Raw genomic sequence first — 144,179 nt, 5'->3', positions numbered from 1 at the left:
CTGGATCGGATATCGGAGAGAAATAAAAAATGTAATCTGATCCATGAAATATCACAAAAGCACCTCAGAAAATCGCGACATGGCGTAACTCAGCTCATAACCTTAGCACAGGGGTCCCCAATCCCCGTCCATGAGAGCTGGTGTCCCTGCAGGTTTTAGATCTCACCCTGGGTCAACACACCTGGATCACATGATTAGCTCATTACCAGCCTCTGGAGAACTACAAGACATGTTGAGGGGGTCATTTAGCCATTAAATCAGCTGTGATGGATCAAGGACACATCTGAAACCTGCAGTATATTTATTGGATGGTAAATGGACTGGTTCTTATATAGCGCTTTTCTACTCTTCTGAGCACTCAAAGCGCTGTACACAACTTGTGAATTCACCCATTCACACAAGCACATTTTTCTAGGTGCTTTCTAAGTAACATTCACACACACACTCATACTCCGATGGAAGCCAGGAATCGCACCACCAACCTTCAGATCAGTAGATGACCTGCTCTACCACCTGAGCTACAGCCACCCCAATTGAATACAGGTGTAGCAGAATAACTTTAGTGTTATGTTTTTTTTTTTTTAAATTTGACTATGAACTTCTACAAATTGCAGCAAGATATTTAAAAAACAGTTTTATTGATTAAAAATTACACTATATCGGATTCATATCGGTATCGGCAGATATCCAAATGTATGATATCGTTCCGAACATAAAGTGGTATCGTGCCATCTCTAGTATGTTCTCTCTGTGGGTTCTCCAGTTTCCTCCCACAGTCCGAAGACGTGACCACAGGTTGGTTGATTTTAAATTAGCTGTGGGTGTGAAGCAGATATGAGTGGGACCTGTAGTCCAAACACTTTGAGTGGTCAGTAAGACTAGAAAATCTCTGTGGGAATATTACACTGCGTGTACTCAAACAGGCTTTAAGACACTAACAGGTGGACTGTGCTCTGGGTCCAGACTCAGAGGCTGTCCCACACAGGCTTGGACCTGCAACCAAAACACATTCAAAACCTGAGAGGACACTTCTGTTTTAACTGCTACAGCCTTTCTGGTCTTTACAGTAGTGGTTCAGCATCACACGGGATACTACTCGGCCAATCAGCTCTGTGCATTCCAGGTGGTAAACACTGTGCTGTGCTGACAGCTGACAAGAAAGAAAAAGAAAGCGACACATGTAGAATAAAGACAGGGAGATACAGGTAATTGTGCTGGAGAAATTTGAGAAAAAGAGAAAATGGCAAAACAGGGACAGAGAGAGAAAAAGGAGCAAAAAAGAAAAGTGGACACTGAAAATAAAGCATTTAATGGGTAAATGCTGGACTTCTGAGAGAGACACAGACTTGACAAGACACAGAGGAGGCAGGATAACCTACAATGAATTAAATATGAACTATAAACAAGAACCTGAATAATTGAAAAAGCCTGAGGGTGAAACACACTAAACAAGCAGCGAAACAAACAGGATGTCAGGAACAAAGGAATAAACACTGATGAGAAATCAGAAAACTAAAGACTAATAAAAACTACTTCTACTAATAATAATAATAACCAAAAACTGATACAAATAGGTAAGAACAGCATTACATTCAGAACAAAGCACTGGGCCAAAACCCAGGATCATGACACCGAGTTCCTTTAAACCAGTGATTCCCAAAGTGTGGGGCCCGCCCCCTAAGGGGGCCCAGAGGTATTGCAGGGGGGGCGCGGCATGAAAAGGGGGGGGAAAAAACCAACGCTTGGACACTGCTTGCACGGGGCGCCCACACAAACGCAAAGCAGGAGATGAAGCATCGCTGAATACAAGGGCGTAGATTTGGTTTTGGCATTGGTGGGGACGGGTGTTTCAACCACCGAACCCCACCCTGTTTCTTTTTTTTCCTTTTTGTCTTTGCTTCTTGATAAAAAAAAGGAGAAATATACTTGCCTGCATATGCTATTCTACATGCTATTAAACCATTTAAAATTACAATTCATAGTGAATTATATGATGTTAAATTACTATTAAACAAATGACTAAGTATTTTAGACTTTAGTTTACTTCAGCCATATTCCACATAAATCAGGTATCATACAAAAATAAAAATAGCTCCAAATACAGTCACGAGAATAAAAGAATATGACTTTAAGGACTTAAATGTGGGATGGAGCGATTTCGCAGGTCTTTCCTCCCCACTGCTGTCAGACTCCACAACAAAGACTTTTGCAGCTGCTCAAACAGACACATGTGCAATAAGACGTTGAAAGTTGTATTTTTACTTAGTTGTATATAACATTTGTATTCTATTTTTATCCTAATGTATATTTTATTCTACTATTTTATTCTATTCGGTACAGTTGTGTACAGTATATTATTCTTATTGTATTCTAATTTTTGCTATATAACTTTGCACTGTCCACTTTCTGCTGTGACAAAACGAAAGGTAATCTTATCTTAACACGATTACTTCAGTTATAGTACACCAACTTCTCTTATACATTAGCACTAAGGGAACACTTAATGAACTGGTGGTTTTTGTCCATAAAACTCATCTAAGATGACCACAAAATTATTATTCTGTGCTTGATGTACCTCACCTTTGGCCCTGGCTCCTCCCCTCTGACTGCACTAGGACATATTGATAAAATAACACATTGATTCGTGTCATATAAAAAGTGAGACAATTCAGATTCTTTGTCAAATCTAAACTAATCAATCAATTTACATCAGCAGCCAAACAATTGTAGTGCAAACTGCACTACAAGGTGAAATATTTGCAAAATCATGACTACCTCATGATATTTTGTCTCAGAAATTAACCCTATGAATATGTCAGTGCCACTAGGATGAAATTATTGTGTCACCAACATTTTAACGTTAGACGAAATTTTAACAGCCTATGTAAAATAATATCCTGGCTTGCTCGAGGCTGCCGTTTTCTCTGACAGTTTCAATCAAAATTAAAAATGTTTCTCTGAGACTGAGAGAACTAATAGTGCTGCCTGTTGTGCAGTTAGTGTCCAAAACACATCATTCATGGTTACACACAATTTTAGACTGATGTGGGCAAAAGCCTAGCATAGCCTGTAACGTTATTATGACGGACACATTTTATAAGAGAGCTTGGCTTTAAGTGACTTACAGGTTTCTTTGAAAAATACTTTCTTATATGCACGTTCTTCCTCTTTGCTACCGTCCTCCTCGCAGCGCAGGTTTGCCGCTGCTGAAACTAAACAGAGCTCCCTGAAAGGCTCAGCCAATCACATTGGCCATATTTGTCACATGAGGTCGGACTCCAGTAGAGAACGTAATTTAACTCTTTCTGCACCGCTGGGTGACTGAGACGCTGACAGATCTTTTTTTTCTTTCTAACGGGTTTGGGTTATTTTTACAAGAAGCGATCAAATTATTGGTGGGGACAATTCAATAATTACTGGATATTGGTGGGGACATGTCCCCTCCGTCCATGCCAAATCGACGCCCTTGGCTGAATATGTTTCCAAACCAACTTCATTCTAAGCCAAAGACTAAAAAATATGGTGAAGCATATCTTCCTTTTGGTTTCACCTGCACAGGTGCTGAGGTAGGTCTCCCTGCATAATTAGTTGTCCCTGCGTCGGGAGCAGCGCTGGGCTGTTCAAATCACGGAGAAACAGTATCCTACAGTTGTTTATGTTTTTTAACCCATTTTGCAGAGGGATTTTTTGAAAAATGTATTTATAGCAATGTTGAACATTATTACACAGGAAAAAAAACAACTACATGTAAAAAATTACACCATGATGCCTCTGCCTTTCTAAATGCAGGACAGTAACTGCCTGTATATATAAGCGTGTAAAACCTGCAGAGTCAGATTAACAGTATTTTGTCTCTATCTGCCATTCTGCAATTTATCCCATGTAAACAATAACGTGGCGCACAGCGTGACATGAAAAAAGGCACATACCTTTGGCATTGCCTGGCAAACTGTATTCCTTGCAAACGCAAAAAAAGGAGTTTTAAAAAATCTCAGTTCTCGTTGATTCGATACGCCGTTTACATGTGGCCGAAACAGCTGCGCGTTCAAAAATACCCGTTTAGGTGCGGACGGAGCGTAAAAGAGTTAGTAGTTTATTTTCTTACTACCTGTAATTTATTGCAGATTATTTGTATTTGCTTAATTGTTTAATAAATGTTTGAGGTGTTAAATAAACCGCAATGGAGCAAAATATGGGTGTGTGTGTGTGTGGTTTTTTCCTATAGTTTTTAACATGCCAATCTGCTTTGTTGTGATTTATTATTAATCAGACCCAAATCTGTCTTAAATGACAAATTTATTTAAGGCGGAGTGATTTATGTTAGTCTGATAGTATGTGTTAACATCTGCTCATAGATCCTACCTGCCGGATCTTCTTTTCATTGATGTTGTTGTTATGACTGGTGAAGCCGAGCTGGTGAGTTTCTGTGTTAACTAAATGACATGTTAAAGCTATGAATATGACTGTTACCAAATTGTACTGTCATTAATAAGGTTGTTGTGTTAATGTTGTATGGTTGTTTATTTTGTGTCTTTCAGTTGATTACCTGGCTTCTGTAAAGGCACAGTTACTGTACTGTTGTGAGCTTATGCTTGTAGAATAAAGCTTATAAAAGGCAGCAATCAGATGTCAGAGCCTGAGTACGACACAGTTTCATCAGTCAAAACACACCCTTACGGTGGGAGTTTGCTAAATTAAAGGTAGTTAGCTTAGTAAAAAACCGTACAGTGTGGTTGGAGGATGTGTTTGTGCGTGTGCGCGCGCGCGCGTGCACGCGCGGGGGTGGGGGGGCGCGAACATTTTTCTTGTTAAACAAGGGGGGCCCAGCAAAAAAAGTTTGGGAACCACTGCTTTAAACGGTGTTGAGACTCCTGATTAAGGAGCAGAGTGTGGTAACAATATTTTTAAGTGCAGCAGTAATGAAGGAGGACTCTGTCTGTGGCTCTTCCTCCAGAGGACTTTTCTCCCTCCTCCTTCATTTATTAGTGTTTGTTCTTCATCCTCTACTCACCTGCAGGAACAGCCAGAGCAGACAGCAGCAGCACACACACACCTGCAACAGGACAGAGGTCACTAAAGGTCACCAAAGATCAGAGGTCATGGTGAGGACAGACAGGTGTAGGAGCATCAGCTCACCTGCAGCAGTCAGCAGAAACAGGCCTGAAACTGAAGAACACACTGATCAGAGATCAAATGGTCACATGACCAAAGAGAAGCATTCAGACTGCAGTGATTGGTTACTGTTCCCACACATCAATAACCCACAGCGCCCTCCAGTGGTGGAAACACAGATAATACATGAAACATGAAGGAGACTCACAGCAGAGGCAGACGCTCCGTCTCAGACAGCCGTCACCTCCACAGCTCCACAGGTCTGCTCCCCGACCTCCTACATCACACAGAGAAACATCAGCACAGGAGGAGTAATGGTGCACATCAAACTCATGTGATGGTTCGTGCTGACAGCGTGATGGTGTTTGTCAGACAGTAGGAAGTGCTGTGAACTTGTTCCTGCAGACACATGAGTGGAAGGAAACCTGGGACCAGCTGAATGTGTGATGTGTAAACACCAAGGGCGTAGATTTGGTTTTGGCATTGGTGGGGACGGGTGTTTCAACCACCGAACCCCGCCCTGTTTCTTTTTTTTTCCTTTTCTTTGCTTCTTGATAAAAAAAAGGAGAAATATACTTGCCTGCATATGCTATTCTACATGCTATTAAACCATTTAAAATTACAATTCATAGTTTTATATGTGAATTATATAATGTTAAATTACTATTAAACAAATGACTGACTAAGTATTTTAGACTTTAGTTTACTTCAGCCATATTCCACATAAATCAGGTATCATACAAAAATAAAACTAGCTTCAAATACAGTCAAGACAATAAAAGAATATAACTTTAAGGACTTAAATGTGGGATGGAGAGATTTCGCAGGTCTTTCCTCCCCACTGCTGTCAGACTCCAACAAAGACTTTTGCAGCTGCTCAAACACACACATGTGCAATAAGACGTTGTAAGTTGTATTTTTACTCAGTTGTATATAACATTTGTATTCTATTTTTTATTCTAATGTATATTTTATTCTATTCTGTACAGTTGTGTACAGTATATTATTCTTATTGTATTCTAATTTTCGCTATATAACTTTGCACTGTCCACTTTCTGCTGTGACAAAACGAAAGGTAATCTTATCTTATCTTAACACGATTACTTCAGTTATAGTACACCAACTTCTCTTATACATTAGCACTAAGGGAACATTTAATGAACTGGTGGTTTTTGAACTGTTAAGAGATTTTATTAATACTATCATGACACATATATACATATATATCTTTGCTTGCGTGTTTGAATGTGTTTATCCATTTTAACCTTATCTGAACAGTGCGTACCTGAGAGCAGTGTGTCATGCACCCATCTTTCCCAGCTGTCAGCAATAGATTACACACACACTCACTCAGTTCTGTCTTATAATCATTGTACTTCTGCTTTATCCTCGCCCAACTGAAACCAGTATAAACTGATTTTACAGAAACCAAGATCAGCACACGCTCAGCATTTCTTGAGGGCTATCTATATTCTGAAAACAGGCGGAGACTGCCTCCGTCTGCTGTGTAACCTACATGCCTATATAACCTGCAATAAAGAAGAGTACTGTGTGACTCTCTCGAGAGTTCACCCATGTACATATGATTGTTTATATTGTCTCACTGTGTCTCTGTTTTACTTTGGCAGCCTTCTATTTGGGAAATTTCCCCCTGACATTTCTTGGTCCTTCGAAGCCGGATGAGACAGCCTATTTAAAGCAGCTCTCACAGAAAGCACCTCACCAGGTCCCGTCGGTGCGAGAAGCCCACGTTGAAGTCTGCCGGCAGCTCGCGCACTGGGTGTGTGATAAAACCCAAGAGCGTGAATTCAGGTCTTGGTCAACGTTTTACAAGCGGTCCGCACCGTCGGGGGCTGATCAGGTGCATCTGAAGAAACCAGCGCCAAGGTAGGACAGACTACTTTGAGATAATAAAGGTTTGCGCAAAAAAAAAAAAAAAAAAAACGAAAACGAAACTTAAGACTCGTCCAAGACAGACTGGAAGCATTAAGCTCGTCCTGAGGACTGGTAGTCAGCTCGCCCGCAGAGGGTTGGAAGCAGTAAAATAAATATTGAGCTCGTCTAAGAATGATTGGTAGCTCCCCGAAAGGGTAAAAATAAGCCTATAAGCTCGCCTAAGAAAGGCTGGAAGCACTACGCTCGCTTTAAAAGAAGCTGGTAGCGTGAACGCGCGTTAAAACTGTCTGTCTTTTATTGCTTTTTTGGTGGAATAAGTTGATTTCTACAGCACAATAAGGAGGCTGAACTATTCCACTGATTTGTTTACTGTCGGTTGCTGAAGTACTGGTGAATCGAGAGGAAGGTCGTGTTTTATCACGTAAAGTTGACATCGCTTTTGAGAATAGCTCAAAAGTAGAAGGGCGTGTCAGCCACCTCTCTCTGTTCTCGTGCCAGCGAAAGCGCCGCAGGTGTGTGTGTGTATTACTAAGCGCTAAATACACAAAGAACTATCAAATAAAATAAATCAAAATTAAATATGGGAAATAAATCTACAAAACCCGAATTGACTGCAGATGAATAATGGTTAGAGAAAAAATGCCCTGGTGCAGGACAGATAAGCGCAAATAGGTGGAGAAATCCCAAAAAAACAAACTGCACCGGCTGGGAGGGGAACTGTAGCCCTGGCCAAATACAGCAATTAAGTAAATGCCTACACGCAGAGATAGAAAAGACTAGTGGTAAAAAGAAGGTCCTGCGCATGTACGAATACGTAAGTTTCTTTGTACCATGGCAGGAGGAAAGTAAGAAGCGTGAAAAGAAAAGAAACAAAAAGCAAAATAAACAAAGCGAAAAGCCACCTACCGAAACCACCAATCCTCCTCCTTGTCAACCACCTCCCTCAGCCCCAAGTCCCCCTGATACTGAGCAACCATATCCCCCAAATCCTTATCCCCCTGTTTCAAAAAATCCCTTTGTAAAACCACAAGACCCTTATGTCTCAGCGAGACAACAACTGAACCTAATGACCCGCGAAGACCCACCGCCATGGCCTCCAGGCCCGTTAGGGCAATTTCCGTTAATTCAGGCGCCAAACCCAAATTTCGGGCGAATAACCGGAGAACCCCCACAAGCGCCAGGTGGGGCACTCCCCAGGGATAGACATCCCTTCACATACACGTTTCTACCGTGGTCGGCCGAAGACAGAAAAAACGTATTAAAAGACGTGCCCCCTTTAAATGAAGGACACCAACAGTGGAGAGATGCAGTAGAATTAATCCGCTCCAGTTGGATGCTAAATGGCCAAGAAATGCTACAGGTCCTACAGGACCTATTAGGCCTCAAATTGGCCCGAGTCCTCGGAAATTACACAGGCCTAAGACAAGACGGCACCATGTTCCCAGCAGGGGACCCAGACCTAGCTACAGCTCTAAATGAGGTATATGAGAGAATTAGAACAACATTAGCACCTAGGCCAGATTACGGAAAAATAGGAAAAACAAAGCAAAAAGAAAACGAGTCTGCCTCTGACTTCCTAGACAGACTACGACCAGTATTCAGACAAAACTCAGGGTTAGATTACGAGGAAGGCCCAGAGAGACCTTATCAACAGCAGTTAAAAAACGCATTCCTAAATGGCCTTCTTCCCTCAATCAGAGCTCATGTAGAAAAACACTGGGTAACAATGAACACGGGCAACCTCGCGGATGCCCTGCAATATGCAGAACACGCCACTCGAGTCTTAAAGAAAAAGGAGAAGGGAGGGGTGTTTACTGTAGACCCAGAAACAGGGTTCATAGCCTTTGCAGGTGGATATCGGGGACCCAGGCGTGGACAGGGGCAGAAGAACAACAGAGGAAGGAAGAGAAATGAAGGCTACAAAGGAGATAGGAGAGATAGAGAGGACAGAGATAATCGTTGCTATAACTGTGGGAAAGAAGGGCACTTTGCCAGAGATTGCAGCCTGATTCACAACAATGACAGTGTTCATTTGGCCATGCAAGGTCACAAAGTTTCACGACACAAACTGCAACTGTGGAGCCCTAAAGTCACGTATCTTGGGCACGCACTTTCAGGAGAAGGGAAAACATTATTAGATAGTAGAAAGCTGGCAGTACAAAACGCCCCAAAACCACTCACAAAACAACAAATGATGAGTTTCTTGGGTCTCTCTAATTTTTGTAGAAGTTGGATCCCCGAGTACGCTTGCCTTACACAACCACTACAAAATCTGATCTATGGTAAAAATCTCGCGTTGAAAGAACAAATAGAGTGGACTGCAGAAGCAGAAACAGCTTTCACTAACTTAAAGTTCGCATTACAAACTAACACGGTTCTAGCATTGCCAGATTATGACAAACCTTTCTACCTGTATGTAGACGGAGGAGCAGGTTACATGAAAGCAGTTCTGACCCAATCCTTCGGAGAAAAACAACGCCCACTCGCATTTTATTCATGCAAACTAGATTCAGTAGTGAATCTTCATCTTCAGTAGTATACTGAAACCAGTATAAACTGATTTTACAGAAACCAAGATCAGCACACGCTCAGCATTTCTTGAGAGCTATCTATATTCTGAAAACAGGCGGAGACTGCCTCCGTCTGCTGTGTAACCTACATGCCTATATAACCTGCAATAAAGAAGAGTACTGTGTGACTCTCTCGAGAGTTCACCCATGTACATATGATTGTTTATATTGTCTCACTGTGTCTCTGTTTTACTTTGGCAGCCTTCTATTTGGGAAATTTTCCCCTGACATGAACTAATAGAGCTGCTTGTTGTGCAGTTAGTTTCCAAAACACGCCATTCATGGTTGCATACAATTTTAGATTGATGTGGGCCAAAGCCTAGCATAGCCTGTAATGTTATTATGATGGACACATTTCATGAGTGAACTTGGCTTTAAGTGACTTACAGGTTTCTTTGAAAAATACTTTCTTATATGCACGTTCTTCCTCTTTGCTACCGTCCTCCTCGCAGCGCAGGTTTGCCGCTGCTGAAACTAAACAGAGCTCCCTGAAAGGCTCAGCCAATCACATTGGCCATATTTGTCACATGAGGTAGGACTCCAGTAGAGAACGTAATTTAACTCTTTCTGCACCGCTGGGTGACTGAGACGCTGACAGATCTTTTTGTTTCTTTCTATCGGTTTTGGGTTTTTTTACAAGAAGCGATCAAATTATTTGTGGGGACAATTCAATAATCGCTGGATATTGGTGGGGACGTGTCCCCTCCGTCTATGCCAAATCGACGCCCTTGGTAAACACAACTCCTCTGTTTTCAAACGCACAAACATTATTGTTCCAACTCATCCTGCAGCAGGTTTTAAAAGAGTTGATGGGAGCGCTGGGCTGCTCTCGTCAGCTTTAAGCGATAAAGGAACAAGACTTTTACTTCTGTGCAGGTTTATCACCTTTGAGTTTACTGCAGAGGAACCGAACTCCACCCAGAACCAGAACCAGGAGAACCCCAGAGACCAGACCTGCTACAACTGGGACCAGGAGAGAGGGAGGAGGAGGAAGAGTAGGAGAAGTACAGGGAGGACACGTAAGAGCAGTTTTTAAGGGAGGAGCAAAGTTTGTGGAGGTGGTCGGAGGAGGACAGTGAGGAGGAGGATGGATGATTGTAGGAGGATCTGGAGGAGAGATGATGAAGTTGGTTCAGTCAGTTTATTATCAGGTCACAATCTTGCATCATTTTTTTAAACAGGAAGTGATGTCAGTGTTCTGACCTCTGACCCTCAGAGAGCTCTGAGGAGACTTTCCACCCTCATCAGTAGAACATGAGTAGAGACCTTCATCAGCCTGCGTGATGTTAGTGATGATGTGCTCTGGTTCAAGACCATGACGACTTCCTTTGATGAAGAAATAAGCTGCGACTGTGGCACCATTCCTCTGTCTGCAGCGCAGAATGACATCACTTCCTGTCCTCACAGGAAGTGCAGGGATCTCCAGGATGACACCTTCATCAGACCATCAGAGACAAACAGAGTTAATGAGAGCAGAGTCTCACAGAGAAAGAGACACAGCTGGAACATCTCACCTTTAGTCTCTGATTGGACACTGAAGGAGACTCTGTCACTCTGCTGTCCAGAGGAGTCCTCACACCAGAAGGTTTCACTGGGAGCAGAAAGATCCACAACACAGTAGGAACCAAAATTCATCCAGAATCCTGAACCAGCTGCTCCACAGTCCTCAGTGAGTCCTCCTCTGGTCCTCTTCACTGTCCATCCATCAGCTGTCTGTCCATCATCAACACAACTCAGATACACTGAAGAAGATCCACTGAAGACCTGCTGAAGGTTTGGACCGACAGACAGAGACACTGGAGGACACACACACACACACACACACACAGAGTAAGTGTATTTGTGTTCTTGTTGGAGTCTCACTGATTGTTTTCACTTCATCAACTCACCTGCAGAAACAGTCGGTGCAGACAGCAGCAGCACACACACACCTACAACAGGAGGACAGATGTCACTAAAGGTCAGAGGTCACAAACAGGCAGACCACAGTCTGGACCCAGACCCTGTCAGATCCAAACCAACAACCAAATCAGATTTTCCAGCCTGCAGTCAGCTGATGTGACTAACGTGGACCTGAAGCTTGTAAGAGGTGACCTTCCACCACTGAGACGAGTTTCTCAGCTTTGACTCTGAGCATCGTCACCATGTTTGGCTCCACACACTAAAGCAGTTTCTCCACAGTCAACATAATCACAGCTAAATATGGTTCCCAGCTCATCAGTGAGCTCCTCCACATGTGTGTGAGGCTCTGAGTCAGCCAGGGTTAAAGTCCTGGCAGCACAAGCTGGAGCTCAGTTTACTCACAGAGCAGAAACGTGCAAAAGCACAGGAGAGTGGAAACTGTGGTTGAGATGTGTTACCAGTATAACTGAGACACAGTCAGTGTGTGAAACAGAAAAGAGGAAATTCAAGTTCTTTCTCTTTTTCTTTATCTCCCTTTGAACATGCATCACATTGTATTATGTTAAAATGGAGCATTATGCACATGAACAGTCTTACATATGTGTTTACTTCTATGTTACATCTGCATATCTGTATCTGTGTGTTTATGTTTGATCCTCTGGACTTTATCTTCAAGACATTTTCTCTGACATGACCTCTTTAAACTTTAAACTGCACCACAGCAGGAGAGATCAGTGAGATGCTACAAGCAGCAGTGGTCTCCATGGAGAAGGAGACTAGAGGCCAAGGTCAAAGTATCATGGAGGGAGGTTGAAGTGGTCTTGAGCAGCAGTTCTCCAGAGTTTATGATCAGCATTCAAGTTTTTTCTTTGGACATATTTGGTTGTTTTCTCACTGGTTTCCAGTCGAGTGGAAGTCAGCAGGAAGTCACATGTAGTTACTAGTTAGTTATTAGACCTGAGATGTGACTGCTCTGTGCTGTTGCTGATGACTCCAGTTAATCCTACAAGACATGCTGTGTAAGTAAATACAATCAACAACAGTTTGGTCTGCATTTATTCAAAGACCATATCCGACAGACTTCGTTTAGGGTCCACACTGTCTGCACTGTATATAGTGAAGTCTGCAAGTTTTTGAACAATGAAATTTGTTTTGTGGCCAAATTATTCTAATTTTAAAAATATGCTTTCATGACATTATCGTGTGTCGGGTGGTGATCAGAGCTATCAGTGAACGTCACCTCTCTGGTAGGGGTGGAGCCTGAGATTGTCTATATTGGGGTCTGTTCAAGAGCAAATAAAAAGTTTTTAAAAAAACAAATAAGTTTTTGTTCCAAAACATGATTGTTTGCTTGCAGGACACCAGCAGAGATGAGTCCTCCATCACAGATGGTTGGTCAGTGACCTGCAGGTCGAAGGTCATTGCATCTCCAGCCCACATCCACTGCCACTGTACTGAAGGGAAGTTAAAGACTTTCTGCTGCACTTACATTTGGATCAGCTCGATCCATGACAGTCATTCAGGCAGTGATGCCTGGAATTGAAACAAGCATCCTTAAAATATTACAACACACCAGCTCCTGTGTTTGAATGTAAAACAAATGTGTTGTTTGATCTGGAGACTGAACAATAAATACATTTTATTTTGATTATAGAAGTAATGTAACTACAAACAAACTTAATAAACTAATAATAATAAACTAATAAGAAGAATAATTAAATCTGAGACGTTGTTTCATTGTAAGATTATAAGAATGATGACAGTATAACTGTTGTTGTTCAGCAGAACAGTGTCCAGGATGTTGGCTGTTGTTTTACATTTCAAAATAAAAGCTGGGCTGATTTAAACACCATTACAAGAAGTGTTGTTAATTATTCTCTTTGAATCACATTTGCATACAGTGTTATATTAATATAAGTTACTACAAGTTGTTTTTAATGTAGCAGAACTTGACATGTTTGTCAGTGGGTGAACAATCAGTGTTACACAATCATCAAGTTATTCTTAGAACTGTACACTTAATGAATAAGTTGTCCTAATATAGTCATCTTAAGCTTTACTCTGTTTTTTTGAGGCAACAAGTTTATTAGTTTTTTAGTTCTGGGAGCTAATTAGATTTCACAGTGTGGATTTAGTGTCTGTGTCTGTCCTGCATCACATTTCCCACATTCCCGGCTGTGTGTAGCAGAGGATCCATTCAGTTTAATGCTGATGAATAAATGAGCAGCAGCTCTGAGTTTGACTCACCGAGGAGCAGAGAGACACACGGAGTCTTCATCGTGTCTGGATGACGACTGAACATCAGTCTGAGCAGCAGCGAGACGCCTTCAGCTTCATCACTTCCCCTTTAACAAATTTAACACATGAAGTGTTTCACTGGCTGAACTCCGCCACACTGTGTGGTTGGTGAGGGCGGGGCTTACTTTACTGCGCCGCAGCCTGTAGTTATCATGTACCAAGCTAAAGTTCATCATTGTCCCAGCATACACACACTCAGGAAAAGGACAAAGCCCACCATCAGAACCATTAACACCTTTTCTGAGGAAGCTCTGGCTCAGCTGCAGGACTGTTTTGCTCACAGAGTGTCTCTGAACAGGATGACCTAGAGACTCACACAACTGCAGTGCTGGGTTACATCAAACACTGCATGGACGCTGTCACCACAGAAAAGTGCAACAAACCGTAAACCCTGGATGACAAGTCAGGTTCAGGCATGTTAAAGGCAACTCTACATACAAATCTGGGGACCAGGACATGTAGAGCAGAGCAAGAGCAGACCTTAAAAAAGGCATCAGAGCAGCAAAACTGGACATTTCAAACAAGTTATCAGATCTCCTCTCTGATAACGACTCCAGGGAGGTATGGGAGGGCCTGAAACACATCACCAACTACAAAGGCAACGGGACAAATACAGATAACATGGACATCTCATTAGCAGAGGAACTTCCACTTCGAGAGAACTGCAGACACCCCCACCACCAGCTGGCACAAACTTGTCACTTATAATTAATTTAAAAAATGCAAAATAAATAAATGATTAAATCAATATGTGAGGAGTCTAATAAGTCACCCTGATCTGTGACTGAAATTGCTGATTTACCCGAGTGACTCTGAACTAAGCAGGAGGCTCAGTTATGATGTCACATGAAAAAATGATTTGCAGTGGTAAGAAGATGAAAACAGGAACAAAAGAGAAAAGGAGGACGTGCCACAACAAAAATAGATGATTACTGAGGAAGGAAACAGCACAGAGCTGAGTGACAGTGCTACTTAGATGTTCTTTTAGATTATTGTAGGGTCGGCTTTAACTGTTGTTGTTTTGCTGCTGTATAAATTGAATTAAATTGAATCGTTGCCTCTAAACCCAGACAGTCTGCTGGAGCAGACATTGTCCTCATGTTAGGGTACCTGGGTCGTTGACCCAGTGGTTTCAGTTTTGTACCTTTTTATTGGTGTTCTTATCTTAGTTTGTTTTTGTGAAGGTTTTGGTTTCTGTTTTGCATTTCTAATTTTCCCCCAGTTCTTCTTGATGTTTGATTATGTAGTTCTCAGGTTTGGGTTTCTCTATTCTGTGTCCAGTCAGTGTATGTCTGCCCTGTTCCCACGTCTCTGTTACAGTGCCTGCTTGTGAGTCTGTGTCTATAAGTTCAGTCTGTTTCCTGTTTTATGTTGAAGGTCCATGTCTTATGTTAATGTATCTGGTTTTGCTTCCTCTGTTTCGTTAGGGCTGATTTGCCCCAGCTGTGTTTCCCTCCTGTTACTCGTTCCCTGATTGCTCCTCTGTGTATTTAAGCCCTGTGTTTCTCTGTGTCCGTGTCGCCATCTGCCCTCATCTTGCTGTGTGTTCTGTCTGCGTGAGCTTATTTTGGAGTCCTAGTTTTGTTACCCTTTTGAGTTCAGCATTAAAGCTGTTTTGAGTTCATGTTTCGTTTCCCTGAGTCTGCATTTGGGTCCACCATTCCTGCCTGCACACAGCCCTCACATGATAGGCTGAGAATATATAATTTGTAGTTGTTGTGGAAAATCTTGACCCAGAACAGCATTTATTAAACACAAAATAAACCTTTATGTAACCGAGGACAAGGTAGGAGTGAACGGGACAAAGAAATAAATTGATCATTTATTTATTACATTAATTAAACATACAAATGCCCCATTATTTCCAGACAGGACTTACAACACATCCTGCTGATATCCCAGCTGCACATGAGACTTACCACACTAACTGTGCGAATATAATTACACTGCAACCTGTCACACCCCGCTTAGCGACACTGCAATCGTGAAACGCACTGCAAACAATTCAGGTCTCAGCCCAGCTGGGAATCAGCGCTATGTATGGCCTGCAATCTGGGAGACAAAGGGAAGTGGCACAAACAATTAAACAAAAAAACAAAGAAAGGAGGTTAGGAGGTAACTCGCTCTCAATCAATAACCGCCTTTACGGCTGGACGGACTAACCAAAAGAAAATTACAAATCAATCAAAAGAACAAAAAAAGGACAGCAGAGACAGCACAGCTGAAAAACAAACAACATTATCAATTAAAATATTACCCAATAAAATACCAATTTTATGAAACCATTTAAAATCATGAAGCTAAAAACAAACACTCAATATACCTACAATATTGATCAGTTTCCCTGCGCGTAGTCGATCTAGGGCTTGATCAATTATTCTATTAAAATTGGTGGTCACACTAAAAAAGTCCAACGACACATTAAAAATAGGCACACACAACCAGCAAATGATCCAAACAAAACGGCAAAAGTCTCTTACCGACAGTATACCCACTCGCACCCGAGTGAATTAATTGCCTCTGGTTTCTTCCACAGAAGAGCGCTGACTTCACCCCACACACCCACTACCTTTTCACAGCTCTTTTAGCCAATCACCTGGCAGAGAGCAACAAACTGCCAGGTGACACTTGTTACAACCCTCCCCTTCAAAGGGCATCGGCGACCCGACGATGAGCTGAAAAGAGAGCACACTTAAAATTTGGCTCATTTTATAGTGGATTGTGGCAATTTAAATGGGTTTGAGTGCTGTCCAGCAGTCTTCCTCATTGACCTTGCGCCAAGCTGGCAACATCTTCCTCCCCAGGTTCTAGGTCTCCAGAACAGTCCAAATGGGGCACCCCCACATGTGTGGGACTCAACGTCCCTTCCTTCAACACTGCAGAATCGCTTCCATCTCCCTGTTCTGTAAACATCTGTTCCACTTCATCAACCATACTGTTATTTGTGGCCAACATTCCAGTTAGATCATCCTGTTTTGAGATTTGTAGACCACTATCTTGATCTCCATCTAATTCCCTAATTGGAATGTTTCTCAACTCAGTTCGATGTACTTGTCGAAGTGGACCAGTGTGTCCAGCAGGAGCGACTGAATATACTACGCCATGACCAGGAGGAGGTCGCACTACTTGAAAAGGTGTGGTGTCCCAAAAATCTTGAATCTTATTGCGACCTCTTACAGAGTGGTTTCTCATATAAACCAAATCGCCCTGCTCCAAATCAGGGCTAGCGCATTTAGAGGAGCTCAAATCTCTCTGAACCCTTCTCTTTTCTAACCGTTGCTGCACAACATCATATGCAGCAGCCAGGGACTTTTGGTGTTCCTGTACCGACTCTTCAAGAGTGACGTCCTCATCAATTTCACTGCCAGCACCCAACCAAAAATCCACTGGCAAACGTGGCTCTCGCCCGAACATCAAATAATATGGAGTCATACCAGTCGACTGATGTACTGTGGTGTTATACGCATATGTGACTTGGGAGAGATGCCGGGGCCACGGGCGCTTTTGTTCAGGAGGCAGGGCACGCAGCAAGTCATGAAGTGTACGATTAAATCGTTCACATTGACCATTACCTTGCGGATGATAGGGGGTCGTCCGACTCTTCTCTATCTTATAAATCTTACACAGCTGTTGCACCAAAGCACTTTCAAAATTTCGCCCCTGATCAGAATGTATGCGACTTGGAGGCCCAAATAAATGAAACCAATGCTTCACTAAAGCTTCTGCCACTGTGCTGGCTCGCTGATCTTTCGTAGGGACAGTCTGAGTATATTTAGAAAATATGTCAGTCATTACCAAAATATTCTCTTTACCATCGGTTGAGGGTTCAAGTACTGTAAAATCAATTGCCAAAATTTCATGAGGCCAAGATGCAGAAATACTGCCCATAAAGGTTTTAATCTTTGGCACAACAGCTTTAGAAAGAACACACCTTTCACAATCTCTGCACCATCTCTCAATATCTACATACATATGTGGCCAATAATATCGTGAGCGCACCAACTGCAGTGTACGCTCAACCCCTTGATGGCCATGCTCATCGTGGAGTAAACGAAGGACGCGGCTCTGTAAACACTGCGGCAACACAAGCTGGTCAACCTCCCTCCCTCCATCAGGAGTATGAGTGCAGCGATATAACACAGACTCCCTTTGTTTCATCCGCCCCCATTGACGGACCAATTCCCTCGAACCCTTACCAAGACCATCTCTTTCCTTTGAATCGGGCAACCTGGCCACCTCCCAATACTTTAAGAAAGGGCCAATCACAGGGTCTTGTTTCTGTAACCTACAGAGATCAGAGAAAGAACAACCAGGTAACACACTTCTCTCTGCCTGAACACTAGGAATCATCTCACACTGCACTCCAATATCATTAGATAACGGACCATCCGATTCCATTACAGTTCCATGTAGGCGGGACAATGCATCTGCATTAGCATTCTGAGCCCCAGGCCGGTATTTTATGGTCAAATCAAAAGCGGCCAGCTCTGATGCCCACCTCTGTTCTGTGGCACCTAGCTTTGCCGTGGACAAATGACTTAGAGGGTTATTGTCTGTAAATACAGTGCAACGATGACCCAAAAGATACTCCCTAAACTTTTCAGTGACTGCCCACTTAAGAGCTACAAGCTCAAGCTTCATGGAACTATAATTTTTCATATTCCGCTCTGTAGGCTTTAAGCTCCGACTAGCAAAAGCTATTGGCCGCAACTTACCCTCATACTCCTGGGAGAGCACTGCCCCTAGACCGCCATAACTTGCATCTACTTCCAACGTAAATGGCTTCTGAAAATCAGCAAAAGCAAGCACTGGTGCAGAAACTAGGGCAGTCTTGAGCTGATGAAAACTTCGTTCACACTCTAAATCCCAGGAATCCAATAATGGTTTTGGGGGGGTCCTACCTTTTCTACCTGGAGGGAGGAGTGTCGAGACCAGTCTATGCAAGGGAGCAGCCATGCGTGAAAACCCAGCTATGAATCTCCTATAATAACTAGCAAATCCTAAAAAGGAACGCAGTTCTGCTAGATTGCTGGGCGTTTTCCAATCCCGCACCGCAGCTATTTTATCTGGATCAGTAGAAACTCCTTCGGCAGACACCACATGCCCCAAATACTTCACTTGCCTCTGGAAAAACTGGCACTTTGAGAGTTTCACTTTAAGCCCCTCTTTATCCAGACGAGAGAATATTTCTTCCAACCGCTCCAAATGCTGTTGCACAGAGGATGAAAAAAACAATCACATCATCCAAATACAAAAGCACCGACTGATGTCTGCAATCTCCAAACAAACGCTCCATCAGGCGCTGAAATGTACTGGGTGCATTACACAAACCAAAAGGCATGCGGTTGAACTCAAACCAAATGGGGTACAAAATGCAGTTTTAATCTTATCCTTCTCAGCCATTTCCACCTGATTATAACCACTAGCCAGGTCCAAAGTGGAAAACCACTGAGCACCCGTCAAAGCATCCAAGGATTCTTCAATCCTTGGCAGAGGAAATGCATCCTTTCTGGTCTTGGCGTTTAACTGTCTATAATCGACACACATGCGTAAACTTCCATCCTTCTTTTGAACAAGAACTATTGGGGATGAATACGGACTACTACTTTCTCTGATGATGCGAGCTTGCAGCAGCTGTTTGATATGATCCCTTGCCAGTTCATACTGAGACGGAGGGATTCGCCTGTAAGGTTGTCGCACTGGTGTTTCATCTATCAAAGGAATTTGATGAGTGATCAATTTACTACAACCAACATCCAACTCATTCTTGGCAAACATGCCGCTATACTTCTGCAATAGAACTTTTGCTTGCCGTTTCTCGCTCTCCTCAAGATTTTCAAATTCAGGCAGATCCAATTCCCCTGAATTGTCTGCCATTGTATGACTGGAAATATAAGCTGTACAACACTGTGAATTTACAGAGACCTGTATTTCAGAATGACCCTCTACTAGCACACTGGCCAGTTGAACTGTAGCAATCACCCGACGAGGTGTCAACCAGACATCAGCTTTACCCACATTAGTAACTGGAACAAAAGCCTCCCCTCCTTCTCCCTTTACCAATGAAGGAGACACCAATAAGCCTTCCGGGAGAAAACCATCATCAGGCCCTAGGGGTTCAATCAAAAGGTCAATGGGTGTATTCACAGGCATCTTTGGACAGGTAACAGGAACATAACTTCGCGTTCCAGCTGGAACACAGAAAGACTTCTTACCCTGTACTCTAACACGATGGGGTTCGGGAGAATTTGCCATGGCCTCCATCATTTGGCAGTATCTCAGCGCTCTTCTCCACCCAAGGGGCGCAGTCTTCAAAACTGGAGCCTCCCAGAGGTCAGAACCATATTGTTTACACAATTCAGAGTACAGAGGGTTCAATACATTCATTCCTAACACACCAGGTACAGATGTCTTTTTCTGTGCCATGTGGCTATCTGTTGGATCTCCCACAATCAACACCCCTCGACGAGGTAGGTGAATTCCCAGGATTGTAACATCCAACTCAATATACCCAGAATAAGGAATTTGTAAGCCATTAGCTGCTTTAAGCCCCAACCAACCACAGTCTTTGAGCTTTTCGTCACTGAGATGAGAAAAGTTATTTCTAAAAGAACTTTCTGTGATTGTTGTGACCATGGACCCTGTGTCCAGCAAACATGAAATAATAACCCCACCCAAATCAACCTCCCCTTCCAAGCATTCACCAACTAGATGGCCGAGTTCTACATTATTGGAGCCTTGCAACCCTCCCACCAGTTAGTGGCTCTGTGCACTGGTGGGTACTAGTTTTCCGCCGCCCTAGTGGTTTGGCCATCAGCCCTAGCTGCTCTTTCATGCTGATTTCCATCAGAATTGGGTAATGTCGGACAAAAACGGGCAATATGTCCAACTTGCTCACACCTAAAACAAATGGGTTTACCATTCACCGTTCTTCTACGTCGAGAAGTGTGATTGTTAGAAGCAGCCACCTCCTGTGGGTTTAATGCCTTAATAACCAACTCTAATTGTGTCTGTTGGGCTTTAAAAAGGGACACCAACTCAGCATATTCTGATGTTCTGGAATCTACAGTTTCACAAGAAGCTTGCATATCTCCAGAAACTGAAATAGACTGATTATATCTAGACCTAAAAGGCTGATTCTCATACTGTGCCATCCACCTGGTCGCTTCAGCTCTCGCCTCACGAATCGTCCACTGTGGATTGGCATTAATTAAATCTCTCAGCCTGATCCTCAATGTCTGATCTCTAACACCATCACAAAATTGATCACGCAGATCTTTTGAAGCTTTTCTTGCAGCTTCCTCATCCGTTTTAATAATCTGGTCCATTAAGGCCATCAAAGAATGAGAAAAGTCAATTAGAGACTCACCCTCTAATTGTTTACGATTGAAAAATCTGCGTTGCAAAGAAATGTGGGAATCTAAGCAGCTGTAAGTTTCTTTCAGTGTATCAAAAATTTTCTTTCTGTTCTTTTGGTAAAAACTTTATCTCAGTGCGTGCAGTACCCTCTAAATGGTTAAAAGTTATTTGAGCTTGCTCTTTTTCAGTTCTGCCTCTCGTGCGCACAAAGTCTCTCATTTGTTCAATCCAGTCATCTAGAGTCAGTGAGCCCATATTGTCCAACTTCCCTGAAAATGTTGGCAACTTTCTATCCTGTTGTACATATACCACAGGATTGGGTCTCACAGTCTCTGATTCGCTTCCTGTAGCTCCTGTTGATGTGGAGGGCCTCTCTGTACCCACAGATGCTGTTTTCAAGTCTCTAAGTTCATTCTCCAACTCCTGTATACGTTGGGCCATTGTTTGTTGCTCGCTTCCCTCCATGATGGCGATCGAGACCTGGCTGCTCCTTCACTCCAATCTTACAAACCTGTCCCTGTTGTCCTTAAAAAAAAAAAAAATAACAAAAAAAACAAAAAACGGCCACTCCCTTGAATCCTGTTCGTAACAACGCCAAAATGTAACCGAGGACAAGGTAGGAGTGAACAGGACAAAGAAATAAATTGATCATTTATTTATTACATTAATTAAACATACAAATGCCCCATTATTTCCAGACAGGACTTACAACACATCCTGCTGATATCCCAGCTGCACATGAGACTTACCACACTAACTGTGCGAATATAATTACACTGCAACCGGTCACACCCCGCTTAGCGACACTGCAATCGTGAAACGCACTGCAAACAATTCAGGTCTCAGCCCAGCTGGGAATCAGCGCTATGTATGGCCTGCAATCTGGGAGACAAAGGGAAGTGGCACAAACAATTAAACAAAAAAACAAAGAAAGGAGGTTAGTCCGCCCTTACACAACTCGCTCTCAATCAATAACCGCCTTTACGGCTGGACGGACTAACCATAAGAAAATTACAAATCAATCAAAAGAACAAAAAAAGGACAGCAGAGACAGCACAGCTGAAAAACAAACAACATTATCAATTAAAATATTACCCAATAAAATACCAATTTTATGAAACCATTTAAAATCATGAAGCTAAAAACAAACACTCAATATACCTACAATATTGATCAGTTTCCCTGCGCGCAGTCGATCAAGGGCTTGATCAATTATTCTATTAAAATTGGTGGTCACACTAAAAAAGTCCAACGACACATTAAAAATAGGCACACACAACCAGCAAATGATCCAAACAAAACGGCAAAAGTCTCTTACCGACAGTATACCCACTCGCACCCGAGTGAATTAATTGCCTCTGGTTTCTTCCACAGAAGAGCGCTGACTTCACCCCACACACCCACTACCTTTTCACAGCTCTTTCAGCCAATCACCTGGCAGAGAGCAACAAACTGCCAGGTGACACTTGTTACATTTATTATCAGAGATAGTAAATCCAGATGGCTGAAGAAGGAAGGGTTCAAATCAGGTAATACTTGAGGCAAACACTGAGGTAGTTAAACAGTCCGAGTACAACAAGACTCGGAGGAAAACTGAGGCTTAACTGCACATAATCGAGTCAGGAAAAGACACACAGTTTGGAAAAACAAGGCACAGGAAAACAGGTTATCAAAATAAGACAGGAAACATCAAATATCAAACAGGAAACTGGGTACAAAACCCAGGATCATGACACTAATGCAGATATCTTCATTCTTGATTCAAATCTCATCTCAAATCTCAAATAATCTCTTCATAAAAAAACAAGTGTTCTGACTTGTCTGATATCATTAAGAACCACAGCTCTATTTAGCTTTAACTTGTAAACATTAATGTCTGTTCATTGTTGTTTGGTGCTTATGTGACCTCTGTGTAGCATCTTCTCTGGTCTGCATTCACAACAAAAAGGCAACAAGTTAGAATGCTTTTGTTTATTGTCGTGGGCAGTCAGCATAGCAGGAATCCTCCATTATTCTGAGCATTACATTTCCACTTGCAGTGTGATCATATAGTGGTAAAATTATACACAACAAAATAGAAGAACCTCAACACCATTAATCTGCATGTAAAATTTCCCAAATGAAAGAAATACAGAAATATATTTCAGAGCTGTACATAAAACAATGTGTGTTCTCTAAACAATGCCGCCTTCAGGTCAGGTGACAGAGCTCTGTACAGGGCTGCTCGACCTGACCTGAGAAGGGAAATTAAAAAAGCCAAGTCAGACCACAAAAGAAGCATAGAGTCCCACCTGTCCAGCAACAACACACGGGAGTTGTGGCAGGGAATACAAGACATCATCGATCACAGAGGCTGTGAAAGCAGAAAACCTGAGTGTGCAGCGGGCAGAGGAAATAAACAGCTTCTTTGCCCGCTTTGAAACACCACAACAGCAGCACTCATCTGCTTCAGCCCTGCTCCCATCCTCATCCTCACCTGGTTCCTGCACCGCTCCACTCACTGTAACGGGGCACGATGTCAGACGTGTGCTCCTAGCAGTGAACCCCAGGAAGGCGGCCGGTCCAGACAGAGTACCTGGCAAGGGTTAAGAGCATGTGCCCACCACCTCACCCTCATCTTCACCAGACTCTTCAACCTCTCATTGGATCAGGCAGCAATCCCATCCTGTTTAAATCAGACACAATCATCCCAGTGCTGAAGAAGTCTCCCATCACCAGCCTGAATGATTACCGCCCTGTGGCCCCCACGCCGTTAATCACGAAATGCTTTGAGAGACTAGTCCTTCAGCACATCAAGGATTACTTCCCCCCCAGAATTCAACCCCCACCAGTTTGCATACCCTCCACTCTGTGCTGAGTCACCTGGAACAACGTCAAAGCTACGCCCTTATGCTCTTTGTGGACTACAGCTCAGCCTTTAATACAATCATCCCGGAAATCCTCATCACCAAACCGGTCACTCTTGGCCTCCCTCCTCTCACATGTGCCTGGATAAAAGCATCTCTCACAAACTGGCCCAAGACTGTAAAACTCGGCCCCCATCTATCCTCCAGTCGCACACTGAGCAGCGGCTCCCTACAGGGCTGTGTGCTGAGCCCCCTCCTGTATTCTCTCTACACCCACGACTGCAGCTCGACCCACAACAACAACCTCATCATCAAGTTTGCTGATGACACCACGGTAGTTGGACTCATCTCAAAGTTGGACTCTCATCTGTACCGGCCTGTCGTGGTGAAGAGAGAGACGAGCGCAAAAGCAAGCCCCCAGAAGGATCATTAAAACCCCTTAATAATGCAGATTCTGTGCTATGAAGAGTTTTAAAACCTGACTGAAAAACCTCAAGGACACCATTATCATCTAGAAAATCTTTCAGTTGACTAAAAACAATTTCTCTTAAACATTGGAAAGTAAAGGCAGCTTGGAAATAGGCCTATAATTAGCTAAAACTGTGTGATCAAGGCCCGGTTTCTTAAGCAGTGGCTGCACTACTGCATGTTTGAAATTTGCAGGAACCACACCAGAAGACAGACTGCTGTTAATAATGTCAAGGACATACTTCCTATACTAGGAAAAAATTCTTTAAAAGATTGTGGAGGAAAAGGATCAGGAGGGGAACCTGCGGGTTCTGAAGATATGTTCAGCCTATTTTAGAGTTCAGAAATGTAGAATTATTGTAGAGACACTGACACTGCCCTCGATGTAATAAAGGCCGGAGTGTGTCATAAACTTAGGAGTAGATTTCTAGGAGACCTTCCCCCACTTGAGCTGTGAAAGTAAGACAGAGAGAAGTTAATGCTGAGTGGAAATTCCCCAGGGGATACCTGGGTGGGGGTCTCAACATTTGTAACTGGGTAACTGTGGTTTGGAAGGGGGATTACTTTTATGACCCCCAGGAAGTCACGTATACGGAGACACACACACACAGTGCTTTCACTGTTACGACAGACCCACACCCACATGCACACTCACTCACGTGCGCTCACATATACACACAGGTACACGCACACTGTCACTTGTGTGCACTCACATAGACACACGGGTATGTGCACACACAGGCACTCACGTGCTCCCCCCCATTCTCAGACGCGGGAGGAGGACCTGTGAGGGCAGGAGATCCAGGGTGGTAACCTGGGGATTAGGAACTCCTAAATAACTAAGTCGGGGAGAGGTCCCTGTCACAGTCTGCATAAAAGCAGGATCGGTTGCTTTCGCCGGTTAGATTCAGAGCTGAGTTGAACCAGTGCCTGATGTAGAAAGAGGACTGTGTAGTGTGTGGAAGCGCAGTCAGAGTCTGTGTCTCGTCCGAACTACAGGAGTAAATTAAAGTAAGAAAAAGAATTCGAGTCTAAAAGTGTGTGTTTGGGGTGTGTGTGTGTGTTGGAAATCGCTGTTAGAGTCGGCGTTTCGACAGAGCTTCGAGAGTAAGTGTAGGAACTAAGAGATTTGAGTATAAGATTGTGTTTTTGTGCTGTATGTGGAAACGCGCCGGGAGGCCGTGCCACTAATTGTTGTGTATTCTGAGTGTATTGGGGATTGAATTTAAATGTGTTTTGAGAAAAAAGAGAAATCGCAGTTAGAGGTCGTGATGTAGTTTAAGTATTTTGTGCTGCGATCTGAAGATCGTGAGTTTATAATCTTGTTTTTGTTGAGTTAAAAAAAAAAAAGCACACCATATCCGCTCTGTGTGCTGATCAGGGCGTTGTCCTGAATCAGCAGAGGAAGTGTCTCGCAGAGAGTTTGAATGGGACTGCGAGAAGCATGAGGTGTGTGGGCCAGCCTCGAGGGGCGGGTTCACAGGTGGAACAAAGGAGGAGTAAAATGTGTGTGTGTGAGAGAGGAAGAAAGGTGGGGGTGAGTGACCAGCCTGTGAGTGTGTGGGTGAATTCCCTGATGACAAAAAAGGGAGACAAAGTACATTAGTTGATTTTCTGTGAAATAATAATAGTCAAGAAATCATAGTGATCAAATAGGAGAAAATGAACTAAAATAAGTAAAAAAAACAAAACAAAAACTAAAACAGTGGATTAGCGTTAAGGTAATGATAAATAAATTGATAAAATTAATAGTGACATTTAAAGGTGCTCAGTATTCAAGGATGGATGGAGAATTCGATTGGATTGGATGAAAGCTGTTGGGGTGAAATGAAAATGAGGTTAGAGTAGTGAGTTTACAGATTAATGTGTGGGTGTAAAACAATGGGGTAAAAAAAAAAAGAAAAGAAGAGAAAATAATGAAAACAAAGAAAATAAAAAGTGTGTAAGTGTGAGTGGGAAATTGTCTCCAACTGGGGGAAGCAGTGACACTACAGGTCATCTTATTCCCCTACTGGACACAAATGAAAACATGATTTGAAGTGTTGTGGATGAAAATAATTAATAACAACATCAAGAAATGTTTTTGTGTTTGCGGTTAAGAACAAGTGCAATTTCATTTTCGGGGTTTAAAGTCAGTAGAGTTCAAAACAAAATAAGCGGAGATCTGTTGTTTTAGGAATGATGAAAACATATGCAGTCACAGTGAATAATGAAAGTCTCTCAGTCTGTCGTTTACAGGTGGGGAACGGACCTGGATCAATTCTCCACGGGCAGCAGTCGGAAGAAAATTATAGGTTAAGATCTTTAGAAACAAAAAAATAGAAACACCCAGCCCGAGGTTTGGCTGAATTGTTTTGCAGCTTCCCGTCCTCATCCTGAAAAAGCAAGCTTCACAGAAGCTAATCCCTCCTTGAAGACACAGAGTGCAGTTCCAGAAGCACGAGGATGAACATTAACAGTGGACAGCAGTCCAAGAGACAAGACCAGAGACCTGAGCAGAGAGATCCAGCAGCACTATGGGCAAACGGCATCAGAAAGAGAAGATCCACCATCTAGATTGGATGAATGGAGATGCGTTTCCAGCAAGCTGCAATCTCACTGTGTGTGAAGGACTTTTGAGAAGATTGTTGGAGTTTGACACTTGCCATGTTTGGAGCAAGATGGCAATGAAAGAGACAGTGGGAGCATACACGGGACAAAGCTGAAGAGAACTGACTGTCATTGAACTGCAAAGTGGAAGAAGAGACCAAAGTGAAAGAAGAGGAATGCTGTTTTAGTGTGGGGAATCAAATTGTTTTAAGGAATCTGGGGAGACAAACGACTGCCTTGAAGTGGAGGATTGACAAAGTGTCCAGACCACCACACATCAAAAGAGGGTAGAAGGGTTAATAACACACAGCGTGGTTGCCCATGGTAACCTGCAAGCATTTGGGGTTTAGCTGTGCCTGACTAAGACAGAGATTTTCATTTAGATGTTTCTGAAACAAAAAGGTCGAGTCAACTAAGTTTTGTTTTAAAAAAAAGGGGGGGAAGGTACATAAAAGAACGCACAGAAATAGAAAATGTATTAACCCGACTAACACACACACATGTAATGAAGCTCATTAGGATCAAACACAATTTTAAGTAGGCAATACTGTTACCATCATCTTGTCTGGTTTATTGAGTGGGTTGAGAAGTGATACATAGACGACTGAATTAGTATTTTTTGGGGGAATATGACTGAATGATAGAAGGGGTGAACAGAATACTGCAGCCAGAGTTTAAATGAGTGAAACTATCAGATTGTTTTTGTTTTTTGTTTTGTTTTGTTTTTTGTTTCTGATGCACGGGGAAGGTTTTACCGTGGCACACACCTGGGGACAAAAGAAGAAACTGATCATTTCAAAGAATATTGCATTTGTGTGAAGCGTGCGGTTGGTTGATGAAAGTTTTGGGAATTTAATTAGCTGAGGTATTTTTATTTTTTCACCAAGTTTTAGATTTGGTGTGTTTTCACCTATTAGAAAAAGAATATTTTGGGACAAGTCCAAAAATCGGACTTCTGGATTTTTATTTAGTTTTGTTTTTCATTTTGATCTGTTATTTTTATTTTTGTTTTTTTTAACAGTGCACTGGGAGTTTTGTTTGGGAATCTCTTTTCTTTAAGCAGATCTGCACGATGGGAATTAAAAGTGCTATACGACACGTACCGGGCAAACCGTTGCAAGTGAGTTTCTCCAAAATTACAATGGGCTCGGGAGAAGGCCACTTATTTGGGACAATTGGATCCCTATCAAAAAGGATTCAGCGAGGTAATCCAATCTAAAGTTCTTCTTTTCTTTTTGAAATGATGTCATTTTGCTGAGGGTGGAAACGAAATGCGACGATCGATTCCACTATCAGCAAAGAAAGAATGAATGAATGAATGAATGTGTAAATGAGTGAAAATAAAAAAAACTGACTGACTGGTAAAAGCTGCCAAAGCTGCCAAGACTTGACTGACTTGACCACTACTCAATGTGAACCTCCACCTAGACATGACAAAAAGGTGGATGAATTTATGTGTGTTTCTTTTACAGGAGCAGGAAGATGACAGCAGCATCCTAGATTGCGTGAGCTTTGGCCGTACCAATTTAACTTTTAAATGCCACTTTCTGTGATTATGAATCCACCAGGGGTGTGTTATTCATGGGCTTGTTTTGCTCACAGAAGTTACTGTGACAAAGTGTGTATACACCTGCGCAGCACCAACACTGCATTCTCTTTTTTACAGCATTATAGTTCTTCCTGTGATTTGATCATGTGATGTATAACAGGACAACTGGTTGATGTTTTTCTATGACAGGATTTCTGGGTTTATGTGTGAAGAAAACTGTGTTTACAGGTTATGAGTTGGCGACGCTGTTACACTGTCTTTTTGGGAAAATGTTAAAGGTTACTTTGACAATGTGAATAACATGTGAGACATTTCCTGTGTTGAAACTAGTGTCACTTCTTTTCACAGCTATGGATGGTTAACTTTATGGTCTTTTTACAGCTATGGATGGTTAACTTTATGGTCTTTTTACAGCACCTCTGGAACCTGTCAACTTGTGCCTGACCACCAGGATTGTCCATGTGTGTTGCTAATGTTTGTTTTTTCTAAGGATGCATGTAGAGGATTCAGCAGAGACAGACAAGTGACACGAGAAAACAAATAAGACATGTGGTGTTTAAGGAGTAGTTGAATATGGGGCTCATTAGCTGGCCACTATTGAGCTCAAAGTGATAAATGAGTGGAGTGACTTTGCTTAAGGAAAGTCACCGATTAAATTGTGGAATAAATTGGGATGATTCATGATTTGGGGCCAAGTAGGGCAATAATAGTGATTTAATGATTGGAGAAAACCTACACACCAGAGATCAGCTGAGCCGCCTGATGCTCAGATTAACTGGAGACGGTCAAACAGATGTGTGACAGACTTTAAGGAGCTGCTGCCAACAAACCAGCAAATAAACACTGAATATGATGATTATTGCTACACTGCAACATTTGTGAGGTTACCTTAAACACAGTCCATCAGTCTCTTTGCTCTTGAACAATAAAATATTAAAAACTGTCTCGAGTGTATTTGGTGATGTTCTCATGCACGAGGCGAAAACAGCAAACAAACGTCACAGTAAATCTTTCCAGCTGATGTTGGGCATCCTCCACCTGCTGAATCCACTTCAGCCTCTTCCTGCTCATGTTCCTGTTTAGAGGCACAGTCAGTCTGTACAATGGAGAAAACTGAACACAGGAATATTTGGATTTTCCTTCTTTTTCTCTGCTCATGTTCAACTTGTCTAATTCAAGCTGGGAATATTTATTAGAATTCAAATTTAGACAGAAATAAAGTGAATGATATCATTTTATTATTACGTTGATGTAGCACATGGTTCAGTTAGCTTTGTATAAACACATGTGTTAGAAATGTTCTTCAATCAGCTCTTTTTACTCTCTTACATTTCACAGCCAGTACTTTTTTACTTTTACTTGAGTAAAGAAGTTGAATTAGTACTTGGAGTATTTTTAACAGTAGTACTTCTACTTCAGTACACACTGTGTGTACTTTTACCACCTGTGTCTGAGACCTCCTTCAGGGTCCACCTGAAGCTCTCAGTCTGCTGTGGAAAAAGGATATCCAGGTGAGTTTCTCCTGATCACCTGAGGCCGTCATTTCTGTGTGAACTTTACCCACACACCACTCCTCACTCCTCCCACCCGCTGCACACAGTCACTGAGTACAGACCAGCTGATTGCTGTAAAGGGAGAGGCAGGAAGAGGCGGAGCAACACCTGAAAAACATGAAGTTTAACATCATTTTGCAGAAGTGAAAGTGTGAGAGAGCAGCAGCAGAGCTGCAGTCGAGTCCTGTTTGTCTCTAAAAGAAGATTCACTGGAGTCCATCAGGTTTCTCTCAGCAACAGTGGTGAGTGCAGCTGATCACACTTCCTGTTTCTACACAAATCTTCACTCTGTTCACTTCATGCTGACTCATCACAGTCACACTGGATCCATAGAAATCTGCTCATGTAACCACAGATCCACTGTAGGAACATCGAGCTGCTGCTTCAGTCTCACTGTGGCTCTACTCAGGACTGTGGACTCAGTCTGTGCTCTGGACTTCAGACTGACTCCACACTTCCTGGTTATTCATCACTTCCTGTTCTGATGACTGTTTATTCATCACTTCCTGTTCTTATTAGATTGATTCTGGATCATAAGGATTACAGACGTGAAAACACCTAGGGCTGCACGATTTTGCATAAAATGAGAATCGCGATTTTTTTGCTTAGAATTGAGATCACGATTCTTTCACGATTTTCTTTTCCAATATAAATATTTATTGCACTTATTAACTGCACATCAACTTCGTAACAGTTGAAACTGAACATAAAAACAATAAATAAACATAAAAACAATAAATGCCTCACATTTTGTGGTTGCCGCAAAATGTTGTACTGCTTGAAATTCCGTCTCCACCGTTGCTCGACACTGCGTGTATAGAGCAGGTAGTGCAACAATAGAAAAATAGTTGCGGGACGGCACTGTGCAGCGTTTGTCTAGGGTGTTGATCATTTTCCTAAATCCCTCGTTTTGCACAGTGTTGATATATCTTTGGTCAGATGATGAGTAATAGCCTCCGTAATTTCTGCGGGAGTTCGACGTGTATAGGGAAGCGCTGTATAAGGTTCCCGTTATTGATGTTTGGGTGGTTGACCGGGACGGATTTTTTCCTGTCACTTTCTTGTCATCCCTGACGTGTTCTCCGTTGTTTTTCCCTGCCTGAGCATCACGGCACAGCTTCTGTATCACGTGGTATAAGGCTCAGCCCTTGTCATTTGTTGAGCAGGAAGAGTGAGCGCTTGTTTTCATGCAGATTACGTCCCGGATCAAAATGCGGTACAATCGTCGTCGTCTTTTCTTTTTTAAAAAAAAAAAACTCATCATTTGGAAATGAGATCGCACATAAGTATGAATCAAGATCGCGATTTTCTAACGATTAATCGTGCAGCCCTAAAAAGACCTATTTATTCTTTATTGATATAAAGCCTTTGATACTGTAAACCAGCAGATTTTGGTCAGTACTTCAAAAAGTCATTCACACATTTTACAAAGAGAGATAATCTGACTTAGTGTATCCTGTAAGAGTCACAGATGTTCCTGAATCATTCAGAAAACAGTCGATGATGCACTTTATAACTTTGTGTGGAAACATAAATCTCATTATTTAAACAGACGTGTTTGAATCATCCTGATAATCGAGGCTTTAAATATGTCAGAGTTCACACATCAGCTGTGATATTCAAGCTGAACTGGATCAAACATGTCATCAGACACAAACATAGATGATGGTGTTTAATCCCAAAGCTTATTGAAACAAACTGGAGGACAGAATTCCTCCTTAAATGTATTTTGATCAACAAAATTCACTGATCTCATTTTCACACACAGGCTTCATCATGGTGGCTTCTTCTCTACTAACATAAATCTTTGATCTGGACAAACAAATATATGAAATACAAAAATAAATCAATGTTTTCTGAGGATCCAGAATATAATGAATGATGTATCCCAGTGAGTGACTGGAAAAGTTCATCTTCTTCCATATCCTGAGTTTGTGAGGAGCTGTGATGTTCCAGTATCTGTGAGAGAAAACAGGACAGTTTTTAATGACGCACAAATGGACCAAATATACAGACACCACTGAATAAACATGTTCTCATAAATGCCATTAATATACTGGATCAAACAGTTAATAACACATTGCTGAAGTTTGTGATTCAATGTCCTCCTCACTGTCAGTTCTATTGGAACAGCCACTGTTTAATATGAGAATAAGAATAAGAATAACTTTATTTATCCTGAAGGAAATTCTTTTGTCATGTACATGCTCAAAGCAGCAGGAGAGACAGAGGAACAGATGAATAAGATATAAGATATATAATATATACAATAAGAATAGTAGTGTACAGTAATATACAGTAGGATAGTGCAAGACATAGTATCGGATAACTCTAACGAAGTAATATACATAACTATATCCTGGTGAATAAATAACTATCAGTGCAGGCGATTCTAGAAAGTGACAAAGTATTGTGCAATAGAATAAAGGGAGTAGCAGCGTATGATGGGGGGATGAAACAAATATTCAATAAGGTACTCTTCGGTAATATTGCACGGTCTGGAACGGAACAGAATAACATTGGTAATCGTCTCAGGAAAATCACCTACAGATTGAGGAAGATTTAAACAGTCTTATAGCCACCGGTACAAAGGATTTACTGTGGCGGTCAGTTCCGCATTTCAGGGCAATGAGTCTTTTGCTGCGTTTGCTCCGATGGCCCATCATGGAGGCGTGCATGGGGTGGGAGGGGTTGTCCATGACAGGAACAAGCTTTTGTAGCATTCTCCTTTCAGACACCTCCTCCAGGTTCTCAAGTCTGATACCCAGGACAGAACCAGCCTTTCTAATCAGTTTGTTCAGCCTGTTGGCATCAGCTGTCTTCACCCCACTTCCCCAGCACACAGCTGCAAAGAACACGATGCTCTCCAACACCGAGTGATACAACATGGTCAGCATTTTCCTACCAACATTGAAGGACCTGAGTCACCTCTCTTTATAGATAGCACTGGTGTTCTTAGTCCAGTCCAGTTTACAGTCCAAGTGTACCCCCAGGTATCGGTAGTCGTCAACTATCTCCACATCAGCCCCTCTGATGGTGACAGGGGTAGGAGGAGGAGCCTGCTTCCTAAAGTCTATAATCAGTTCCTTTGTCTTAATGATGTTAAGTTGTAGGTGGTTTAGCTCACACCACTTGACAAAGCTGTCCACCGCACTCCTGTACTCCTCCTCCTGTCCATCCCTGATACAGCCCACAATGGCAGAGTCATCAGAGAATTTCTGCAGATGACAAGACTGAGACTTGTACCTGAAGTGAGATGTGTAGAGAGTGAAGAGGAAGGGTGATAGGACTGTCCCCTGCGGTGCCCCCGTGCTGCTCAGGATGTTACAGTATCTGTGCGGCAGCTCTTCAGTGGGACATGCTGTGGTCGACTTGTTAAATAGTCCGTAATCCAACCAGCCAGTGGGGCGTCCACCTGCATTTCCGTGAGCTTATTCCCCAGCAGTGATGGTCTGATTGTGTTAAAAGCACTGGAGAAGTCAAAGAACATGACCCTCACAGTGCTCCTAACAATGTCCAGATGAGAATATGCCTGGTCCAGCAGGTAGATGATGGCATTCTCCACACCGATACGAGGTTGATAAGCAAACTGCAGGGGGTCCAGTCAAGGCTCCACCAGCAGACGCAGATGTTTCAGGATGAGTCTCTCCAGCGTCTTCATGACATGTGAGGTCAGAGCCACTGGCCTGTAGTCACCGAGGGTCGACGGGTTGATCTTTTTAAGGACAGGAACCAGGCAGGATGTCTTCCTGAGTGATGGGACTCTCTGCATTTCCAGGCTCATGTTGAAGATCCATTGTAGAACTCCAGACAGCTGGGAAGCACAGCACCTGAGGGCCCTGGGATTGACACCGTCAGGGCCAGAAGCTTTGCTGGAGTGGAGTCTGCCTAATTCTTTTTTGATGTCATCTGCTGAGAGGGACAGGGTGAGACAGGCTGAGGGGGCAGGAGAGGGGGGAGGTGAAAGGAGAAGATAGGAAGAGCTGGGTGTGAAGACAGGAGACGCAGGGCAGTCAAACCTATTGAAGTGCAGATTAAGGTTGTTAGCACTTTTGACGTCCCCATCCATCCCAACACCTCTCTTTTGTCTCAGGCCAGTGATAGCCCACATTCCATTCCACAGCTTCCTGGTGTTGTTTTCCTGCAGTTTGTTTTCCAGCCTCTGTCTGTAGGACTCTTTACCCTCTGCAATCTTGGCTTTCAGCTCCTTCTGCTCCAGTTTCAGCTGATCTCTGTCACCATTTCTGAAAGCTCTTTTTTTCTTGTTTAAGGTTGCTTTGATGTCTTTGGTAACCCAAGGTTTATTGTTGGGGAAGCACAGAATGTTTTTTGGGGGGACCACAGTGTCCACACAGAAGTTGATATAATCTGTTACACAGCCTGTCAGATTGTCAATATTGTCCTGATTGGAATCACAATGAACATCCCAGTCAGTTGACTCAAAGCATCCCTGCAGAGTCTCTTCCGACTCCCTTGTCCGTGTAACCATTTTTGTGGCTGCAGGTTGTCTCTGAACGGCAGGTCTGTAAAGGGGCTAGAGGTAGACCAGGTTGTGATCAGCCCTGCCCAGAGAAGGGAGAGGGCCCTCAGTGGCATTGGCATAAAATAGGTCCAGTGTTTTATTGTCTCTTGTTTTGTAGTCCACATACTGCTTGAATTTAGGTAGAACAGTGGAGAGGTTCATGTGGTTAAAATCGCCCGTTATAGCCACAAACACAGAGGGACTACGATTTAGTAGGTCCGCTGTCGCAGAGCTGATGATATGAGGTGCCGTAAGGGACATTATTACTGAAACGCTCTCACACACACTACTGAAACGCTCTCACACACACTACTGAAATTTTACCTCTCACACACACTACTGAAACGCTCTCACACACACTACTGAAACACTCTCACACACACTACTGAAATTTTACCTCTCACACACACTACTGAAATGCTCTCTCACACACTACTGAAACGCTCTCAAACACACTACTGAAACGCTCTCACACACTCTACTGAAATTTTAGCTCTCACACACACGACTGAAACGCTCTCACACACACTACTGAAACGCTCTCAAACACACTACTGAAACGCTCTCACACACACTACTGAAATTTTACCTCTCACACACACTACTGAAATGCTCTTACACACACTACTGAAATTTTAGCTCTCACACACACAACTGAAACGCTCTCACACACACAACTGAAACGCTCTCACACACACTACTGAAACGCTCTCACGCACTCCACTGAAACCAGAGGCATTTCCGCTGAACAGGAAGTTGTTTCCTGACACGGAAACTGATGGAAAAAGTGGTATATTGCAAAACACTACAAGGATGTCTACTCAACAACCTGCTAGTACAGCGGTCCCCAACCTTTTTTGCGCCACGTACCATTTATGGCCGACAATAATTTCACGGACCGGCCTTTAAGTTGTCTTGGATAAATACAATAAAATAAAACCAGTACCGCTTCCAAAAAAACAAGATTTAATTATAACACACGGGAAAAGACCCAAGGAAACCGAGTTAACAATATAAATGATATAAAAAACAAAACAAAACAATAAATACCCTGAAAACAACAAATTTCAAACTCAAGCCTCAACTCTTGCGACCCGGTACCAAACAAATCACAAGTTTCGTTTGGTACCGGGTTAGGGGTACCAAACGAAACTTTGGTACCCCTAACCCGGTGAAGCAGCCGCATTACTTAACAATATTTTAGCTTCCTTGAATCAAGGAATGGATTCAAGGTACAAGAGGGAATTCGGCAAGTATGTCTTGTTTCCCCTAAGCTTTTTATATTGGCAACTCAGTTGTTAACACTTTTTATCAAAATTTCTAACAACATACAAGGAATATCAATTTTTAATAAAGACTTCAAAATAAGTCAATTCGCAGATGATACATCTATTTTTTTTAAAGTGAAATACGTGGTCGAGAAAACTAAATTTTCTCTAAAGCTTCTCGTTTATCTCTCAGTATCAAAAAATGTGAACTACTCCCGATTCATACAAGCTCTGACTCCTCAATAGCTTTGGTTAGAGTTGAACCTAAAGTTAAATATATAGGGCTGATAATATCTAAAAAAAACAATTAGCAGAGAAGACACTGATATTTGTAACTGTATCATGGAGATGAAGAAATCACTCAGCCAGTGGTTAACCAGAGACCTCGCTATTTTTGGCAGAAACATCCTATCTAAAGCTGAAGGCATCTCCAAATTGATTTATCCTTGTCAGTCTCTATATATCTCCTCTAAAAACATTAACAAGGCTAACACAGTTAGTTTCAAATTTTTTTGGAGGAATAAAACCCATTACATTGAAACATCTCAGAAAAATATTGTCTAAACTGTTCTCAAAGAGAATATAACAAATTTTGTGAACTGGTCCCTCTGCCTCTGTTTCATTTGATTAAAAATGTTATGATATACAATAAGTTCCCATCAGTGCTCCCAAATTTATTGCTAGGGCAATGTCAGCTGTTTGATAAAAATGCAATAATAGATTTATTAGTAGTTTCTTCAAAGACAAAAATATTTCATAGTTACAACAGAATGGTTACATTGCATGGTTCTAATTTAGTTATTTCATATACTGGATAAAGCATACTAAGAATTTATGAAATAGCCTATTCTACCTAAAGTTGAAGAAACACACTTAAAGTAATAAACAAAATTCATCCTGTGGCAGAATTACTAAAAAAGAGATTTGGTTTTGAGGTGGATCAATGTTCTTTTTGTACTGATGAAAATGAAACCCTAGAACATCTTTTTTTCTATGATATTTTTCACACAATGCATATGGTGCAACTTAAAAAAATTGGATTTCCCTAAATATTAATGATGTGCCACTATTTGTGCCACAGTGTGTGAATGTGAGCGTGAATGAATAATGGCATTGTAAAGCGCTTTGGGTGCCTTGAAAAGCGCTATATAAATCCAATGCATTATTATTATTATTTGAATTACATCATAATTTTTTTTATATGGATCATCTAGCATTGGGTGTCATCATCATACTTTTGAGTAAATATCATATCCATTGTGCTAAATGGAGGAACGCTAAGCCTTCTCTCCCTGGTTTTATTAATGATTTTAAGATATTTTTCTCTTTGCTAAAAAAGACAAAAAGCACATAATGCCAAAAAAATTAACCAGGATAATGCCCGTCTGCTATTCTAAATTTTGACTTATGCTGAGGCTTATATATTGTTAAGTAATGAGGCTGCTTCACTTAGGCTACTAGCAGGTTGCTGAGTAGACATCTGTGTAGTGGTTTGTTTGAAATCTACCACTTTTTCCTTCAGTTTCATTGTCAAGAAACAACTTCCTGTTCAAATGAAACGCCTTCCTGTTTAACTGAAATGCCTTCCTGTTCAACTGAAATGCCTTCCTGTTCAACTGAAATGCCTTCCTGTTTAACTGAAACGCCTTCCTGTTCAACTGAAACGCCTTCCTGTTTAACAGAAATGCCTTCCTGTTTAACTGAAACGCCTTCCTGTTCAACTGAAACGCCTTCCTGTTTAACAGAAATGCCTTCCTGTTTAACTGAAGTGCCTTCCTGTTCAACTGAAACGCCTTCCTGTTCAACTGAAACGCCTTCCTGTTCAACTGAAATGCCTTGGTTTTTCAGTAGTGTGTGTGAGAGCATTTCAGTAGTGTGTGTGAGAGCGTTTCAGTAGTGTGTGTGAGAGGTAAAATTTCAGTAGTGTGTGTGAGAGCGTTTCAGTAGTGTGTGTGAGAGGTAAAATTTCAGTAGTGTGTGTGAGAGCATTTCAGTAGTGTGTGTGAGAGGTAAAATTTCAGTAGTGTGTGTGAGAGCATTTCAGTAGTGTGTGTGAGAGCATTTCAGTAGTGTGTGTGAGAGGTAAAATTTCAGTAGTGTGTGTGAGAGCGTTTCAGTAGTGTGCGTGAGAGGGTTTCAGTAGTGTGTGTGAGAGCGTTTCAGTAGTGTGTGTGAGAGCGTTTCAGTAGTGTGTGTGAGAGGATTTCAGTAATAATGTCCCTTACGGCACCTCATATGATGACGTCATACGCCTGCGCTGCGTTGGCATCAGGGGCGATGTAAACAATGACGATAATGGCGAGGGAAAACTCATGCCGTGAATAGTATGGTCGAAGACCTATTGCTAACAGTTCGATGTGTTTGTTACACACAGCCATCCTCACCTTAACGTGAGTCGGGGAACACCAGCGGTTGCTAACATAGAGATCGAGTCTAATATTAATGGGTCGTTGATCTGGACTTACAATAAGAAGTATTTAGTCACCAACAAGGTCGAAGTTTACTTCACAGTAATTGATGGAATATATCCAACCAACTGATTTATTCAAGTATACAAATGATCTGGATGAATCTTGGACCTTCTGTAAAACAGTCAGAGAAACAATTTCACATCTTTCTAACGACTGTATTTATCTTCATCCCCAAAAGTTGATTCTGTTCATCTGGATGCTGCACTGTACAGAAGAGACGACGATGTTAAGTTTGTGTTTGGGATGAACCAGTTTGTGTCTGAGTGTGTTGCTGGGTCTCCACCAGTTACTCTGAGAACTGAAGAAGCTTCAGACGCTTTTCTTTCCAAGCTCCTCAGACTACTGACGCTTGTTTCTCTCTTTTTAAAAATGAACTTTAAAGTGAATTTTGAATCAAATGTGTTTCTTTTTTTTTTCTCCCTCAGAGTGCAGACATGTCTGCTGCCAGCAATCTGCGATCTGAAGAGCAGTTTCGGTGCTCCATCTGTCTGGATGTGTTCACTGATCCAGTCACTACATCATGTGGACACAACTTCTGCAAAACCTGCATCAGTCAGCACTGGGACATGAATGTCATCTCTCAGTGTCCCTTGTGTAAAGAGACTTTCTACACTAGACCTCAGCTGAGGGTCAACACCTTCATCTCTGAGATGGTTGCTCAGTTCAGACGTGAAGCTCAGCAGAAAGCCAGCAGCAGCAGCTCAGAGCAACAAGCTGCCAAACCAGGAGAAGTTCCCTGTGACGTCTGCACTGGAACCAGACTGAAGGCCCTGAAGTCCTGCCTGGTGTGTCAGACCTCCTACTGTCAGACTCACCTGGAGCCTCATCTGACAGTGAAACGTCTGAAAAGACATCAGCTGATTGATGCTGTGGAGAACCTGGAAGACAGGATGTGCATGAAGCACGAAAAACTTCTGGAGCTGTTCTGTAAGACCGACCAGACATGTGTCTGTGTGATCTGCCCTGTTTTAGACCACAAGAACCACAAGTTTGTTCCTCTGAGAGAAGAATATGAAGGAAAGAAGGCAGAGCTGGAGAAGACAGAGGCTGAGATTCAGCAGATGATCCAGAAGAGACGACTGAAGATTCAGGAGATCACAGAGTCGGTGAAGATGAGTAAAGATGCTGCAGACAGACAGAAAGCAGAAGGTGTTCAGGTCTTCACTGCTCTGATGGAGTCTGTTGAGAGACGCCTGAAGGAGCTCATGAAGGAGATCGAAGACAAACAGGAAACTACAGAGAAACAGGCTGAAGGTCTCATCAAAGATCTGGAACAGGAAATCTCTGAGCTGATGGAGAGAAGCTCTGAGGTGGAGCAGCTCTCATGCTCTGAAGACCATCTCCACCTCCTCCAAAGCTTCTCCTCCCTGAAAGCTGCTCCACCCAGCAAGGATTGGACAGAGGTCAGAGTTCATCCACAATCATATGAGGGGACTGCGGGGAGAGCTGTGGCTCAGCTGCAGGAGACAGTCTGGAAACCCATGAAGAAGAAGCTGTTTGAGGCTGAGCTGCAGAGGGTCCAGCAGTATGAGGTGGATGTGACTCTGGATCCTGATACAGCTCATCCTGATCTCATCCTGTCTGATGATGGAAAACAAGTGTACTGTGGTGATGTGGGGAAGAATCTTCCAGACAACCCAGAGAGATTTTCTCAGTGTGTTTGTGTTTTAGGGGAGCAGAGTTTCTCTTCAGGCAGGTTTTACTTTGAGGTTAAGGTTAAAGGAAAGACTGAGTGGGATTTAGGAGTGGCCACAGAGTCGATCAACAGGAAGGGAAAAGTCACAGTGAGACCCCAGTATGGTTTCTGGACTGTAGTGCTGAGAAATGGAAGTGACTACAAAGCTGGTGCTGGTCCTCCAGTCCGTCTCTGTCTTCATCCTGGTCCTGAGAAGGTGGGGGTGTTTGTAGATTATGAGGAGGGTCTGGTCTCCTTTTATGATGTAGGTGCTGCAGCTCTGATCTACTCCTTTACTGGCTGCTCCTTCGCTCACAAACTCCACCCATTCTTCTGTACCGGTCCTTTTTATGGTGGTAAAAACTCTGCACCTCTGATCATCTGTCCTGTCAATCAAACTGAGTCGATCAACGACTGATTTTATTGGATGAACTGATTGATTTTTCTTGAAGGGACCAAATGAACATATTGAGTGTAAATCCTCTACAGTCTCCATGTTTCTATAGAATCTGATCATCAGGACTCTGATTCACACTTTGATTCTCATGGAGTTTGATTTGAACAGAAGAAAAGTTGAATCAGGAAATGTTCCCACTGATGGAGACTCGGGCTGAAGAGCAAATATCAGAGAATAAATGTCCAAAAGCTTCATTTACAATAAAGTTTGTTCAATGCTTTGAGTGAATCCAGACTCATGTGTGGCTGTTATACGGAGCATCAGAGTCCAGCTGAGTTATGTTGGATACAAACTGCTTATTTTGGCTCTGTGAGGATTTTTGTTCACTGAAAACTGATAAGACGGACAATATTCAAAGAACTCTGTAGAGATTCATGCATCCATGTTCTCCACCTGCAGGTGTGGAGGAGAAAGGTGGAGCACAGACTGCTGCATCCTTCCAGTTACATCATTTTGATGATTATATTTCCATGTTGTGATGATTTGGGTTAAAGATAAACAGAGTTGAACGGCTGCAGTCACAGCATGAAGAAGATGCTGAAGCTGAGCTGTCAGTGAACATGTTTCACTGTGATTTGATTTTTAGAATATAAAGTGTGTGTGGCTGCTGACAGCTGCAGTCCGTGTTAGTCTGCATGTTCAATACACACGCAACTTTCCCCGCGAGGCAACGATCCAGCAACAACACAAAGAACAGCTGCAGACACACACATACGCACTAACCTGACCTTTGACCTATTAATTTTAACTTAACTGTACTCATTTTGACCTTTGACCTACTTATTATTATTACGCTGCCATCCCAGGCCATGAAAATCTCCTTCATGTTTTTCTGTTTTATCCTCAGTTACTTTGACACAAAGGCATCTGCTGTGATGCTCACACTTTTGATAATGTCTCGCAAGTGTCAGCTTTCTTTTTATAGATGTTAAAATATGGAAATGTATTGATACATGATCAGAATTATATTTCTGACTGAGGCAAAATTTCCCCAATTAAAATCAAATTGAATCGAATCAAATCATTGATCGAATCGATACAGGATGATGACAGTACCTGAACAGCACACCTGTTCAGGTACACGCGTCACACAGCACACCTGTTCAGGTACACGTGTCACACAGCGGAGGTCAAACCTTTTTATTTGTATAATATTTGCTTTAAGTGCTGTTTTATTTGTATGAACACGTAGAACAGATCAAATCAGAACGAAGCAGGTGGAGCTGAGTCAGGGTGGAGGTGCAGACAGGTGAGCTGAAGGGCAGGAGCCAGTCTGGTCAGGAACTCTATGTCTCCTCAAGTGAACCTCCTCACCTCTGAAACACACACACACACAAACACACACGACTGAAGGTTGCAGTCAGGTTGGGTCAGGGTAGTCAGGGTGGTGAGGGTGGAGTGATCATGGCAGACTTTGAAGCAATAGAACATCTGTTCTATGTCTGTTGCCACCGCTACAGGTTCCTTGCGGAAGCAGATGAGGACTCCTAAAAGTGAATTATTCAAGTCAGGGCCACTCAGCAGGATGTCATTCAGTGAGACACCATCCTGCTTAGCGCTGGAGTCGAACACTGCCCGTACCTGACCTGGTTTTCGCGAATGATACACTCCAAAGATTGCCATTACCAGCACTCTTGTTCATCAGTGGGTGGTGGTACTGGTTCAGCATGACCTACCTCAAAGATCTTCTGCATGAAGGCAATCGTGTTCTTTCATGTCTGGCTTCTTCTCCAGCATGTGCCGTAATGTCAAAAGACGCTTGACTGCTTGGGCTCGGTTGTTAGGGAGTTTGCGCCTTGGTTGCCTGAAGGGTAGTGGTGACACCCAACTATTCGGGTTGACTATGTAGACCTCGTTGTCCATTATTTCCAGAAAGAGTTTGTCTTCCACAGACATCGCAGGTTTGATGTCGTGTGGTGTTTGCTGGAAGACTCCTTCACCAAGGCCATCTTTCCCATCAAACAGGATTTTGGATGCATTAGCTCCTAGAAACTGACGCTGCTGCTCTGGAGTGTCAAGTTTCTCTTTGATGTGGAGACTGTTAGTGCAAGGGTCGAACAGAGATGTACGACCGTTACACAGCACGTTGCACTGATAGACGTTTACAAACTCTGGTTTGTGAGCTCTTCCGAGACAAACCTCTCCAACAATCACCCATCCCAAGTCGAGACGCTGGGCGTAGGGGGCATCGTGGGGCCCATTGCATCGCTCTCGAACCTTGTGTGCCTGTGGTACATCTCGACCGAGCAAGATCAGCATGCTTGCTGATGGATCTATAGCCAGGATTTTATCCACAACCCGCTTGAAATGTGGATAATGTCTGTCGAGCTCAGGTGTGGGAATTTCAGACTTATCAGGAAGCATGTCACATTCGATTAAGGTGGGGAGTGGAATGTGAGTTTTACCATCTAATGACTACATGATGAAATTGTTAGCTCGGCGCCCTGTTGTTTCCATAACTCCTGAGCAGGTCTTCAAGGTTTTTGCTGCCGTGCCCTCTGTAACCCTAAAGAGCTAAAAAAACTCTGTTCTTGCCAAAGACTTACTGCTTTGCTCGTCGAGAACAATGTACGCCTTAAAAGCTTTCTCCCTCTGGCCAGCTGGATAAACTCTGACAAGACAGATATTGGAGCACGACTTTGCTCTGACGGTAGTCCCACAAATGTCTGTGCAGTTTGCTGTGACAGCTAGAGGAGCTTCTTCTCCTTGCTCCCCGCCTTGCTCTCTTGCGGTTACAGGAGTCTCTGATATCCAGGGGGCCGGCCCTGGGTGTAGTGCAGTAGGGTGGTTCTCACTCCTGCACTCTCTGCACTGAACGTTTTTGTGGCAGTCCTTCGTTAGATGAGTGAACGAAGCGCAGCACTTGAAGCAAATATTATTCTCTTTAAGATAAGCTTTGGATAAGCATCCAAAGATTTGCTCCTAAACCCACGACAGTTTCTGAGGGGGTGTGGTTTGTTATGGAGTGGGCATTGTTCATCTGGTTCAGCCCTCCTCTTCCCTGAGGGGCTGGCTTGCATGCTTTTAGAGTTTGCGGAGATTTCTGTCTTTTTGACAGAAATTGGTATTTTCATGTTTGATTTGAAGGGGTGTTCTGGCTTCCATGTCCTCCAACCACCTGTAAGAGGGGCAAAGCTGGGATCATTAGGCGTTTTGGCTTGATCACAAACAAACTTTGCGAAGAAGGAGAACCGTGGGTAAGACGCTTGATGATTTTCTTTGTAACAAGATGCTACAGAGACCCACTTTTCATGCAGGGAGTATGGCAACTTTGGGATGATTGGTATGGCAAAGGTTGGAAGACTGCTATGGATAGCCAGAAGCAATTGAGGAGGCTCTCCTAAAGAAACTGGATGATTTTCCAAGAATCTCAAATCGAGAAAATCAAAAGCTGAGAGAGCTGGGAGACATTCTCTTGGAGCTTGAAGCCACCAGAGCCAATTCTTACACCTGCAGCTGTGTCGTGTATGTGGACCACTCGTATCCTCTTAGCATGCTCTGATGACTTTGGTCCCAGCCATTTACATAGCAGATCAAGCTCTTCTCTTGAAGTCAGTTTTAAGTCCTCTGTAGAACCGTGGAAGGATTGCTTCCAGGCCCAATAATTTTCTGGCTGATCATCGAACCTTAACAGCCCAGACCTTATCATCTCTCGCCGTATTAGATACTTGGCCAGGTCTGAGGTCGATGATGAAGTGGGTTCGTCAGTTCTGGCAGCACCTGTATGAGACTGAGGTGGTTGGTAGCTACTGCTGTATTGTCTCATATCATGTGACTGTGTCTGGTGTCTGTAGGTATCCTTGGATGGATTTAAGCTGTGTGAATGTTCTTGCTTGAACGGGCCTGTCCTGCAGGGGCTTTGAGTACGAGGGTAATAGGGAGTGGCATCTTGACTCAATTTGGTTGTTCTTTGTACAGGCAAGTCGTATTTGCTGATCATCATTGTCGACTGGTAGTTGGTGCATCAGAGTTGGCATGAGTTCTGGTAGCTCTGAGTTTTGGTGAGGTTCAGGATTTGGATTATGCTCAACGTATGCATTTTTCAGGCTAACCCGATCTAACTCCCCAAATTCGTTCTCAACAGCTGCTTCAAGAACATTCTCTTCAGCAATGGCAGCTGCAGCCGCGCTATCAAGCCTCAAGGTATGCAAACTGGCTTGCAGCTCTGCTTTCTTCCTAGCAGCCTCAGCTGCTGCTTTTTGTTGTTCTTCCTCAATATATGCTTGTGCTTTTAACATATCTGCCTCTTTTTGTGCAAATAGTGCTTGAGCACGTGCAGCCTCTGCTTTTGCCCGTGCTCTGGCTGCAATGGCAGAAGAGCACTGACTGGCACGTGAGGTGTTGGAGCATATTGACCACGTCTCAAGCGTGTCGTTACTATCCATTGTAGCTTAGAAGAAACAGAAGAAACTGTGTTTCCACGCAGATCCACTTTTCTGTAGGTAGGTAGCCGTGTTGGGACGGTGCCTTTTTACTATTCTGCCCTCACTAGGGTGTGAAGCTGGTTTCTAGCTTGGCAGATAGCTAACAGGTCCACAATAAACATCCAGGGGTCAGCGGATACGTTTTAGATGTTTACTGTAGAAGCACTGTAAAACTGGTACAGAAACAAAAATAAAACATTACATTTCTGCTATAATTGCATTTTCATTACAACATCAAACATTAAGCCATGCACTACAATGTATATAACACATAAACACAAGCATATCCAAACCCTTTCACTGGCTATTAGGCCCACCCGTTTAGCGATTAGCTTAATGCTAACATTACATGGGAAATCCCATAGACGGGCTAACGTGTTAGCATCGTAGCCGTTTTTCCTCACAAAAGAAAGTCTCTCACACAAAACCCGAAACTGCTACACAAAACTAACGCTGGAAAGCTTACAAAACAGATAGCAACTACTTACAGGCATGTGCTCTCTCAGGCTCAGCAAGAAAAAGTGAACAAAAAGTGGAACAGACAACAGTTTGGCTAAAGGACTGTTTTTCACTGGTGAGGTTCTATGGCAAATCTGCTGGTACAAAAAACACAATCCCAAATTATCATGCCTGCCTTAAGGGGCAGCACAGCTGTATCTGTAAATTTAAACAGTCTTTGAATCCACTTCATAAGGAGATGATAATGATGTTGATGATGATTGTAGACAACCTGCTGTTAGTTTGGTATTTTGTCCTAATCCGCTTGCCGAACCTCCGTGTAGGTCTGTGTATGTTTTGAGTGGTGTAGGCGGCATTCCGTTATTGAGTCCAAGCATGTAAGTTGTCTGCTGCTCTGCTGGTTAATAAAACCACGTTAACTGAATCTACTGCTTCATCATTATCATACTGGTGAACATACAACAATGATGTTGTGTTCTGCTGTCAGTGCTTACATCAGCTAAATCATAAAACTGTGGACTCCTTCATGATCATCTGATACACTCATTATCCTCACATTCTCCTCCTGCAGGACTTAAAGTTTATTATTAACTCCTCACTGAGGTTGTGTGAGGGAGGAGTCCAGCATGCATCAGCACTGTCAAAATGATCATCATGATTATTATAATCAGTATTTAAATCAGGACGTATTTCAGTATTGATCATGATTATTGTGTGATTTTAGAGACTGAAATGGTTTTAAAGATTTGTAAAAACTCTCAGCGTGACTACACACAGAGATATTTGAACAGTTCAGAGAACACAGAGTCTCTCAGACCTCAGACTGGACTTTGGCTCAGGACCAGGAATTGTTACCTCAGCAGGGCTGTGTGATAGGTTTGTAGCTTGAACCTATTCACTGGAACGTTGAAGGCAATGTAATTACACAGCAAGCAAGACACGAGTAGGCAAAGTTCTTTATGTTTCACGTGCACAGGAGAGAACTGGACAAGCGCCGTTCCTTCGCTTGACCCCAGTTGCTCTCGTCCGCTCCCCCGTAACACTGCTCTTTTATTGTGGTTGTATATGCATAGGGTCATTAACATATAACAGCGTACCCAGGTATACATGTAAACAAAGAATACCCTGTGTGTGTGTGTGTGTGTGTGTGTGTGTGTGTGTGTGTGTGTGTGTGTGTGTGTGTGTGTCCATAAAATGACTTCCTAACCCTGCTGGCCTGGAAGTCCAGCAGTTCATCTAAACAAAATGCACTTAGCCTAAAACAGACATAGATACGTTTATCCTACCATAAAACAATAAGACAAGGTACGACCTCTCCCATGCTCCCAGGATGTGGGTGTGAAAGCCAGAGTGCTCTGGAATGCACACAACGTGTGTCTGCAGACTACTAAGGATCAAACTTCTATTAATCTACAACTAATTATAAAACTCTAAGCATATATGAGTAGATATTTCTAAGCATAAATGACAATCAACAATATGAAACCTAACACTGTGGCAGCTCAGCACACCAGCAGGTCGGACCCACATGATGGAGCTCAGATCTGTAAATGTTTTACAACAAAGAGCTCAGAGGGAAAGATCAGACAGGTATGCTGTCAGATCTGACACAGGACAGATCTGATAATGATGACACAAAAGTTCCCTAAAACAAACAAAGAGTTTTATTCGTTTTATCCGATCAAATGTTTAGAAAACATTAAAAAGAATTTCATTGAAAACCAAATGGAAAAAGATTATATATATATATATATATACACACACACACACACACACACACACACACACACACACACACACACACAGTTTCTCTTACAGGAAACAGGTTTGAGTGAAACTCTGAGTTTGTTAATCCTCAGATGAAGGAAACTCCAGCCTTTTGATCCCAGTAAGAAGGATAACTTGAACAGGGTCAGTTACCATGGCAACAGATGGCACACATCCAGAAAGCCATAACTGATGTTTAGTACAAACATGTAAAGAGTGTGAAGGAGAGCATGTAGGAGGAAAAAGGAATGAACAAATATGGTCTGTGGACGATCAGCAGCAGCTCAAACTGGGACCAGCAGAGGGCGCTGTCGGCTCATCTCAGTGCTTCTGTGTTTGACCTCACCTGCTGCACCTGCTGCTGCCTAACGGTGCGTTCAAACCGAACGCGATAGAGGTGAGCAAAAACGCCCCAAACCCCCCTAATGTGACGCGTGCACATTCGCACCTCAACGCGTGTCCAGGGAAAATCCACCGCGCCTCAAAATTGCATCTTTCCACGCGCGTGGACCGGAAATGTGGGAGGAAGTTGTGCCAGATGTGTTGTGCTGCAGATGTTCCCTGAATAAACACATTATCTTGTTAGCGGAAAGGTATTTGTACATCAGTGGGAAAATATCGGGACAGTAGGCGGGCTTGCTAGCTTTTGCACGGTTTCATCGGGTCAGTCTGGAAATTAAAAAGCAGAATGAATGAACTTACCAGGTTGCCCAATCTCCTAACTAATGTGCCTCCAAGCTAGGTCCGTTTTATTCCTGTCTCGGTAGAAGTAGCAACTAGCATCATTTAGCTCTGGATGATTAGCCACGGCACTGATGAGCTTTTCCTCCATACTGAGTGACGAATGAAGGGTTTTGACTGGATCTGCCCCTTTGACCTAGTTACAGCCACGTCACCAGGCGCCTGATTGGTTGTCACGGCGCGATTTGACGCCGGAGTTCAGATTTTCCAACTCCAGCGTGTGCACAAAATGCAACACACAATCTGACACGCGTGGTTTTCTTCGCGAGTCACACGCGCCCCATGCGGTACACTGACGCGCGTTTCACGGGTTTTGGCGTTTTCGCGACGCAAATCTGCTTCCGCATTTTCGCCGGATGCGCAATCGCGTGTCATCGCGCTCTTTCCATTGACTTTACATGTGAACCTGACACTCTGGCCGCCTCTTTCGCGTTCGGTGTGTGCGCACCGTAAGTGTGTCTGTGTGAATGGCAGAGGGGACAGACAGCAGCTGTGTGTGTTGCTCTCAGTGCATGTTAATGCTGCTGAGCTCACAGTGAGCGTCTTCCTGCTGTGTGAATACAGAAACCTGCCGACTCAGGCTCACATCCACGTTCTGTCACACAGACTCAGCTCTCTGAGGAGGTCACAGACCCTCATTCACACCTGTGTCCTCAGCTCTCACTACTCCTTCTGTCTGTGACTCAGGGGTACAGCGGGTCCCCACCAATCAGAGACTGTGGATTGGCAGTCAGAGGACCTCTGTGCTAAACAGTCTGCAGCCTCCATCAGTGTGAGAGTGTGTTAGAGTGCAGCACAGCATCTGTGTGCAAGTCTGAAACCTGCACAGGTGACAACAGGAAACTCAGAGTTACTGAACCTGCTTCCTGAGCAGATGTTACTGTGTGCACAGGTGAGAGCTAACAGCTGTATTTAAAACAGACTAAAGCACAGGCAGCATGAAGAAGAGGAGCAGAGGGAAGGATGAAGGTCCATCAGGCCCAGGGTATCCTCAGCTTCCTGTTCAGAGACAAACATGATGTCAGCTCCTCACAGTCAGCCCATCTGATCTTAATGACCTTATAGTACAATAAGTAAAATGTGTTTACAGTAGATCACACACTCAAAGATAAAAATCACAAACTGCTTCACAATAAAACCAGAAGTTTAAATAAAATAATAATATGAAACGATTAATTAATTAACAGCTTGTCTGTACAGAAATGCCTTCAGCTGCTTTTTAAAGACACTCAGTGGATTCAGCGTAAACACAGTGGAGGAGACGACTTTGGTGCCGCTGTCTGAAAATCACAATCCACTCATGTTTTGAACCGAGTACGTGGGACCAACAGTAACCTCAGACCTGAAGGCCTAAGTGCTCAGGATGAAGCGTGAGGTTTAATAATCCAAGGGAAGGGCACATCCTCCACACTCCTCTTTGGTTCACGCCACACTGCCAGAAACACACACAAAACTCCAAACTCACACTCAGGGATTCAGGGCAGAATCAGGGACACGTCCAAGGAAATCTACATACAAAGAAACAGGCGATTAGAATCAGTAACAACAAAGGCCAAGAGAATACGAGAGTAGAAAAGAGCTGACTGACACAAGTAGTAATGATCCAACAAACAGAAACACTGAGCCGAGGGTATATGATTGTTGGGTTTTCCTCTGTATGTATTATTCTAGGGTCCACCTTACAATGTGAAGCACCTTGAGGTGATTGTTGTTGTGTTTTGGCGCTGTATAAATAAAATTGAATTGAATTGAAAACTTTACATCTGTGTGTAAATGTTACCTGCTCTCAGTGATGAATACACAACACCTGGATCAGCTGACTGCTCTGTAACACACACAGAAAAACAACAAAGGAGTGTGAAGCATCATACGTGTCCTGCAGTCATGTGTAGGTTCAAACTGTCAGAGGCAGCTCACATACATGAAGCTCCAACTTCTCACTCACTGCATATAAAGTCAAAGAGGAGTCCTTTCATCTCCTCCACCTGCTCTGAGCAGCCACCTGTCCCACACGTCTGTGAAGTTTCCTCCAGTAAATGATCAGAAACTGATCAACCCTCCTTTCTGTTCTTCCACATCAGTTACTTAGGAAGTGATTAACTCAGAGCTCTGTGGTCTTACCCCACAGCAACCCTGACACCAGCGCAGAAATCACCTTCCACTTCAGCCTCTCAGACTCTGGAACCCCTCCCACCCCAGATGTGAACTGTTTGTGACACCACCCTGACACGAGCTCCATCAGAACAGTTTCTTTCTCCCAGTCGTTGTAATCCTTTAATCTCTCATCGGTGCTCAATCTGTGATATTAAACCTGTTTAACTGAGACTCGTCTCTTGCCAACAGTCCACTTTCTCATACCGACCCCCCTTCAGGTCTTGACTCAGCTGCTGGACTCTGCTGGACTGTGTTCTATGTACAGTGTCTTGACAAAGTATTTATATTCATCCTGTAAAGTGTGGTGTGAATCTGTATTCAGCCCCCATTAATCTGACTACATTTTATATTTCCTACCTTCTTCCTTAATCTGCTCTGTTTTTCTCTCGGGTGTGCTGCACATTTATTGTTATGAAAAAAACCTGATCTAATAAAGTTAAGAAAATTCATTTTATTCGTTTGTACCTGCAGTGAGAATCCTCACGTCAGAGTAGACAACATGTGTATCAGCTTGATGTGTATCTGGAAAATACAAACACACACACTCAGGTCATGTTACAACTACAAGCAGAGGAAACACAAACAGATGATGTTTAAAGTCTGTAATCAGCTGCAGTCAGCACAGAACCTCAAACATACTGACTCATACTAAGTCACACTGACTGATACTGATTCACCTGTAATGAAGCAGACGTTTGGCAGTTTGGTGGTCTGGAGCATTCAGCTGTGTGTTAACACAACACCAACAATAAAAACAACAGTGATTTTAGAGATACGTTTGTTGGCATTGTGGGAAGGTTTTTGAATCCATTTCCAGACAAAGGTAACTGACCCCGAGGTCAAAGCAGACAGCCCTCAGAGGAAACAACAGAAACCCAAAACCTCAAGCCTCATCTCATCATTTCAGTCAGATGTTGCCAAACCTCAGTGTGATCACACTTCAAAAATAAGTCTGGTTGCTAAGCTAGCCTACCTGTAGTCCACCTGTTTCCCTCACTGAAACATCTGAAGCTTTATAAAACCAAAAGTTCTCTTAAAGGAGCAGCTGAGATCAACCAAAATGGAAACATCTGGCCTCAGACTGCAGCAGCTGGGCTCCTTGTTGTGATGAAAAATAAAAGATCTCAGGTGAATGTGACAGAGGTCATACCATTTGCTTCATTTTGCTTTTTGCAGTGGAAAAGAAGTCGAACTAGAACCAAGAGCAGAACCAGAAGAACCACAGGAACCAGGCCTGCTATGAGTGCAGTGAGAAAGGAGGTGAGACCCTGAGGAGGTGATGAAGCAGTGTCAACAGAAGAGTTCATAGGAGGAGTGGAGTCTGAGCTCCTGTGCTGAGGAGGACCTGCAGGAGAGATGATGAAGACGGTTCAGTCATTTTATCAGCAAGTCATGTCTGTAAACAGGAAGTGATGTCACTGCTCTGACCTCTGACCCTCAGAAAGCTCTGAGGAGACGGTCCAGAAGCTTCATAAGCACACGAGTAGAGACCTTCATCAGACTGTTTAACTTGTCTAACGACGAGCTCTGCTGCTGTTCCAGATCCAACAGGACGTCCATTAAAGGAGAAATAAGCAGCAGCTGTGTCACCGCTCCTCTCTCTCCAACGCAGAGTGAGATCACTTCCTGTCCTCACAGGAAGTGCAGGAATCTCCAGGATCACACCTTTATCTGAACAACAGAGACACAAACAGAGTCATGAACTCCTCTCAGAAGAGCTGCTTCCTGTTTGAACGAGCACCTTGCTGAGTTCCTGTCATAGTGACAGTCTTACACTCTCAGCTCACTGACAGATATGTATCCAACATCTGGAAACATCAGCACAGAGACACAGCTGCAACATCCCACTGTCTGTACCTGAAACAATGATGGATGTCATATGTTAATGAACCTATGCATATTCATGTAACCACAATAAAAGAGCAGTGTTACGGGAGAGCGGACGAGAGCAACTGGGGTCAAGCGAAGGAACGGCGTTTGTCCAGTTCTCTCCCGTGCACGGAAACATAAGGAACTTTGCCTACTCGTGTCTTGCTTTGCTGTGTAATTACATTGTCTTCAACGTTCCAGCGAATCGGGTTAAGCTACAAACCTATCAATGGCCATGCTATCTCTTCTAATTAAGGTGCAGACTCTCAAACTGAGAGTCCTGAGCGACCCATAATTTCTCTGTACTTTTCATAAGAGCAGCCAGATTTTCAGCTAGTTTTTCTTTTTTAAGTGCTCTGCAACTTTATGAAGGTGTGTCAAAGTTGTTCTTTGGACATCGGCTGCTTTTTAAATCATTTTCAGTCCTCGTACAGGAACATTCTTCAAGCTAAATCCAAGTGTGTTAGACCAGAGTTAACTTGATAGATATGTGTGGGTGTGTAACTCTTAAAAGCTGATTGGCTGGTGTTAAGATTCAGAAGTTAAGGAGAGATATACTGGAAATCCAAATAACAACACTGGTCCGGCTGGGTGAAGTCAAACAGATGAGTTTATTGAACACACGCGTGGGAAGAAGCACACAGCATCACATCTGCGGGGTTCTTCTCCAAAAATACACAGAGAATGGTTTTTATAGCATCGGAGTATAACGCCTCCTCTTGCGTTCTAATAACATCATTTGGATTCTAACAACATAATTTGCATCTTGTACAGACAGTAGTCAATTTTTAGAACTAAGTGCAGACACAGAAGTTCCTCTTTCTAGCATATTCTTTCCCAATATGGTGATGATCTCAGACCCCTCAAGTCCCCATGGACTTGTCTTCTTTTTAGCACATCTTTGGTCACTTGTTACCAAGCAAACTCACTTGCAACAGGTTACAACAAGAAGCTGAATGCATTCGGGCCTCTGCTCAGGCCTGTTCCTAGATTATGTGTATTATATGTGTTTTGTAAGCATGTATGCTGTTTTAACCTTAATGTTGTGTGTGTACACAATGATTATGGCTGCTCCTGTAATACAAATGTCAACATATGATCATGACAACACCTGTAACACAAGTTTCAACGCAATGCCAACAGCTTCAACAAATGCTTTGATGAAATGATGATTAATGCAATGATAATAATGATGGTTATGAATAGTAGCAGCAAAATATTTCCCTCATCCTGACACTGGTTTTTATGGGGGCTGGGTCTGGAAAGTGAGCAAACCAAAGTTTTAGTAACACACCCTGAACTGCACACTTTAACAAACAACATGAGATTTTAACAGTAATGTAAAAATCCTGTGATTCATTGTTATTAAGCACAAACACATCTATGGCCCCGTTTCCATTAGTAGCTGCTCAGATCGACTCACCACAGGTCGCCATGACTGGACTGGATCCACTGGTTTCCATTACAGTTGAGGACCACCTAATGTGGTCGTCTCAATACAGCCGAGTGTCAACTCACATCATTAGTAAGTGCTAATGCTGCTAATTTCCATCATATCTGTCATTTATTTCTCAAAGTTATTGTAGAAACAGTTATTCAGCTTCATTCCCACTGATCTCAAATACAAACTGTTTCACTTTGGTTTCCAAGTGTGTAAGTTCATCTCTGAATGTTTGTGATTCCTACGTTAAGTTTAACAACTTATATATGAAGCTCGGATGTCTGTGCGTTGCTGAGTCTGTTTGTTTGTTCATTCCAACCACCAAACTGTTTACCTGCAGCACAGCTTGTTTGTTTGTTTCACAGTAAAACTGTGACACACACTTTTTTCATACTTGTGTTCAGTTTTGTATAGAAATGATCCAAAATTCAGTGTCAGGTTAAATGTGATAGAAACAGCTCACACTGACATCCTCCTCTGAGCTATCAAAGAGCTCAGAGGAGAAAAGCTCAATATAAGTGTGTGTGTGTGAACAGCTGACCTTTGTCATGTGACCAAGAACACAAACATGATCTACTGTCAGATCAGGACACGTCACAGTTACTGTGTTACTGTTTAACAGCACACTGCAACATTCACACGTTCATCTAACAAACTCGATCATTAACAGCTGCATTTTCACACACGTTTCACTTTGATTCACCACAGATTCAGCAGACAGAAAGAAGTTGATGAGGAAACAACAGTTCAGTTCATTTCTGTCCTGGTTGATGAAAATGGCAGCACTGCTGAGGAGCAGGAAGTGGGGATCAGACTGAGTGAAGAGTTTTAGGACAGAGAGTTTGAGAACATCTCCTCTTCCTAAAAATCATCTCTCTGAGTACCTGCTGTGTTTGTGGAAACACTGCAACACACACCGCTGCACATATGAACATAGAAATGTGTTTGAAACAGAGCTGAGCTGACATTAAACATGATGGAGGATTTATTCACAAACACAAACAACATTTACACACACATTACCTCTCTGCAGGACGACACACGCCTGATTTAAAGTTAATGTTAGCACCTTTAGACGCGTCACTCTATAAGGACACAGAGCTGGGTGGAGGTCCAGGTGGGTTGCTGTGAATAATGATGGAGCAGTGATGTGAGTGCTGAGCTGTGACATGGAGAAGAGTCATGGACAGTTAGAGATGGTCATCTCACCTCTGAGCTTTGGTCTGGCTCTCATGTTCCCCACACAGAGTGCTTTTAGAGGGAGGGACTCCCTCCTCTCTGTCCTCACACTGATCCATGCTGCTCAATTCACATCAGCTCACACACACTTTCTACCTTCACCTGCAGAGGAAACACAAATCATTCATGTGCACATCAACTGAAATCCTCCTTTCCATCATGTGTGCTGTCCAAATATCAGCTGCTTCTTTCCTGCTTCATCTCAGTGTCAGCTGAGACAATGACAAACCCACTATGTGTCAACATTTGATGGATGATGACACAGAAATGTGAAATGATATTAACCTAAATCTGTCCTAATGATAATTCAATTCAATTCAATTCAATTTTATTTATATAGCGCCAAATCACAACAAAAGTCGCCTCAAGGCGCTTTATATTGTACAGTAATGTACATAATGAGAAGCTTTGATGAGTTGCGACTGTCTGAGGTGTTACTAGGATGTAGAAACACTGGGGCTCAGCCCTGAAATCTTTGCTATTTTCACTTGATAACAGCAGCTGTTTAAAGTTACTGAGTGTGTTTGACAGTAAATGAATGTAAATGTGAGACTCAGTGTGCTCACAGCTAAAGGCTGCAGTCAGCTGTGTTAGAGCGTCTTTCACACAATCATCCTTTACAGTTTTTTACAGACGCTAGGACACATTTCTCAATACTTAGGTCACTTTTGCAAAACTCTTCACACAATTCTCCTAACTGACCTTCAGCTTGGCAAAGCAGTTCATTTCACATTCAAAATGCACTACAACTACCAAAACACTTTATTCAGGTCTCAAATAAACTCATTCTTCCAGAACACTAGCAAAGGTTGACAGCCGACAAACACACTTTGTCACCCACAAAACAATGACCTAAAAAACACTAACAACATGTAGCATTACACAGTGTTTTCTTGTGTAAAACAAGGACACATCTCCGTTTATAATTTCAATATATGTTACTGGAATGAATCAGACATCATGCAGAATTCGTTAATATTTGTTTATGTATTTTTATTTTTTTGCACTAAGTAATCCCAAAATACAAGAATTTGTATACACACCATCCACTGATACACATACAATAGTAATGCTAATCTACTCGGTCTTCTCCATTTGGCCACCGGTTCTCATCCACATCACATCTTATGTCATCTAGGGCAATACACCTAGGAAAGAATCTTCTGGCATGCCTGATCCATCCCTGGCAATCTTCTGCTGATATCTCCAGGCATCCAGCATTCATTGCATCCAGGAGGGACATTTGATCATGTGGATGATGGTCGTAAACCTTCCACCGCCATGAGGAAAAGAATTCCTCTATGGGGTGGAGGAATGGAGAGCAAGGTGGGAGGAAAAGAGACTCCATTCTGGGATGGGCTGCAAACCACTCGGTGACTGCACGGGAGTGATGAAATGCCACATTGTCCCATCCAATTATAAATGTTGGCTGATTCCTTCTCTCCGCATCCCTTTCCTCACCTAGCACAACCCTTCCATAGAGATCATGCAGGAACGCAAGGAGCCGTTCAGTGTTGTATGGCCCAATCAGTGGTCTGTGTAACAGCAGTCCATCAGTGGATATTGCTGCGCACATTGTGATGTTGGCACCCCTCTGGCCCAGGACATTCACTGTGGCTCTCTTCCCAATCACATTCCTCCCTCGTCGCCGTGCTTTGGCCAAGTTGAAACCTGCCTCATCCACAAAGATGAAAATGTGGTGTGTTTGCCTGCCTTCAATCTCCATGACTCTCTAACATAAATCCACAAGGCAACATAAGCTGTTACAGTAGTAAATTTGTGAAAATTGTCTTTGTGTGTGTTTGGTTTTGTTCAAAAACAGATCTATATTTTATTGTGATCTTACCTGGACATACTGGTTCCTGAGTTGCTTGACATGTTCAGAGTTCCTCTCAAAAGGCAGAGTGTACAACTGTTTCATCCTGACCTGATGTTTTGTCAGGACTCTAGAAATTGTTGTTATGCTTACACTGTGAATATTTGCGAAAGTAACGTTGTCTGCCAAGACTCTGTGTCTAATTTCAGTGAGTTTTATCCCATTGTTTCTGATGACCATATCAACAATGGCAGTTTCCTGCACATCAGTGAACATCCGTCCTCTCCCTCCTGTGTGAGGTAACCGTTGAGTCCTAAGCAGAAATGCAACAACAATTACACAAAAGCTTATTTACTTCTGAAATGTGCAAATGCCCTTGCAGAATACAAGTTACCTGTTGGTTTGCCGGAAAACTCTAACAATAGATGCCACTGTAGAGCGTTGCAGATTTGGCTGCACTCTCTGACCAGCCTCTCTCATTGAGTGACCATGATTTACTACATGATCAATTACAGTAGCTCTGATCTCATCTGAGACTACAGCTCTTGATCTTCCTCTTATTCTTCTTCCACCACGCATACGTATTCCTCGCCCCCTCCCAGCCACTCTTCTTCCTCTTTCAGCCACTTCTCCATTTCTGGCTGGGTCCATGTTTATATCACAAAACAAACCTATTCAGCAGTTGTCTCCTTTTGTAATGAAATTGAAGGAGTAACACCTGTGTAGATGTTCATCTACAATGAGAATCAGCTGTGGCTGGTTAAACTGCATTTTTAGATTTAAAATATGTTTCAATAAAATATTGCTGTTGAATTTTGCTGTCTTATTCAGTTTTGCATTATGTTATTGTTTTGACCATAAGTTTAACAGTTTTGCAAACAGTATGTAAGTACATGCAAAATGTCCTGTACATACAAAGATTTTTTGGAAGTTGTTGTGTCTGAGTGAGAAAATAATTCATGAAATTTGAGAGATGTAGTCATTGAATGCATTTTGTGCCAAAACAATGATAACTGATCCTAAGTTTAGCCCACATAGACTTCTGTTGTGCTCACTGTGTGAGGAGTTTTGCAAAAGTGACCTACGTATTGAGAAATGTGTCCTAGCGTCTGTAAAAAACTGTAATAAACACTCAGAGCTCCATGTTGATGAAGCAGTCCTGTGTGAGCTTGTGTGCTGACATGTTGACAGTTTGACTTCAGCTTTTACTGAAGAAAATCCACAGAAGGCTGAAAGTGAAGCATCACTTCATGTTTGAGGAGAGCCAACAGTCTGTTTACATGTCATGTCTAAGTTACAGCTGGAATAAATAATCATTTACAAAGTCTGCTGCTCTTTCTGTAACCATCTGACCATCAACTAACTCTGCTGTTGCTGCTCTCATTCACAAAGTGCTCAATTACATTTTTAACTCGTGTCTTTAACCCTTTAAGATCTACCATAGAACCAAGTCCGCCAGAGCTTATATTATATTTTTACATGCTGTAGTGCCATTTTTGGGAGCAATTCAAGTTGCTATACATCAATACAACCATTATAGCCCAACTTTTAATAATATGTATGGATTAAGTGCATAGTATTTACATAAATTGCAAAAAAGAGCAATAAACTACAAAAAAATTGAAAATCGTTTTTGTTTTTTAACATATATTTCTAGTTAGAGAAATGTAAGAGGCTTATCCCTCAAAACTGTAAATACAAAAAAGTTGCACAAAATAGTTTCCCACCACAGGAAATTTATTTTGAGTGTCTTCATAGTTTTATTTTTGAGATACACCAATTTTTATATACTGCAGGAAAAACGAAGATAAAAAATTTTAGTGCAAATTTGCAAAAAAGCAGCATATGCATCAAAATAAACTATTTCCAGCAGTGCAATATGAGTCCAAAGCATCCCAGAAATGACACAGAAAGTCATAAAGTCAAAGATAACTTTTAAAAACACCAGTACAGGCTCATGATGCCCTGATGTTAAAAAAAACGACATTTCCGCGAAAATGACGTCACTTCCGGTTTCGGGCAGGTCATGGGGGGTCATGTGAAAGTTCGCGCTGACGTCTATTCCAACCTAGGAAGTGCTATGAACAGCTGATCGGCTTGGCAAGCGTGTTTCTGGAATATTATGTTTTTGTTTCTGCAAGCGCTTTTTATGCAGTTTTTGCAAAGTTATATGTGGAAGGAAACTGTGACCTAGGACAAGCTGATGGCATAAGCTGTAAGTACAACTCCTCCGGTTTCATATGCAAAAAAAATTATTGCGCTAGCTTACGTGGTTGCAGAGCTACCGGGATGTAAAAATAGTTACGCAAAACAGAGCGTGCCCGCTCCGACCGGTTTTAAAGGGTTAAGAGCTCTTAGCGTTAGCTTAGCATTAGCATGCTGTCTGGCTAGCTTAGCATCAGAGCTCTGCAGGTGTCTCTTGTGTAAATATTCGTAAAGGAGGTAAAGGGCTGTGACGTCATCACGTACACTGCGTCCTCTGTGGACTCTGAGTGAACTCACAAAGTACAAACTAGCACACAAACATGAACGTAGCTCAGAGTGGCGGACACACTTGGCCTCGTTGGTCCAGCTGTGAGTCCGTTACTGTGAACTATGGAGCAGCAGATTTGTGCTGGAACTAAGCTGCACACAGCTGATGTTAGCCAGGAAAACATTACACATTGACTTTAATGGAGAGACCGGAAATACAAACACACACAGTTTGTTGTGTGAAGAAATCAAACATGAGCAGAACAAACAGTAAAGTTCCTAAAGACAAACTGTTAAAGGAGGAAACAAAGCAAACTTACAGTTTCTTCACACACCAACAACAAGCTTCACTCCACACCTGGGCCCTGTTTCAGAAAGCCAGTTTAGTGCAAACTCTGAGTAAGTATACCCTGACTTAATGAAAACTCTGGGTTTTCGGTTTCACAACGCGAGTTTAGATTAATTCTGAGTGAGTTACTATGACGACACACTCCGTGAAGCTAACCTGCCCCCTAGCAGGTTTACTTCAACTAACCCTGACTTTCTCCGCCTCTTTGTCGGAAAACTGACTGTAGGAAGTGTCAGACATGGCGTGCCCCTTCCTTGAAGAGCCAGTAGATGTTGAAGCCCAAATTCTCCGCAGAGCTCTCTGCCGGGAGAGAGTGATTAGAGCGCGTTTGGACATTTTATCATTTCCTGATGATTTTCTGTGTGAACATTACCGTTTTTCAGCACAATCTATAATTTATTTGAATAACATCCTCAGGCCTTATATTGCTCATGTGACACATCCCGGACATTCTCTCAGTTCTGTACATATTATTTGTATTGCACTTCGTTTTTTTGCAAACGGGAGCTTTCTGTATAATATTGGTGACGCTGAGCACGTTTCCAAGGCTACCGTCTGTCGGGCAGTCAGGAATGTTACAGTTGCACTGAAACGTCTCCTGTACTCGTTTGTGGTGTTCCCTGGTCATAGACCCACAAGATTTATCAAAGAGGGATTCCACAAAATTGCAGGTATCAGGATGAACAAAACTTAATTCATGATGTGGTGATACTTGAACTACTACTTAAATTTTACATTTATTTTCAGGGTTCCCAGGCGTGATTGGCTGTATAGATGGCAATCACATTCCAATCATTGCTCCTTCAGTAAATGAAGGAGACTATGTGAACAGGAAGTCTTTCCACAGCATTAATGTACAGGTACATAGTTCCCTATTGCATTTCAAACTAACAAATTATTTCATTATAGTAATGCACTTTGAAGATCATATGTGATGCTGCCAACATTATCACAAATGTGGAGGCCAAGTGGCCAGGCTCTGTTCATGACTCACGAATTTTTCGTGAATGTACACTGAGCACAAAATTTGGACATGGTGAGTTGAAAATACTTTAAAATATATAAAGACCAATTGCTACAGGGACATTTGAACTGAAGTGTATCCTTCTGTCTTAGGAGAGTTCACTGGCTACTTGCTTGATGAGCAGCGATATAATCTGGCTCATTGCAGGACAAGAGCCAGAGTTGAAATGACCATCGGAATGCTTAAGGCCCGGTTCCAGTGCCTTCAAAGACTCAGGGTCACCCCAGAAAGGGCATGTGACATTATTGTGGCATGTGTGATTCTTCTCAACATTGCCACAATTAGAGGAGAACACTGTCCTTCTGAACCAAACATCAGCAGTGATCCAAACCATGAACATCCTGACCCTCCCACGGACATACAAGATGGAAGAGCAGTCAGAGACACCATATGTCACAATCATTTCCTGTGACCCATCACCTCAACATGTTGAAAGAAGAATAAACAGATTTTTTGTTCAACTGGCTTTATTGGTCGCCTGTATTTCCTGTACACAAAGTATTGATAAGTATATTATTATGTTGTTCAAACACTGAAATAATTCGTCCATCTCTGACCACTTCACCCACCCTTAACTGATGTTCCAGCAGTAAAATCTCAATCTTGGTCTTTTGGGTCTGCTGCTTGAAGTGTTCCATTTCCAAGTCACATTTTTTTATTTCCTTGATCAAATAGGTCTTGTACAGCTGCTTTACAGGGAGCTATTGAAACACAGAAAATAGCATTGACATTCATAGTACATGCCTAAGGTTGGTTGTAAATCAGTGCTGAACATCTTACTGAGGAAAGGTTTGTTGGAGAAGTGACTGGACCCTCTTCCTCTGCATTTCCATCATCACTCTGTTAGAGACATAGAAAGTCCATGGTTTTATTATAGTACCACATTTTATTCAATTGTTATATTTTCCATTGTAAGATGTAAATCTCATAAAGTGTCTCTGTTGCTTCCTCCTCTGTAACAGCTGTCAATGTCTGTTCATTATTTTCCTGTAGTAAAGACATTAACAACATTGCTGTTCTACTGTAAACTCATATAATCTGTGTAGTATTAAGAGTACTCACAACTGCATGTTGGTCTGGCTCAACAGGAGGCTGCACCAGATGCAGTACACCATCACCATCAACTGATAGAATATGAGGTTTATACAGGTCACTTATAACTTACAAGGGACCAAATGGCAATTAACAAACATATACCAATCACCTTACACTTCACTGTCATTATGCTCTCAAAGACAACCAAGACTGAGGGAAGGCAACATCAGTAGGAAAATAACTTCACTACAAAATAATTCATTATGGTAAAGAGTTTATCAAATGAATGAGTAGCACTGCAAAGGTGACTGTGAAGAAAGGATGTATGCACATCATGTATTATTTTGAATTTACCTCTTATGTAGGCACTTGTGTCTTGCGGGGTTATTGACTCAGAGGATGTCCCCGCAGAGATGCCTTCAGCCACAGGGCGCCCACTGTTTTGGCTGAGGGCCAACTGCTCAGCCTCTGTGAGTGGTGGTGGTGGAGGACCCCCACCTGTTTTTCGGGCCTCCGCTTTTTTTCTGTTGACTATAATGGGTCACATTTGAGCATACAGAGTAAGCAAATATGTACTTGTAATGTGCTCAGATAATTTCAATAAGTGCTTACAGAAAGAAAATTAATGTAGCCTCTAACTGCAATTGATTTACATAGGACAAACAGACCAAGCACTATGGCTCATAATACAATTACACCTTACCTGTTTGGACTATATTTTTATATTTCATTTTTACTTGCTGCCAGGAATGTTTGGGTGTTGGGTTGCACCTGCGCTCACATCACATCACAAAATAAAATGTATAAACTAAAAAATAAAATGAAATATAATAAAATAACGTGTTAAATGGGTGGAGATCCCTAGATCAATGTTTAAATTAACACTCACGCATCGACTCTGTCGGCTATGTTTTGCCATGCATGCTCCCTTTCTTTTGCAGCTGAGGCTGTGTTACTTTTTTTCCGCAAAATTTGCATGTTATCGGCATATGCTGCCATCAGAATTTCGGCCTCAAGCGCTGTAAAATACATTGACCGCGCCTTCTTTCCCTCCATCTCCATGGTGACTCGCTTAATCTGTGCTCCACTAATCAGGGCTTTATGTATCCTCGTGCGCGCGCTTAACTTGGGGTTAAAGCAACTCCGTGTTGATTGAACTAATTATTATCAGCCTTTCTGAAACCGAATATTCCGAGTTGGACAGTTCGTGGTTACTCAACCCTGAGTATCATTTTTAACTCTGAGTTTTCTAAATCCGCTTTCTGAAACAGACCCCTGGACACCAAACACGGACACACAGGTGAGCTGCTTCCTGGAAGGAGGCGGGACTCACCCTGAAACTTGAGGTGGGAGGTGCTCAGCTGTGTGTGTTGATGTGTTAACTTTAAAAATATGCCGTCTGACTGCTCAGACTGAGTCAGAGTAAAGTTCACATGCTGACGTGTGAAGACATGAAACCTTGTTGTAGCTGCAGGTGTGAACACACTGATCCCAGATCAGCTCTGCTGTATTTGTAACATGAACATTTCTGCTGCAAAGCTTCAAATGTTCAGCATGTTTCTCTGTTTCCAGTCTATAGATCCAGGCTACGTCCACACGTACCCGGGTATTTTTGAAAACGCAGATTTTTCTATGCATTTGCACGTTTCGTCCACACGTAAACGGCGTTTTCGGTCACTGAAAACGGAGATTTTTAAAAATGCCTGCCAGGGTGGATATTTTCGAAAACTCAGTTTTTGCATTTACGTGTGGACGAGGAAAACGGAGAAAACGCAGCGTCAAAGGTGTGCACCTTTTTGACGTCACACTGCGCCACGTTATTGTTTCAGTGAAATGAATTTCTACAATACTGTTACTGTTAATTGTACTCTCTGCAGTGTTTAAATGCTTACATATACACACACAGTTACTGTCCCTCCACACATACGACTCGGTTCTGCTTCTATGCCCTATCTTTGTTTACTATTTCCCACCGAGGCTTCTAGACTTCTGATTGGCCAACATTTCTACACGGTTAGGAATATATCGCCACCTGTTGCTTTGGCATGTTCCTAGCAGCGTTTTCCTTCATTTCTGCGTTTACATGTGGACGGGATTATTTTTTAAAACAAAAACGGAAAATCTCTGTTTTCAAAAATACCCATGTACGTGTGGACGTAGCCCCAGTCACACTTTCTACCTTCACCTGTGCAGTAAAGACTGAGAGCAGAGCTGAAACCAACCGTCCAATCAGTGAGCAGCATCAACAGCTGAGCTTCATTCAGACTCTGTTATTGACAGTGATGGGAATAACGGAGTTACAAGTAACGGCGTTACTAACGGCGTTACTTTTTTCAGTAACGAGTAATCTAACTAATTAACTGCACACTGAAATCTGAGACAACAGAGTTGCAGTCTTACATGCCTCTCTGCAGCTTCTCTCCTCCTGTTACCCCCCCAAAAACCCATCTCCATTGAGACTGTGTCAGCTCACAAACAGAGAAAAGACAAACTAAAAACCAGCAACAAACAACTTAAACAACTTAACATAAAAAAATCACAAACAAAGAACAATACAACACCCCCGAGTCATTCTACCTACCAGAAATCTCAAAGCACAGGCCGAGGGGGCGGTGTGGCAGCAATTTTTCACACCAGCCTATTAATTAACGAAAGACCAAGACAGACTTTTAATTCATTTGAAAGCCTGATGCTTAGCCTTGTCCACCCCAGCTGTAAAACTCAGAAACCAGTCTTACTTGTTATCATCTATCGTCCACCTGGGCCTTACACAGAGTTTCTCTCTGATTTCTCAGACTTTTTATCTGATTTAGTGCTCAGCTCAGATAAAATAATTATTGTGGGTGATTTTAACATCCATGTAGATGCTAAAAATGACAGCCTCAACATGGCATTTAATCTGTTATTAGACTCAATTGGCTTCTCTTAAAATGTAAAAGAACCCACCCACCACTTTAATCACACTCTAGATCTTGTTTTAACATATGGCATAGATTACTGAACATTTAACAGTGTTTCCTGAAAACCCTCTGCTTTCTGATCATTTCCTGATAACATTTACATTTACAATAATTGATTACACAGCAGTGGAGAGTAGACTTTATCAAAGTAGATGTCTTTCTGAAAGCGCTGTAACTACGTTTAAGAATATAATCCACCCACTTGTCACGGTCCCTGTGCCTCGCTGGTCGACCCTCTATTAGGCAATATGTTTGTGGTTTTTTGCTGTCTCCCCCTCTCGCTCTCGCTCTCTCTCCCGCCGCGGCGACGCTCATTGCGGGCTCCGAGCACCGCACCGGCTGCTGATCCCAGCTGATTACTGCACTACTTAAGATGGCGAGTCTGCGCTAGTCTTCGCTGGATCTTCCACTTCTGTATCTGCCAACCTGTATCTTGAAAGCCCTTTCTTATTATCCCGCTAACCTTACCTTTTGTGTTTAGATCGTTTTTGGAACCGGATTTGGAGAGGAGTGACTGAGGAGGAGGAGCTTTTGTACAGAAAGTGTGGAGCACCTTTTCCCCTAACCCTGTTTCCCACAGACACTGGCGACCCGGACCCCTTTCCCCTGCATGTTGTATATAGCCACTTGGAGATTGTGTTCACTGTAAATAAACGCACTGTTCTTCGCTTAAATGAATACCCTGGCCTGCACCTGAGTCTCTTTCCGAAACCTTATCAGAACAATCCAGCCAGCACGGACTCAGCAGGACAGGACCCCGTGGACCGGGCTCTGGCCGCCCAGGAAGCCATGCTTGCCCACCATAAACAAATGCTTGTGCATCTACGGAATGACATCGCCGCATTGACCCAGGCGGTAGCGCAGTTAATACCGCTGGAAGGAAATGCGCAACCAGGGAATCCTAAGCCACCCAGCCCAGCTCCCCAGGTGGCACCGCCCGCCACAGCGTCAGGTAGCTCACCTCGGGTCAGTACGCCGTCTGATGGACCCCTACCCACACTGGAACCATTCTTGGGTGAGTCTGACAAGTGTGCTGGATTTCTGGCTCAGGTTTCTCTAACGTTTCGCAAGCTGCAGCGTTTTCATTACAATGATGCGGTAAAGATCACTTACTTAGTTCAACTTCTGAGAGGCCGTGCGCTAAAGTGGGCCCAGGTTGTGTTAAACTCTGATCCTGTCATCACCTACGCTGACTTTCTCTCCAAATTTAAGAGTGTGTTTAACCAAGGCACCGGGGCTGAGGCCGCTGCTCTCTGTCTCCTCAACTTCAAACAAGGTAGGAGGAGCATGTCCGATTATGCTATCGACTTTTGGATTCTGGCAGAAGAGGCGGGGTGGAATCAAGAGGAGCTATGGAGCGCTTTGTTGAACAATATTAGAGAAGAATTAAGGGACGAGCTAATCATGCAAGATAATTCCTGCCTCCTTTAATGAGCTAATGTCCCTGTGCATTAAGGTTAATGAGCAGCTACGGGCTCGCCGCTCACAGTGGAACTACAACTCCCATGAGGTTGCGGGAGTCTCTGGCACCGGCGCCATGGTGGATGTCGGCCCTTCCGGACACACGAGAGAGGGGACGGAGAAGAACCCATGCAGCTGGGCGGCTCCCATCTCACCGCGGCAGAGCGTCCAGCGCAGAATTTCGGCCGGTGAGTGCCTCTATTCTGGACATAAGGGACATGCCTTCGCAGGCAAAAGGGGGCGCCCGCCAGTGATGGTAGGAGTACTGGTGGGCGGGCTAAGCCAGGAAGAAGCTCCTCCTCGTTTAACGCTACCGGCTAAACTTTCCATTCACTCTAAGAGTCGCTCCCTGTCAGTATTAATCGACTCTGGGGCAGAACAAAACTTTATTGACTGTCAGTTAGCCCAGCAACTTGGGTTACAATTGGAGCCCCTGCCTCATGCATTACGCGTTACGGCGTTGTCAGGCCAACGCCTTCCGGACATTACTCTGGTCACAGAGCCTGTAGAGCTCACCCTCTCTGGCAATCATTCTGAAGAAATCTGTTTTTTGGAGTTTAAAGAAACTCGCACTCCACTAGTTCTCGGCCACCCCTGGCTACAACAGCACAACCCTCACATCAATTGGCTAAAGGGAAGTATCACTGGGTGGGGGGAGGACTGCCACATGACCTGCCTTCTGTCGCAACAGAAGAAGGTAAGCTCCACCCTTGTGCCTTCTTCTCTCGCCGTCTGTCCCCTGCAGAGAGAAACTACGATGTCGGAGATCGGCAACTGCTGGCGATAAAAACTAGCCTTGGAGGAGTGGAGGCACTGGTTGGAGGGCACGGCTCAGCCTTTCCTCGTCTGGACAGACCACAAAAACCTAGCATACCTGCAATCAGCTAAGAGGCTCAACGCCTGACAGGCTAGGTGGGCCCTGTTTTTCACCCGTTTCCACTTCACCATCTCTTACAGACCCAGATCCCGGAATGTCAAACCTGACGCCCTGTCCCGTCAGTTCTCAGCCTCGGAGGACCCCACTGAGCCCACTCCCGTTCTCCCCACCACCTGTGTCGTGGGCGCCATCTCCTGGGAGATTGAAGCAGCCGTTCGGGAGGCTCAGGTGTCGGAACCAGATCCGGGAGGTGGGCCAGCCCACCGGCTCTACGTCCCTCAATCGGTACGTTCTCAAGTACTACATTGGGCCCACACTGCCCGCTTTACTTGCCACCCAGGCGTCCACCGCACTATCAACTTCCTCCAGCGCTACTTCTGGTGGCCCTCTCTGACCAAAGACATAAACCGTCTCATCAGCCACCCGCTGGGCAGCTCAATCCTCTGTCGACTCCATCCAGGCCTTGGTCCCATATAGCTTTGGACTTTGTGACCGGACTGCCGCCATCAGCAGGTAACACTTACCATCGTCGATCGTTTTTCTAAAGCAGCCCACTTCATAGCTCTACCCAAGCTTCCCACGGCCATGGAGACTGCACGACTGCTTACCCTCCACGTGTTTCATTTGCACGGGATCCCGGAGGACATCGTTTCTGACAGAGGTCCCCAGTTCACATCTGGCGTCTGGAAGGAATTCTGCTCCTCTTTGGGAGCAAAGGTCAGTCTAACCTCCGGTTACTATCCCCAAAACAACAGTCAGTGTGAGCGAGCCAACCAAGAGCTTGAGGCAGCATTGCGGTGCATAGCGTCCTCTGACCAGTCCATCTGGAGTGATGAACCGCCCTGGATTGAGTACGCCCATAATAGTCTGACTTCCTCCGCCACCGGTCGGTCTCCCTTCGAGGTCTCACTGGGTCTGCCTCTCTTCCCCTCTGTCGGAGGTGAGCATTCTGTACCGTCTGTCCAGGCCCATCTACGTAGGTGCAGACGAGCTTGGCAGGCCGCACGGACAGCGTTGCTGTGCACCAAGGACCGAAACAAACAGATCGCAGATCGCCACCACACACCAGCTCCAGCATACGCTGTGGGACAAAAGGTATCGCTGTCCACATGCTTTGTTCCTCTCAGGACTGAATCCAAAAAACTCAATCCAAACTTCATAGGTCCGTTGGAGATTTCGGCGCTGGTTAACCCTGTCTCTGTGAACCTCAAGCTGCCACGCAACATGAGGATTCACAATGTGTTCCACGTCTCCCAAATCAAACCTGTCCGGAGTAGCCCTCAAATCAGAAGTACCTGACTCCGTGGTATAATTCTCAAACACGTAGCCTAAAGCAGATAACTCGTAAGCTGGAGAGGAAATGGCATGTCACAAATTTAGAGGATCATCATTTAGCCTGGAGAAATAGTTTGCTGCTTTTTAAGAAAGCCCTCCGCAAAGCCAGAACATCTTACTATTCATCACTGATTGAAGAAAATAAAAACAACCCCAGGTTTCTCTTCAGCACTGTAGCCAGGCTCACAAAAAGTCAGAGCTCATTTGGCGCTATATAAATAAAATTGAATTGAATTGAATTGTCGAGCGAACCATCACTTTAACGTTAACTAGTAATGACTTCATGAACTTCTTCACAAATCAAATTTTAGAGAAAAAATTACCAATTATCATCCAACAGATGTAATATCATCTACAGCTACTTTTAGTACCATTGATGTTAAGTTAGACTCTTTTTCTCCAATTGATCTTTCTGAGTTAACTTCAATAATTACTTCCTCCAAACCATCAACGTGTCTTTTAGTCCCCATTCCTACAAAAGTGCTTAAAGAAGTCCTGCCATTAATTAATGCTTCCATCTTAAATATGATTAACCTATCTCTAATAGTCGGCTATGTACCACAGGCCTTCAAGCTGGCTGTAGTTAAACCTTTACTTAAAAAGCTATCCCTAGACCCAAATCAAATCAAATCTCTTTTATTGTCACGTCACATGTGCAGGTACACTGGTACAGTACATGTGAGTGAAATTCTTGTGTGCAAGCTTCACAAGCAACAGAGTTGTGCAAAAATACAATAGCGTAAACAAGCAAAATATAAAAATGGCTAATCTAAAAAGTAATAAATATTTGTACAATATATAAAGGTATATACGTTACTGGATGTGTGTACTAAATATGTTTTTCTACGTGTGTGTGTGAGTGTGTATATAGTGTGTATATACATGTTTTACAAATGAAATAAAGTAAACAATAAATAAGATATATAAAATATACAGAGGTTGGAGATGTGCAAAACAGTGGCATTAATGTACAGTACGGAGTGCATAATGTTTTATGTTCCAGTAGTGAGGGTGAGGTGTCTATGACGTGTTCAGCAGTCTGATGGCCTGGTGGAAAAAGCTGTCTCTCAGTCTGCTGGTACGGGACCGGATGCTGCAGAACCTCCTTCCTGATGGAAGTAGTCTGAACAGTTTGTGGCTGGGGTGACTGGAGTCCTTGATGATCCTCCCCGCTTTCCTCAGGCACCGCTTCCTGTAGATGTCTTGGAGGGAGGGAAGCTCACCTCCAATTATCCGTTCAGCACACCGCACCACTCTCTGGAGAGCTTTGCGGTTGTAAGCGGTGCTGTTGCCATACCAGGTGGTGATGCATCCAGTGAGGATGCTCTCAATGGCACAGCGGTAGAAGGTCCTGAGGATGCGGGGGCTCATGCCGAATCTTTTCAGTCTCCTGAGAAAGAAGAGGCGCTGCTGCGCCTTCTTCACTGTTTTGTTTATGTGTACTGACCACGTAAGATCCTCAGCCAGATGTACACCAAGGAAGCGGAAGCTGCTCACTCTCTCCACATCGGCGCCGTTGATGGTGATGGGGGTGTGTACTTCTCTGCACCTCCGGAAGTCCACTATCAACTCCTTTGTCTTTGCGACGTTGAGGGTGAGATGGTTGTCTTGACACCAGTGGGTCAGGGCACTGACCTCCTCCCTGTAGGCCGTCTCATCACCGTTGGTGATAAGACCCACCACTGTAGTGTCGTCCGCAAACTTCACAATGATGTTGGAGTTGCTAGTGGCCGTGCAGTCGTAGTTGTAGAGTGAGTACAGGAGAGGGCTCAGTACACACCCCTGTGGAGCACCAGTGTTCAGTGTGACGGGGGATGAGGTGGTGCTGCCCAGTCTGACCACTTGGCGTCTGTCAGACAGGAAGTTGAGGACCAGCTGCAGAGGGAGCTGCTCAGTCCTAGATCCTGCAGTTTCCTGTCCAGCTTCGAGGGAATGATGGTGTTGAATGCTGAGCTGTAGTCTACAAACAGCATTCTCACATACGTGTCTCTCTTCTCCAGGTGTGACAGGGCAGCATGGAGTGTCAGGGCTATGGCATCATCAGTGGACCTGTTGTGGCGGTATGCGAACTGTAGAGGGTCCAGTGAGTCGGGTAGTGCAGAGCAGATGAAGTGCCTGACCAGCTTCTCGAAGCATTTGCTCACGATGGGGGTCAGGGCTACAGGTCGCCAGTCGTTCAGTGAGGAGATGGTGGAGGATTTGGGTACAGGGACGATGGTGGCCATTTTGAAGCAGGCTGGGACTACAGACAGAGAGAGGGAAAGGTTGAAGATGTGTGTAAACACTCCAGCCAGCTGAGCCACGCATGACTTGAGGACGCGGCCGGGAATCCCGTCCGGACCAGTAGCTTTGCGTGCGTTCACTCTCCTGAAGCAGCACCCAGCAGTCATAGCTAATTATAGGCCAATCTCCAACCTTCCTTTCATATCAAAAATCCTTGAAAGAGTAGTTGTCAAACAGCTAACAGATCATCTGCAGAGGAATGGCTTATTTGAAGAGTTTCAGTCAGGTTTCAGAGCTCATCACAGCACAGAAACAGCTTTAGTGAAGGTTACAAATGATCTTCTTATGGCCTCTGACAGTGGACTCATCTCTGTGCTTGTCCTGCTAGACCTCAGTGCAGCGTTCGATACTGTCGACCATAATATCCTATTAGAGCGATTAGAGCACGCTATAGGTATTACAGGTACTGCACTGCAGTGGTTTGTATCATATCTATCTAATAGACTCCAATTTGTTCATGTAAATGGAGAGTCCTCTTCACCCACTAAGGTCAATTATGGTGTTCCACAGGGTTCGGTGCAAGGACCAATTCTGTTTACATTATACATGCTTCCCCTAGGCAGCATCATTAGAAGACATAGTATACATTTTCACTGCTATGTAGATGACAACCAGCTCTATCTATCCATGAAGCCAGATAACACACATCAATTAGTTAAACTGCAGGAATGTCTTAAAGACATAAAGACCTGGATGGCCACTAACTTTCTCCTTCTTAATTCAGATAAAACTGAGGTTATTGTACTCGGCCCTGAAAATCTTAGAAATATGGTATCTAACCAGATTATTACTCTGGATGGCATTACCTTGGCCTCCAGTAACACTGTGAAGAACCTTGGAGTCATTTCTGACCAGGACATGTCCTTCAACGCACATATTAAACAAATATGTAAGACTGCTTTCTTCCATTTGCGCAACATCTCTAAAGTTAGAAATATCCTGTCTCAGAGTAACGATGAAAAACTAGTTCATGCATTTATTACTTCCAGGCTGGACTACTGTAATTCATTATTATCAGGAAGTCCTAAAAACTCGCTGAAAAGCCTTCAGGATAAGGCTGCAGCAAGAGTCCTGACAGGGACTAGAAAGAGAGAGCAGATTTCTCCTGTTTTGGCTTCCCTTCGTTGGCTTCCTGTTAAATTGAATTCGAAATCCTGCTCCTCACATACAAGGTCTTAAGTAATCAGGCCTTGAGAAGAACAGATTCTATTCAATAAAGGGAGCCACCCGGCTGGGGCGAGATACCGACAACATCCTGGGAGATCTGCACTCCCATCATATAACCACACACATTGTATAAACATGCTTGCACAGCACAATCACACTTTGTAACCAGATATAGTAATTTCTCATAGGTAATACAGCAACAAGCTTTATGAATATTCATGTGTGTAAAAACAACCTGCAGGGGCACAAGATAACCTGTTTAGGAAACTGTGTGCACCAAAGGGTTTGGTTGGAGCCAGTGTTGGTCAGACTTGAGTCACATTTCAAACCACTGGAAAAATACTTAGCAAGTAATAATGAAAACAAAACACCCACAGACTTAGTATATATCCTGTTTAGTACTGTGTTTGATATTAATGTGCTCTTAAGAGAGGATCTCTTATGTCCTCTTTTACAAACTCAGCCCCTTTGTTTTATGATGTTTGTGTATAAATGAATGACTACACATCTATACAGAGGCTGTAGTAATGATCATAGTAAAACATATAAGTGTTCTTGAGCAGCGAGTGCCTCGATAAATTATATATTATGCTGATCTTTCTTAACTTTTTGTCTTTGGCTCTTTGGCACAAGCTTCAGTCTTTTCTCCCAGGGCTCCTTCACACTTATAAATACACCCACAGATCACTGGTAATTTGACTGAAAAAGCTATAAAGATAAACTATTATCGGTGCGTGTTCCTTTTGGGAGTGTGGGGACATGCGCAATGGTGCAGTTGGGAGCCCCACTGCTGCTTATGGGGAGTAAGGTAAAAGCCATACCACAACATGACACACGCACATTGGCAGCCAGACGTAGGAGACATATTCTGGTAAAGAGGGGCACAAATAAAATAAATGGTAAATGGCCTGTATTTGTATAGCGCTTTTCTAGTCCCTAAGGACCCCAAAGCGCTTTACCTATCCAGTCATTCACCCATTCACACACACATTCACACACTGGTGATGGCAAGCTACATTGTAGCCACAGCCACCCTGGGGCACACTGACAGAGGCGAGGCTGCCGGACACTGGCGCCACCGGGCCCTCTGACCACCACCAGTAGGCAACGGGTGAAGTGTCTTGCCCAAGGACACAACGACCGAGACTGTTCGAGCCGGGGCTCGAACCGGTAACATTCCGATTACAAGGCCAACTCCCAACTCTTGAGCCACGATCGCACAAAAGGTACGCATGCTTATGACCCCAGAACGGAGTCCCAAGGGGGGTTCCAAATGAGTATAAATTAGTTGATCAGATAGCAGCAGGGTTTGAGAGCATAGTCATATGGGTAACACCAAATAAAAATGTTGACCGAATTAATTATGTCCATTACAATGTGCTGAGACTCTCTAACCTAACCAGAGAGGCCATGGAAGGGTTTGCAGAGCAGCTGGAGCCGACGTCATTAGTGGGAGTGCAAAATCGAATGGCCCTGGACATGTTGTTGGCCGAGAAAGGGGGCGTGTGTGCCATGTTTGGTGAGATGTGTTGTACCTATATTCCCAACAACACCGCTCCAGACTGCTCTGTAACCAGGGCTCTGGAGGGCCTGAAAACTTTATCCAAAACTATGCATGAACATTTGGGAGTCAACAATGCACTGGAGAGCTGGATGACCTCTGTTTTGGGGCAATGGAAGGGGTTGTTTATGTCTGCATTGTTTTCTTTTGTTACTTTCATAGGAATACTGGTTACAGGTTGTTGTCTTATTCCCTGTGCCAGAAGAGTGCTGGATTAGGTAATAGAGAGGGCTGTGGATTCGGGGCCAACCGGTCCAGGGTCTATGATGCCGTTGGTGGAGGTGGCTGAATGGACCGAGGAGTGAGACAATAGAAAGGATGGTGGCCTTCTTCAAAGGCCAAAGAGGGGGAATGTGGAAATATATCCTTTTTCTTAAGCTTGAGTAGTGGCATTTTGGTAAAACTTTTATTAAATGAGGTAATTATAATCATTTTCTTATAAATATTGCAAGTGTGCTTATAAAGAGTTGGTATTCTGTTTTTTGAGGGTCACAAGCTTCATCTGGCAAGACTGATGCATGGAGGAGCACGTTCTGCAAAAAATTGTTGCTCTCCAGGTACAAATTGCAGTTACAAGCAAAATGTGTCTTAACTGTTGTCTGTGTCTGTGAGCATGTTTGCATTGACCTTTACTGCACTCTGTATCACCTTTCCAGAGATAAGTGAGAAGAAGGACAACAACAGGAAACACCTGGGGTGAAGACGATGAAAATGTCTCTTTAAGTGTGTTAAACGTTGTCAACAAAGAAGTGTGGTGACTGTCATTAACTGTAACTTATGCATGTTATGTATCTGCTTGACGCAAGAAGGGGTGTGAACCCTGACATTTAAAAACCATTTGAAGTGTGCTTTCTAATGGAGATTTATGCTGAGGATTGTGATGGTGTATTTCTTCCCACGTGTGTGTTTAATAAAATCATTGTTTTAACACACCTGGAGTAGTGGTTGTTTGTCTCACACTTCAATCAAAAGAATCGGAACTGTTTGTATTCAGATTAATGCATGCATATTTGCGCTGAGCTGTGGATTCAAACTGTCTCGCCCCTGATTCTCTCCAAAAATAATTTCACGTTTCTCTTTGTGTATGTATGTTTTCTATTCATTTATACAATTATTAGTTTATTTATTTCTTTATTTCTTTAAGTATTTTATTTACCTTTCTGTTGCGATACTCTGGACATTTCTAAACCTCCCCAAGTCCGCCAGCCTCAGTTTTCAACCCAATTTCCATATGCTCTCAATTTAACAGCCTCAGCTTTCATTTCTCACCCCTGTCCTCTCTCCTCTTCTCACAGTTGGCTGTGTGCGCTCCCGAATCTCCAGCAAACACAGGTCCAAATCAGCTGTTTCTTCTTCTCTGTTCATTCTCTACTTCTTTTCAGTCTCTTATTTTGCCACTTGACTCCCAGCATAGCAAATATGAAACTCAGACAGTCCGCTCAAGTCCATCCACACAATATTGTCACTGGTAAACTCCCAGCTTATGATCATAGTGCATGTTTCCATCAATGATGGTATTTGTACATGCTTCTGGACTCTTCAGAGTTTTAGGTCAGTCCTGCTGTCTTTTTGCCTGCTGTAAATTGTTCAAGTCCAGGGTGTTGCTCTGTCTGTTTTCTGTCTTCAGGAAGATATTGACCATCCTTTAAGCTTCTTCTCAGGATAAGAACAGGATGAGAGGTGAAGCTGTAAAATTTTAAGCCAAAACCTGGCCTGTTTGTCGTTCCAGTTATGTTAATCTATGATTTTGTTCTGGCCATTTATTTAATATCATTTTCATCACTAGTTATTAACACATTCATTCTCTAATTCTTCTATCTACCGTTTAAAACGTCTCTCTTTCAGTCGTTCCACACACGTCAGGCCATTTCCTCCACTTTCACTTTCGGTCACAGGCACACAAACACTCACCCAGTGCTTCTTACACACACACACTATATACTGTACCCTCTGTAATTCTACTCACTTTTAATATAAAAACATGCACCCTCAGCCACGCATACAAACTGAACAGCTTCACACAAGTATATACTAAGCTCCTTACACTTGGAAGCATTACCAAAAAAAACCATCCTTCACATCATAATTCTCAGCGTGGTTAGCAGATTTCCTTTGGCACAAATCTTTCACAATTCACACAGTTTTTCAACACACATCACAATTCTTTTAGCTCAGCTCTGCAGCACAATTTACACAATACTTTCAGCACCATTTTAGCATAATTCACTCAGGTCTTTTAGAAGTTCTTCTCACACACATCACACCATTCTCTGTCACACTTTCAAAACAATATGCACTTATGACCATTCATCCAAAGGACAATTTTACACTCACTATATATTCACACATTTATACGTATAACAAAAGACACCAAATGTCAAGAGATACTTTTACACAAACATGGTACCAGACTTTTCCTACACAATTTCGACAACTTCGTCCAACGCCAAGGTCCAATCTTTTTTTCTTTTTTTTTTTTTCTTTTTTTTATATTTTTATTAATATTTTTCCCTTTATACAAAACAAAACAAACATCAGAACAGAAAAGAATAAAATGGAAAAAAAAAACCCTATAACAAACGAACAAACAAACAAACAAACAAACAAAAAAACCCAAAACAAAACAAAAAAAAAAAAACATTACAAAACAGAACAAAGAAAAAGCCCACGATAAGCAGTCTGAGACATGTAAACGGGAAACTGATACAGTATATATAATTCGGTCTACCAGTCATTTACACATATCTCCTGACAGTCTCAACCCGCCAGTGAAGTGGGGCTGAGGCTGTCACTATGGTTTTCTTCAGATCATCAGGTAAGTAGTCCAATAGCGGGCGCCATATATCCCAAAAAATATCGTCATTGCCACTTAGCTTTGCACTCAGTCTTTCCATTGGTAATACTCTAAAAATTTCTTTATACCACTGAGTTATTGTTGGTGGTTTTTCATTAATCCAATTAAAAAGAATACATTTTCTTGCCAAAAACAGTAATTTACATAGAAGTATATGTTTGTTTTTATCTGGAAATTTGTTCGAAATTGGCAGCCCCAATAGATACTGAGCTGGATCTTTTTGTATTCTGCTTTCAAATATCCCTTTTAGTTCTTTCGTTACACAGAGCCAGAATTTTGAGATTTTTGAGCAAGTCCAAAGACAGTGCACGTAGGACCCACCGCAGATTTACATTTAATACATTGTGCAGACCTGCTCGGATCAATTTTATTCAGAAAAATAGGTGTTCTATGCTGTCTATGTAAAATTTTATATTGTATTTCTTTAAATCTGTTACTAAGAAATAAAGAATGCACAGATTGTATGGACTCACTCCAGGCTTGATCATCACACCGACACTGGAGGTCACCCTCCCAACTCCTAATCAGTTTTCCAATATTGTGTTTATTATAACCTTGTAGTGCATTGTAAAACTGTCTTATAGTACTATTATCTGCACTTAAGTGAAAAAAGAAATTTTCCAAGGGTCCTAGTTGCATTGTATTATGCAAAGTATCATGACATGAAGTAATTAGGTGACGAGCCTGTAAAAATGCAAAAAAATCCATTTGATGTATAGTATATTTCTTTTTGACCTGCTCAAAAGACATACAAACATTCCCATCAAACAGATCACCCACCACACGTATTCCTGCACCAAACCATCTCTGAAATACTGCACTTTCCGTTCCCGGTGTGAAGTGCTGATTATTTATAAAAGGTGTTAGATAACTAAGTATAGGATTACTTTCAGTGTATTTACTCATATCACGCCATGTTTTTAAATAAGTATCAATCATTACTTTGTTATGTTTTTTATTATATTTACTGACTAGTTCGCTTAGAAGATTAAATGGCTGACATGTCCAGGCTTCAAGGGGATCATCTGTATCTTTTAGATATGCATGGATCCATTCATGTATAACTCTACTATGACATGACCGGTTATACAGCAAGATGTTAGGAAAGGCAAGACCCCCTTTATCTTTGGGCAGCTGTAACGTTTTCATACTTAATCTGGGTTTCTTACCCCTCCAAATAAACCTTGACAGATCTTTTTCAATTTCTTTTACAGTTTTTTTGGTAAGAGTTATTGGGAGCATTTGTAGCGGATATAAAAGCCGGGGCAACACATTAATTTTAATTAAGTTTATTCTTCCGATCCAGGAGACCGGGAGATCCATCCATCTGGAAAGGTCTTTTTTAATACTGTTACGAACTATGTCTATGTTCTGTTTCAATATACCTCTTATATTAGGTGAAATGTGTATCCCCAAGTACTTAAATCCCGAACCCGACCAGGTAAATGGGATATTGCCTGTCCTGGGCAAATTTCCTAGTGGCAAAGCAATAGTTTTATTCATATTAACCTTATACCCGGACAGATATCCAAAAGTTTCTATAATAGATAATACAGAGGGTATAGCATCCTGGGGATTGGTGACAAACAGCAGAACATCGTCTGCGTATAGTAAAATTTTAAATTCAACTCCTTGTATTTGGTATCCAGATATACTTTGATTATTTCTAATGGCCTCTGCCAGTGGTTCAATTACTAAGGCAAAAATTAATGGGGAAATCGGGTCCCCCTGTCTTGTTGATCTCTGTAAACCGAATTCTGAAGATTTAATACCATTTACTATAACAGATGCTCTTGGGGTGACATATAACAGTCTGATCATGTCTATAAACCCCCTGCCCAGACCAAATTCAATCTTTTTTTCTGACCAATTAACCAGTATCAGTTCCAAACTATGACTGGCCCGATTTCTACACAACCTATTTCATTTTTAGAAGCATCCAATGCCCAAGCCCAGCTTTTTCGTTCAAAAAAGTGCTTATATTGTCCCAGACAAAAAAGTGGTCCTAGACAACTGGTTATTTACGAACGTCCCCAGTTTTCACGGTAACCATCTGGACTGTCCCGTCGCTGCAGGTCTCCGACATGCGTCTGTGTCAAAGTGGAGGCGTCACCCTCTGAACACTTGCACTTCTTAGAAGTCTAACTTCCGTTTTAAATTAATTTAAATAAATTTAAAAACAACAATCAAAACTCCGACAGAAAGTTTTAATCGATGTTCAGGTCCAACCTTTATAATCAATAGGGACTTCAATCCCTCAACCAAGTGCCCAATATCCTAATATAATCTCTTTTCTCTTGACTTAACACACAGACAGCACACCAATTTTATCATGAAATAAAATATTACCTTTAAACTTTACCTCAATAATGACGTTAATAATTGTTCATTAAACATTAACCCAGTTTGACTTTTATTGTCATTAATCAAATAGTATTAATCCGGACATTCACCAGAAATCTACCGAACAGACTTTATCATTTAGTTTAGTTTCACCACTACTGAGCCAATTTAAGAGTCAAGATCGTTAACTCAGCGAACAGATGATTTAGAATTCATCCAATATGCACACTTTGATTTAACAGGTGGTGCTTACCTTTAAATTCTATAGGACTGGTTCTCTTTTTGCCTCATTTCTCGATCCCACCTTTGGCCAAATTTGTCCTCTCAGCCATGAAAGAATCCCGGGTTTTCGGCACCAAATACTAAATCTTGTTTTTATTCTTTTACTGGACAGAGAGAACACGACTCAGTTGGTCAAAGTATTTATAATTATTTTATTCAATCATCTTCTGGAAGAGAGAGACATGCACTTCCCAAAGCCATTTGCAGATCTCTAGCATTAGAAGCCAAATGTGTATCATATAGGTGTTATTTTGGTCCTTTACACGTCACACATAGTTTCGATAAAAACAACTCTTTCTGGCCTGACTTGATGTGTGTGTGTGTGGCTTAGTTTTGCTTTTTCTCTCTGTACTGGTTTCCTGTTCTTATTAATATGCCTTTGCAGCTCTGCACAAGACTTACTGTTTTTTTAAGCTTCCACTAACTTAAGCCTCTGTTGCTAAGGGAAGCTGTCACCCTCTGACCTAGTTCTCTCTCACAGCTGGCCTTCTCCTAAATTGACCTGTTATTAAAATGCATAAAGCAAGCTATAGCACTAAATAAGCTCTGGAAAATATAACTATTTCTCAACAAAGGAAAGAGCAGCAGCAGAGCAGTCCAGATACACTGATGATCCTCTGTCAGATCCAGAGGGACACACAGGGATGATGCTGGACTCTACATTGTGTCTGACAGTGGAGCTGTTCTCAGAGCAGTTCACTCTGCAGCACTGACAGTCATCTGCACTTCATTCCTCTGTCAGTCACTGCTGGATGAAGCTCTCCTCTCCACCTCCCAGTAACATGGCCCAGTCAGAGCGTCTCTACACACAAGCTGCTGCTGCTTCAACCTCTCTGGATCATCAGCACACAGCTGCTCCTCTCTCAGCACACACACCGTCCTGTTTACCATCATCAGCTCCACCTGCAGAGAGAAGAAGGACGAGCAGAGGAGATAAACAAGTGTTTCCAGAGACTCTTCATCAGCTGTCTGTCAGCGATGCAGCACATCCAGTATAAAGAGCAGCGAGGACTTCAGTGCTGGGACTGTACTAGGACTCATTGTTGCTTCACTTTATCTAATCTTTGGATTTTTATTGAAGTTGATGAAAATGTTTTTCACTCCTAGTTTGAGTTTGGACTTTGATTCATTAGAAGAACCTTGGTGTGTCCGCTCTGAGCTCTGTAGGAACCCCAACAACAAGCTCAACAATCCAGATGGACGGTTCCAGCTGTTAACTGGAGGAATTCCATCCAAACATCTGCTCTCACTAAATTCTTCCTCACCTACAGACTGTGTTCTTCACTGCTTTACACTTGGAAATGAATGCAGTCATTGGTCTGTGTGCTGCTTTGTTCAAAGAGCTGATTGGCTGTTGACAGTGTTTGATCAGAGTGTGTCAGCTGTTACTATGGTGACCATAAAGGTGACAAAAAGGCAGAAACAGGAAGTGTTTGTGTCCAATCCTGAAGTCTGTCACCATTCTCTTCTCACAGCTTCACTGAGAAGCTGCAGCTTTACAGGAAACACTGGATCTTTGTTTCATACTGACTGTGTTTAGTACAATACTGCTGAGAGCACCACCCACTCACTCCAACACTCTACTGACCTCAGAGTCTCCAGTCTGTAGTCTGGACTCTCCCTAATGTCACACAACTGCTTCACATCTGGATACTGCAGCATGTTTCCCCACAGAACCAGCTCTCTCAGATGGGAGGGGTTGGACTTCAGTGCTGAGACTAAATATTCACAGCTGATCGCTGAAAAACTGCAGCTTGACAAACTGTAAAAACAAAGTCTTTTTTTTAAATTCCATACTTGAAATCATTTTGTGTTTCATAATCTGTTCAGAGCTGAAGAAAGTCAGTATATAATAGACTAAATCAGGAACGAAGAACAAAGGTTTTCCCATATAGTTCATCAGAGTGGATCTTATATTGGGCTTCTGTCAAGAGTTTAGTGCCTGCGCAGATTTCCCTTCATATTTTTCTCTGCACAATTAAAACATGACAACTGACCTCAGAGTCTCAAATCTGCAGTCTGGACTCTCCAGAAATTGACACAGCTGCTTCACTCCCGAATCATGTAGGTTGTTGTTAGTCAGGTCCAGTTGTTTCAGATGGAAGGGATTAGACTTCAGAGCTGAGAGTAGATAATGACAGCTGATCTCTGACAAATTGCAATGTCTTAATCTGAATGAAGAATTAAAGATGCAAGCTTATTAGACATAATTTGTGCTTAAAAACATTCTGTTATGTAATTTGTTTTATGAGTAGTAATAAAAACGATTAAGACCTGGAAAAACAAAACTGGTATCTACGTGATACTGACTGTACATAGAACCTAGGGTTTAAAACGTGCAAGACTGAAAACATGTAATACATTATTTTGTCACAGCAATTTCAGGTAAACATACCCTATAATTACTTTTTGTTTAGTTTTTTAAAAAAATAATTATTATTGTGTAGTGTACGTTTTTTTTATCCATCCATTCAGCTCTGCCATGTTCAGTCCAAGCTTCAGCTATTGGTGTATATTTTCAATAAATCTACATTTTTGTAGGCTATTTACCTTATTATGTAAAGCACCAAAATTCAATTGAACTGAATCAAATTAAATTGAAATATCATTAAAAAATCAGACGAAATCAGACATAATGATATTTATATTAAGAAGAAGTTTATATTATGGTGCTCCAGTTCTCCTGTGCTTCTCTGCCATTTCACATTTTTGAAGTTTGGAGATTCTTTTTTGGGAGACTAAGAGACTCGGGGACTAGGATTTACTAAACTTCCCTCCCATTTGACTTGGTACATATCACTATCTGCACCAACACATTAAACAAAATGCAGAGAACCATTATTCCTGAGTTCTGCATTTGAGTCCGGCCAGACAAATCACAATAAAACTATTGAATAATTTACTGAAAAAATATTTAGAAACATGTATTTACGAAGTTTTGAGTTTGATTAATACGAGAACTTTGATTTTAGATGGATTTGCTTTAATTTCCACTGTACAATCAACAACAAGAGACACAGAAGTGATCTGATTTTAGCTTCTAATTATTCCCCTCCCCCCCCCCCCCCCCCTCCCCCCCAAAAAAAAAAAAAACCTGCAGGAAAACAAAGACCTTAATATAGAACTGTTGAAAAAGATGATAATGTACTTGGGTCACTGACCGTTTGGTTCTAGGTTTCTGGACTTGTTTGATTCAAAATGCTACAGTTAGTTCATGGAGCATAATTTTATTTACTCTGGCCAATAACAGGGTGAGCATAAAGGGGCTGCATTCTGAAATGCATTATTTTCATTTTCTTGTGATGCACATTAAAAGTCTGATGCAGCATTGCACCATTAGCCTCCCTGCTGGGAAAAGTTCAATAAAGTTTTTATATTATTAGTCTACTGCCCCCGCTCCACCACTCTCTCTCTCTCTCTTCATGCTGCCGTTCATGTTGTGCTGAGTAGAAACCTGTGCTCTACTTGTAGGTTGGTATCGCTGTCAGTATAAGTCCATGTGGGTTTCAGGTCTTCTTCATTGCTCCATTGCCTTTTCTAAACATGCTATAGGGTGCCAGTGTATGTTTTTGAAAACCCAGCTGGTCTTGATCAGTTTCTACAAAGGTTACTGTGCAGTATTTTAACTGTTAACTGTTCCTACGGCTGCGCTCTCCTAGACAGAGAACTCGGATGTTGTTCCTGGGATCTGCTGGAGCCACTCACCTAGCTTGGGGGGTCACTGCACTAAGTGCACCGATTACCAGTGTTGGGGAGTAACGGAATACATGTACCGCCGTTACGTATTTAGAATACAAAATATGAGTAACTGTATTCCGTTACAGCTACCGTTTAAAAAGTTGGTATTCAGAATACAGTTACTTTGGTGAAATAAATGGATTACACGGCGGTACTTTCCTGTTTCATATTCTCGCGGGTCAGGACTGTTTGGGTTTGTTCTGTTGTTCCAGGTGGCAGCGTTGCGGTTGCCACGGTTACAGGGTGACGCGCTCTCTCGCTGCGTGTTTCCTGGGTGAGAGAGTGCTTTTTTGTTGTTGTTGCTGTGCTAAGCTAAAAGGCAGAATGCTACAGGCATAGCTCTAAAGAATGTAGCCTCATGGGCAGTGTAGTCCGTGCTGCAGCGAGAATGGACTGCCATACACGTTATGTGTCTGTGAGCGAGGGAGGGACAAAAAGGAAAAGTCCGAGCTGTCATCGAGCATAAACGGGAGCTGGAAGTATGTAAATATAATAAGATAAGATAAGATAAGATAAGATAACCTTTGTTAGTCCCACATGTGGGAAATTTGTTTTGTCACAGCAGGAAGTGGACAGTGCAAAAGTTATGAAGCACAAATTAGAATAAAATAAAATAAGAATAAATACAGTACACAACTGTACAGAATAGAATAAAATAAAATACTATATACAGTAGAATAAAATATACAATAAGATAAAAATAGAATACAAATGCTATATACAACTGAGTAAAAATACAATGATGCCAGAAAAGATTATTGCACATTAGTGTTATTGCACATTTGTGGATGTCTGTGTTTGATCAGTTAAAGTCTTTGTTGTGGAGTCTGACAGCAGTGGGGAGGAACGACCTGCGAAATCGCTCCGTCCCACACCGTGGGTGCCGCAGTCTCCCACTGAAGGAGCTGCTCAGTGCTGTCACAGTCTCATGCATGGGGTGGGAGATGTTGTCCAACAGGGATGACAGCTTAGCCACCATTCTCCTGTCACTCACCACCTCCACTGGGTCCAGAGGGCATCCTAGAACAGAGCTGGCCCTTCTGATCAGCCTGTTCAGTCTCTTCCTGTCCCCAGCAGAGATGCTGCCGCCCCAGCAGACCACACCATAAAAGATGGCTGAGGCCACCACAGAGTCATAGAAGGTCTTCAGGAGTGGGCCCTCCACTCCAAACGACCTGAGTCTCCGCAGCAGGTACAGTCTGCTCTGCCCTTTCCTGTAGAGGGCGTCTGAGTTATGAGTCCAGTCCAGTTTGCTGTTCAGATGAACACCAAGGTACCTGTAGCTGTCCACAGCCTCAATGTCCATACCTTGGATGTTCAGTGGTTGCAGTGGAGGATGTTTGTGCCTGCGGAAGTCAACCACCAGCTCCTTTGTTTTACTGGCATTGATCCGGAGGTAGTTCAGCTGGCATCAGTCCACAAAGTCCTGAGTCAGTCCTCTGTAATCCTTGTCGTCCCCATCAGTGATGAGGCCGACTATAGCAGAGTCATCAGAGAACTTCAGGAAGCACTGGGTGTAGTTGTGCGAGAAGTCTGCAGTGTAGAGGGTGAAGAGGAACGGAGCCAGAACCGTCCCCTGTGGGGCCCCCGTACTGCAGACGACCCTGTCCGACACACAGCCCTGAGTCCTCACATACTGTGGTCGGTTGGTGAGGTAGTCCAAAATCCAGGTAGTGAGGTGATGGTCCACTCCTGAGTTCTCCAGCTTGTCCTTCAGAACCGAGGGAAGAATAGTGTTGAAGGCACTGGAGAAATCAAAGAACATGATTCTCACAGTGCTTCCAGCGGTCTCCAGGTGAGCGAGGGAGCGATGTAGGAGGTGAATGACGGCATCATCCGCTTCAATGCCAGGCTGGTAGGCAAACTGAAGTGGGTCCAGTGATGAGCTCACAAGGCGCCGAAGCTGAGCCAGGACCAGCCGCTCCAGGGTCTTCATCAGGTGGGATGTCAGAGCCACCGGCCTGTAGCTGTTGAGGTCCTTGGGGCGTGAAGTCTTTGGCACTGGTACAACACAGGAGGTTTTCCAGAGCTGTGGGACTCTTTCCAGCCTCAGGCTCAGGTTGAAGAGGTTCTCCATCACACCACACAGTTGGTCCGCGCAGGACCTGACAAACCCTTGAGCTGATGCCATCTGGACCCGCTGCTTTCTTGGCTTTAATCCTCCTCAGTTCCCTCCTAACCTGGGTGGTTGAGAGAGACAGGCTGGAGCCTTGTGTTGAGTGTGTATTGGATGCTGTTGTTGGGGGTGGGGAGGAGTGAGCAGGGTGAATAGAGGAGGTGTGAAGTGTCTGAGGTGTCAGAGGTGGAACAGCAGCAGTGGGGGTGGGTGAGTCTGCAGCCGATGTTGGAGACTGCCTCATGGCTGAATCAAATCTGTTGAAGAAATGATTCAGTTCATTTGCCCACCTCACATCCCTCCCAGGCAGAGAGTTCTGATGTTTGTGGCCTGAGATGGTTCTGAGGCCTCTCCAGACTTCACCAACGTTGTTTTGCTGAAGCTGGTTCTCCATCTTCTGCCTGTAGCTGTCCTTCCCATTCCCATTATCAGTCCTCTCAGCTCTCTCTGCACCCTTTTCAACTCCTCTTTGTCTTTGGATTTGAAGGCCCTCCTCTTCTGCTTGAGGACGGCTTTAATTTCTGGGTTAATCCAAGGTTTGTTGTTGGAGAAACACCGTACAGTCCTGGTAGGTACGGTGTTATCCACACAGAAATTAATATAGTCAGTAATGCATGTAGTAAGGTTGTGGATGTCCTCTCCGTGGTCGTCACAGATCACCTCCCACACAGTCGACTCAAAACAATCCTTAAGAGCCTCCTCGCTCTCCTCCGACCATCTCTGTACTGTGCAGGTGGCTGGTGGCTCCCTGCGCACTAAGGGCTCATACACAGGGACAAGGTGCACCAGGTTGTGATCAGATCTGCCCAGGGGAGGGAGAGGTGATGAACTGTATGCCTCTTCAGCATTGGCATACAGGAAGTCCAGTGTTTTATTGTCTCTGGTTGGGCAGGTCACATACTGGGTGAAGGTGGGCAGTGTGGGGTCCAGTGAGGCATGATTGAAGTCCCCTGATATTATGAGGAGGGCTCTTGGAGATTGTGTTTGCAGTCTGCTGACCACTGAGTGGAGAGTGTCACAGGCTGCATCCGCGTTGGCCGAGGGGAGGACATACGCTGTTATCGCGATAACATGCGAGAATTCCCGGGGCAGGTAGTACAGACGCATGCTAACGGCTAACAGCTCAATGTCTCTGCTGCAGAGTTGTTCTTTCACAGTGATGTGCCCAGGGTTACACCATCTGTCATTCACAAACACTACCAGTCCCCCTCCTTTCCTCTTACCGCTCTCTCTCGTCCTGTCCGCTCGCAGCAGCTGGAATCCCGGTAGTGTCACGCTCGTGTCCGGAGTTAGCGGTGTTAGCCACTACTCCGTTAGCATCATGATGCTACATTGCCGGTACTCCCTCTGTGACCAGGTTAGCGACGTGAGCTCATCCATCTTATTGGGCAAAGATCGTACATTTCCAATATTTACAGAAGGAAGAGCTGGTCGATAACGTCTCCTTCTCGGGTGACGGCGCTCCTTCCCAGCACGAGACCCCCGTCTTTTCCTCCTCAGCTCGCTGGGAATGTCGGGTCTGTCCGCCGGCACACGGGGGGCGCCGGAAGTAGTAGTAGTAGTAGGATGTAATAATAACCACTGCAGCCAAGAAGAGTGCCTGACGAGCCCAGCTGTAAGTAAGCTATTAAGACTCAACTGTACACTGTATTCGTGTTTTCCTCCGGAAAAAATAAGGCTATGTCCACACGTACCCGGGTATTTTTGAAAACGCAGATTTTTCTATGCGTTTGCACATAAACGGCGTTTTCGGTCACTGAAAACGGAGATTTCTAAAAACTCCGGCCAGGGTGGATATTTTCTAAAACTCCGTTTTTTTGCATTTACGTGTGGACGAGAAAAACGGAGAAAACGCAGCGTCAAAGGTGTGTGCCTTTTTTGACGTCACAGTGTGCGCCACGTTGTTGTTTTGGTGAAATGAATTTCTACAATACTGTTATTGTTAATTGTCCTCTCTGCAGTGTTTAAATGCTTACATATACACACACAGTTACTGTCCCTCCACACATATGACTCGGTTCTGCTTCTATGCCCCAGCTTTGTTTACTATTTCCCACCGAGGATTCTAGACTTCTGATTGGCCAACATTTCTACACGGTTAGGAATATAGCGCCACCTGTTGCTTTGGCATGTTCCTAGCAGCGTTTTCCTTCATTTCTGCCTTTACGTGTGGACGGGATTATTTTTTAAAACGAAAACGGAAAATCTCCGTTTTCAAAAATACCCGTGTACGTGTGGACATAGCCTAAGTTCCATTGGAGCAGCCTTTCAACACCTCTCTCTGTCTCTGGCAAGCAAAGTTGACCCAGACAACAAAGTAAAGCTATTTTTCGGCTACCAGCCCGACACGGAACCCGCCGTATTAGCCAGAGGTCCCTTTACTACGGTTCGGAGCCGCGGACCTTCAGTAACAGTAATAAATCACAGCAATAGTACATTCACGTAGTTGTAAACAGCATGATAATATATTAAGTAATCCGAAGTATTCAGAATATGTTACTCTCATTGAGTAACGTAACGGAATACGTTACAGAATACATTTTGGGGCATGTATTCTGTAATCTGTAATGGAATACATTTTAAAAGTAACCTTTCCAACACTGCCGATTACCACTATTACTTTCACCCTCCATATCTTCTCAAGCTCTTGTCTGAGCCCTTAGCACTTGTCAAGTTTTGAGTTCAAGTCTGACTTGCGGCCCTTTGCTGCCTTTCCCTTCTTTCTTTTGCCACTGTCGAGACAAGTGGGACAGCCCCCCCGGCTTGTTATTCTAAACAATGATTAAGAGTCAAATTAGTAGGAGAAATGAGTTGAGGAGTATTCTAATGTATGGATTTTGTGTATAGACATGATGCAGCTTTGAAGTTGGCAAATGGACTGTATTTGTATAGCGCTTTTCTAGTCCCTAAGGACCCCAAGGTGCTTTACACAATCAGTCACCCACCCATTCACACACTGCTGATGGCAAGCCACATTGTAGCCACAGCCACCCTGGGGTGCACTGAAAAAGGCGAGGCTGCCGGACACTGGCGCCACCGGGCCCTCTGACCACCACCAGTAGGTAAGGGGTGAAGTGTCTTGCCCAAGGACAAAGCAACCGAGGCTGTCCGAGCCGGGGCTCGAACCGGCAACCTTCCAATTACAAGATGAACTGCCAACTCTTTAGCCACAATCCCCCCCTGGCAGATTCATGTCTGTATGGCCACAGAACATATGAAAGATAAGACTCCCAGCTCTCACAGGAGGTGGGGGACTTTCTGAACCAGTCGTCAGTCTGTTTTTCTATATTAGCCCGTGACATTCACACCCATTGAAACCCTAATAACGCTGTTGGTCAGGGTCCCTCTCTAAATCAGAAAAGGTTGAAAGGATGTGAGGTGTGGGCCATAAGCTGAGAATTACTGTTTTAAGGTTTTGAGTTTTTTGTGAACTTTGCTGTGCCATGGTCAATGAAGTAAACCGGGGAAGAAGGGAACTTATTTTCCCAAATCCAAGATAATCCTAGATAATCAGTGTTGCACAATATAAAATTATCCTTCAGTTTGTAATTTGGTGTCAGCACAGCTTTCACATCATATTATTGTCATCACAAGTTAAATATGGTGTCTCACCTCAGAATCTCCAGTCTACAGTGTAGACTTTTCAGAAAACCAGAGAGCTGCTTCACTCCCAAATCCTGCAAATTGTTGTAACTCAGGTCAAGATTTTTCATATGGGAGAGGCTGGATTTCAGTGCTGAAGCCAGATAATCACAGCTTTTCTCTGACAATCTGCAGCTCTCCAATCTGAATAAAGAATAGAAGATGTAAGTTGGTTTTTGAAATCATAATATATGCTTCTACATATTTGGAGTCCTGGGATCAAAACCACAAAATTTATTTGAATACAGACAACATATTTTTCCTATTAGATTATTGAAGTAGACAAAATACATTCATTCGAACAAAGAGTTCTCCAATCCAAGGGATGAGGTAATATCTACAAAGTGCAAAAATGAAAAAATTATGTTAATGGACAGGGCTCTAGACTAACTTTTTGCCGTGGTTGCAATGGAATGCAATCTTAGGTGCACCAGCACAAAAGTTAGGTGCACCCAAATTTTTCCATCACATTGCTTAACACCGCAGTTTTACATGTGCACTTTTTGGGGGGGGAAATTGCTGTCCATACAGACAATATTGATTTGTAAATGATTAACTAACAATCTTCTCAACACAAAGTTCTTTATTTGGAGCACAGTTCTAAAAGAAAGATAAGTTACTGAAAAAGTGCTTAAAGTGCTTTAACACTGTTAGGTTTTGTATTGTTGATTGTCATTTATGCTTAGAAATATCTACTCATATATTCTTAGAGTTTTATAATTAGTTGTAGATTAATAGAAGTTTGATCCTTAGTAGTCTGCAGACACACGTTGTGTGCATTCCAGAGCACTCTGGCTTTCACACCCACATCCTGGGAGCATGGGAGAGGTCGTACCTTGTCTTATTGTTTTATGGTAGGATAAACGTCTCTATGTCTGTTTTTAGGCTAAGTGCATTTTGTTTAGATGAACTGCTGGACTTCCAGGCCAACAGGGTTAGGAAGTCATTTTATGGCCACACACACACACACACACACACACACAGGGTATTCTTTGTTTACATGTATACCTGGGAACGCTGTTATATGTTAATGACCCTATGCATATTCATGGAACCACAATAAAAGAGCAGTGCTATGGGGGAGCGGACGAGAGCAACTGGGGTCAAGCGAAGGAATGGCGCCTGTCCAGTTCTCTCCCGTGCACGTGAAACATGAAGAACTTGCCTACTCGTGTCTTGCTTGCTGTGTAATTACATTGCCTTCAACGTTCCAGCAAATAGGGTTAAGCTACAAACCTATCAAACACTCTTTGGCAATATTGTAGACGATGTTAAACTTAATCATCATCTCGGCCTCCTCTGATGAACTGTTTGCTGCTGCCTGCTGCTGAAAGGCTGTGGGGAGAGGGGACACTTGGGCAGTGCATTTATCGCAACATATAATGTGTTTTCTGGATACACTGTGCTTTTTCAGTGTTCAAAGGTTGATGGCTCTGTGTCAGACCACTGGCTATGAATTTCAGATGCCTTTGTGTCAAAGTAACTGAGAATAAAACACAGAGAATAAACTGAGAATAAAATGTACACACGAAGGACTACAGGAATATCTGGACCACGGCCAATCAGAGAGGTCCCACTCCTGACTATCTCTGATTGGTTTAGACCACGGGGGGCGCCGGAAGTAGTAGTAGTAGTAGGATGTAATAATAACCACTGCAGCCAAGAAGAGTGCCTGACGAGCCCAGCTGTAAGTAAGCTATTAAGACTCAACTGTACACTGTATTCGTGTTTTCCTCCGGAAAAAATAAGGCTATGTCCACACGTACCCGGGTATTTTTGAAAACGCAGATTTTTCTATGCGTTTGCACATAAACGGCGTTTTCGGTCACTGAAAACGGAGATTTCTAAAAACTCCGGCCAGGGTGGATATTTTCTAAAACTCCGTTTTTTTGCATTTACGTGTGGACGAGAAAAACGGAGAAAACGCAGCGTCAAAGGTGTGTGCCTTTTTTGACGTCACAGTGTGCGCCACGTTGTTGTTTTGGTGAAATGAATTTCTACAATACTGTTATTGTTAATTGTCCTCTCTGCAGTGTTTAAATGCTTACATATACACACACAGTTACTGTCCCTCCACACATATGACTCGGTTCTGCTTCTATGCCCCAGCTTTGTTTACTATTTCCCACCGAGGCTTCTAGACTTCTGATTGGCCAACATTTCTACACGGTTAGGAATATAGCGCCACCTGTTGCTTTGGCATGTTCCTGGCAGCGTTTTCCTTCATTTCTGCGTTTACATGTGGACGGGATTATTTTTTAAAACGAAAACGGAAAATCTCCGTTTTCAAAAATACCCGTGTACGTGTGGACATAGCCTAAGTTCCATTGGAGCAGCCTTTCAACACCTCTCTCTGTCTCTGGCAAGCAAAGTTGACCCAGACAACAAAGTAAAGCTATTTTTCGGCTACCAGCCCGACACGGAACCCGCCGTATTAGCCAGAGGTCCCTTTACTACGGTTCGGAGCCGCGGACCTTCAGTAACAGTAATAAATCACAGCAATAGTACATTCACGTAGTTGTAAACAGCATGATAATATATTAAGTAATCCGAAGTATTCAGGAGGTCCCACTCCTGACTATCTCTGATTGGTTTAGACCACGATAGGGGCATAATGTGTGTCTGTTGTTGACCATGACCAGAATTTTATTTTTACTCGAACAGCTGGCTGCACCGGTGCGACCAAGGATTTTTTCTAGTGGCACCATTCAAAAATTTGGTCAAGTCTGTCCCGTATTTAACAAGTGAAAATAAAATACAATAAACAATAAAAGGTGAATCAAATAGACCAGGGGTAGGCAACCTTTCTAATGACGAATGCCATCTAAAATTTCCTCAGAAGTCAGTGTACCATATGATTGCATTAGCAATACATTTAATAACGCTCTATATGAACAGTTACACACTATATAGAACCACTTTATAGAATTATCTTTGTTTGCAGATGTTGGCAGCTATCAGCGAAAGCCAAATACTGTCAATAAGGCCTCTGCAATGTTCTGAAGACAGTTAAACTTGTCAGGTAGTGATGTCCAGCAGGTGAAAATGCAAGCTCCATGAACACCCACAGCTGTGGATTCCAGCTGCTTCGATGTTGCATTAACTGGCATTAACTCAGCAAGTTAATGCGAGACAAATCTAGCTGCTCATTAAAGCTTTCTGGTTTGGTCAGAAAAAAAAAACATTGGTCCATACACCTGAAAGTCCCAAAAACGCATTGTGAATTCTGTCTCAAGTCTACGGATGTATCCGTGTATTTCCGTGGTGCTGATGCTGTGCTGAGCGGACAGCTCCTGAAGCTTTTGAAGTGTCAAAATGTGGAAAGCTAACAACATCCCTCTCACCAGTAGGCTGTTATTTTTAGCCAATTACAAGTTGAATCTGGTAGTTGGGGTTGTTAGCTAAGATACAGTCATTAAGAAGCGGCACAACTAATGTGTCTATGCAAGGTAATTTGCGATGTGCACCGCTGGCGTGGCCATTTATTTTTTGATGCACCTTCTCAGATTAATTCACTGCATGTCGTGCCCAGGGCTGGACTGAGACAAAAAATCGGCCCGGGCATTTTGACTAAAGACCGGCCCACCAGGTATTAAAGCCATAAAGCCTTTGAATGAAAACAAATGCTGTTGTGACAGTGATGTACAGTCTTGTTGGTATATGTATGATTTCTATACATTTTACATCAGATAAAAACTTTGGTTGTAAGCTTCAGATAATTATTTAATAATGTGCCCCCCTTTCCCTGTTGATGCCCTACCTGGCCCCCTGGCAAAACTTTGCTAGACCCACCCCTGCACAGTTACCAGCTGTCAGCTACTTAGAAAAGGATCCTGGTGTTATTTGTCTCTCAGAAACAGTTCATAACTTCCCTTTAACTCATTTATGTGACCTAAAAGGTAAACCTGTTTCTCCATCACCTGTTCAGCTCTGATGATTCAGTAAGGACATCTCCTGGTTTCATCTTCATGTTTCCCTCTCACCAGATATACAAACCGATATCATGACCAGCAGCTTTACAGCTGTGGCTCCAGCAAACATCAGCTGATAATAGAAATTAATATTAAATAAATTCTAACAACAGCTGATCAAGCTTAAAGTGCTGCTGTTGTTTAGCGTGACATTCGCTGGTTTCCTCTTTCTGGCGCAAAGTGGGCGATAAACAAACGCGAGAGAAAAGCCGATCAGCTGATCATTGATCAGTTTCATGATTGAAGTAGCAACAGGAGAGGAAGGGGAGAGAATGAGAGAAGAAGAGGCAGCTGACAGCGTGACGACAGAATAACTCCAGCTTTGTGTCTTTTCCATCCTAACTGAAGTACGGGACAAACTGCATCCCTTTTCAGCTTAATACGAAACGCGAAATATATTCTCTGAATACGGGACGATTCCGTTTTTTACGGGACGGTTGGCAACTCTACTAACTAACCTTATGAACAAAATAAAGTTCAACATCAGTAACATCATAGCACCCACCCAGCTGTATAGAAACTCTGTCATGCTAGCTAGTACGCAGTACGAGTTATTGTAAGTGACTGTAGAAAGTCAGCACAACGAAAATAAACTCCACCTAAACTTGGTTTATATCTGACCCAGATAGACTGCAGGTCATAGCTTCTTACCTGAAGTTCAGTTCACCTGAGACTCGGACCAGCGGCTGCCTCGGGTCTCTCATCTTGCCTCCCCTTTCTCTTATCCAGTTGCTGGCCTCCACCACTTGCTAATGTTACTGAATCTGTGGAAGCTATGCCATAGCCACCACCATACAACTGAGTTATTTTTACACACCGGCCAGCATCTGGCCAATCCACCACCTTTCATTGTTTACCATTACAAAAAAAAATTAATAAAAAATCATCGGCCCACCGAGCAAATGCCTGGTATGCCCGATGGCCAGTCCAGCTATGGTCGTGCCATCAGTTAACCCTTCGCGTGCCAGCTGTGGCACACGTGCCTAGGGTTGCCGACCCCTGAAATAGACCATTACGGCAAGGCTGGGATGGTCCATTTGGTAAAGTAAATCCGTTGGGCATCTTTCCTCGCCTTTGCACAATAATTCTGATGGCAAAAGAGCCAAACGGGACAGGCAAAAAAAAAAAAGAAAGAAAAGAAAAAGAAAAATTTGGTCGCATTTGCGACCAAATTGGTCACACTCTAGAGCCCTGATGGACTAGAATTCTAGTAGATGATCACATGCAAGTTCTGTAACCAAATTTTAGGAAATAATAATGTTTCTTTCATATGCACCACAGCCAAAGTTTTCAACTTTTACATTACACAGTGTGAACTTACTGAGTGGATAAATAGTATAGTGGTATAATAGTATATATAATAGTGGATGAATTCTGTTATAGAAAGAAAAATGAAGGAACTGATCAGGGAGGATTGCAGTGGCTGGAACTAAAGCCAGATGATGAGTAAGTCTCCAGCCTAATTAATAAGTGGTATATTTGCATATTGGCAAAGTTGCCACATGGAAGTTACTAAGTTTATTTGTGCGCATGACATATTATAAAGCTGAAATAACGTCAAGAATGAGCTCACTAATAGGCTTTTATAAAGGAAAATAACCAAAGTCACTGAATATTGCACATATACCAGTAAATCTTGCCTGTCATTCCTCATTACTGACAAAATCATATTTTGGTTTAAGTTGTGTTTGTAAAAAAGGTGCCTAAAAAGTACAGCAAGCTGTCCATACCTGAGGCCTTGGAAACTGCCAAGCAAAGACTCACTGCCTTGGCCAGCCGCTTGAAGAGATACAATGAAGGCAGGAGAATAAACCAGCTGTTCTCCAAAGAACCAGCCAGGGTTTACTCTCAGTGGCAGGGCAACAATATGAGAACAGTACCACCAAGGCTGGAAACGGAGATATACATATGTAAATGGCAGAAGGAAACAACCCATAACGGCAATGCTCAGTGGCTAGTAGATCTGAGGGCAGACTACAGCAACTTCCCTGAACAGGGTCCAGTAATATCACAGTGGCAGATATCCAAGAAAGGGTCTCCAGTGTGAAGAGCTGGACACAAGCAGCCCCCGACATGGTTCACGCCTACTGGCTGAAGAAGCTGACTGCACTCCACGAGCGCCTAGCAGCACAAATGAACCAGCTGCTAGTTGACAAGAGACACCCGGAATGGCTAACCAAAGTCCGGACAGTCCTGATCCTCAAGCACCCCCAGAAGGGACCGGTCCCATCCAACTACCGACCAGTAACCTGCCTCAGTACCACGTGGAAGCTCCTGTCAGGCATCATACCGGCTAAGATGAACAGGCACATGGCTCAATCAATGAGTGGGCCACAGAGGTGCAAATCACCAGCTACTGGTAGACCGAGCAGTCAGCCGAGACTGCAAGACTAGGCTCACCAACCTGTGCACTGCCTGGATTGATTACAAGAAGGCCAAGGATTCAGTGCCCCACAGCTGGATACTGGAATGCCTAGAACTATAGAAGATCAACAGGGCCCTAAGAGCCTTCATCAGGAACTCAATAGGGATGTGGTTTACAACACTAGAGGCCAACTTCAAACCCATAGCACAAGTCACCATCAAGTGCGGGATTTACCAAGGAGATGCTCTCTCCCCACTGCTGTTCTGCAGCGGCCTGAACCCCCTCAGTGAGATCATTAACAAGACTGGCTATGGATACTGGATACTACACTGGAGAAGTGTAGTCGGATGATAACAAATAGAGGGAAGGTAGTCAGAACTGAGGGGATCGAACTACCAGAAGGCAACATTGCAGACATAGAGCACAGTTACAAGTAACTGGGGATCCCACAGGCTAACAGGAGCCATGAAGAGGCTGCTAGGAAAGCTGCAACCACCAAGTACCTGCAGAGGGTCAGGCAGGTCCTCAGGAGTCAGCTGAACGGTAAGAACAAGATCTGGGCTATCAACACCTAAGCCCTGCCCGTGATCAGGTACCCCTGCTGGGATAATAAGCTGGCCAAAGGAGGAGATAGAAGCCACTGACATCAAGACAAGGAAACTCCTGACCATGCATGGAGGGTTTCACACCAAGTCCAGCACCCTGAGGCTGTACGTCAAGTGGAAGGAAGGAGGCCGGGGACTGGTGAGTGTCAGCGCCATGGTCAAGGATGAAACAAGGAACATCCACGAATACATCAGCAAGATGGTCCCAACTGACAGTGTACCCAGTGAATACCTCAGGCAGGAGAAACCCAAGAAAGAGGAGGAAGACGAGGAACCTTCATGGAAGGACAGGCCCCTGCACGGTATGTACCACCGTTAGATAGGGGTGGCTGATATCCAGAAATCCTACCAGTGGCTGGACAAAGCTGGACTGAAAGACAGCATGGAGGCACTTATCATGGCAGCACAGGAAAAAGCTGTGAGCACAAGATCCAAGAATCCAAGATGGCAGCATGCTCTTTGTTCGTTACGTGTCTGTCTGAAATCAGTTGTCTGTAATTAGTTGTTCTTAAAAGAGTTTTTCGTATTTTTTCGTATTTCTTAACAATTTTTTTACGTATTTCTTAACCTGACAGTTAATATTGCATGGATTGTTGGAAAATGTGTGGTTGGTAGATGCTTTGGAATTTGATGGATGCCTCTTCCTGGAGCTAACAGGCCTAGCCTGGCCCTGTACCGTCCTCCTGGAGTTAACTGGCCTAGACCCGGCTCTACACCATCTTCCAGGAGCTAACTGGCTAAGGTCTGGCCCTGCACCATCCTCCAGGAGCCAATTGGCCTAGGCATGGCCCTGTGCCATCCTTGTGGAGCTAACAGGCTTAGGACTGGCCTTGCATTATCCTTGTGGAGCTAACTGGCTTAGGTCCGGCCTTGTACCATCTCCCATGAGTTAACTGGCTTTAGTATTTTAGTATTTACTATTTTTATATTCCTCTTGGCCTTTTTGGACCCTCGGATAAGCAATTGCATATGGACACATAGCAGGGGAACCTCTGAAAATGATCTTTATCTGCAAGAGAATTCTGAAAAAGGCATATGCTCTATACTGTTGAAAAAAATAGAGCAGTTACCAACTCAGTTGGATCATGACATTAGTTTCATGCCTGTTTTGCCCAGAGACTTCCCTAAACTTCAGTCTACTCTGGTCTTGCATACTTATTTCATTTGCCCATTTAATGGAGGCTTCAGCTCGGGTTCAACATATCAAAGTTCTGAACCCAAATCAAAGGTGAAACAGAGGTTGTTGATTGTCTTGCTTCTATTTTTGTCAGGAAATGTGCAACCAAATCCTGGCCCTGAACTGCAATATTCCCAGACTCCTTCTGATTTTAAAATAATGTCTGGTGTCAAATATATTCATCTTAATGTGCGCAGCCTACTACCGAAGATGGACATGGTCAAAATTTGGGTTAAATCTACAGATGCAGATGTTGTTATAATTTCTGAAACTTGGTTAACTAAATCTATTACTAATGAAGACATTAACATATATGGGTACAATGTATATCGTACTGATAGGCCAAAAAAAGGAGGCGGTGTAGCTATTTATGTCAAATCAAGATTTAATGCCTCGATTGTTCTGTCCCAATCGATATGCAAACAAATGGAGTTTTTGGCTTTGAATGTAGATATTGCTAATACTCTTTCGATAACCATTGTTGGGTGTTACAGGCCCCCATCTGCTTCAAAAGAGGCATTATCTTCACTAAAGCATCTTTTGGCTAAATTAAATTACACTGAACTACTAATGGCTGGAGATTTGAACTGGGACTGGCTAAATGCAACTTCTGGTGAATTTAAAGAATTTTGCGATTCAATTAATCTTACCCAGCTAGTCTATCTTCCTACCAGGCCAAATCTTAAATGCCCTGAAAAGTCCACATTAATTGATTTTGTTTTAACAAATGTACCTCATAAATTCTCTTCGCTTGGTGTCTTCTGTAATGACCTAAGTGATCACTGTGTTGTTGCTGTTTGTAGAAATGTTAAAATTCCAAAATATAAGCCGCGCATAGTGTGTAAAAGGAATCTTAAACAATTCAATGAACAGGCTTTTCATCATGATTTGTCAGTAGTTAATTGGGAAAAAATCGGACTATTACCAGATGTAGAGTTAGCCTGGACATATTTTAAGGAAAGTTTTATGGAAATTGTTAGTAAACATGCACCCTTACGGAAAGTTAGAATTAAAGGCCGAGAAAATCCCTGGTTCTTGCAGACACTCGCAGATAACATACACAAGCGTAATAGAGCATGGGACAAGGCGAGGCAAACAGATACTTCTACTGATTGGTCTGTTTTCAAACAGCTTAGAAATAAATGCACTTCTCTTATTAAAAAGGCCAAATCCGAATACTTTTTGTCTGTCACCACTGAGAATCTCAACGATCCACAGAAATTTTGGAAAGTAATCAAGTCTTTTTCTGTCAATAAAATGACTCAAACCTTTCCTAAATTTGTTGTAAAAGACTCAGTCTCAATTAATGATAAAACTGAAATTTTGAATTGCTTTAATGAGCACTTTTTATCAGTGGGTTCCTTGTTTGATTCTGCAGAAACTTTTTTAACAAATTCTTGCCCAAAATTCTCTATGTTTTCTGGAATCCGTTTTAGCTTTGTACCTTTTAGTGTTTATGAAGTGCATAAAGCTTTAAAGGCTTTGGATCACAGAAAACCTCCTGGTCCAGACTTGATGGAACCTTATTTTTTGAAGCTGGCAGCGGATTATATTGCAGAACCACTTTCAATTCTATTTAATTTTTCAATTAAAACCAAAGAAATTCCATCGGTTTGGAAATCAGCTTTTGTCTTGCCTTTGTTGAAAGGAGGTGATCCATCGGTGTTGACTAATTATAGGCCAATATCAAATTTGTGTGTTTTATCCAAAATCATGGAATCTCTAGTTTGTGATCAGTTGAAGGAGTTTTTGTACTCTAATGATATTGTTTCTAAATTTCAGTCAGGCTTCAGGAAAAAACACAGTACCAACAATGCAACTATGAAAGTGATAAATGATATTATTATGGCACTTGATAAGAAATTGTACTGTGCGTCACTCTTTATTGACCTCTCAAAAGCTTTTGACACTGTTGATCATGCTGTCCTAAAAAACAGACTGCTCAGCCTTGGATTGTCACATCATGCAATAGCGTGGTTCTCAAATTATCTGAATAATAGAACCCAGTGCATTAAACTTTGTTCTAAATTTGTTGCTGTCCACAAGGGGGTGCCACAGGGCTCAGTTTTGGGTCCCCTTCTGTTTCTTTTATATATCAATGACTTGGGTCAAAATGTCTCAGACACAAATTTGCATTTTTATGCTGACGATACAGTTATTTACTGTTATGGATCATCTCTTACTCAGGCCATTGAAACCTTACAGAAAGCCTTTGTTGCTTTCCAGCATTCACTTATCCAGCTAAAATTAGTTCTCAATGCTGATAAGACTAAGCTAATGTTGTTTTCTAAGTCAAAGAAGGTCCCCTATTCCAGTGGTGTCCACCCTTGAAGGAAATGTCATAGAGATAGTTCATGAATATAAATACCTTGGTGTCTGGATAGATGACTCCTTTACCTTTAAACCACATATAGAGAGACTTGTAAAGAAACTGAGGCTGAAACTTCGTTTTTTTTCCCGTAATAAACAGTGTTTTTCCTTTGCAGTAAAAAAACGTCTTGTCACTGCAACCTTTTTATCTGTGTTAGATTATGGTGACATTCTGTATATGAACGCTTCTTCTTCATGCCTTCTAATGTTGGACATGGTGTATCATGCTTCCTTGAGGTTTATCACCAATTGTAGATATCTGACCCATCATTGTGACTTGTACTTAAGAGTAAATTGGCCTTCTTTGGCCATTAGAAGACGGGGGCATTGGTACACTTTTATTTACAAAGCTATGCTTGGATTGCTGCCTCCTTATATTTGTACTTTGGTCACAAGGACAAATAGTGGTTCTTACTCCTTGCGTTCAAATGGTCAGCTGCTGCTGTCTGTTCCCCTTGTCCGCACAGAGTTGGGTAAGAAAGCCTTTGTCCACTCTGCGCCTTTTTCGTGGAACCTGTTACAGAAAGACTGGAAACTGACTGAACTGTTGTCTATAAATGTTTTTAAAACTAAACTCAAAGGCCTACAGACTGCATCAATAATGTGTAATTGTTTTGTGTAATTTTTAATCTTGTTTGTTTGTATGTATTTGTTTGGAAATGTGCTGCCTCTTGGCCAGGACTCCCTTGAAAAAGAGGTTTTTAATCTCAATGGGACATTCCTGGTTAAATAAAGGTTAAATAAAAATAAATAAAAATCCATAGAGGCTGGGGTCTATCACACCAGGGAAGATCCCAGGTGCAGGCTCTGTAAAGATGCCCCTGAGAAAATCCAGCACATAACAGCAGGGTGCAAGATGCTAGCAGGCAAGGCATACGTGGAACGCCATAACCAAGTGGCCAGCATAGTATACAGAAACATCTGTGCCAAGTATGGCCTGGAAGTCCCGAAGTCAAGATGGGAGACACCCCCTAGGGTGGTGGAGAATGACCGAGCTAAGATCCTGTGGGACTTGCAGATACAGACAGACAAAATGGTGGTGGCTAACCAACCGAAGATAGTAGTACAAACATAATAATAATCTTAACCAACCAGCACAAGTTTTCTTTTGCCTACAGACCAATGCCACATGGCCAGTCCTTAACAGTTTATCCCAGTGGTCTTCGAAACTACTCATGTACTGTATATGTCTCAAAAAAAGTTTATAATGACTCTAGTATTCTATAGATGTGAAGCAGAATAGTCTGAATGGGTTCTCCTCTACCTGGGTGTTTTAAACACCTAATTGCATTTCTCTTTTTTTCTTAATGCAATTTAATCATAAAATCATCTTATTGCCCATCATTTCACATTAATTAAAAGGCCCGGTTTTGTCCACAGTTTTGATGTTCCCTGTTTGATGTTCCAGTTTTGCACCTTTCTCTCTATGGGATTCAGTTTGGTAACCAAACCAACCAAAAGAATCTCTATACTTCTGTAGCTGTGTCCATATTCATAGGCTGCATCCTCCTGAGGACCCGGCCTTCGGAGGACCCAGCCCACCTAGACTGTGAAGGCCGGGTAGGTCAGGAGTGAGCGGCTGTAATATTGAACTAGAATCTAGCCTTCGGGTTTGCGTCACCAACTGTCTCGGTGGAGTTTAATAAACTCAGCCATCTGCTCCTTGCTATCTAAAATATAACAGGACACTGGCGTAAATTCTCGACCATCTCACACTTTTGTTTAATCAGTTTTATGTTTGACGTTTATTCAGCTATGTGAAAAACTAGAGATGGCACGATATCACATTTTATGTCTGATACCGATACCGATATCACAAATTTGGATATCTGCCGATAGTGATATAAATCCAATATAGCATATTTTATAATCAATAAAATGCTTTTTTTAAAATATCTATTCTGTTATACCTGTATGCAAAAAATACACTGCACCCAAAATATTTCATAGTTCAGCAAAACTGATCAATCTAATAAACTTAAACCTACACCATCCTCCCTATTCTTGTATTTTAAAGAGTACTTAGTCGAAATATTAAGGAACCTAACTAATAGGGTTGCCAGCTCCCAGCAAAAAAAAAAAAAAAATAGAGAACCACCCCCCACCCTCTGCCTCATAATGCTTAATTGACGTAATGGACTTCAATTAAATGCACGTGTAACAAAAAAAAAAAACCTTGTGTTTCGTGAGGTGCTTTTGTGATATTTAATTGATCCGACTATATTTTTTATTTCTCCCCGATATCCGATCCAGTAATTTGGGTCAGTATCGGACCGATACCGATACATAATATTGGATCGGCCCATCTCTAGTGAAAACTATAACTTTTATCCCAGCCAAGCCGATTTACTCACGAATGAATAAAACACTTGAAAAAGCTTAACCATAACATATTTAAGTTTTCTAAGTGACTTATATATCATGTTTAACCTGAGTAGCGAAAGACCACGAGGGGGTTGAAAACGATGTGTCGGGTGTTTGCTGTTCTCGCTGGTTTTAGTGAGCCGGCTACCTATAAAGCTTGTGGGTAACAGACGTCTCCGAAAACTTCTGACCACTTTTGGAAATGTGATGTCTTTTAAATAAAGCAAAGATTTGAGGTTTACACAGCTATATTCTCTCTTTTCATTATTTAGAATTTACTAAAAACTAAAATATAATTTTTTTTTATAAAAAATTTAAAACAAAACACAACCTGTAACAACAAAAGTAAACATAAGTAAACAAATGGCGGTACCATCTAGTTAACATATATATATATATATATATATATATATATATATATATATATATATATATATATATATATAAATAGATGTAATGTTTCCATTTATCCCAAATCTCAACAAATGTGTCATATTGAAATCTGTTAGAGAAGGTCATTTTTTTCCATTTTAAACAACCCATCGACAGTCTTGTGCCAGTCATTTAGTGATGGAATTTTTACACTTAGCCATTTGATGTGATAGCCTTTCGGGCAGCCAGACTCAAAATGCCATATAACAGCTTGGTCACTTTATTCACATTTACTGAGTATAAATATCGAAACAAGACTTCATCCCAATTAAAGGGAAGTTGCATACTAAGAATAGTCTGTAACTCAGTGTGAATCGAAATCCAAAAAGTGTTTATAAATGGACAGGACCAAAACAGTTATATTCTCACCTGAAAATATCTTAAAAGTTAATTTTGAAATTGTAATATTAAAATTGTAATATTAAAACTAAGCAGCTGTCACCATTGTTGGAAACTGGAATTGGCTGGGTTGCACTATGAATTCTGGGATAGGTTGGGCCACAAAAGATACACCCAACCTATCCTTCAAATTTGGGAAAAAAGAGGATGCATTTGTCAGCTGCATTTGGAGGAGTCTACGAATTTGGACAGCCTTCATCGCGTGACGCTGGAGCCAAAAGTCGTTTGCAATGACCCAAGCCCAGAAGTTGAAAACACTGTGTCAAGATGAACTTTCAGGAAGATCCTTGGGTAGACTATTGACCATATATCAAGAAAAACATTTCTGAAAGCACTGAAACTTTTTTAGATTTGCATTCAGATGCACCTTGAACATTCATTAAAAAAAAAAGAAAGTTTAAAAAAAGCAAAAAAAAAAAAAAAAGCCAGAACCATAACACATACAGTAAACAGTGGACTGACCTCAGAGTCTCCAGGTGACAGTGTGGACTCTTCAGTCCATCAGAGAGACACTCCACAGCTGAATCCCATAGGTCATTTTCACTCAAGTCCAGCTCTGTCAGATAGCAGGGGTTAGACCTCAGAACTGAGGCCAGGACTTTACAGTGAGTCATAGAAAGTTCACACGCTTTCAACCTGTAATTAGAGAAAATTTAAAAAGTGTTAACTTTATGCTTTACCAAAAAGGAAAACTTGAAGCCTAATCTTAAAAGTAGAGATAGTGTCTGTCTGCTGAATCCAAACTGGAAGCTGGCTCCATAGAGGAGGGGGCTGAAAACTGAAGGCTCTGCCTCCCATTCTATTTAAATACTCTAGGAAAAACAAGTAAGCCTGAAGTGTGAGAGCCAATGAAGGGAAGCCAATACAGGAGAAATATGCTCTCTCTTACTAGTCCCTGTCAGTACTCTTGCTGCAGCATTTTGGATTACTTGAAGGCTTTTCAGGGAGTTTTTAGGACTTCCTGATAATAATGAATTACAGTAGTCCAGCCTGCAAGTAATAAATGCATGAACTAGTTTTTCAGCATTACTCTGAGACAGGAGATTTCTAATTTTAGAGATGCTGCGCAAATAGAGGAAAGCAGTCTTACATATTTGTTTAATATGTGCATTGAAGGTCATATTTTGGTCAAAAATGACTCCAAGGTTCCTCACAGTGTTACTGGAGGTTAAAGTAATGCCATCCAGAGTAAGAATCTGTTTAGATACCATGTTTCTAAGATTTTCAGGGCTGAGTACAATAACCTCATTTTCATTTGAATTAAGGAGAAGAAAGTAATGTATACTTTATACTTTATTGATCCCTATGATGAAATTCCTCTCTGCATTTAACCCATTAACACAGTGAAGCAGTGGGTTAGAGGCCATCCAGCTCTTTATGTCTTTAAGACATTCCTGCAGTTTAACTAATTGGTGTGTGTTATCTGGCTTCATGGACAGATAAGGTTGGGTGTCATCTGCATAGTAGTGAAAATGTATGCTATGTCTTCTGGTGATACTGCCTAAGGGAAGCACCTATAATGTAAACAGAATTGGTCCTAGCACTGAACCCTGTGGAACACCATAATTGACCTTAGTGTGCGAAGAGGACTCTAAATTTACATGAACAAATTGGAGTCTATTAGATAGATATGATACAAACCACTGCAGCGCAGTACCTGTAATACCTACAGCGTGCTCTAATCGCGCTAATAGAATATTATGGTCAACAGTATCGAATGCTGCACTGAGGTCTAGCAGGACAAGCACAGAGATGAGTCCACTGTCAGAGGCCATAAGAAGATCATTTGTAACCTTCACTAAAGCTGTTTCTGTGCTGTGATGAGCTCTGAAACCTGACTGAAACTCTTTAACTACTCTTTCAAGGATTTTTGATATGAAAGGAAGGTTGGAGATTGGTCTATAATTAGCTAAGACAGCTGGGTCTAGGGATGTTTTTTTGAGTAAAGGTTTAACTACAGCCACCTTGAAGGCCTGTGGTACATAGCCGATTATTAGAGATAGGTTGATCAGATTTAAGATTGAAGAATTAATTTATGGCAGGACTTCTTTGAGCAGTTTTGTAGAAATGGGGTCTAAAGACACGTTGATGGTTTGGAGGAAGTAATTATTGAAGTTAACTCAGAAAGATCAATTGGAGAAAAAGAGTCTAAATGAATATCACTGGACTGGTCATGCAACACAGAGCACCTGTATAAAAAAGCCCAAAGCCAACTGTACTTCCTCAGGAGGCTGAGGTCTTTTAACATCTTCAGGAAGCTCCTGAGGATGTATTACCAGTAAGTGGTTGCTGGAGTACTTTTGTATGCTGTGGTGTGCTGGGGGAGCAGCACAGCAAAGAATGACTCATCCAGGCTGGAAAAACTGATCAGGATGGCTGGCCTTGTGGTCGGCATGAAGCTGGACACTCTGGTGACAGTGGCAGAGAAAAGGACACTAAAAAAATTGCTGGACATTATGGACAATGCTGGGCATCCTCTGCACACGGCAATAAACAACCAGAGGAGTCTGTTCAGTGACAGGTTGCTTCTCCCAAAGACAAGAACCAACAGACTTAAAAACTCCTTTGTCCCACACGCCATCAGACTGTTTAACTCCTCTCTGGAGGGGAGAGGGAGGGGAAACAGGAGGACAAAGGAGGGGGAACAACTAAGCTGTAGTGCCTCTTCACTGTGCAATACTTTTTGTTAATAGTCAAAGGTGCAATAGACTTCAATACTTGAAATGTGCAATTCCCTTGTATTCTTATTTCTATTTATTCTATTTATCCCTTTCGTATATTTTATTTATATATGTCTATGTATTTATATATGTGTGTGTATATATATAATATTCTGCTCACGTTCTGTAACTTCTGTCGGTGCTGTACTTTTGGAAACCGAATTTCCCAGAGGAACCCACCCGAGGGTTTAATAAAATTTTATCTTATCTTATCTTATCTTATCTTATCTTATCTTATCAATGGTACTAAAAGTAGCTGTAGATAATATTACATCTGTGGGATGATTATTGGTAATGTTTTCTCTAATGATTAAAATTTTATTTGTGAAGAAGTTCATGAAGTCATTACTAGTTAACGTTAAAGGGATGGTTGGCTCAACAGTGCTCTGACTTTTTGTCAGCCTGGCTACAGTGCTGAAGAGAAACCTGGGGTTGTTCTTATTTTCTCCAATCAGTGATGAACAGTAAGATGTTCTGGCTTTGTGGAGGGCTTTCTTATAAAGCAAAAAAACTATTTCTCCAGGCTAACTGATGATTTTCTAAATCTGTGAAACGCCATTTCCTCTCCAGCTTATGAGTTATCTGCTTTAAGCTACGTGTTTGAGAATTATACCACGGAGACAGGTACTTCTGATTTGAGACCTTAGTTTTCACAGGAGCTACAGTATCCAGAGTCGTACGTAGTGAGGAGGTAAAATTATTAACAAGATAATCGACCTCTGTTGGAGTAGCGTTCAGGTAGCTGCTCTGCTCTATGTTGGTACAGGGCATTGAAGATGATAACAGTGGGTGGATTATATTCTTAAACTTAGTTACAGCACTTTCAGAAAGACATCTACTGTGATAAAGTCTACTCTCCACTGCTGTGTAATCAATTATTGTAAATGTAAATGTTATCAGGATAGTGATGGGATTTCCGACTCTTTTTGGAGAACCGGCTCTTTCGGCTCGGCTCACTAAAAAGAGCCGGCTCTTTCGGCTCCCAACCGGCTCTTCAGGTTGTTTTGTTGCTTTAATTAATTTATTATTAACAATAATATAAAATTATGTACAAAAGGAATTATTAATGTAAAAAAAGTGGTTTTATTTATATATGTTTATATATAAATATATACAGTGGCCCCTAGAGACAAAGCACGTACAAACTCCAAAGCACATACAAACTCCAAAACACATTTCTAGCGTTAACTGAACTTCCAAAACAGAGCTACCTAGATCACTTAAATAACACAATTGAAAGCATATGTGTATTGTTTTTGTATTTATACACAAGCACTCATATATATTCAAATAATTAAAAAAAATGTTCATTTACCTCTTACTACCACACACCAAATCTGGTCGTTGGTACTTCCTGGCTTGTGTAGCCACTAGGTAACAAAAGCTCAACACTGTGCCTAGCACTTCTGTTGTCTTTTGTACCTGTTTTGGAGTTTGTACGTGCTTCGGGGTTTGTACGTGCTTTGGAGTTTTTACGTGTTTTGGAGTTTGTACGTGCTATGGAGATTTTATGTGTTTTGGAGTTTTTACGTGTTTTGGAGTTTGTACGTGCTATGGAGTTTTTACGTGTTTTGGAGTTCGTACGCGTTGTGGAGTTTGTATGTGCTTTGCCTCTAGGGGCCACCGTAAATACACTTTTATTTATTCACTCCACATAAAATGAAATAAATCATAATACAAAAACCAACTATTTACATTTCAACTTTTAACTATTTAAATTTTCAGCTTTTTCCCTTTAAACAAATTTAAAGTGAAACAACACAAAACACTGCAAACCACAACACTATTAAATATAAATTAAAATATGAAAACAAAAAGAAGATGCATATTCTCTGTAATATAGGCCTGCATGAATAAACTTTCTGAATCCTTTATTATCTGCAACTGAAAATAGTTGTGGATGATTACTATACCTTTCTAATGTGACGTTGTTGTCCCTGGCTCTCTTTCTCTCTCTCTCCCTCCCGCTCTGTTCCTGTGCTACTGCGAGTGTAACTACCGCCCCTCCCCCCTCTTCCCAGCGCAAAGCACAAGGCTCGCGTGCAGAGTGAAGCGGAAAAAAAGTGCGAGAGAGAGGGTGAGAGAAGAAAAAAAGAAAAAAACACGGCTCCCAATAAGGAGCCGGCTCGCATCGTTCACGTCAAAGATCCAGCTCTAAGAGCTGTTTCGTTCGTGACCGACACATTACTATATCAGGAAATGATCAGACAGCAGAGGGTTTTCAGGAAACACTGTTAAATGTTCAGTTTCTATGCCATATGTTAAAACAAGATCTAGAGTGTGATTAAAGTGGTGGGTGGGTTCTTTTACATTTTGAGAGAAGCCAATTGAGTCTAATAACAGATTAAATGCCAAGCTGAGGCTGTCATTCTTAGCATCTACATGAATGTTAAAATCACCCACAATAATTATTTTATCTGAGCTGAGCACTAAATCAGATAAAAAGTCTGAGAAATCAGACAGAAACTATGTGTAAGGCCCAGGTGGACGATTGATGATGATAGATTGCACTAAGGAACCACCTAGACCAGGGGTAGGCAACCTTTCTGATGGCGAGTGCCATTTAAAATTTCCTCAGAGGTCAGTGTGCCATATGATTGCATTAGCAATAAATTTAATATTATTAACAGTTACACACTATATAGAAGAACTTTATAGAATTATATTTGTTCACAGATGTTGGCAGCTATCAGCAAATAGTTACCAGCTATTTCGAAACAAAAAAAGAAAATTTTTATCAATAACAAGAACTCCATGACAGCAAATGAACTGTACAACAGAAAATACAAATGCCATTTATGGTCTCCTCACAACAATGATAAGTAAAATAAACTGGGCCAATATGGCATGTTTGTTAATACAGAGACACACACGTTAATGTGATCTCTGGTCTCCCACTCAGAGACACAGGTCTCCGAGCGGCTAAGCGAGGACACTCTTCATGTGAGAGAAAATCTGCTCACACAGATATGTAGACCCAAATACTGTCAATAAGGCCTCTGCAATGTTCTGAAGACAGTTAAACTTGTCAGGTAGTGATGTCCAGCAGGTGAAAATGCAAGCTCCATGAACACGCACAGCTGTGGATTCCAGCTGCATTAACTGGCATTAACTCAGCCATTTAATGTGAGACAAATCCAGCTGCTCATTAAAGATTTCTGGTTTGATCAGAAAATAAAACATTGGTCCATACACCTGAAAGTCCCAAAAACGCATTGTGAATTCTGTCTCGAGTCTACGGATGTATCCGTGTATCTCCGTGGTGCTGATGCTGTGCTGAGCGGAAAGCTCCTGAAGCTTTTGAAGTGTCGGAATGTGGAAAGCTAACAACGTCCCCCCTCAAACAAGAGAGACGGGACTTGCGCCAGACAAGCCGATCAGCTGATCATTGATCAGTTTCATGATTGAAGTAGCAACAGGAGGGGGAGAGAATGAAAAAAGAAGAGGCAGCTGTGCAGCGTAACGACAGATTAACTCCAGCTTTGTGTCTTTTTCATTGTAGCTGAAGTCCGGGACAAACTGCGTTCCTTTTAAGCTCAATACGAAACGCGTAATATTTTCTCTGAATACGAGACGATTCCGTCTTTTTACGGGACGGTAGGCAACTCTACTAACTAACCTTATGAATAAAATAAAGTTCGCTACAACAATGCTGATGAAAACTCCGTCATGCTAGCTAGTACGCAGTACGAGTTCTTGTAACTGACTGTAAAAAGTCAGCACAACGAAAATAAACTCCACCTAAACTTGGTTTATATCTGACCCAGATAGACTGCAGGTCATAACTTCTTACCTGAAGTTCAGTTCACCTGACACTCGGACCGGTGCTGCCTCGGGTCTCTACTCCTCCTGCCTCCCCTTTCCCTCATCCACCTGCTGGCCTCCACCACTTGCTAATGTTACTGAATCAGTGGAAGCACCGCCATAGCCACCACCAAACAACTGAGTTATTTTTACACACCGGCCAGCATCTGGCCAATCCACCACCTTTCATTGTTTATACCGCTACAAAAAAAAAAAGAAATCATCGGCCCACCGAGCGTGCCATCAGTTAACCCTTCGCGTGCCAGCTGTGGCACGCGTGCCCAGGGTTGCCGACCCCTGACCTAGACCATGTTGACCTCACAGTCACTTCTTTATTATCCTGAACTGGGCATGCGCCACACACACTGACACCACTGTCAAACAACTGTTGCCCCCTGGTGGACAAATCCCTGCTACAACATAACATTCCTCCCCACTTAAACTAAAACTACTCTGTAGTTTTAATCACAACATAAAATACCCCTGAACCAAAAAAAAACTTCACCTTTATTTCAACTCAACCTCTTCCCCAGCCTTTACTGAAATTTCACTCTGTAATAATTAACCTTTAGTCCAACAGTCATAGGTTCAACTATAAGAGTTCACCGTAATCTCCTTATTATTGTCAATCATGGCACAAAGTCTCTCTGATGCTCAGGAGGTCTCTTAGTTCTGTGCGATCGCCGTAACCCAGTGGCTGGCGACTCCTGTGAGTCACTATTCTTCATGTGTGGCTTCACCACTGGTGTAACTTGCACCTCCATGTTTCTCTCATCATGTTCTCAGCCTCAGCGCTGAGGATTGGTGCAGCTTTTGGGGGCTTGTTCGGGTGGCCTTCCGGCATTCCTGCTGACAGGTACAGCTCCAGGCGGGCAAACAGCTGATCTACGTGACGCCTCACCGCTGTCCCATTACCCAGCAAGTAGGAAACAGGGCACGTCATTTCCTATATAAGTCCGGGTATCCATTTGGGTCCTCCGCCATAGTTTCTGGTATATACTGTGACTCCAATGACAAATGTGCGCTTGTCATGGTCCTGAGTCCATGGACTCAGTGATTTTGCGTTTGGTGTATTTATTGTTATTATCATTATTATTTGTGGACTGTTTTGGGATGGTTTGTGTTTTGGGGTTTTGGATACTGGGTTTCTGGGTTGGTGCTCCCTCTGTTGGTCCCTGGTGTTAGTGTTCCCCTGTCTCGTCAGGTTAACACTAGATTTACTATCCTGCGCAAATTTGCGTAACTTCCCTAAACCCAACACCCCCTAGAATTACTGGCTTTTTTATTTTCTGGTGCAAGTCCCGAGGTGTTAAGCACCCCTGCTGAGATTTTCACAGGTCGTCAGCTCGTTTCTCCTCCAGCTTTTGTTGTGCAAACCACCCATTATCCTTGAGGCCTGGCACATTTGCATTTGCTCCCTCAGAGTTGCTGAGATCCAAGGCAGGCCAAACCTCTGTGTTACAACTTTCAGAAATGCCTGGTAGAAATGCTTCAACTTACTCATGAGATTTTGACCACATTTCTTGCGGAAGTCACAGCTATACTGAATGCACGACCGATGTTGCCAGCTGCAAGAAATGCTTGGTAGGGAACAGCTGTTCCCTACCAAGGTTCGTTGTCCATTCACACAGTATATTGCAACCAAGCCAGACTAACTTGGGATCAAGTTCTGGATGGCCACGGATTTGGACACCAAATATGTCTGCAGTGCATCTCCTTACTTGGGAAAGGACCCCAGTCATCAGAAGGGAGAGAGGCTGGCAGAGAACGTGGTCATGAAACTGATGAAGCTGTTTTTGGATGATGGGAGAAATGTCACAACGGACAATTTCTTTACTTCACTGTCACTGTCGCACAGACTGCTGCAGCGCAAAACAACGTTACTTGGCACGGTGAATAAAGTCCGGCGTGAACTTCCTCAACTTGCAAAAGATACTGCAAAGTGAGATGTATTCTCCACTTCAGTGCTTAGAAGTGGCAGTGCCTCCATGACAATTTATGCACCTAAAAAAACAAGACTGTGTGTGTTCTAAGTTCCATGCACCAAGACGTGACGATCGGTGACGGCAGAAAGAGGAAACCCAACACGATAACAGACTATAACCATATGAAGGTATGTGAATGTGTGTACAATTTTACACCAGTGCTACAATGTTTTCTGATGTGTGCTATACAGGCCTATAGAAAAAACCATATACTCATGACTCTCTCTGCTTTTACAGTGTGGTGTAGACGTGTTGGACCAAATGGCACGGATGTATTCCATAAGATCAGCAACACGCAGGTGGCCAGTAGTGGTTTTCTACAATATGCTGGACCTGGCGGCAGTGAATGCCTACATTTTGTACAAGGCATGTACAGGGTGGACAGGCAAAAGAAGATTGTTTCTGAGTCTTCTAGCTCAGCAACTTCGTTGCCGATTCATGCAGACAACGCAGTGCCAGGTGCAAGAGAGCTGCAACAGGAATCGCAGCAGGTTTACCTGTGCAACATGTCAGAAATTCACCTGTGCCAAATGCAGGGATAATGGACACTGGGTCTGCAAACGCTGTAAAGTTTGAAACACTTTAAAATAAAACATACTTGTGTATCCATATATTGTGAATGTGTGTCTTTTGTATGTAGGTTGTAACACAGAGGTTTGGCCAGCCTTGGATCTGAGTAAACAAATGCCAATGTTGCACAAACACACACACACACACACACACACACACACACACACACACACACACACACACAAACACACAAACACACACACACACACAGCAAATCTGCATTTATTTGTCCCACAAGTGGAAAATCTGCATTGTCATTGCAAAAAAGTGGACAGAGCACGGTATAGAAAGTGCACTATACAAACAATCTGGAAACATATATATGGACACGAGTATTCAAAAATATTGGTGTATGTATACACACACATTTATCTGTGTGTGTGTGTGTGTGTGTGTGTGTGTGTGTGTGTGTGTGTGTATATATATATATTTCCAATATATATATATATATATATATATATATATATATATATATATGTAGATGTAGATATATATGATATAGATGTGTCTGTGTGTATGGACTTTATGCATATTATATAAGGTGTGGCTATATAAATATATAAATATATGTACAACTCTGTGCATATATGTTTATGGCCAGGCATCCAATGTACTGACAAGGATTGACAAGAACTAATATTGCATATGAGAAATATTGCACATAGAAACTACCATAGTGTATAGTACGCTGCAGGTAAGGAAGGAAAGTAGCCTTGCAGGGAAGGAAAGACCTGAATCTCTCATGGTTAGGGGTTGGGGGAGGGTGTGTTTGCACAACAAAAGCAGGAGAACAATGGAGCTGAAGACCTGTGAAAATCTCAGCGGGGTGCCAAGAGGTGTTAAGGTCGGGGGGAATTTACGCAAATTTGCGCAGGCTAGTAAATCTAGTAGTAGGGACTTGCACCAGGGAAAAAAGGCTCAGTAATTCTAGTGTTAATCAGGTCCAGCTGTGTCTCCCACCTGTGTGTGATTTCCCAGTGTCCCTCTGTGTATTTATAGTGTGTGTCTGCCTGTGTTCCTCGTCAAGTCGTCTGTGTTCAATCCCTGTGTTTCTCTGCATTACTCTGTGATCTCCGTGAATCCACTGCATGCTCTCCCTGCTGTCCTCCCTTCGTGTTCAGGTTTGCTGTTCTATGGTTTAGTTTCTCCCAGTTTAGTTTATCATAAGTTCAGTTTTGCCATCCCCTCTTTGTGTTCTGCCATTCATAATAAACCACCCTCGCATCTCAGTAAGTGCTGCATTCGAGTCCTCCTTTTCCACACATCACACGGCTGCTGCCTGAGCCGTGACAGCGCTCTTTGGCATGTCTATCATGATACAGTCTTTGGCTATCTTGTTTTGCTGTCACTTTCTGTTTCAAGTCATGGTGTATGAGATCAAGAGTACACCTCAACTTCCTGCCCATCATCAACTCAGCGAGAGATTTCCCCGTTGTGGACTGTGGTGTGATTCAGTAACTAAACAGAGCCCTGTTTAACTTGGTTGCCAGTGTGTCTCCAGTAGTCTTTTTCATGAGTTCTTTGAAAGTTTTCACTGCTCTTTCTGCTAACCCATTGGATGCCGGGTGATATGGAGCGGAGGTGACGTGAGAGATTCCATTCTTTGCCATTAACTCTATAGTTTGTGCACTTACAAAACACTGGGCATTGTCTGAGACCACCATCTCAGGAAGGCCCTGCGTTCTGAAACCGTTTCTCAGGCAGTCTGTGGTTGCAGCTGATGTAGCGGATGGAACTTGATACACATCTAACCATTTGGAGTGGGCATCCACTATTACTAAGAACATTTTACCCAAAAATGGGCCAGCATAATCGATATGTATTCTTCTCCATGGCTTCTCCGGCTACTCCCAGGGGTGTAGCGGTGCCTCTTGAGGCCTGTGTCTATGTTCTTGACATGTACTGCAGGACTTCACCTTTCCTCAATGTCAGTTTACATATGCGGCCACCACATGTAGCTTCTGGCCAGACCCTTCATGCGGCTCATTCCTGGGTGTGACTGATGTAGCTTTTCCAAAAGGGGGCGTCAACCTCATTCTGGTATCACCATCCTAGCCCGCCACAGCACACACCCATCCTGCACAGTCAGCTCCTGTTGTCTCTGTCTGTAGGGGTGAAAATTAGGATGCTGTGTGCCATGTGGGCCATCCTCTCAAATATACTCATGCACTCTGGAGAGTATGGGATCTTTGGTTGTCCATCTTTGCAGCTGCTCAGATGTCATCACACCATCCTGGTCCTGATCAGCCGTCAACACCTGTTCCTCTGCTGCCACCTCTTTAGGGGGGTTTTCTGGAAGAGGAAGACGACTCAGACCATCAGCATTACTGTTGTTCTTGCCCTCTCTGTCTTTAATGACATACTCATATGCTCTTAATAACACAGCCCATCACATGATCCTCTGTGACGCCATCTGAGTAACGGCCTTCATCTCATGGAACAAACTTATCAATGCCTTATGATCCATGATAATCATAAACTTCCTGCCGTACAAGTACTTATGAACATACTGTACACCAACTATTACAGCCAATCCTTCTTTATCCAGCTGTGAGTAGTACTTTTCTGCTGCATTCAGGGTACGTGATCCAAACCCAATAGGTTTTTCCTGACCATCTGGCAGGCGGTGAGCTAGTACTGCTCCCACTCCGTAGGGGGATGCATCGCAAGAAAGAATTTAATCTTTCTGCTCATCAAAGTGTAGCAATACACTGCTTGACTCAAACAGTTCCTTTGACTTCTCCTGTGCTGGTCCCCAACACCACGGTTCCCCCTTCCTCAGAAGCTTGTGCAGTAGGGCCAACAGTGTGAACAAGTTTGGCAAGAACTTATTACAGAAGTTCAACAACCCCAAATAAGCTCTGAGCTCTGTCACTGATTTTGGGGGTGGCGCCTCCTGTACTGCTTTCACTTTTGCTGGCACTGGATGTAAACCAGTCTTATCCACCCCATGTCCTAAAAATGTCACATCCTTCTCCATGAATTGACATTTGCTCCTTTTAAGTGCAGGCCTGCCTCCTCCAAGCGCTGCAGCACTCCATCCAGTGTCTGAAGATGTTCTTTGTCAATCTTTCCCGTCATAATGATGTCATCCAGATACACTGCAACATTGGTCAGACCTTGCAACACACTCTCCATGGTCCGCTGAAAAATGGCAGGACTTGAACTCACACCAAAAGGCAACCTGGTGTATGTAAACAATCCCCTGTGTGTGTTCACTGTGACATACTTTCTAGATTCGTCATCAAGTACAACCTGTTGACATGCGTGACTCATATCTAACTTGGTTTCTCCTCCCGCCAGCTGCTCTGTGACGGCCATTGTCTGACTCTGCTGGGCAAAGTCCATTATTTCCCAAGAATGCGCTGCTGGCTTTATGCAAACTGGCCAATAAATCCAAACATCCTCTGACCTGGCGGAGATAGGATGTTCCTTCGAGGATCGCTTCAATAGCATTTATCCCCACAATCTTTGCCCTCGTATTAGAAGTGTGGGTTATCCACTCGACCAGGCATTGGACTCGCATCAGATTGCTCTCCCCGGGTAAGTCTGCTGGATCCATGTTGTGGCTGGTTCGTACTATCACGTCTTTGGAAGCCAGCCGTGTGTTAATCATTGTAGCTTTGATACTGTACTGCACTGCAGGGGTGGCTGTGGCTCAGGTGGTAGAGCAGATCAACTACAGATTGGAAGGTCGGTGGTTCGATCCTTGGCTTCCCCAGTCTACATGTCAAGTATCCTTGGGCAAGACACTAACCCCAAATTGCCATCTGATGTGTTCATCGTGTGTGTGAATGTAGAATGAATTGCACTTGTGTTTAGAAGTGCTTGTATGAGTGGGTGTGAATGAGGCATGTTGTATAAAGTGATTTGAGTACTCCGGGAGAGTAGAAAAGTGCTATATAAGAATCAGTCCATCTATCTAATAGACTCCAATTTGTTCATATAAATGGAGAGTCCTCTTCTTATGGTGTTCCACAGGGTTCAGTGCTAGGACCAATTCTATTTACATTATACATGCTTCCCCTAACCAGCATCATTAGAAGACATAGCATAAATTTTCACTGCTATGCAGATGACACGCAGCTCTATCTATCCATGAAGCCAGGTAACACACACCAATTAGTTAAACTGCAGGAATGTCTTAAAGACATAAAGACCTGGATGGCCACTAACTTTCTGCTTCTTAATTCAGATAAAACTGAGGTTATTGTACTTGGCCCTGAAACTCTTAGAAATATGGTATCTAACCAGATTCTTACTCTGGATTGCATTACCTTGGCCTCCAGTAACACTGTGAGGAACCTTGGAGTCATTTTTGACCAGGACATGTCCTTTAACGCACATATTAAACAAATATGTAAGACTGCTTTCTTCCATTTGCGCAACATCTCTAAAATTAGAAATATCCTGTCTCAGAGTGATGATGAAAAACTAGTTCATGCCTTCATTACTTCCAGGCTGGACTACTGTAATTCATTATTATCAGGATGTCCTAAAAACTCCCTGAAAAGTCTTCAGCTAATCCAAAATGCTGCAGCAAGAGTACTGACAGGGACTAGGAAGAGAGAACATATTTCTCCTGTTTTGGCTTCCCTTCATTGGCTTCCTGTTAAATCCAGAATTGAATTCAAAATCCTGCTCCTCACATACAAGGTCTTAAATAATCAGGCCTTGAGAAGAACAGATTCTATTCAATAAAGGGAGCCACCCGGCTGGGGCGAGATACCGACAACATCCTGGGAGATCTGCACTCCCATCATATTAGTTATGCTGTAATAGACGTAGGCTGTAGGGGATTCGCATGATGCATTGAGTTTTTCCTTTCCAGTCATCTTTCTCACTCAGTATGTGTTAACAGACCTCTCTGCATTGAATCATACTTGTTATTAATCTCTGTCTCTCATGTCTTTTATCCTGTCTTCCTTCTCTCACCCCAACCGGTCGCAGCAGATGGCCGCCCCTCCCTGAGCCTGGTTCTGCCAGAGGTTTCTTTCTGTTAAAAGGGACTTTTTCCTTCCCACTGTCGCCAAAGTGCTTGCTCATAGGGGGTCATATGATTGTTGGGTTTTTCTCTGTACCTATGAAGCGCCTTGAGGCGACTTTTGTTGTGATTTGGCACTATTTAAATACATTTTAATTGAAATTGAATTGAATTGAATTGAATTGAACTGAACTGAATTGAATTGAATTGAATTGAATTGAATTTTCAATTCAAACATCTGGTGGTAAAGACCTCTGCCCTTTTTCCACACTTTGATGTGTGATGAGGCATATGATTAACAGTGGGCCAACAACCTTCTTAATGGATAACTCCCATTAGGGTTTAAATACCTGGGACTCTCCACCATTAGGTTTTAGAACTGAAGAAGTGTCCTGGTTGAGAGGTGAAACTCACCTAGCTTTTCTGCAGTTCCTCACAGCTGGAATGAGTCTATATCTGCCCTCCAATGATGTGTTGTACTTCTGCAGGTCCAACTCATCCAGAACCTCCTCTGACATCTGCAGCATGAAGGCCAGAGCTGAGCACTGGATCTCAGAGACTGCTTTTTTTGATCTGTTCTCCGACTTCAGGAATTCTTGGATCTCCTGAAATAATGAGAGGTCGTTGATCTCCATCAGACAGTGGAAGATGTTGATGCTTCTATCAGGAGAGATTTCATCACTGTTCATTTCCTTCAGGTTGTTGATGACTCTCTGGATGATTTCTGGACTGATCTCTGTCTGACCCAGCAGACCTCCTAAGAGTCTCTGGTTAGACTCCAGACAGAGGCCATGAAGGAAGCGAACAAACAGGTCCAGGTGGCCATTTTTACTTTTCAGTGACTTCTCCATTGCTTTGCTGAGAAAGACATCCAAGGATGGGAAGCCTTGTTCACTAGTTCCAAAAAACTTAAAAATCTTCTTAATAAAATATTTTAAGAGACTTTTGTCCTCCAGGAAGTTTTTCACCACCTCAGTCTTCCTGTTGGTGTAACAGTGGAACATGTAGACTGCAGCCAGAAACTCCTGAATGCTCAGATGAACAAAGCAGTAGACTGGTTTCTGGAAGATCACACACTCTCCTTTGAAGATCTCTGTACAAACTCCTGAGTACACCGAGGCCTCTGTGACATCCAGACCACACTGCTCCAGGTCTTCTTGGTAGAACATAATGTTTCCTTTCTCCAGATGTTCAAACGCCAGCCTCCCCAGCTTCAGAAGAACTTCCCTGTCAGCCTCCATCAGCTCCTGTGGACTCATCCCATGTCCCTCATGGTACTTGTTCTTCTTCCTCTTTGTCTGAACCAGCAGGAAGTGTGAGTACATGTCAGTCAGGGTCTTGGGCAGCTCTCCTCTCTGCTCTGTAGTCAACATGTGCTCCAGAACTGTAGCAGTGATCCAGCAGAAGACTGGGATACTACACATGATGTGGAGGCTCCTGGATGTCTTCATGTGGGAGATGATTCTGCTGGACAGCTCTTCATCACTGAATCTCCTCCTGAAGTACTCCTCCTTCTGGGCGTCAGTGAAGCCTCGTACTTCTGTTAGCCTGTCAACACATGTAGGAGGGATCTGATTGGCTGCTGCAGGTCGGGAAGTTATCCAGACGAGAGCTGAGGGAAGCAGATTCCCCTGGATGAGGTTTGTCAGCAGCTGGCTGACTGATGACTTCTGTGTGACATCAGACAGCAGCTTCCTGTTGGTGAAATCCAATGAAATTCTGCTTTCATCCAGGCCGTCAAAGATGAACAAAAGTTGAGAGACAGCGAGCTTCTCTGCTGTGACCTTCTGTAATGTTGGATGGAAAACATGGAGCAGCTCCAGAAGACTGTACTGCTTATCTCTGATGATGTTTAGCTCCCTGAATGAAAGCAGAATCACCACACTGACATTTTGGTTCTCCAAGCCCTGTGCCCAGTCCAGAGTGAACTTCTGCACTGAGAAGGTTTTTCCAACACCAGCTACGCCGTTGGTCAGAACCACTCTGATGGGTCTCTGTTGGTCAGGTAAGGCTTTAAAGATGTCCTGGCACCTGATTGGAGTGTCATGGAGGGTATCCATGTTGGATTCTGTCTCAAGCTGCCTCACCTCATGTTGGGTATGAACCTCTTCACTTTGTCCCTCTGTGATGTAGAGCTTAGTGTAGATCCTGTTGAGGAGGGTTTTACTTCCTGTTTCATCACTTCCTTCAGTCACACATTCACATCTCCCCCTCAGACTGATCTTATGTTCATCTAAAACCTCCTGCAGACCAACATCTGCTGAAAGAAAGAAAAACAATGAGACTAAAGAGAAAGAAAATTCTTCAATGTCTGAACAACACAACAAAAAGTCCAGTTTTCAGAAATGAGTCCATCAATTTAAATTTCATTTCAATTCAATTCAGTTTTATTTATATAGCGCCAAATCACAACAGCAGTCGCCTCAAGGTGCTTTATATTGTACAGTAGATCGTACAATAATAGATACAGAGAAAAACCCAACAATCATATGACCCCCTTGGAGCAGGCACTTTGGCAACAGTAGGAAGGAAAAACTCCCTTTTAACAGGAAGAAACCAACGGTAGAACCAGGTTTAGGGAGGGGTGGCCATCTGCTGCCACCGGTTAGGGTGAGAGAAGGAAGACAGGATTAAAGACATGCTGTGGAAGAGAGACAAAGATTAATAAAAGATATGATTCAATGCAGAGAGGTCTATTAACACATAGCGAGTAAGAAAAGGTTACTGGAAAGGAAATACTCAATGCATCATGGGAATCCCCCATCAGCCTACATCTATTGCAGCATAACTAAGGGAGGATTCAGGGTCACCTGGTCTAGCCCTAACTACATGCTTTAGCAAAAAGGAAAGTTTTAAGCCTAATCTTAAAAGTAGAGATAGTGTCTGTCTCCCGAATCCAAACTGGAAGCTGGTTCCACAGAAGAGGGGCCCGTAAACTGAAGGCTCTCCCTCCCATTCTATTTTTAAATACTCTAGGAACAACAAGTAAGTCTGCAGTGTGAGAGCAAAGTGCTCTAATAGGGTGATATGGTACTACAAGGTCATTAAGATAAGATGGGGCCTGATTATTTAAGTCCTTGTATTTTGCACCTTGAGGCGACTGCTGTTGTGATTTGGCGCTATTATAAATAAAATTGAATTGAATTGAATTGAATTGAGGAGCAGGATTTTGAATTCAATTCTGGATTCAACAGGGAGACAATGAAGGGAAGCCAATACAGGAGAAATATGCTCTCTCTTTCTAGTCCCTTTCAGTACTCTTGCTGCAGCATTTTGGATTAACTGAAGGCTTTTCGGGGAGTTTTTAGGACATCTGGATGATAATGAATTACAAATTTTGCACAAATGGAAGAAAGCTGTCTTGCATATTTGTTTAATATGTGCATTGAAGAAATGTCTTAGTCAAAAATGACTCCAAGGTTCCTCACAGTGTTACTGGAGGCCAAGGTAATGCAATCCAGAGTAAGAATCTGGTTAGATACCATATTTCTAAGATTTTCAGGGCCAAGTAATATAACCTCAGTTTGATCTGAATTAAGAAGCAGAAAGTTAGTGGCCATCCAGGACTTTATGTCTTTAAGACATTCCTGCAGTTTAACTAATTGGTGTGTGTTACCTGGCTTCATGGACAGATAGAGCTGAGTGCCATCTGCATAGTTAGTGGCCATCCAGGACTTTATGTCTTTAAGACATTCCTGCAGTTTAACTGATTGGTGTGTGTTATCTGGCTTCATGGACAGATAGAGCTGGGTGTCATCTGCATAGCAGTGAAAATGTATGCTATGTCTTCTAATGATTCTGCCTAAGGGAAGCATGTATAATGTAAACAGAATTGGTCATACCACTTAACCCTGTGGAACACCATAATTGACCTGTGTGTGAAGAGGACTCCCCATTTACATGTACAAATTGGAGTCTATTAGATAGATATGATACAAACCACTGCAGCGCAGTACCTGAAATACGTGTTTGACAACTACTCTTTCAAGGATTTTAGAAATGAAAGGAAGGTTAGAGATTGGTCTATAATTAGCTAAGACAGCTGGGTCTAGAGATGGCTTTTTAAGTTAAGGTTTAACTACAGCCAGCTTGAAGGCCTGTGGAACATAACCAGTTATTAAGAGATAAGTTTATCATATTTAAGATTGAAGCATTAATTAATGGCAGGACTTCTTTGAGCAGATTTGTAGGAATGGGGTCTAAAAGACACGTTGATGCTTTGGAGGAAGTAATTACTGAAGTTAACTCAGAAAATTCAATTGGAGAAAAAGAGTCTAAATGAATATCAATGGTACTAAAAGTAGCTGTAGATAATATTACATCTGTGGGATGATTATTGGTTATTTTTTTCTCTAATGATTAAAATTTTATTTGTGAATAAGTTCATGAAATCATTACTAGTAGCCTAAAGCAGGGATGGTTGGCTCAACAGAGCTCTGACGTTTTGTCAGCCTAGCTACAGTGCTGAAGAGAAACCTGGGGTTGTTCTTATTTTCTTCAATCAGTGACGAATAGTAAGATGTTCTGGCTTTGTGGACTGCTTTCTTATAAAGCAGCAAACTATTTCTCCAGGCTAAATGATGATCCTCTAAATTTGTGACACGCCATTTCCTGTTTGAGAATTATACCACAGAGTCAGGTACTTCTGTTTTCCAGATTCGTACGTAGTGAGGAGGTAAAATAATTAACAAGATAATCGACCTCTGTTGGAGTAGCGTTCAGATAGCTGCTCTGCTCTATGTTGGTACAGGGCATTGAAGATGATAACAGTGGGTGGATTATATTCTTAAACTTAGTTACAGCGCTTTCAGAAAGACATCTACTGTGATAAAATCTACTCTCCATTGCTGTGTAATTAATTATTGTAAATGTAAATGTTATCAGGAAATGATCAGACAGCAGAGGGGTTTCAGGAAACACTGTTAAATGTTCAGTTTCTATGCCATATGTTAAAACAAGATATAGAGTGTGATTAAAGTGGTTGGTGGGTTCTTTTACATTTTGAGAGAAGCCAATGTAGTCTAATAATAGATGAAATGCCAAGTTGAGGCTGTGATTTTTAGAATCTACATGAATATTAAAATCCATCCATGTCCATCCGGGGATGGATGGATTCGCGGGGTCAGCAGCCTAAACAGAAAAGCCCAGACCTCCCTCTCCCCAGCCACCTCCTCCAGCTGCCCAGAACACCTCACCCAGGAGGCATCCTTGTCAGATGCCCGAACCACTTCAACTGGCTCCTTTCGATGTGGAGGAGCAGCGGCTCTACTCTGAGCCCCTCCCGGATTGCTGAACTTCTCACCTTATCTCTAAGGGAGAGGCCAGCCACCCTTCGAAGGAAGGTCATTTCCGCCGCTTGTATCAGCGATCTCGTTCTTTCGGTCACTACCCACAGCTCCTGGCCATAGCATCACTGCAACCGCAGCACCAATCCGTCTGTTGATCTCCGGCTCCGATATATTTTATGACATATGACCACCAGCCCCACACACCGGTAACGAGTCCGACTTATTGCCGGCAATGTGAACCAAGCTCTTGCAACAGTTGTATAGGGATCGAATGGCCCGTAGCAATGGGCCAGACACCCCATACTCCCGCAGCACCTCTCACAGGACACCCCCAGGGACACGGTCAAATGCCTTCTCCAAGTCCACAAAACACATGTATACTGGTTGAGCAAACTCCCATGCACCCTCAAGTATCCTTGAGAGTACAAAGTGCTGGTCCAGTGTTCCGTGACCAGGACGAAAACCACATTGTTCCTCCTGTATCTGAAGTTCGACTAGCAGACAAACTCTCCTCTCCAGCACCCTGGCATAGACTTTCCCAGGGAGGCTGAGGAGTGTTATCCCCCTGTAGTTGGAACACACCCTCAGGTCCCCCTTCTTAAAGATGAGGACCACCACCCCATTCTGCCAGTCCAGGGGTACCGCCCCTGATCTCCACACATTATTGCAGAGGCGTGTCAACCAGGACAGCCCTACAACATCCAGAGCCTTCAGGAACTCGGGGCGGACCTCATCCACTCCAAGGGCTCTGCCACCAAGGAGTTGTTTAACTGCCTCAGTAACCTCAAGATTGGCGGATCATCTCCTTCATCCCTAGACTCTGCTCCATCCTTGGAAGACGTGTCAGTGGGATTAACCTACTAAGACCCGAACGCTTCCACGGCATGCATTTTTAATTTCTCTTTGATATTTGGGCATATTGGAGCCTGATGAATGTAAAAAGAAAGAATTACCAGATTTTTTTTTTTACCTAATTTGTGTTTCTAAGAAAAATGAGAGCCACATATGAGGATATTCATTTAAAATTGTGATAGAACAGTTGCAGTATAATGTCCTCGTAAGTGGATATCAGGCCCTTGTAGAGCAAGATTTAGCATTTTGTCTAAATAAGCCAAAATGTGATGTCCACATATGTGGACGCCAGGTCCTAGGAGGTTAAGGAGGTCCTCAAAGTATTCCTTCCACTGCCTGACAATTTTCTCAGTCGAAGTCAGCAGCGCTCCAACAGCACTATACACAGTACAGGTAGAGCACAGCTTTCCCCTCCTGAGTCACCTGACGGTGTGCCAGAATCTCTTCGAGGCAGTCCAAAAGTCTTTTTCCATGGTGCTAAGGTTCAAAATTTTATAAGAGGGAGACGGAGGGCCACTCAAAATAACAACTCTTGGTCCAACGAGGTAAGGTCAAAACGAAGATTTTAATGATTACACGTGTGGGAGATGCACTCTGCAGAACATCAGAGGTGGATCTCTCAAACAATGCACAAAACAAAGGTTTTATAGGGTCGGGGTAATACAACGCCCCTCCATGCACTAAGCAGATACAATACTTGCATACGTCAAATCAAAACCACAATGACTTTTAACATAGTTTAAAAAAGAACATCATCTCGTCTCCATCCAGGTGTCTTCCTGTTGTCCCCGGACGCTCGCTTATCTGTCTAGAACATCAGGCACACGTTCTGCACAATCTGTCACATATGCAGGCACAATTTTGCAGTTGCAAGCAAAACATGATTAAACTTGCACCTATAAATGAGTCTATCTAATATGTGTGTGTATGTGTGTCTCGTCCTTAAATGCTCTCTGATCTCACCTGTTGCACGTCTGACCTTTCACCAGAACAGAGGCTCATCCTTACATGTAATAACCTAACTGGAACTATATATGTAAGATGTTGAGTAAATATTTTAATCAAGAACCTCTACTAAAAGCTTAATCCAAAGATATAAATGACTAAAAGATAATAGAGAATAAACCAGTGAGTCTCCTGAGACTCATTTCATTTCCTGCAAAGCATACTCTGCGAACCTGCAGTTTCCTCTCAAGACCTTTAGGCCCAGATTATATTCAGAGGTGAGCCTTTCAAATAATACAATGTAATCTGCCTATAAACATTTTAAGATTGTAGATTCAACTCAACAGTTTAAAGTGGTTCTTACTGGACCTGTAATAAAGACTAATATGATACCAATCTGAATACAATAATCCGTAGTGTTATTAATGGAATGGTAATGATGATTATAAAAATAGCAGCAAATAATAGCAGCAAAATATCTTTCTACTCTTCACAATGGCCTCTTCAAACTTCTCCCACACCCCAGTTTTTGCTTCAGCCACTGCCCGAGCCGCATTCCGCTTGACCTGTCGGTACCTGTCAGCTGCCTAAGAAGTCCCACAGGCTAACCAAGCCCGATAGGACTCCTTCTTCAGCCTGGTGGCTCCCTTCACCTCTGGTGTCCACCATTTGGTTCGGGGATTACCACCATGACAGGCCCCAACCACCTTGTGGCCGCAGCTTATTGCAGCGGCTTCAGCAATGGAGGTGCTGAACATGGTCCATTCGGACTCAATGTCCCCATTCTCCCTCCCACGTTGAAGATCTCGCAGACTGTGGCCTCTGCTAGGCATTCCCAGTACACCCTCACTAAGCATTTAGGTGCACCGCGACTGTCTAGCGTCCTCCCCAGCTGCCTGATCCAACTCACCACCAGGTGGTGATCAGTTGACAGCTCAGCCCCTCTTCTTACCCGAGTGTCCAGAACATAGGGTCGCAGGTCTGGTGATACGATTACAAAATCGAACATCTACCTGCGGCCTAGAGCGTCCTGGTGCCATGTGCAGTTATGGACACCCTTATGTTCGAACAAGGTGTTCGTTATGACCAATGGGTCACCAACTGTGATTTGCACAGCAATCCAATAACAAAACACCGCTCCGGTTCAGATCAGGGAGGCCGTTCCTCCCAATCACGCCCCTCCAGGTCTCACTGTCGTTACCTACGTGAGCATTGAAGTCTCCCAGTAGGACAACAGAGTCTAAACAGAGACTCTAAAAAGGCTGGGTATTCTGAACTGCTACTCGGCGCATAAGCGCAGATGACAGCCAGGACCTGTTCCCTGACCCTAAGGCGCAGGGAACAAACCCTCTCATCCACCGGGAAGAACCTCAACGTACAGGCAGCAAGCCGAAGGGGATATTAGAATACCCAAACCAGCTCACCGCCTGTCACCAGGGGCAACTCCAGACTGAGAGAGAGTCCAGCCCCTCTCCAGGAGACTGGTTCCACATTCAAAGCCATGCGTAGAGGTGAGCATGACTATATATAGCCGGTACCTCTCAACCTCATGCACTAACTCAGGCTCCTTCCCCACCAGAGAGGTGACATTCCATGTCCCCATTCCCAGTCTTGGTAGCCGGGGATCAGTGCGCCAGGGCCTCCGCTCCTGGCCGCCGCCCAGCACACAATGCACCCGACCCCTACGGCGCCTCCTGCGGGTGGTGGTCCTGCGGGAGGATGGGCCCATGTCCCCTTTTCGAGCTGTGCCCGGCCGGGCCCCATGGGGCCCCTACCATGATAAGGTAGCGGGCTAAGCTAAGCTAGCGAAACAGTAAAAACACAGTGAGTGAATACTTTGGCTATAAGTTGGGGAGTGAGTACACAGAAAGTGTGCTTCGGATGAAGCACGTGAAGAAGCCGCCACCAGACGCTCGCCCTTGGGCACGCTCCCTGAGCCTGGCTCCAGAGCTGGGCCCCGGTAACCCTATCCCGGGCAGGGTAAACTGTTCCCTCAAAATTTCTCATAAGGGTCTTCTGAATCGCTCTTTGTCTGGTCCCTGACCCAGGACCAATTTGCCATGTGGCAAAAGCCCCCAGAAAACATAGCCCCTGGGATCCCGGGGACACACAAACCCCTCCACCATGATAAGGTAGCGATTCACGGACAGGATCCCCCACAATAATTATTTTATCTAAGCTAACAAGTAAGACAGGTTTCTGAGTTTCACAGCTGGTGTGGACAAGGCTAAGCATCAGGCTTTCAAATGAATTAAAAGTCTGTTTTGGTCTTTCATTGATTAATAGGCTGGTGTGAAAGATTGCTGCCACACCGCCCCCTCGGCCTGTGCTTCGAGATTTCTGGTAGTTAGAATGACTCGGGGGTGTTGATTCATTTAAACTAACATAATCATCCGGCTGCAGCCAGGTTTCTGTAAGGCAGAGTAAATTGATTTGTTGATCAATTATTAAGTCATGTACTAACAGAGACTTGGAGGAGAGAGACCTAATATTTAATAATCCACATTTCACTGTTTTACTCTTTGGTTCAGATGTGGATACTGTATTGTTCTTTCTTTGTGATTTTTTTGTGTTTAAGTTGTTTATTGCTGTTTTTTATTTTGTTTTTTGTCTGTTTGGGAGCTGACACAGTCTCTATGGAGATGGGGTTTTGTGGGGGCAACAGGAGGAGAGAAGCTGCAGAGAGGCGTGTAAGACTGCAACTCTGCTTCCTGGTCCCAACTCTGAATAGTCATATTTTGGGGGGTTTAATAAATTTGTCCATATTTCTAGAAATGAGAGCTGCTCCATCCAAGGGGAGCAGTATCAATATTGATTTTAGTGACCTCCGATTGGTGTAACCGGGTGTCATTACTGCCGACGTGAATTATGATTTTACTGAATTTAGCAGCAGTTTTAAATTTCCCTCAATGTCGCCTGCTCTGGCCCCTGGAAGACAATTGACTATGGTTGCCTGTGTCTCTAGCTTCACATGTCTGAGAACAGAATCACCAATTACCAGAGTTTCACCCCCGGCGGTGTGTTGCCGAGTGGGGAAAAATGGTTAGACACATAAACAGGTTGGTGGTGTACCTGGGGCTTCTGTTTAAGACTATGCTTCCTCCTCACCGTCACCCGGCCCCCCTCTTTCCCCAGCTGCTTGGGGTCTGCTGGGGAAAAGCTAGTGGAGCCTTTGGCTGCACCAGCTACAGGGGCCTGGCTAGCTATGGGTGAATGAAGGGTGCGAAGCAGAGTCTCCAATTCAGTAATCCTGGCCTCCAGAGCTGCAAATATGCTACATTTGTTACAGGTATCATTACTGCTAAAGGAGGCCAAGAATTAATTATACTGTGAAAAAAGAATGTATCTAACAGTTTTTAATTAAATTGCTAAGCAGAGAAGCTACTCAAAAACACCACTGTGTTTGAGCAGGAACAGGAAGTGATACTCTACCGCAGAGAGAGGGAACACCAAGTGACGGCGCTACCAAAAGCCCTCAAAAAGACATCAGCAGACAGATGTTCAGTCTTACTTTGTACACAGATGCTCTGACTGGCTGTCTGTAGTCCAGCTCTGGTTCTGGATCTTTCTCCACACTGGGGACAGGAGGAGTCTCCTGATGAAGCAGACTGGTCCCAGTATGATGAAATGCATTGTCTGCAGAACCAGTGTCCACAGCTGGTAGAGACTGGATCCTTCAGGACGTCCTGACACAAAGCACAGCAAGAAAGCTGCTCCTCCTCACCACTCCCTTTCCTCTCTCTGTGTTGGTGTAAATTAGAGAACTTTATCAAACTACTTCTTCTTAGTGATTTTCATGTACTCATCACCCTAAAAATTAAATGAAACAAACCCCAAAACCACAGTTTCATTCATAAAACTCAAAATTTATTAAAACACAGAAAATATTGGTCATACAATAATAATTCAGTTCTATAACTTAAATATAGGGTCAGCACAAAAAATAAGCCACAGCCTGGGTGGACAGATGGATGCCTGAAGCCTCCAAACATTTACATGGAAAAGTTTCAAATTTCCCTTTTTCTCAACAGTTCAGTGAGCAGAAGATGAACTGATCTCCAAAAGGAACAAAGTCAGAGAGGAAAGTTTCTTTACAACATTTGAGCAGATCACAGTTTGAGTTTTATTTCATGGATTTTCAGAAAAGTCGAGTGACTTTAGTTTGTAGAAGTTAAAAATAATAACCAGTGTTTGAGTCATTTTTGATGCTCTAAATTTACGAGTAAAGTGAAATCTGTGCAGCAAAGTTAGTGTTAGCTCCTCTAACTTCTTCCAACACACAGCTCAACATGACTGATGGAAGAAAACATGAGCAGGAGCATCACTTCCTGTTTGCTGAAGTGGATTTTCAGTTGTGTAGAAACCAAAGGCTTGTTTTTAAGAGACACTTTAAATGGGGGAATGACATGTTTGCACTGCAGTTTATATCTAAAAACATAAAGCAGTTAAATCAAAGAGTTCATGTTACTAACAGCTCACCTCTCTGCAGCAGACACAGGATGGACTTGGAATTCAATGGGTTCACCTTTAGACCGGTCACTCTTTGAGGACACAGAGCTGGGTGGAGGTCCAGGTGGGTTCCTGTGAATAATGATTGAGCAGTGATGTGAGTGCTGAGCTGTGACATGGAGAAGAGTCACGGACAGCTAGAGATGGTCATCTCACCTCTGAGCTTTGGTCTGGCTCTCATGTTCCCCACACAGAGTGGTTTTAGAGGGAGGGACTCCCTCCTCTCTGTCCTCACACTGATCCATGATGCTGAATTCACATCAGCTCACACACACTTTCTACCTTCACCTGCAGAGGAAACACAAATTGTTCATGTGCACATCAACTGAGAGCTGCAGAGGTCATGTCTGATGTGTTGGACTAACATCCACTCCATCTGAGACACAGCTTTCATTTCATTAATTTCAGTAACAATGCCAAGGACCAAGCTGACTGCTCGCAGAGAGTTAATACTGTAACTGCTAGCTGCTCTTTGGGCGCCGCCTCCAAAACTTTGAGAAGTGAATTGATTCACGTCTGCAGGATTTCTCTGTGGCAAAGAGTTACCTACAAAAGCATAAAACTAGCTGTGCATGGAAAGACACCGTTGTGAGTGCAGTGGCTTCTTTGGCCGCTGAGTTCTATGCACAGCAGTGTTGAATTAATGCACAAGGAATGTAATTGCATCCATAAAATGAAATGATTTGCTCGGATCATGTTTTTGCTTGTGCTTTTCTTATGGCATAAAAATCTGCAGGACAGATGGGAGGAGGGAAGGAGGCAGGTTTTCAGATTAGTTTGTAACTGTTGTTCTGGAAATTTTAACAATGACCTACAAACACCTTGGTGAGCATGATTTGAAGTGAGTTTAATAACGTATTGCAATATGGAGAGATTGACCGCCTTACATGTCACCGCCTTTACCCAGGGGATGCCATACCCTGCATTTACGAACTTCCTAAGCTCCACAAAGAAGGGGTCCCACTCAGACCCATTGTCAGTTGCATAAACTCAGTCACTTACAACATTTCGAAACACCATGCTACCATCCTAGCACCTCTTGTGGGGAACACCCCACACCACATCAAGAACTCCACCGACTTCACGGACAAGGTCCAGAAACTTACCCTGGATCCAGATGAAACCATGGTTTCCTTTGATGTAGTCTCTCTCTTCACTTGCTTACCCACCACGGAGGCAGTGGAGACTGTCAGAAAATGACTACAAGAAGACAGTTCCTTGGAAGACAGTACCAACTTCACACCCAATCCGATTTGCAGACTGTTAGGCCTCACCACTACATATTTCAAATACAACGAGGGTTTCTACAGACAAAAACATGGCTGCGCCATGGGCTCCCCCGTGTCACCTATTGTAGCCAACCTTTATATGGAGGAAGTGGAAAGAAAGGCTCTTGGCTCTTTTAAAGGGAGAGTACCCAGCCACTGGTACACTGCGCTGTGCACATTGAAGAGAATGGCAACCTCAACATTGAAGTTTACCGGAAGGCCACACATACAGACCAGTACCTCCTCTTTGACTCTCATCACCCCCTGGAACACAAACTTTGAGTAATTAGGACCCTACACAACCGGGCAGAACATGTTCCCTCTAAGCCTGAAGGGAAAAAGAAGGAGAACACACATGTAAAGGAAGCACTTAAAACATGTGGTTATCCTAATTGGGCATTTATAAAGTCAGCAAAGATGCACAGAAAAGAAGATCAGACACCAGCTAGGGAGGATAAGAAAGACAGATGCAACAACATTGTCATCCCCTATGTAGCCGGTGTATCAGAGAAACTCAGGAGGGTTTTCTCCAAGCACGACATCCCAGTGTATTTCAGACCCAGCAACACACTCAGACAAAAACTGGTTCACCCAAAAGACAAAACTCCAAAACACAGACTTAACAATGTGGTGTTTGCTGTACAGTGCAGCGAGGAATGCCCAGACCTCTACATTGGAGAGACCAAACAGCCACTTCACAAGTGCATGACACAACATAGAAGAGTCACCTCCACGGGATAAGAGTCAGCAGTCCATCTGCATCTAAAGGTCAAAGGTCACTCTTTCGAGGATGCCAATGTTCACATTTTGGACAGAGAGGACAGATGGTTTGAAAGAGGAGTGAAAGAAACCATTTATGTCCACTGTGAGCGACCATCTTTGAACAGAGGCGGGGGTTTACGACACCAACTGTCTGCCATCTATAATCCAGTTTTGAAACCCCTTTGCAGACGCCTTAACGCCCACTCACTTCCTGGGCCGTCTGACCTCAGGAAATCACATGATAGGGTGGGGCCAAGTTTCACAATGAGCTCACCCGAAACCCTGGCTGATTGTGACCCACAGCCGTTTTCACACCTTGGCTCATGTGATTAGGTAGAGTATCATCAGGGGGTCCTTTGTCCCTCTTTGGGGGTGAAACTCCCACTGGGTCTAAATCTGGGACTCTCGACCATTTGACCCTTAGAACTGAAGAATCTTCTCGGATGAGAGGTGAAACGTCTCTGTCAGGGTCCCTGTGCCTACCCGGCCGGCTCAGTATGGCTACATATGTGTTTTATCATCTTTTTTCGCTCCTGCTCTTTCCCTTCCCCTCTTTCCCCCCTCCCTCTGCCTGGGCGGAGCTCACCTGTGGGCTCCTGCCCTTGGCCCACGCACCTGGTCGCGATCACACACCTGTGTCTCATCACGAGAGTGTTCCAGCTCCTTCATAAGATGGCAGCTCTGTGTTTCTCGTCGCTGGACCGTTGCCGACCCTCGTCAGTGTAACCCCAGCTCAGTTACCTCTAGAGTGTTTTCTCAGCGAGTTGCCTTTATAATCCCTTCGTGTCTCTGTACAGATCCCCTGGACCCACCCCTGTGTTACCCGAGTGATTGGAGCGTGAAGAGGAGCGTGAGGAGTGGACGGAGTGTGGGTGTGACTTTCGGCGTCTTTCCCGTTCGTGTGTGGAACCCCCCCCCACCCCCCTCCCCCCAGAGCCCGGCTTTCCCCTCACCTTTGTAAATAGATCACCTGGTGCATTTTAATAAAGACTCTTGTGCTTTCAAGACCTAGAGCCTGCACATGAGTCCGTTCAGTCCTGTTGTGACAGTCTTCAAGCAACTTAAAGAAGTCCAGATGCTTTTCTGTCCAAGCTCCTTGGATTAGGAAAGTAGCCATCTGTTCAGATATTTCACTGTTGCTCCTGAACACAGGGACTTTCGAATCTTTAACTTTCTGCATTGACTTCACTTTGTTTTCTTTTCAAACAAACTTTACTGAGACTATGATCAATGCAACAGGCCTGGATAAAGATGCTTATCAGGATAGGAAACTCTAGGAATTTACTTTTAGAAAATAAGGCAGTTTAACCCTTTAAGACCTACCATAGAACCAAGTCCGCCAGAGCTTATATTATATTTTTACATGCTGTAGTGCCATTTTTGGGAGCATTTCAAGTTCCTATACATCAATACAACCATTATAGCCCAAATTCTAATAATATGTATGCATCAAGTGCATAGTAATTGCATAAATTGCAAAAAAGTGCAATAAACTACAAAAAATTCAAAATCGTTGTTGTTTTTTTAACATATAATTCTAGTTAGAGAAATTTAAGAGGCTTATCCCTCAAAACTTTAAATACAAAAAAGTTGCACAAAATAGTTTCCCATCACAGGAAATTTATTTTGAGTGTCTTTATAGTTTTATTTTTGAAATACACCAATTTTTATATACTGCAGGAAAAACAAAAATAATATTATAATGCAAATTTGCAAAAAAAACAGCATATGCATCAAAATAAACTATTTCCAGGAGTGTAATTCGACTTCTAAGCATCCCAGAAATGATAAAGAAAGTCATAAAGTCAAACATAACTTTTAAAAACAACAGTATAGGCTCATAAGGCCCTGAAGGTAAAAAACTACATTTCCACTACGTTTGCACTGATGGATGTAGGAAGTGTTACGAACAGCTGATCGCATCGGCAAAGCGTGTTTCTGGAATATTATGTTTTTGTTGATGCAAGTGCTTTTTATGCCATTTTTGCAAAGCTATACGTGGAAGGAAACCGTGACCTAGGACAAGCTGATGGCATAAGATGTAAGTACAACTCCTCCGGTTTCATATGCAAAAAAACATTATTGCGTTAGCTTATGTGGTTGCAGTTCTACCGGGATTTAAAAATAGTTACGCAAAACGGAGCGTGCCCACTCCGACCGGCTTTAAACAGTTAACTTGCTGTTCCGGAAAAAAAAAAAATTCATGTTACAATTTTTCAGTGAACATAAGCTTAAAGACTCTTAGCTTTTATATTCAAGGCCAGCTCAGTGAACAGTTGGACAAAAAAAACAAAAAAAGTTCCCCCTTCGCGAATCGCTACCTTATCGTGGTGGAGGGGTTTGTGTGTCCCAGAGATCCCAGGGGCTATGTTGTCTGGGGCCTTTTGCCCCCTGGTAGGATCTCCCATGGCAAATTTGTCCTGGGTGAGGGACCAGATAAAGAGCGATTCAGAAGACCCTTATTAGAATAACACTGAGGGAGAAGTTTACCCTCACCCTGGAGCCAGGCCTGGCAACGGTGCCCGAGTGCGAGTGTCTAGTGACCGGGCCTTAGTCGGTGGCCAGGAGCGGAGAACCTGGCGGACTGATACCCGGCTACCAAGAGTGGCAATCCGCACCTCTCTGGTAGGGAAGGAGCCTGAGTTAGTGCATGAGATTGAGAGGTACCGGCTAGATATAGTCGGGCTCACCTCTACGCATGGCTTTGAATCTGGAATCAGTCTCCTGGAGAGGGGCTGGACTCTCTCTCAGTCTGGAGTTGCCCCTGGTGAGAGGCGGTGAGCTGGGTTGGGTATTCTAATATCCCCTTCAGCTTGCTGCCTGTACGTTGGGGTTCTTCCCAGTGGATGAGAGGGTTTGCTCCCTGTGCCTTCGGATTGGGGAACGGGTCCTGACTGTCATCTGTGCTTATGCGCTGAGTGGCAGTTCAGAGTACCCAGCCTTTTTAGAGTCCCTGGGTGGGGTGCTGGAAGGTTCTTCGCCTGGAGACTCTGTTGTCCTACTGGGAGACTTCAATGCTCACGTGGGTAACGACAGTGAGACCTGGAGGGGCGTGATTAGGATGAACGGCCTCAATTACCTCAACCCAAGTGGTGTTTTGTTATTGGAGTTCTGTGCAAACCAGAGTTTGGTCTTAACGAACACCATGTTCGAACATAAATGTGTCCATAAGTGCACATGGCACCAGGACACTCTAGGCCTCAGGTCGATGATCGATATTGTATTCGCATCACCAGACCTGCGGCCATATGTTCTGGACACTCGGGAAAAGAGAGGGGCTGAGCTGTCAACTGATCACCACCTGGTAGTGAGTTGGATCAGGTTGCAGGGGAGGACACTGGACAGACCTAAACTCATAGTGAGGGTGCACTGGGAATGCCTAGCAGAGGCCCCAGTCTGCGAGATCTTCAATGCACAACTCCGGCAGAGCTTAAGCAGCATTCAGAGGGAGAATGGGGACATTGAGTCTGAATGGATTATGTTCAGCACCTACATTGCTGAAGCTGCTTCAATAAGCTGCGGCTGCATGGTGGTTGGTGCCTGTTGTGGTAGTAACCCCCAAACCAAATGGTGGACACCAGAAATGAAGGGAGCCACCAGGCTGAAGAAGAAGTCCTATCGGGCTTTGTTAGCCTGTGGGAATTCGGAGGCAGCTGACAGGTACCCACAGGCCAAGCGGAATGCAGCTCAGGCAGTGGCTGAAGCAAAAACTGGGGTGTGGGACGAGTTTGGAGAGGCCGTGGAAAAAGACTTTTGGACTGCCTCGAAGAGATTCTGCAAAACCAGCAGTCGACTCAGGAGGGGAAAGCAGTGCTCTACCTGTACTGTGTATAGTGCTGGTGGAGCACTGCTGACTTCGACTGAGAAAATTGTCGGGCAGTGGAAGTAATACGTCGAGGACCTCCTTAATCCCACTGACACGTCTTCTAAGGATGGAGCAGAGTCTAGGGACGGAGGAGATGACCTGCCAATCTCAAGGTTACTGAGGCAGTTAAACAATTCCTTGGTGGCAGAGCCCTTGGAGTGGATGAGGTCCGGCCCGAGTTTCTGAAGGCTCTGGATGTTTTAGGGGTGTCCTGGCTGACACGCCTCTGCAATGTTGTGTGGAGTTCAGGGGCGGTACCCTTGGACTGGCAGACGGGGGTGCTGGTCCCCATCTTTAAAAAGGGGGACCGGAGGGTGGGTTCCAACTACAGGGGAATCACACTTCTCAGCCTCCCTGGGAAAGTCTATGTCAGGGTGCTGGAGAGGAGAGTCCTTTAGTCGAACCTCGGATACAGGAGGAACAATGTGGTTTTTGTCGTGGTCACAGACCACTGGACCAGCACTTTGTCCTCCCAAGAATACTCGAGGGCGCATGGGAGTTTACCCAACCAGTCTACATGTGTTTTGTGGACTTGGAGAAGGCATTCGACCGTGTTCCTCGGGGTGTCTTATGGGAAGTGCTGCGGGAGTATGGGGTGTCTGGCCCATTGCTATGGGCCTTTCAATCCCTATACAACCGTTGCAAGAGCTTAGTTCGCATAGCCGGCAATAAGGTGGACTTGTTCCTGGTGTGTGATGAGCTCCGCCAGGGCTGCCCTTTGTCACCGATTCTCGGGGTCTCAAGTGATGGGAGAAGGGAACTGGAGATCGACAGATTGATTGGTGCTGTGGCTGCAGTGATGCGGATGCTGCACCGGTCCATCATGGTGAAGAGAGAGCTGAGCGTAAAAACGAAGCTATCAATTTACCCGTTGATCTACGTCCCTCCCCTCACCTATGGCCACGAGCTGTGGGTAGTGACCGAAAGAACAAGATACAAGTGGCGGAAATGAGCTTCCCCTGAAGGGTGGCTGGCCTCTCCCTTAGAGATAGGGTGAGGAGTTCAGCCATCTGGGAGGGGCTCAGAGTAGAGCCGCTGCTCCTCCACATCGAAAGGAGCCAGCTGAGATGGGCATCTGACAAGGATGCCTCCTGGGTGAGATGTTCTGGGCATGTCCCACCTGGAGGAGGCCCCGGGGCAGACCCAGGACACACTGGAGGGATTATATCTCTCGGCTGGCATGGGAACGCCTTGGTGTTCCCCCTGACAAGTAGGAATAGGTGGCTAGTGAGAGGGAGGTCTAGGCTTCTCTGCTTAGGCTGCTGCCTCCGCGACCGGCCCCGGAAATAGCGGAAGAAGATGGGTGGATCAATGGAAAAAAAGTTCATTTTCTCAGAATTGTTCATTTTTTTTTGTTTCCCACTGATAGATAACTGACTGAACACAGACCTAATAACATTTGTAACATAGGCACTTTGCAGATACTAGTGACTTTAAATACATATTATATTATTTTAAGATTACACATTTTATAAATACTATGCTTAACAAGAAAGAATTGCAAAAGATACTCTATAATAAAAAAATGATGTCTTACATTGAATTATCTTTAAATAATTGGTGTGATTAACCAACACCAGTAAGGTTATTAGCTTGTATTTGATATGTAAAACCTGTTAAACCTGTTTATGGTGTGAACAGTCTGTTGGATCAGAGCCATCATTTTATGACGCAGTATTTTAAAGCAGAGTTAGACATGAGTAATCTATATATTAACTACATATTTCAAAAAAATACAAATTTTCCACTTTCTCTCTTGTTCTGTTTCCATGAATACAAATAACCATTTTAGATTTGCTCCAAGTGTGAGCCAGGAAAACATTACACACTGACTTTAATGGAGAGACCGGAAATACAAACACACACAGTTTGTTGTGTGAAGAAATCAAACATCAGCTGAACAAACAGTTAAGTTCCTAAAGACAGGAGGAAACAAAGCAAACTTACAGTTTCTTCACACACACACCGACAACAACAAGCTCCACTCCACACCTGGACACTAAACATGGACACACAGGTGAGCTGCGTCCTGGAAGAAGGCGGGACTCCACCTGAAGCTCAGCACAGGTGGGAGGGGCTCAGCTCTGTGTGTGTTGATGTGTTAACTGTAAAAATATGTCGTCTGACTGCTCAGACTGAGTCAGAGTATAGTTCACACGCTGATGTGTTTTCACATCAGCATTTTTCATCTCACATTTTTACTGCATTTTAAATAAAGTTTTAAAAAAACTTTACATTTCCTGTTTCATTTTTAAATGCTTTGTTCTGAAAATCACAGCCAGTGATGAATGTTATTAAAAGAATGTTATATACTTTGTTGTTTGTTCAGTAAAGTTCATATGTGTATTTCTATAAAAACACTTTTTACTTCACTTTTTTTCTAAATCTTTTAGAATGTGTTAAAATTGAATGAAGTCGTGGAAACGTCTCCACGTCAGGCTGTGAGGACGCCGTCCACGCCATCGCTGGGTGGAGCCTGGTCTGGTGGTTCTCCATGGAAACCGAGGCGTCCGATGAAGCGACAGCCTTTAACACAACAAGTGAGACTATAAAGCTGAAAACAGCTGATTTACATTATTAAAGTGGTTTCATTTATTAAGTTGTAAGATAAGACAAAACTTTATTGATCCCACGACGGGGAAATTTTTGTGTTACCTCAGCTCAGGTACAGATATCAGAAGGAAAAATATCAGAAGGAAAAATACAAAAAATATAAATGGAGTACAAACAAAATAAAAAATAAATAAGATAATACACTATATATGTCATGGTGCGACAGCCCTTGCCTGGATGCCTGCCCATGCGTTATTGTGTGCATGTTGCTCCCTTCCTCTCTCTCTATCTCTCGTAACGGGATTGTTTACCTCCGAGCGGTGACGAGCATTCCCGAAAGTGTTCCCGCGCAGAGACTGACCGCACCTGTTGTTGATCAGAGCCGACCAGCTGTAACCAATTATCCGCCATCTCCCGGGCTCCCTTCTTAACAGGGCGATCGAGCTTTGGTCAGCGCTGGATCATTGTGTGAAGCACGGTAGAGCAGCGCCGACGGTTTTTGTGGCAGTTTATGTTGAGCTGAGGATTGTTTAGTTACTCTGCGTGTGTTTGTGTGTTTGCCACTAGGAGGGAAACGGAGAGAGAGATCACGGGAGCTGGACCGCCTTTTGGGATTACTGTTTGGAAGGAGTCCCTACGTGTGTTTTCACTTCACGGCCACGAGCTAGGAGGAGAAGGAGGAGACCACACCTGGGCACCCCATCACTATGTATATATATATATATATGTATATATATATATATATATATATATATATATATATATATATCTTGAGCTGTTGCACCTTTACCGCACTGTAAATAAATCCACTGTCTTCTCCCAAAGGAGTCCTGCATACGAGTCCTGTTTTCTACACCTACCCTGACAATATACAACGGTAGCATACACACTATGTGATTATGGATATGGTTGTGGAAATATGCAAGACATAAACTATATAGCTTAACATAACTGTTCTACCACTACTATTCCTATGTATAGACATGTACAATTTGGGATTTCTTTGTTTTCACAAACTAAATTTGACTCTGTGAACTTTTTGATTTGGCAGATCAAATGAAAAGTGAAAAGAATAAAAAGTTCTTTAATTCTGCTCATTTTGCTGTGAAACAAATGTTCAGAATATTGATGAATGTCTTTTGATGGTTCTGACCTTTAATAATAATGTGATGATAAGTGTGAATCTGAGCAATGATTCTTCCTTTCTGCTGAGAATCATCAACTTCATAATAAATGTTGCTTTCCTCATTGGGACTCTAGCCAGGTCAATAATAAATGGATTTGCTGAGCTCAGCACTTCCTGCTTTGATGAAAGATAAACATGAAGCTGGATTTCATGTTGAGGAGACTCTGAATGGGCCTTCTTTCAGACACTCATGAATATTATACATCTATACTCTGCTGCAGCCTACACCTCACTGATGAGAGGCAGCTGACTTTAAACACACATCCAGAAATAATGTTAGCACTGAGAGAAGAGCTGAAAGCATCCGTCCAATCGCTGATCGGCACGGCTGCCTGAAGGAGACTACAAAGAGCAGAGCTCATTGGCTGTGGGCTGTTTGTGACACTTCAGCAACTGCACCACTTTCCCTGCTCGTTTCAAACGTCTCACTGGCATCAAATTTCAAATGTGTGTTTAAAAACAGGAATGTTTCTAGTTTCAGAGTTTGATCTGTTGTCTTTGTAGGATTTGACCTTCAATATGGATGCAATTGACTGCAAATTACTGCTTTGTCTGCTTTTTATGGACACTTTACAAACATCACAGGAGACAGAGATTAATAACAAGGATGATTCAGTGCAGAGAGGCCTATTAACACATAGTGAATGAAGAGTAAACACCCAGTGCATCATGGGAATCCCCCAGCAGCCTACACCTATTACTACAGCAATCATTTGCTGTATAACAGCTTAAACTGTTCTAAAAAGGATTTTTCACAGGTTTAAAAGTGTTTACGGGAATTTTTAACGGTTCTTTCAGAAGCACATACGTGAGGTCAGACACAGGGAAGCAGCAAAACTGACTGAACACAGCTTTAAGAGGCTAAATTCACATTTTAATAATGAAAGTGGCTTCATTTGTCTGTGTGTGTTCATGGTTCCTCCACAGAGTGGACCAGCAGAGCTCAGAGGTTCCCAGTGGTCAGTCTGCCCAGCAGCATCAAACACAGCTGGACTCCAAATTTATGGTCTGTACATGTACAACAACTACTTTTATTAGTAATAAATCTAACCAGATTCTTACTCTGGATGGCATTACCTTGGCCTCCAGTAATGCTGTGAGGAACCTTGGAGTCATTTTTGACCAGGACATGTCCTTCAACGCACATATTAAACAAATATGTAAGACTGCTTTCTTCCATTTGCGCAACATCTCTAAAATTAGAAATATCCTGTCTCAGAGTGATGCTGAAAAACTAGTTCATGCATTTATTACTTCCAGGCTGGACTACTGTAATTCATTATTATCAGGATGTCCTAAAAACTCACTGAAAAGTCTTCAGCTAATCCAAAATGCTGCAGCAAGAGTACTGACAGGGACTAGAAAGAGAGAACATATTTCTCCTGTTTTGGCTTCCCTTCATTGGCTTCCTGTTAAATCCAGAATTGAATTCAAAATCCTGCTCCTCACATACAAGGTCTTAAATAATCAGGCCCCATCTTATCTTAATGACCTTGTAGTGCCATATCACCCTATTAGAGCACTTCGCTCTCGCTCTGCAGGCCTACTTGTTGTTCCTAGAGTATTTAAAAGTAGAATGGGAGGCAGAGCCTTCAGTTTTCAGGCCCCTCTTCTGTGGAACCAGCTTCCAGTTTGGATTCGGGAGACAGACACTATCTCTACTTTCAAGATTAGGCTTAAAACTTTCCTTTTTGCTAAAGCATATAGTTAGGGCTGGACCAGGTGACCCTGAATCCTCCCTTAGTTATGCTGCAATAGGTGTAGGCTGCCGGGGATTCCCATGATGCATTGAGTTTTCCTTTCCAGTCACCTTTCTCACTCACTATGTGTTAATAGACCTCTCTGCATCGAATCATGTCTGTTATTAATCTCTGTCTCTCTTCCACAGCATGTCTTTATCCTGTTTTCCTTCTTTCACCTCAACCGGTCGCAGCAGATGGCCGCCCCTCCCTGAGCCTGGTTCTGCCGGAGGTTTCTTCCTGTTAAAAGGGAGTTTTTCCTTCCCACTGTCGCCAAAGTGCTTGCTCAAAGGGGGTCATATGATTGTTGGGTTTTTCTCTGTATTTATTATTGTGCGATCTACTGTACAATATAAAGCGCCTTGAGGCGACTTTTGTTGTGATTTGGCGCTATATAAATAAAATTGAATTGAATTGAAATTGAATTAATATTAATAATACATTTGTTTATAGGTCCCTTTCAGAAGACCAAGGACTCTGTGGACTAAATGACCAAAAGAAAACAAACTTTGAAATTAGACGGAGGAAATGTGATCACAGGGAAACGTTTTAAACATTGAGGCTTTAAACAGAAACCAAAGTGAAACAGTTTGTAGTTGAGATCAGTGGGAATGAAGCTAAATAACTGTTTCTACAATAACTTTGTAAATGAGAAATATGATGGAAATTAGCAGCATTAGCACTTACTAATGATGTGAGTTGACACTCACCTGTATTGAGACGACCACATTAGGTGGTCCTCAACTGTAATGGAAACCAGTGGATCCAGTCCAGCCGTGGCGACCTGTGGTGAGTCGATCTGAGCAGCTACTAACAACAATGAATAACAAGCGTATTAGATTTTTACATTACAGTTAAAATCTCATGTTGTTTGTTAAAGTGTGCAGTTAAGGGTGTGTTACTAAAACTGTTGTTTGCTCACTTTCCAAAGACCCAGCCACCATAAAAAGCACCCAAAAAGCTTACAAGAGTTACACACCCACACATATCTGTCAAGTTAACTCTGGTCAAACACACTTGGATTTAGCTTGAAGAATGTTCCTGTACGAGGACTGAAAATGATTTAAACAGCAGCCAATGTCCAAAGAACAACTTTGACACACCTTCATAAAGCCTGCAGAGCAAAGAAAAACTAACTGAAATTCTGACTGCTCTTATGAAAAGTACAGAGAAATTATGGGTCGTTCAGAAATTGTACAGAATATAAGAGTTTAAATAAATCTAAAGAATAACTCAAAATCCTACAATCAGTTCTCTGATGACTCTGCAATAGTCGGCCTCATCACTGATGGGGACGACAAGGTGTACAGAGGAGTGACTCAGGACTTTGTGGACTGGTGCCAGCTGAACTACCTCCAGATCAATGCCAGTAAAACCAAGGAGCTGGTGGTAGACTTCCGCAGGCACAAGCATCCTCCACTGCAACCACTGAACATCCAAGGTATGGACATCGAAGCTGTGGACAGCTACAGGTACCTTGGTGTTCATCTGAACAACAAACTGGACTGGACTCATAACTCAGACGCCCTCTACAGGAAAGGGCAGAGCAGGCTGTACCTGCTGCGGAGACTCAGGTCGTTTGGAGTGGAGGGCCCACTCCTGAAGACCTTCTATGACTCTGTGGTGGCCTCAGCCATCTTTTATGGTGTGGTCTGCTGGGGAGGCAGCATCTCTGCTGGGGACAGGAAGAGACTGAACAGGCTGATCCGCAGAGCCAGCTCTGTTCTAGGATGCCCTCTGGACCCAGGGGAGGTGGTGAGTGACGGGAGAATGGTGGCTAAGCTGTCATCCCTGATGGACAACATCTCCCACCCCATGCATGAGACTATGACAGCACTGAGCAGCTCCTTCAGTGGGAGACTGCAGCACCCACGGTGTGGGACGGAGAGATTTCGCAGGTCTTTCCTCCCCACTGCTGTCAGACTCTACAATAAAGACTTTTGCAGCTGATCAAACACACAAACCCACACATGTGCAATAAGACTGCTATATGTGCAATTCTTCTTCTGACGAAGTTGTGTTTTTGTATTTTCCTACTCAGTTGTATATAGTATTTGTATTTCTATTTTATTCTATTGTATATAGTATTTTATTTTATTTTATTGTATTTTATTGCATTCCAGTGTTTTCTAATTTCTGCTACATAACTTTGCACTTTTGCTGTAACAAAACAAATTTCCCACCTGTGGGACTAATAAAGGCCATCTTATCTTATCTTATCTTATCATACTGAGAAAGTCATCTACAGCTAACTATCCAAGTGGATTTGTTTCTGCTGGTGGCCCTCTGCAGGTGCATGAAAGGGGCGTGTTTATAGTGAAAGTAGTAGAGAAAGTAAACCCCATGGGAAGGAGGGAGGACTCTCAGCAGCTTCCAGCTCATATTCAGTCATTTGACTTCTCACTGAAAGCAGCAAGTTTGAGTGTCTGTACCTTAATTAGAAGAGATAACATGGCAATAGTAATTAGAGTTGATTGAGCAATGCTGTCCTTGTAATATAGTTTATGATTTTTATACATCATTTTATACAAGTCCAGTTCTCAAGTTGGTGACAGCAGTCAAAGTTCACGTGTAAACCATAGCAGCAAATCAGGTGCAAATGTGTTGTTCACAGTGAGTGGGATCATCAGTGTGCTGCTATGTTAACATCCTGCAGCAGGATTTGTTTGGTCAGAGAATGGATAGATCACTAAGTCATTGTTGAGTTTAGGGGGATGATAGACAGTTGGAGTAGGTTCAGCCAGTTGACACACAGTAGATTAAAAATAACTGAAGGCAGGAGCAGACACCTGTATGACTTTCCACCTTTCACATAGATTATTGTCCCTGGGCAGTGCCACAGTGCTGGTAGATGTAAACAAAACTGGAGGAGAGGATTTATTCAACTAAGAAAAGTCACAGAGTTGTGTTTTGATGCTCAGTCATCCAGGTAAGTAAATCCCAGAAAGGTTGATTCTGTTCATCTGGATGTTTTCAGTGAGAGAAACGTTTCATCATCATCAGGTGACTTCTTCAGTCTCAGTTGACTGCAGGTTTCCAACCTTATAAACAGGACATTTGTATAATGATTGAAACTAGCAGCACTGAAGGAACAATGGGCTGGGAGGTCTGTTCCTTGATCACTGGTACGCATATTGTCAGGATCATTGATCAACAACCACTGATCAATGGCCATGAGTCCCATTCACAGAGAGTTGGGGAATGGCTGCAATCACAGCATTGTAAGATGGTGACAGATGTACCCTTAGGGCCCCTCCTCCATTCAGAGATGGTCTTTCCCTTTTCACATAAATGGCCTCCTTGACTCCGCCCACAAACCAGTGTTCACATTTACTCAGGACCTTCTTGATGTGATGCTCTTCTGCCTCCCTGGCTGCTGTGTCTGTGGGGATGGTGTTTGTTCTGTATTGTAGCGTCCTGATGACGCCCAGTTTGTGCTCCAGTGGATGATGAGAGTCAAACCTCAAATACTGATCTGTATGTGTAAACAGAGTGAACCTTTAAGACCAGCTGTCTGTACGATCAACTCAGTCACCTGAAACATCTCCAAGTTTCTGGCTTCGATTCTCAGCCCATTGGTAGGCAGCTCTAAACACCAGTGAAATGTTTCTCCCACTGAAATCACTGCATTTATATGAACAGGATCAACGTTTTGGGATCATGGAGTTGTGGAGAATGTCTCAGTTAATCAGATAAAATCAAACTTATAATTGAAGAGATCATGGATGATATGCCCCTTGATCGTAAAGAAGTGGATGTTGTGTAGGCTGAAGTTCAGAGTGGTGGCTCATTCATAAAGTATTCTGTTCCAGCTGCTGGAGGACAACATCATCACTTTTGTGAAGAACGAGCTAAAGAAGATCCAGAAGGTTCTGAGTCCAAATAAGCCCCAGTGTTTGGAGTTTCAGAGGGAGGATAATGAGCAGAGGAGAAACAGCAGAGAGGCATTTGTGAAGATCACAGTGAACTTCCTGAGGAGAATGAAGCAGGAGGAGCAGACATCGGTGCGTTGGTGGTTCTTTGTGTCTGGTGTAGTTGTCACAATGGAGAGTGATTCTTCAGATTAGCAATAGGTGAATCTCAACTTCCCAATTTCAATTAAAGTCAAAAACACAAAAATACAGGAGAGGAGCGAAGTTCTATGCCAGCTGTTTTATTGAACAGTGCAGCTCAGCAAAACAGAAGGAAAAGCAAAGCTCCCCTAGGGTGTTCGCAGTAAGCGCATGCAGGTAGGGACCGACCCCACGGACAGACAGCAGGAAAAAAGCCCAGAGGGCTGTCCCCGGCCCCATTTTAAAGGTACCAGTAGTCCCACCTCCTGCTGCTGAGTAACTTTCCCACGCACCCAGGAGCAGCAGGTGCAGGGTCAAATGCCGGCCAGAGTTCACACCTGGCGCTGGCTGAGCGCCCGGTCCAAAGTGACACCCCTAGGTTAACCCTTTGCTTTACCCTCTGACAATAGGTCACAACATGGTCAAAGGTCACACATTAGTACAGCAAATAGCATAGTTTTTAAAAGATAATTATGATATTAATGTGAATAATACTTAGCCTAACTACATCAAATACATGAGTTAAATGCATAACATAAAAATAAACCACTCCAGTGTGGGTTTATAGTGTGTGTGTGTGTGTACAGGACAGTGATTTCATTATGTTGGCCTCTCTGCATGAGTGTGCTGCATGAAAAGCATTTATCTGTGAGTGTGTGTGTGTGTGTCACCGCGTGCTTAAAACTCCACATGAACGTTACAATATATATATATTCAGATAGATATATAAGTACAAAAATCAACCACATTAAACATATAGGTATGCATGTCATACAAAAAAATCTACTACATTCCCCCCTGTGGTACCCGGAGGTACCACCTAAAAACCCCATAATATGAAAAAACAAAAATGGTGAGTATCTAACTACGGCGTGTGCTGTTTTTTTGCTAACATACTTAGAAGCAAGCTCCTTACAGAGTTTAATGATTAGATAAGATAATCAACAGCAGGTGCTAGGCAAAGGCAACATTAAACACACAAAATCCAACCTGCCATAGCCATAGTATTGTTCATCCACAATTGCAGAGCACCTTGCATAACACACTGTGATTGTCATCAATTATGATAGAATTCAAAATAAGAAAGATCAACTAATAGATATATGCTAACTGCTAATTAAGGCATAGGATGTATAAGTAAGACACATGAGATGAACATATTTTTCAGGTTACATATTATGCATAATCACAGTATATGGCATCATTCAAGCCAGACTTTCAGTCTTTTCATGGCCTTACTCCCCACCCAGTGATTGGCGTGCAGGAGCACTTTCTCCACCAACTCCCTTATTAGCCATGAGTTGGTCATTGACCACCTGAAGCCTGACATTTTCAGCAGTGAGTCTCTGGATCTCTTTACTCTGGGCTCCAATGGTGTGAAGGGTTTCAGACAACTTGCGAGTGATGAAGTTGGAATGATCTTCCTGACCTTTCACTTGCTTTTGTAGTTCAGCCACCTCTCGCATCAGA

The 144,179-nt window shown here is 43.0% G+C and overlaps 2 protein-coding genes across 2 annotated transcripts; one reads left to right on the top strand and one right to left on the bottom strand.

The window, feature by feature from the left end:
* The first annotated feature begins 30,286 nt into the window (after positions 1-30,286).
* Positions 30,287-40,496, top strand: LOC134615695 (E3 ubiquitin-protein ligase TRIM21-like). Its single transcript, XM_063460287.1, has 2 exons — positions 30,287-30,384; positions 38,829-40,496. Exon 2 carries the CDS (start codon positions 38,838-38,840, stop codon positions 40,494-40,496), a length of 1,659 nt encoding a protein of 552 aa, XP_063316357.1. The 5' UTR covers positions 30,287-30,384; positions 38,829-38,837.
* Positions 40,497-79,326: 38,830 nt separating this feature from the next.
* LOC134615687 (NLR family CARD domain-containing protein 3-like) lies at positions 79,327-127,529 on the bottom strand. Its single transcript, XM_065470082.1, has 10 exons — positions 127,441-127,529; positions 127,255-127,356; positions 126,287-126,516; positions 116,662-117,950; positions 116,105-116,547; positions 102,090-102,263; positions 87,915-88,088; positions 80,446-80,619; positions 80,037-80,210; positions 79,327-79,351 (listed from the first exon to the last, which is right to left on the bottom strand). The coding sequence occupies exons 1-10, from the start codon at positions 127,527-127,529 to the stop codon at positions 79,342-79,344; spliced, it is 2,859 nt and encodes a 952-aa protein (XP_065326154.1). The 3' UTR covers positions 79,327-79,341.
* Positions 127,530-144,179: the final 16,650 nt, after the last annotated feature.

Source organism: Pelmatolapia mariae, linkage group LG3_W, assembly GCF_036321145.2.
Source record: "Pelmatolapia mariae isolate MD_Pm_ZW linkage group LG3_W, Pm_UMD_F_2, whole genome shotgun sequence".
In the NCBI taxonomy this organism is placed as follows: domain Eukaryota; kingdom Metazoa; phylum Chordata; class Actinopteri; order Cichliformes; family Cichlidae; genus Pelmatolapia; species Pelmatolapia mariae.
The sequence above is the reverse complement of the archived record's forward strand: the minus strand, read 5'-3'. Positions and strand labels throughout refer to the sequence as shown.

Excerpts from the sequence above, each read along its gene's own strand:
- LOC134615695 (XM_063460287.1), top strand. The coding sequence starts at position 38,838 with ATGTCTGCTGCCAGCAATCTGCGATCTGAAGAGCAGTTTCGGTGCTCC.
- LOC134615687 (XM_065470082.1), bottom strand. The coding sequence starts at position 127,529 with ATGGATCAGTGTGAGGACAGAGAGGAGGGAGTCCCTCCCTCTAAAACC. Across the intron at positions 88,089-102,089 it reads TGTCACCTGGAGACTCTGAG|ATTGGAGAGCTGCAGATTGT; the intron begins GTCAGTCCACTG and ends TTCTTTATTCAG. Across the intron at positions 80,620-87,914 it reads TGTAGACTGGAGATTCTGAG|ATTAAGACATTGCAATTTGT; the intron begins GTGAGACACCAT and ends TTCTTCATTCAG.